Source organism: Microtus pennsylvanicus, chromosome 18 (genome assembly GCF_037038515.1).
Source record: "Microtus pennsylvanicus isolate mMicPen1 chromosome 18, mMicPen1.hap1, whole genome shotgun sequence".
NCBI lineage: Eukaryota > Metazoa > Chordata > Mammalia > Rodentia > Cricetidae > Microtus > Microtus pennsylvanicus.
Genome location: NC_134596.1, coordinates 7,288,443 through 7,431,802, shown reverse-complemented (window position 1 = coordinate 7,431,802; position 143,360 = coordinate 7,288,443). Strand labels below are relative to the sequence as shown.

The 143,360-nt window shown below is 45.8% G+C and overlaps 2 protein-coding genes across 4 annotated transcripts; both read left to right on the top strand.

The window, feature by feature from the left end:
- The first annotated feature begins 26,854 nt into the window (after nt 1-26,854).
- On the top strand, nt 26,855-39,389 carry Htatip2 (HIV-1 Tat interactive protein 2). 2 transcript variants are annotated; one of them, XM_075952738.1, is made up of 6 exons: nt 26,855-27,084; nt 27,534-27,729; nt 29,796-29,903; nt 36,372-36,509; nt 38,120-38,181; nt 38,668-39,389. In XM_075952738.1, exons 2-6 carry the CDS (start codon nt 27,535-27,537, stop codon nt 38,891-38,893), a joined length of 729 nt encoding a protein of 242 aa, XP_075808853.1. In that variant the 5' UTR covers nt 26,855-27,084; nt 27,534; the 3' UTR covers nt 38,894-39,389. The 2 variants fall into 2 exon arrangements, with proteins under 2 accessions (XP_075808853.1, XP_075808852.1); XM_075952737.1 differs by lacking the exon at nt 26,855-27,084 and adding an exon at nt 27,094-27,252.
- Nucleotides 39,390-41,663: 2,274 nt separating this feature from the next.
- On the top strand, nt 41,664-109,406 carry Prmt3 (protein arginine methyltransferase 3). 2 transcript variants are annotated; one of them, XM_075952300.1, is made up of 16 exons: nt 41,664-41,802; nt 41,882-42,008; nt 44,071-44,153; nt 44,807-44,856; nt 45,804-45,906; nt 49,293-49,452; nt 50,457-50,598; nt 53,946-54,011; nt 61,091-61,212; nt 69,347-69,446; nt 76,809-76,887; nt 84,724-84,911; nt 86,683-86,769; nt 100,501-100,551; nt 100,743-100,830; nt 108,549-109,406. In XM_075952300.1, the coding sequence occupies exons 1-16, from the start codon at nt 41,778-41,780 to the stop codon at nt 108,656-108,658; spliced, it is 1,581 nt and encodes a 526-aa protein (XP_075808415.1). In that variant the 5' UTR covers nt 41,664-41,777; the 3' UTR covers nt 108,659-109,406. The 2 variants fall into 2 exon arrangements, with proteins under 2 accessions (XP_075808415.1, XP_075808416.1); XM_075952301.1 differs by lacking the exon at nt 41,664-41,802 and having other exon boundaries at nt 41,908-42,008; nt 44,071-44,105; nt 108,549-108,801.
- The last annotated feature ends 33,954 nt before the right edge of the window (nt 109,407-143,360 follow it).

Here is a 143,360-nt window from a genome sequence, read left to right as displayed (position 1 = left end):
AGCTGGCTAGAGATAAGCCTAAGCTACTGGCTGAGCATTTATAATTAATATTAGGTCACTGTGCATTTATTGTGAGGCAATAACTCTGCCTACACATTTATGCACACACACAAACATGGTTTGAAATAAGTCTTAAATGCTTTTGTCTCCCTCCTGTCATCTCTGTGATATAATTGCCACAGAGTTCCATCTTTGAATGAAGCCTTGCTAACACCTGGTGCCTGAGGCTTTGTTCCTTGAAGGAAGAACACCATTCTGACTTTGGGGTTTGGGAGGACAAGTGTCCTGTGACGTTTCTTCTCCCTAGCATCTAAATCTGTCCGCCTCTTCCTGCTTTTACCCCAGACTTAGGCTTCGCTGGAAAACTCATTCCTGTAAACTTAAAAGTCATATTAGAAGTATGAGGTGGCAGGGGACCAGCTGTCGTGGGGACATCTCAGCCTTTCTGGTTTGTTGGCAGAAGAGTAACTTCTAGTGAATATTAGGAGGCAATCATAGGATACAAAATGAGTGTGGACACTCTGTGTCCGCAGTAACATAAAATGAGGAGATTTTTACCTTCTTGGTTCCTTTGGAGAAGACAGGACCCAACTAGATTTCTTGAATTCCTCCACACAATAGGCCTTCTTGTCCACTAAATACTTCTGCTGTTGGAAGTAAAGAGCTCCAGAGACTAAGTCCTTCAGCAAATGTTCTAAATACCTACTTTGGCCTGACACCTTGTCCTGGGATTGGCCTGTTAACCTTTCACCCTTTACCCAGCCTTCCTGGGGGGTGATCCTCTTAGACTCCTCCCAGGAAGGCCTGCTGTGGAGGCTGCTTAAGTCTGTTTAACCTGGGGATTTGGGAAGACAGCTTTGCCCCTGCATTGTTCTCCAGGATCATTTGTTCTCTATAGTTCCTCTCAATTAGCTGGCTGGGGCTTTGAAAACACTTTTTAAACAGGGCTGGGGATAAAACCCAGTGCCTTGTACCAGTTAGGCAAGCGCCTTACCCTCTGCAGTACCCCCAGTCCAACACTGGGACTCTATGTTTAGTAGAACACTCCTGTCTTCTAGTGGGGAGTAGAAAGGCATTTTGTAGTCTGGTATCACATCTAAGTATTGCTAAAGAAATAGATGTCCTATATATGAAAACACATGAAGAATAGCAAATATCACCGTACTTTAGAATTTATAAATTTTAGAATGGCCTTAAGTATCTGTGGTATAGGTGACAAAGGCTGGCACCTACTTTCACAGACAAGGAAATAATAAAAGCTAAAAACAAAACAAAATAAAAAAAACAACAACTGGGCAAAAACAACTTCATGAAGGTAAATAGTGACTGAGGGGTCGATTGGACTTGCTAACACAATCCTTTGTGTTCTGTTGATGCCAACGTATAAAATTCAGAAAGCAACATCAGTGTTAGCAATAAAAGACAGTAAAACATGTCCTTTTTTAAATTCAAATTAGAAACTTAAATGTAAAGAATTTGATTTTTTTAACTTAAAAAAAAAAATAGGCAGGGCTGGAGAGATGATGACCCAGTAGTTAAGAGCACAAGCTGCTCTTTCCAGAGGACCCGGGGTTCAATTGCCAGAACCCACATGGCTGCTCACAACCGTCTACATTTCCAGTTCCAGAAAATCCAACACTCTCACACAGACATGCATGTAGACAAAACACCACTGCACATAAAATAAAAACAAACAAATCATTAAAAAAAATTAGTCAGAAACAGCCAACCAAGACAGGAAAATAAATATATAAAAAGGCCAAGTAGCCATGTTTAGGACTCTGGATCTACATCAGGCAGCTTAGAAGCTGCAAGTCCCTCCAGCTTCCTGGGATCTGACCTCCGTCCTGGCCTCTGCAGGTATGCGCGGCACATGTGCACACTCACGTACACACAAATTTAAAACATTCAGATCTTACTACTCTAAATGAAAACATATCCATGCTTGATGGTACACACCTTAGCCCCAGAACCCAGGAGTCTGGGGAAGAAGGATTGCAGTGAGTTCAAAGCAGCCCCGGCTATACAGTGAGTTTCAGGATGGAAGGATTGATGTGGGATGGTGCTACCTCAAGAAAATAAAGCAAAACCCACAAAAATTAATAAATATCATTGTTATTTGCAATTTTAAATAAAAATGGAAATTCTGGGGCCAGGTGAGGTGGCTGAGCAAGGAAAAGTATTTGCTGCCAAGTCTGAGGAGCCAGTTTCCAGAAGTTGCTCTCTGACCTCATGTCCGCCCCCAAAAAGATTTGAAATAAATAAATTTAATTTTGAAAATTAAAAATAAATTTTATATGTGATCTTCCTAAGCAAACAGCAAGCCTAGAAGCTGTGATGGAAGAGCTATCTTTTGAACACAGCCAGATGCAAATGTTAATAGCATTAGAAAAAGAAATACAGGGCTGGAGAGACAGCTCAGTGGCTAAGGGCACTGTCCGCTCTTCCAAAGGACCTGGGTTTGAATCCCAGCGCACATGTGGTAGCTTACAACCATCTGTCACTCAGTTTCAGAGGCTTTGACGCCTTCTTCTGGCCTCTGTAGATACCAGGCCTGCACATGGCACATGGACATGAATATGGGCAGAACATCCAGACACATAAAATAAAAACAAAGCTTAAAAGCAAGAAACATAATAAACCTGGAAGTCCCGGTTTATAGTGGTGAACAGTGAACTGGATGAGGGTGTGTGCTGGAGAGAACACTATTTGGCCTCTGAAGAGACTGAGTTACTGCATCATCTCTGAACCCGGATGGACCACCACGTATCTATTAAGTAGAAAAACAGCAACTTTGGTGTGAATTTTGTTTTCTCAGAACTCTGAGAAATTAATGTCCCAAGAAAGTGGGCAAGCACCCCTGAGGACCAGACTTTAGTTTTCTGACCATCACAGGGCCTTTAAACATTTAAAAAAAAAATCTCTTCCACTAGATGTGGCGGTGCACACCTTTAATCCCAGCACTTGGAGGCATAAGCAGGCAGATCTCTGTGAGTTCAAAGCCAGCCTTGTCTACATAATGAGTTCTAGGCCAGCCATGACCACATAGTGAAATGTCTTGGGAGAAAAAAAAAATCCCTTTCTAATACATTATATATTATAATTATTTTTATAAAATATTTATTCTTTTAAATTTTATGTGCACTGGTGTTTGCCTGCAGGTATGTCTGTGTGAAGGTGTTGGATCCCCTAGAACTGGAGTTACAGACAGTTGTGAGCTGCCATGTGCGTAGTGACCCAGGCCCTCTGGAAGAGCAGTCAGTGCTCTTAACCACTGAGCCATCTCTCTAGCCCCATATAGTTGTAACCATTAATAAATATTATATGCATATTAATAATGGTGACATTCCCATTCGCGAATTCATGCTTTGTTTAATTGTCTGGCTATCCTGTCTCATGAAGCCCTCTTCCTCATCTCCCTCACCCGTCCCAAAGCTGCCCTATTCCTTTAAATCTTTGTTTTCTTTGAGAAGTCATAGATGTTTACAATTTTATTATAATTATCGCTCACGCTTCCATATATGAAAAGAAGCATATCACCTGTGTCTTTCTTTTTTTTTTATTGAAAGAAAAAGAAAGAAATTCCCGCCTCCTCCCAGCCTCCCATCACCTGTGTCTTTCTGCATCTGACTGACTTCACGTAACATGACAACTTCTAATTCTATCCATTTTCCTGCAAATAACTTGGGCTTTTTCTTCATTTCTAATATCCCATGCTACATTCTCCTCATCTATATTTCTGTTGACAGATAGTGAAGTAGCCTCGATAGCGTAGCTGCTTCAACTAGCCACGAAGTAACCCGGGAATAGACGTGTTCCTAGCGGCTTCTGGCTTCTTTTGCTTTGAGTAGAAGCTCAGGAGCTGATCAGGAGGTGCTGCTAGATTTTGATTTTGAGGAATTCCCTGATGTCTGCATTAACTTACATTTTACCAGCAGTATTGCCCACCGACCACCACTGCCACCAGCAGGTACCGCCCACCCGACCACCACTGCCACAGACCTGAAAATGTTTCTCTTCTACTTTTTCATAGGCCTTCTGAGTCACGTGGGGTGGAATCTCAGTGCAGTTTTTGGCGGAGGTATTGATTTTGTCTCTGTTTTGAGACCAGGTCTCTTTATATGACCCCAGCTGGCTTGGAACCCTCTGCCTGCCTGAGCTTCCTGAATGCTGGTATTAAAGGTGTGGGGCACCACACCCAACTTCAGTGTAGTTGTGAGATTAATTCCTCTGATGGCTAAAAAGGTTGAAAATTTTTCATAAAAAATGACTCTCTCTCTCTCTCTCTCTCTCTCTCTCTCTCTCTCTCTCTCTCTCTCTCTCTCTCCTTATTTTTTTAAGATAGGATTTCTCTGTATAACAGTTCAGGCTGTCCCAAAACTCGCTTTGTAGCCCAGGCTGGTCTCGAACTCACAGAGATCTGCCTGCCTCTGCCTCCCGATTGCTGGAATTAAAGGCATACATTACCACGCCCAGTTTTTTTTTCCTTTTAGCTCAGGCTGGCCTCGAACACGTAATCCTCCTGCCTTCAACTCCTTCAGCAAATCCTACTGGCATGCACCGACATAACAAGCAGAGTGTATTTCTGTTTGGAGCGTTTGACCATTTTACTGGTTGAGTCACTTATTCCTTCTTCTCGGATTTTTTTGAAGTCTTTCTTTGGGGAACGAGATGTCCATCTGCCAGATGGAGGGCTGGAAGAATTTTCCACGCACACTGTGGGATGTACGTCACTTCCTGGTGATTCCTTTGCTGTGCAGACGCGTTGGATTTGACGGCAATCCTATCTGCCAGTTCCGTCCTCATTTTCATCCCCTGACCTATTGAAGTTCTACTTGGGAATCTATTACCTGTACCTTAAGAGTGTTCTCTCTTCTTTTCTTCTAGTTTTGTGGTGTTTTGTTATTTTTTGAGACAGGGTTTCTCTGTGTAGCCCAGGCTGTCCTGGAACTCACTTTGTAGACCAGGCTGGCCTCAAATTCACAGAGATCCTCCTGCCTCTGCCTCCCGAATGCTGGGTGTTCCACTGCTATCTGGCCAGTTTTCAAGTCTTATATTAAGGTCTTTGACTCACTTTAAGTTGTTGTTGCTTTTATTTGTGTGTATTTTGCCTAGATGAATGTCTGTACCAAGTGTGTATCTTGCTGACAGAGAACCAGATACCCTGAAACTGGAATTACAGACAGCTGGTAGCCACCATGTGGGTGCTGAAATTGAATCTGGCAACTTTGCAAGAGCAGCCAGTGCTCTTAAATTCTGAGCCCTCTCTCCAGTCCCTAAAATTGCTTTGTAAACAGAGTACATGATGCAGAGCTAGTCACAATTGTTTCTGTGTAGATATCTAATTTCCCAGAACATTTATTAAAGAAACGGTTTTTTCACCAATGTTTATTTTCTTCCTTATTGAGAATCTATTCATTGTAGTTGTTTGATTTTTTCCCCCTTCGTCATCTGTTCTATTCCACTGGTCTATGTATCAGTATTTATGCTGATATAGCTTTGTAGGACAGTTTGTAGTCAGATATGGTGATACAGCATCACTCTTTCTACTCAGATAGATAGCTTCAGCTATTCAGGGTATTGTCTTGGAAGTACTATTGTGTTGAAACTTCATGAACAAAAGCAACTTAGAGAGTGGGTTGTGGTCCTGAATCACCCTTTTAACCACGCCAGCTTCATCCACAGCCTCTTGAACTGCCCAGGCCTTTGGGATCCCCCTGTGTCATCCCCTCCGACAGCAGGACTCAGAGGAGTCTGCCAGTTGCTTCTGACTGGAGTGGAAGGAGTCAGAGAGTGGCCTGCAGGGATGGACATAAGTTCAGTTAGTGTTTCCTATCTCGAATTTATCTTCCAACACACGGCTTGATAATCTGAATGATGACAAGGTGGAAAGACAGAGGGAGAGGGAGGGAAGGAAGGAGGGAGAGAGGGAGGGAGGGGAAGAAAGAAAAGGAAGGGAGGGAGGAAAGGGAAGAGAGAAAGAAAGAAAGAGGGAGGGAGGGGGAGGAGAAAAGAATGGGAAAAAGAAAGAGGAAAGAAAGAAGAAAGGAAGGAAGGGCTAGAGGGAGGAGGAGAGAAGGAAGAAGGAGAGAAGTGGATGATGAGAATGAAACAAGAAAAAAGAGGAGGGAGAGAGGATGGGAGGGGGGAGGCTGGTCATTGCCAGGGTTGATTGATTTGTGAGACCTCATTTCAAAAGGTGAGCCGTGTGGCCTGGTACCAAATGGAATATGAAGCAAGATGTTGAAAATTAAAAAGAATTCAAACCAAAATAAATACCCCACCTCAAAGATCTTTCAATAGAATGACTAGAAAAGAAGGTGGCAGAGCTATGCCCAGCGGGGATGGCTTGATTGTCGGACATGAGACAGAGAGGTGGAACTGTTGCTCTGCTCAGGGATAATCAAGTTTTCCTTGCACATGATGACCTAAGAATAAATACGATTCAGAATATAGAAAGTAGTTAAAAGTCAGTGGCAGGGGGGGAGGGGAGGTGGGAAGAGGCAGACAGACAGAGACACGGAGAAAAGGAAATTCAAATACTGCAGTTTATGTGAAGTCTGAAGCCCATGGAAACTGGGCTTTGGGTTGTTAACGTTAAATCCTGTGCACTGTCCCTGTTCCTCTTCAGAGCCTCTGGCTCCGTTTCCCACTGTGGTGGTGCGTTCCTGGTTGCCGCTTTGGGGACTTTTCACCAGTGCAGAGCACTGACAGAATAGGCTCCTGGAAGGGCATTGCAGCGGCCGAGGCCAAAATTCCGTTCCTTTAAAATATCCGAAAGATAGGCAGCTGCGCACGACTGGTTTTTTAAATAAGAGTCTTGGGACGCCACGTCCCTGAAGATTTGTGCTTTAAGCTGCAGAAGGACAGGCGTCAAATGTAGCTATCCTTTGCCTCCCGGGAGTCCAGAGAGAATTTTTATGTCTCACAGCTGAACCAAACTTCACAATGCAGCAGAAAAGAATCAGCGAAGGGCTGAGAGCCGCTGCCGGGTCTTCAGAGCCGAATGCTAATGATCACCTTTAATGAAGCCTGACAGTACAATCTGCTTCTCATTGTCGCACAAGTGCGGGCTCCCAGACACACCCTGGCTTTCGGGGGCCAGGACAGACTGGGATAAATGGCCCTGCTGGTGAGCAGGCCTGGGCACAGCTGATCTTTCAGCCAGGATTAAATTAATTAAAGCGATTCTTCTGGCAAGGAATTAGTCTTTTTATCTGTCATTATTGTATTGTTTATTAATCTCCAATGGAGGCTAATTGGTATCTGGGCTTTTGGACACCAGGGATCTTAGAGTGATAGGGATGAAATTGCCTTCATTTGCAATGGGAACGGGAGGAAGGGATGTCTTAGTTGTAGGTGTGAAATGAGCTTGTTAACTTAAGGCCTCCATCAAAAGGCTACAACAGCCCAAGGCAAGAGCAGTAAGGCAAGACAAACCTATGAGGAGGTAGCCCGCGAGGTGGTGAGCTAGCTGCTCGGAAGCCCATTGCATTGAGAACACTGGTCCCGGGAACCACAAGGCCCATCAAATGGGGTGCACCATGGTTAGCAAGGTACCTATCGTCCAGCCCAGAAGGAGCTAGAGACTGTAGATCAAACTGTCATTGCAACACATACTAATGATTAATATTTAAGAGGATGCCTATGTGTTTGTCTTTGGGTTCACCTTCTTATTTAGCTTCTCTAGGAACATGAATTATAAGCTCAATGTCCTTTATTTATGGCTAGAAACCAAATATGAGTGAGTACATCCCATGTTCCTCTTTTTGGGTCTGGCTTACCTCACTCAGGATAGTGTTTTCTATTTCCATCCATTTGTATGCAAAATTCAAGAAGTCCTTGTTTTTTACTGCTGAGTAATACTCTAATATGTATATATTCCATACTTTCTTCATCCATTCTTCCATTGAAGGGCATCTAGGTTGTTTCCAGGTTCTGGCTATTACAAACAATGCTGCCATGAACATAGTTGAGCATATACTTTTGTTGTATGATAGGGCCTCTCTTGGGTATATTCCCAAGAGTGGTATTGCTGGGTCCAGGGGTAGGTTGATCCCGAATTTCCTGAGAAACCGAAACACTGCTTTCCAGAGTGGTTGCACAAGTTTGCATTCCCACCAGCAATGAAATGAGACAGAGACAGAGACCCACAATGGAGCACTGGACAGAAATCTCAAGGTCCAAATCAGGAGCAGAAGGAGAGGGAGCAGGAGCAAGGAACTCAGGACCACGAGGGGTACACCCACACACTGAGACAATGGGGATGTTCTATCGGGAACTCACCAAGGCCAGCTGGGCCTGGGACTGAAAAAGCATGGGATAAAACCGGACTAGCTGAACATAGCGGACAATGAGGACTACTGAGAACTCAAGAACAATGGCAGTGGGTTTTTGATCCTACTGCACATACTGGCTTTGGGGGAGCCTAGGCAGTTTGGATGCTCACCTTACTAGACCTGGATAGAGGTGGGCGGTCCTTGGGCTTCCCACAGGTCAGGGAACCCTGATTGCTCTTGGAGCTGATGAGGGAAGGGGACTTGATCGGGGGAGGGGGAGGGAAATGGGAGGCGGTGGCGGGGAGGAGGCAGAAATCCTTAAATAAATAAATTAATTAAAAAAATAAATAAAAATGACAGAAGAAAACAAAAAACAACAACAACAAAAAAAAGACACATACTAAGGAGACTGCAGCCAGTGGTGTATCAGCCAGTTGCTCCCCTTGATGCCGCGACAAAAAACCTGCAAAGGACAGCTTCAAGAGGAAGGTTTGTTTGGGCTCACACTTGGAGGGTACAGTCAATTAAGGCAGGGAAAGCATGGTGGCAGGAAGATGAGGTGACTGGTCACATGACATCCACAGTCAGGAAGTGGACGGATGAACAGTGGTGCTCAGCTTGCTGTCTCTGTTTTGTTCATTCTAGAACTCCAGCTCCTGTGGGATCTTTCTATCCCAGCTACCATAATCTAGAAACTTCCTCGCAGATGTGTCTGGAGGGACATATAATTAATACTAGCTCTAGGTCTTGTGTGATGAACAGTGTTAGCCAACACAAGCAGGAGGGAAGCTCACCCCAAAGCAAGGCAATTTCTTAGGCTGGAGAAAGGCCTAGTGCAGATTGGAACACCAAGATAGCACAGAATCCAAAGAGAATTTGGTCTCATTTTCTACTCTGCTTCCAGTTTTACTCTGGGATGAACAGGGTCATCCATGGAGAAAGTCCCAGGGGTTGGGCAGCTATGGGGTGCTCGTCATCCGTATCTTGACCCAGCCTAATCAGAAAGAGAGACCGCCGTCCTGATTGGTTTCCTAAAAGCATTTACTCATTGTCTTTGGCTTCCACAGACATTCTGTATTTGGAGGGAATTCCTGCTTTGAAAGCCATTTTATTTTAGTGGTTTTCTTCGTCTTGGTCTGTGTTCTGTGGTCTCAAGGAAGCAAATAAGGACAATCAACTGCAAGCTGTCGCTTTGCAAGTTTGGGTCCTCTCTGCTGGCATCAAGTCTTAAGACTCTCACCTAGGCTACCCAGCCTGCTAGAATTGTGCCAGTGACCATGGGCTAAGGCCCAAAGCCAGAACTCTGGGTTCATCAGTCTTGAATGAAGCTTCTGTATCTGTGACCTGTTGCTTAGCAACAGTCCTACCACAGCATCTCTTCTTACTCTGATGACTGGGTACCACCTTGTGTGTCTTACCTCGGAGTTGCATCCCCGCAGACAGCGGCATGCATCATGTAGAAGTAGGGCATAGAGAGCACTAAGTATCTGGGAGAAAGAGCATGGGTCAGTCTTCCTTGCTGCCACAATTAGAACCAGGACCTAAAACCATCTTCTGTCCTATATACCACCTCCTTTATTGGCTCCATCTATAGCATGGAGTAAGGGTCTCGGCTTTCTCAACCCAGTCAAAGTATGGCCATCCCAAATCCCTGATCAGAACGCAAAGGGGAACCTTAGCAATTTCCCTTTGAAGTTGTTGCTAGCGTGCTGACTGAGGGAGATCCCAGTATAATCCATACCTATGGAGGGGGAGATGGTGATTTTCACCGACTAAGCTTGCCTGGTGTAGAGTAGGTTGTAACATGAGGTACCTCTTCTTAGGGTTTCTGTCCTGCCCAGTTCCCACAGCTGGCAAGTCCCAAAGAAAATCACACAGAGGTCTCCATAAGATTATAAACTGATTGGCCCATTAGCTCAGGCTTCGTATTAGCTCTTGTAGCTTATATTAACTCATTATTCTTATCAGCGTTAGCCACATGGCTCAGTACCTTTTTCAGTGGAGCAAGTCACATCCTGCTTCTTCGGTGACCTTGGCAGGACTGGGGAAAAAGCTTCCTTCTTCCCAGAATACTCCCATTCTCGTTGCCCCACCACTACTTCCTGTCTGGTTGTCCCACCTACACTTCCTGCCTGGCTACTGACCAATCGGTGTTTATTTAAAACATAACTGGCAGAATACAGAATTGTCCCACACCAGTGGGTTGGATCTCAAGGGTCTTGTCCTTGAGTCGCTATTCAAGCCACCTCTGGTACTGATGGGAAGGGAGAGCTGGTATGTCCACACCAGCTCTCATTTCCAGTGAATCAGAGAAGGGGGAGATCTCCATCTGATGACCCCAGGTCATGTGGCTGGAAAGGGCAGAACTTCCGTGTTCTCCCTTGTTTCTCTACCTTTCTGAGTGTCCTAAAGCCAGAGCTAGGACACGTGGGTGTGGGTGTGGGGAGGCTACCCAGAAACCCACTGCTTGTTTATCCATCACTCAAAGGGTGCCTCTGTGGGGTCCTCTATAAACCTCCAGGGATTTTAAACATAATCCGTGGAACCAGTATTTTTCCAGTGAAATACTGACGCAAATCCTACCAGCCCCCAAATGCCTGTGCTGTCTACGTGGTTTTGTATGATAAAGTCAAGCATAAAACCTAGGTCAGATTTCTCCACTACTACCCATTGCATGTATGTGCATGGCAGCACTCATGCCCATGCATGTGTGTGCAGGCCAGGCAGCAATGCTGCGTGCATGCATGTCTCCCTTTATTGCTTTCTATTTCACTTGCAGAGAGAGACTTCTTGTTTTTCTGTTTGTTTGTTCTATTTTGTTTTGTTTCTTGAGACGGGGTTTCTCTGTAGCTTTGGACCCTGTCCCGGAACTAGCTCTTGTAGACCAGGCTGGCCTCGAACTCACAGAGATCCGCCTGCCTCTGCCTTCCGAGTGCTGGAATTAAAGGCGTGCGCCACCACCGCCCGGCTGAGACAGACTCTTACTGAACCTGGGAGTTCAGTGTTTGGGCTACAGCAGCTTCCAGGGAGCCTCCCCAGGATCTACCTGGGGTTGCAGGCAGGCCCTGCCACACTCAGCTTTTTTACATGGTTGATGGGGACCCAAAGTCGGGTCCTTACGTGCAAGTGGCAGGTACTTTACCCAGGGAGTCATTGCCACAGTCCTTAACCATCTGCTTTTTAAGTGCATGTAACAGGCCTTCAACAACCCTGGATATACTCTCCAAGAGAGGCAACCGTGACTTCCAGGCTAGAAGCTCAACTCTGGGTTCTAATGGTTTCAACACCTAGTCCGTTCTTAGGAAAGTTTTTCTCCTGTAAAAAAAAATTTTTTTTTCTATTCCACTTGGGCGGGATGAAAAGCAGGCCTTCTCGCCTTTCCACTACAAATGGTGCCCAACTTGGGGCTCGAACCCACGACCCTGAGATTAAGAGTTAAATGCTCTACCGACTGTGTGAGAACACACAGACACACAGACACACACACGCACAATACTGACTCTTTAATGTAAACTAAGGCCCACAGCGGGTTAACATAGTGACTCCTCTCACCTTCAGAGACTATTGTTTGAAGCTGGTAGCAGTTCAGAAATTCTCATTACACACTTAGCAGCAAGAGCATTTGCAGGGACCCAACCATGACATACTTAAAACCCCAACCTCTGAGACTCAGCGGCCATAAGCATTGGCTGCTCTTGCAGAGGACCTGTGTTTGATTCTCAGCACCCGTGCTGGCCACTTCACAACGTCCAGAACCCCATTTCTGGAGATCCAACACCCCCTTTCCTCCACACACGTCTCCTCTGCCCTTTTCTGTGGGTGTGTTAATCATCAGCTTCCTTCCTTCATAGTCCCTGCTTGGCTGCCAGCTCTGGTCATTCCCGGCGTGAAAGCCGTGTGAGAAAGTCAGTGTGTGCTGTATGCTATAACATAGGAAACCACACCGTTCAAACACCAGGGAACCGCCCTCCAGCTTGTTGGTGTGGTATGCTGACTTTGGGGGGCGGGGGGGGGGCTGACACTAAGGTCAGGAGACTCTGGAGAATCAAGGTCCTTGGAAGCTGGATTTATTTCTAGGAAATGTGGCTTGTCGGTGTCAAGAAGAATTTGATGGTGGAGACCTTTTAGGTCATGTAGCCACAGGCAGTTTTCCAGCTCTTCATAATGCAGCACCAGTTGCTTTCCTAGCAGCTTCATTTATGTCTTGACTCAGTTTACAAGGTGCTTAAAACAGATTTAGGGCATTAGATGGATGCTGAAGTTTGATAGACTCCAGGGCTGAAGTTCTGACCCCTCTCGGTTAGTGTTTTCTGCTACAGCAGCTGTGACGCGCATCTTCAACCCAAGCACTCAGGAGGCAGCTGCAGGCAGATCTCTGAGTTTAAGTCCAGCCTGATCAGTGGAGCAAGTTCCGGGACAACCAGGGTTACACAGAGACACATCGTCTCCAAGGGAAAAGACTGTTACCTGCTACTGACTGAAAAGCAATCTCTACCGACCTTCCCATAGAATAACTGTTTACACAAACTCTAAGGTTTTCTTTCAGAGTTTGGGATCAAACCCGGGGCCCTGGGCATCATGCTAGCTGAGCATTCTGCCACTGCGCCACCCTCAAACTCTTGGTCTACATCACTTTTCGTACTCCTTAATACCGCAGACTTGAGATGAGACCTGCCACTTTAGAAACACCGTTTGCTGTAGAGTATCTGCTCACTGGGTCTTGTGATTCCCTCTGAGAATTCTAAGAATCATTAGCTTCAAGTTGCAGTGAAGGAACAGCACCTCAGCTAGGAAAGGGACTTACCCAAGGCCAGCAGAGAATCGGGAGCCCGGAGTTTGGTTCTAGGTATAATGGCTTTCAATAACAGCACCATTTGTGGGAACTATACAGGATGTCAGATTCACATTTGCTTCCAGGAAAGGACCCAGAAATCTGTGTTAGCCAGTTTGCGGGATTAACTAGCAAGCCAGGAACAGCAATTACATCCGCAGGAACATCCCCGGAGTCCGAAGAGCTTTGGTTCAGTCTCTGCAGACACTAGAGGCGATTACTGGTTAAAGCCTCATTTAACTCCTAAGTTCTGGGACTTGGGAACAGGTCATTCAAAGATAAATAATCATTCAAGGGCTTTGATCGCATTGTCAAAAGTGACTTGCCCATCTGGAAACATCTGTGTGACAGCAGGGCTTACGAGCACCACAGAAGGACTTCTGCTCCCTGGACATCCATCTTGCTTCAGGAAAGGGAGTGTGTGCTCTTATTGGTCCCTTAGACTGGGTGGGAACTCTTGGAAATGTACCCTGACGTTTAACACTTGGGAATTTAGTCTGCGCAGGAAGACATTAGGTGGCAGCTGACCAGTCGTAGAGATAATAATTTTTCTTTTCTTTGGATTAGACTAGTTTTGATTTTAATCAGTTAGAAAAAGAAGAACCTGGGCTGGGCACGCACCTGGCTACATATGCAAGCCCATGATCTGAGCTCTGCTATCTGGAGCCTTCGTGAAAAGCCAGATATGAACCAGGTAGTGGTGGCATATGCCGTTAATCCCAGCACTGGGAAGACAGAGGTGGGTGGATCTCTGTGAGTTCCAGGCCAACCTGGTCTACAGAGCTAGTTCCAAGATAGCCAGGGCTGCATAAAGAAACCGTCTTGGGAAAAAACAAACAAACAAACAAATATGCCAGATGGTAGTGTACATCTCTGATCAAAACATTTTTATAGCAAGAAAGGCGGTGGAGACAGGAAGTCACCCAGCAGCCCATGGGTCAGCCAGCCTGGAGTACGAAGCTGCAAAAATAAGGGAGAGTCATCCTCAAGCAAGTTAGAAAGAAAGAACGGACTTCTTACTGAAAGTGCTGCCTGTCCTCACACACGTAACATGCCACACACTCATTTGTGTTCTCTCTCTCTTTCTCTCCCCCCCGCCTCCGATATAGGGGCAGGGAGAGAGAAATAGACCCTGATCAAAATTTTCCACAAATAGTGCATTTTTCCCTTTCATTTACTTCCACCCCACATTTCACTTCTAAAAAGCACAATCTGTTCAGTCCTGTGATTTTGATAACCATCATTTTTAGCATGTTACAAAAGCAGTTGTTTTGTTGTGAGGAAAGCCAATTGAAGCAGATACTTTCCAACCACTCTGGGAAGTGGCACGTTCTCTCCTGGGTACGGTGGCCGAGTGGGCGTCTTTTGTTGTGTTAGCAGAGCAAAAGACGCCAAATTGCATCATCACCAAAAAGGGATTTGGGAGCTTTTCCTCAATTATACATAATTAATGCAGCATCGTAAGTCTGTGCTCATTTTAAAGTTTAGCTATTTTTTTTATCAAAAAGAATCTGAGACAGAAGTCTACAATCCAATTTGAAGTAAGTGCCTTAGCATTTATAGGCGTGAGCCAACAGTGATGGCGTGTGTGTGTGTGTGTGTGTGTGTGTGTGTGTGTGTCCAGCAGCTAGAAGGTAGAAGGGGGAAGGAGGAGAGCCAGCAGCTCAAAGAGAGCCTGGGCTTCCTGGTGCCCTGTCTCAGCAAGAAATAAATCTATAAATAGATCCTTTCCCGTCCACAAAGTCAACTTGCGCTCCCACCAGCTACGTTGCCCGCTTCTTTCCATGCCCATACTGCTTGAGAACTGGATTACGTTTTTCTACTTTCAATTCTCAAATCAATAACTGTTCTTTTCTAGTGTATCTGTCTAGACCACAGGATGGGTAGGACTCTTGGAAGCTTTGAGACAGTTCTGCTCTGAAACAGGGGAGTCTCCCTGTCCCAGCAGGGAGCTTGCTGGCCTCCAGCCTCCGGCTCTGTCTCTATGCAAGTTCAACAGCCTCTTCTGAGTGCTCCTCACACCATCCTGGGATTTGCTGGGATTGACATTCAGTGGGCCTGCCGGATGCACAGTGAATTCTGTTCATCAGCTATGGGCTGGCAATCTTGAGGGGGGAAGGAACACTGTCGTTTGCTGTTACCGTTCCTGTTGTTATTGGGTGGGGCCCTAGGACGAGGCAAGAAAACTGGGGCTGTGAATTCTTCTCTTGCTGGACTCTATGCAGAAACCTTTCTTTCACATCGTAAAGCATAGTAGGACAGCTTCGTCCTCTGCAAGAACCCTAATTTCTCTCTTTATTTTTGTTGCACTTATTTATTTACTTGTGTGTACACACACACACACACACAGGCACCACAATACCCACGTGGAAGTCAAAAGGTCAGCTTTTCCTGAGTCTGCTCTCTCCTTCCACCGTGTGGGTCTCAGGAATGGAACTCTGGTCACCAGCTGTGGCAGCAAGCGCCTTTACCCAGTGAGCTCTCTTGTTGGCCCAGGAACTCTCATTTCTGTATTCAAGTCGGCTACACTGTAGTGCACAGAGGTGGCGGTGTTTTACAGCACACGAAAAGAACGCAGCTGATGAGGATGAAGCCAGGTGTCCGCGCTTCCCACCGACCATGTGTTGCCTTAGCTCAGAGATGCTAAGGATTATGAAAATCTATTTGGGTGATAATAGTCGTGTGTGGTTATGTTGCAGTTATTCTGACCCACAAGCTTGTCACGCGCGATCTCACTTAATTCTCCTAATAATTCCATATCCCAAGAATTTACAAAGAATGAATTCTGGGTCCAAACTGACAGAAAGCCAGGCAGGGTGAGTGGGACTTGAGCACAGTTCTTTGTCCCTGCAAAGCTGTTCCCATCAGTCTGAGAGCAACAAAGTGGAAAACCAAGCACTGCAACCCAAATGCCCTAATAGTCAGATCTAAAGGGCCCATCGGGAGCACGGTGTCATGCCACCACTTGGGAAGTTGAAGCAGGATTGTCACAAGTCTACACAGCAAGTTCCAGGCTCATCAGGCCATAAAGTAAGCCTGAAAAAATAAAATAAATAAAATAAAAACTAAGGGGTGTAGTCTTAGAAAGATAAAAGGTTGTGGTTTAGAGAGAGATGGTTCTATTGTCAAGAACACTGACTGGGGGCTGGAGAGATGGCTCAGTGGTTAAGAGCACTGACTGCTCCTCCAAAGGACTCCATGTGATTCCTTGCACCCACATGTTGGCTCACGGTCATCTGTAACTCCATTTCCACAGCAGATGAAGCTCTTTTCTCACTCTGTGGGCACTGCACACACATGGCACACAGCCTGTGCAAGCAAAACACTCACATATAAACTAAGTACATCTAAAATGTTTTCAAATTATTTTATTTTATGTGTGCTTCCTGTGCATCTACACACATGTCCTCTGCTCAGTGATGATATAATTAAATTAATACATGCTCATCAATATTTATATTATTATTTTATATTAATATATTATATTAATATTTATATTTAGTATTTATAAATAATGTATTCTATATAATATGTACACAGGCATGAAAGTGGGGGGAAGCCAGTCTATCTAGATTAAAATTAGAGCCTTCAGAGATGGGGTGTCCAAATTCAGGCTCCTCCTTTGGTTACTGATTGAAACAAAGCCACAAAATGGGCGTTTTGAGACACCATGATTATTGATTATAAATTAGCTGCTAGGTGATAATGAGGAGTTTTATTATATAGCGTACATTTACGAAAAGAAACAAAATAAGCATTACCTTTCATACCCTGCAGGGGTGACAAATAAACCACACAGGGACAGAGTAACATGACATCTGGGGCAGGTTTAAAAAATAAGTTAGAGCCGGGCAGTGGTGGTGCACACCCTTAACCCCAGCACTCAGGAGGCAGAGGCAGGCAGATCTCTGTGTGTTGGAGGCCATACTGGTCTACAGAGCTAGTGCTGGGACAGGCTCAAAGCTACACAAAGAAATCCTGTCTTGAAAAACCAAAAAAAAACAAAAAACAAAAAACAAAAAAAACAAACACACACACACACACAAACAGACAAAAAAAAACAAGTTAGAGAAATAGAGACGCTTAGCAGCCAGAGGCATGAATTCTTCTTAACTTTATTAACAGGGATGGAAGTGGGGGGGAGGGGGGATGGGGCTAGTTTGAAATATTACGGAGGATTCTTGCTACTTCTGTACACATTTAATGTCTTCATAATAAAAGTACTCAAACCCTAGTGGCATTAATTTTGTTAAGGACGTGTAAACAGGATGATCTGAACAGTACGCTAAAGCTTTGCATGCTAACATTGTGTGTCACGCCAGCCTGGCTGCAGAAATATTAGCACTGCACTGCCCTCTAGCGTTGGGAAGGGTTTACTGCGGTACGCCTTCATTAAATTCCCCGTCTTCCTCCCACCCACTCTATCGCCTTCTGCTTGCATGGTCCAGTTAGCTGACTAGTTTTAAATTCAAAAGGAGGTTTTAAAAGGCTATTGATAGATAGCCGTGCTTCTGTCCTCGCTGGAATCCTGATTGCTTCCTCCTTGGCATGCCGAGAATTCTCCCCCTTCATTGCTCGTTCTTCAATGGTAAATTGCATAAAAGTGGTTTTTAAAAAAGACACCCAAGCAAGCAGGTTTCTAAGAGCTCAGATGTTTGAAAGGGGAAATGGCGGTGTTTATCAAGCTGAGACGCCGACTGCACTTTGGTGAAACACTTTTATAATTGTTCAATCGCGAGTTCCTAGTTAGAATCGCTGGTCAATGTTAGTCGGGTAGATCAAAGCAGAGCTGCCAGCATTTGGACTCAGGTGTTTGTCCCTAAACAGCAATTTCAAAGCCGCTGTCATTCTTTTTATTTGCTTATTTGTTTGTTTTTGCTGTTCTGGGCATGGAGCACAGGGCTGAGCTTGTGTTTTACCACGGAGTCTTCAGAGTGAAAAGGGCAAGAAGTTACAAAAGGATTCTACTTTCAAAGTCAAACAAACTGATTTTTTTGTAACCAATGACAGAAACTTAAGCTCGCTTGCTTTTCTTTCTTTCTTTCTTTCTTTCTTTCTTTCTTTCTTTCTCTCTCTCTCTCTCTCTCTCTCTCTCTCTCTCTCTCTTCCTTCCTTCTCTTCCCTCCCTCTTTTCTTTCTTTCTTTCTTCCTTTCTTCTGCCTCATCTCCCTTCTTTTCTGTTTTTTTTTTCCCCCAAGACAAGGTTTCTCTGTGTAGCCCCAGCTATCCTGGAAATCACTCTGTAGACCAGGCTGGCCTTGAACTCAGATCCACCTGTCTTTGCCTCCCGGGTGCTGGTTACACCCAGCTGAACTTTCTTTGCTAGACTTCTATTTGACCAACTTGTTCTAGAGTCAATTTCAATCAGCCCAATTGCTTTGTTTATGCTTTTGTTTGTTTTGCGGAGAACAGCTCTCAAACTTGCTAAGTGGTCAAGGACCACCTTGAATGTCTGGTCCTCCTGCCTCTGAACCTGTAGTTTTGGCATCCCAGGCTGCAAGGATGTGCGCATTCCCTATGTTCCTATGAGGAGCAATTGAATGTATTTGCTCAATATTTACTGAGCATCTGCTAAGCGCCAAGCACTGGTGCAGATGGTGGTAACACAGCTGCGGCCCAAGCCCATCTGGTTTTCCTCTTTGTATCTTCATCTGTTTGTGGAGTTCTAGTGGGAGCCTCATCCAGGGCTCACAGTGAGCCTTCCCCCCCCCCCCCTCAACTTTCTCTTCTACAAGGAAGACAGTGACTTCTTAGCTTAGACCATCCAGGGCTTCTTAGCCTGAAGGGCCAGTCCACATCTCTTGCTCTTTCTGTCTACCTCACAACCTTCAGATTCTACCCCTCATTGAAAAGGATGAACCCAAACTCTGTGTGGGTTTGTAGACATCTCCATCTCCATTGAGGACAAACTCTGAGTCCCAGGTACTGGAGGCATCCCTTGTGCTGGTGACTTGGCAGTTTATTGTTGTTTTGATTTGATGGGAAACATGATTACAAAGTGTGGAACTCCGGAGCCAGCTTCTCCCCAGGTTATAGCTTGCTCCAATTAAAGTTAACGTGAGTCTGAAATGTCCTCCTCAGGCTCCTGCTTTGGACCCTCATTCCCCAGTAGGTGGCACTGTCTTGAGAAGCTGTGACACTTTCAGAAGGTGGGACCCCTCTGGCTGAACGAGGTCGCTGGGGACTAACCTTTGAAAGTTGTAGCCCAGACTGTGGCTCTGGCCTTACCCTCTGCTTTCTGGTCCACTGTGATGTGGGTAGCCCTAGCTACACACCCCAGTCACCATGATCTGAGCTGCACGGGTGTCCCTTCCTGTCATGATGGACTGAACCCCTCAGCCAGCTGAAGCAGGTTCCTCCTGTCAGGAACTGTGGAGACCACAATGCAAAGTCACTGAAGTCATAGCCCAGTTTGAAGAGGCAAGCATTGAGGTGAGTTCTGCAGAGATCTTTGTGTACGTTCCTCAGTTAATTCTTCCCACAGCTCGGCAGTGGATTCATTCCTGGGGAACAGGCTTTGCAAGTTTAAAGACAGTCACTATGCTATTACAGCCAGCAGGTGGCAAGCTTTCATCTTCTCCTGTAAAATGAATGGGTTGGGTTGGTGTGACTCGGGCTGCCTGCCCCGTAGAGTGTCTTCGCAGCTGGAATCCTGAGAATAATTGAGACATAATTTTGAGCACTCTGCGTGGGTTTTCCATTTAATCTGCATGGCACGAGTGTGGGAAGGACTATTTAAAATGAAGAACCTGGGACATAAGGAGAAGGACAGGAACCAGAACCCAGCTATCTTCCTCCAAAGGCTCTGTGTTGTGTGTTACCTGTAGTCAGGGCCTTGGCTTGGTGTTCGCAGGTTCTTGGCCTCTTATCTGAAGAATCGAGAAGAAGGAAGCAGCAAGAGAATTTTATTTGGAGTAAAGAGCAGAGAGGGGTAACACTGTCAAAATTGACAGAGGGCCCCGTGTGTGAGCATGCTCAGAGTCCCCAGCTATTGTTCTGGCTTCACTGGGAGGGGGGTGTCTTAGTTAGGGGTTCTATTGCTGTGAAGAGACCCCATGACCACAGCAACTTTTATAAAAGAAAATATCTAATTACAGTTTCAGAGGTTTAGTCTATTATCATTATGGCAGGACATGATGGCATGCAGGCAGACATGGTGCTGGAGAAAGAGCTGAGAGTTGATACATCGTGATCCACAGGCAACAGGAAGAGGTCTGAACTAGCCATAGCTTGAGCATAGGAGACCTCAAAGCCCACCCCTACAGTGACACACTTCCTCCCAAAAGGACACAACCCCTTCAAAAAAGGTCACACTTCCTAATAGTGCCACTGCCTATGAGCTTATGGGGGGCCAATTACATTCAAACTACCAACAGGGAGTAAGGGCTCAAGAAAAGGAGGTGGTTGGTTGCCAAGATTCCTGGCGTGGGTGACTCTCTGTTTTGATTGCTAGATAGGTTATGTCATCATTTCTCTACTGTGCTTGTTCCTCCCCAGAATGCTTCTGGTTTTATTCATATGCACCCCGATTATTCCTAGGCATAAAATGGTAAATAGAGACTCCCCCTGGAAGGTGACCAGAATACATGCCGTGCCTTATTGTGATTCACCCAAAACCAGTTTAGGCCTGATTGACCCTTCATAGGACACACTGGGAACACATCTGATTAGAAACTTTAAATTTTGTTACTAGAGATGAATAAAAATATATATGTTTAAAAAAAGCCCATGTGTAGGTAGGGCTTAAGGGAGTCCTGTGGTTGCTAGGTATCTTTTTTTGGAGAGGGGTGTGTGCATAGAGCCCATAGGTGAAGGAATAACCTACCATTGGTTATTACAGGAAGGGGTGAGGATGTATAACCCAAACCAAACAGGGTCCCACCTAAACCTCGAGCGCTAACCTGGCTCAACCATTGCACACTTCCCTAAAGAGTCTAGTAGGTGAAGGGTGTAGGGATTTAAAATAAAAAGCACCAAAGTAGCACGGAGTTTTACATCTCTGTGGAATAGGTTCAACAGTAAAGTGACTCTGTCTGTCTTTCTATTTAACCTAACAGCAGGCTCCTGGAAAGCAGATGCACGCGTGCTTTACAGACCTTCCCTTTGCTTCCCAAACCCTCCAGCCCTGCTTATTTACTGAGGAACTACCCCCTCACACCGAAAGTATCAGACAGTAAACTCGCATGCATAATTATCCTATTTGTTAACAATTCGGAAAACCAACTGTAAGGTTCCTTATAAAGATTACAAGTTTTTTGTTTTGTTTTTTTTTTCCGGCACCAGGGTGACAGTTCCGCCTTCTCTGGCGCCCTCTGGTGGTTGGATCTGCAATAACTCCAGAGCAGTTGAGGCTGGACTGTGAACCGTCTCCTGCATACAGGTACAGGGAAGCTTACACACGTGGCCGATCCTGGAGAACTGACTTTTCTCCTTGAACGCCAGTCTACGCAGTCTCGTGTCAGAACTGTGATGGACTTTGCAACAATTTCCCCGGTCTTTCCCCTCAAATCTGTATGAATTTCCTTCAGCTCCATCCTGCCTGTACAACCTGTAAAATGAGTTTTGTCTCCCTGCCTCCCTCTTTCCTTTCCTCCCTCTGTCCTCTGTCTTACCCCTCTTCAAAGGGTGCTTCAAGTGTTAAGTCAGTAATATATGAAGTGCTAAACAGCGCGGAGAGTGTATTGTTGCAGGATATATTTAAAGGGTTTATTTATTTATTATGTATATAGTGTTCTGCATGCTTGCAGACCGGAAGAGGGCACCAGATCTCATTGCAGATGGTTGTGAGCCACCATATGGTTGCTGGGAATTAAACTCGGGACCTCTGGAAAAGCAGTCAGTGCTCTTAACCACTGAGCCATCTCTCCAGCTCCTGTATATATATTTGAAGCACTCCGGCTTCAAAAATTGTCCCATTTGTTAACAATTCAGAAAACCAACTGTAAGGTTTCTTATAAAGATTACAAGTGTTTTTCCTTCACCTGGGTGACATTTCCTCCCTCTCTGGCGCCCCCCTGGTGATGGGATCTGCAATTACTCCAGAGCAGTTGAGGCCACTTGAAGCCCAGCTCCCTATCAGTGGCCGTGTGTGCTCCCTAAGCAGAAGACTATTAAGGCTATTATGAGGAAACACACCCCAAGGACATCCCCTCCCACAGTGAAGTTCTTCTTTAACTGAGTAGCAAACTGCCTTCTGCAGCTTTAAAAGCAGCCAGTCCTAGGGATGGCTCAGCAGTTAAGAATGCAGGGGGTGGCGCACACCTTTAATCACAGCACCTGGGAGGCACAGATCTCTGTGAGTTCTAGATTAGCCTGGTCTGCAGAGTGAATTCCAGTCTAGCCAGGGCTACACAGAGAAACCCTGTCTCACTCCCTATCCCCCACCAAAAGAAAGCATGCCTGAGGCTCTGTAAGCAGACTGCTTCAGACAGTCCACAACTGCCTGTAACTCCAGCTCATGGAATCCGATGCCTTGTTTGGGCTTCTTTCAGGCATACCAGTGCACAGACAGAGAGACCCATGACCACATCTGGAAACGAAAAACAAGCAAGCAAACAAGACAACAACAACAAAAAAAAATCTTTACTGATCCTGAGCTAGGCAGTCAAGCTCAGACAGCTTTATTTTCTAAAGTTTCATCTGCCATTGTTTTTCTAAAGAGATGCCCTGGAGTAGCCAGAACAGAAATCCCTACCGTGTGCTTCAGCATCCAAGGGAGGTAAGAGCATTGCTAATGGTTATTCTCTGTTTCCGAGCAGGTGAATAGATGCTTTCCAGAGGAAGCTCTGAGGCCACTGTCATCATTCAACCCTACAAATGGGAAACCCAGCGTCAGAAAGGCTAAGGGGCTCGCCTAAGCCAGCAGAGGTCAATGAGAAGAAGGTCTGGGTTCCGGCCCTCTGACTGAGTGTCCAACTCTGGTATACCCAAAGCTGTTATGCACATTTTCTTAGTTTGCTCGAGACAGTTTAAACTGGGCTTTCAAACACTTGAAGTAGAAAGAGTTAAAGTGCAATTGAAATACCGCTTTCTAAAGTGAAGACCCTTAGGTCCTCAGGGTAAGGACCAGCTCCACAACCTAGCCTCTCCATCCATCCTGTTTTCAGAGCTCTCTGAGTTTCTGCATCTCTGCTCAAGAGATATTCCAACAATATGCAGTCTTTGCTTAACCCAACACTAGTATTCTATACTAGTAGCCTATTATTCCTTGGAGAAAAATCACACGTAACGATAAACAACCTCCATTTTGCAGGAAGGAGAATGACGAACCGAGTAAACAAAGAGGCTTCACCCCAGTCAGACACCAGGGCAAACCTGAACTTGGCGGGCAGGTCTTCCAGCATTCCCTTCTTAAGTCTTTCCATTTTCTTGTCTCTGAGTCTCTACAGCCCTGATGCTCTGACCGCCTGTCATGTGGGCATAGGCTCAGCTCCTTGATGAAAAAGATACCATCTACCCTATGAACACCTGGGGACGGAGGGGGAGCAGGGAAGGGAGAGGGAAAGAGGGAGAGAGAGAGAGAGAGAGAGAGAGAGAGAGAGAGAGAGAGAGAGAGGAGAGGGAGGGAAGGAGGAAGGAAGAGGGAGAGACAGACAGAGAGAGACAGAGAGAGAGAGAAGGGAGGGAAGGAGGAAGGAAGAGGGAGAGACAGACAGAGAGAGACAGAGAGAGAGAAGGGAGGGAAGGAGGAAGGGAAAGGGAGAAAGAGACAGAGAGAGAGAGACAGAGAGAGAGAAGAGAGAGAGAGAGAGAGAGAGAGAGAGAGAGAGAGAGAGAGAGAGAGGAGAGGGAGGGAAGGAGGAGGGGAAAGGGAGAGGGAGAAAGAAAGAGAGAGAGGAATCAGGCTCTTAAGTAGCCCAGGATAACCTTGAACTTCTGCTCCTCCTGATCCCACCTCGTAAGTGCTGGGACTTCAGGTGTGTGACAGTGCGCTTAGTTTGTGTGTGCGCACCCACACAAGTATTGAATAGAGATTCTGCTGCCTGAGCCCCAGCCCCAGCTCCTTGGGGGGTGGGTGATGCTTTATGCACCAAGCATTTACAAGCTTGCCTCCTGCGCAGAATGACTGGGCCTGGTACCCCATTCTTCATCACTCGTCACAGCGTGTGTCTTTCATAAGAGAATCCCTTGGCAAGACTATCTAGAAGATCTTAAATTTGGGGAAATTCTGTCTGAGCTGTCGGTGGCTCTGGTATGGCAGAGGTTGCTTCCCTACACCTGCACGGTGCAGAAGAGGGGGCGTCAGGGCAGGTAGGCATCTTTGCTCTGTGAAGACCTCCAGGACTCTATGCCCATCTCTGTTCTCCTCCAGGTTAGCACTGGCTCACCAGCACCTCACTGAAGGCGAGAAGGAAGGGGAGGAGGAGGCCTGCTCTGTAACCCAATCAGATGAGCACACATTCCCTTTGCTCCAGTCTCCTGGGTGAGGTCTGAGTCCCAAGGTCATCTTGAAAGTGGTCCTGCGAAACACTCCAAATGCTCAGCTGTGTGTGATACAATATAGAACTCAGGGCTAAAGGATGGAGAGGAGTCCTCTGACCTCCGAAGACTTGTGAGTCTGGGACTGTGCACCGGCCCTGGGAGAGTGCTGCAAAGTGTCCAGGCCCTTGTTTATAACAGTAGGGACTGGAAACAACCTGACCTGTTTACAAGCAGGATGTGGGTGAGTCCAGCCTCCTGGAATAGCAGAATGCAACTGTGATATTCATTTCGTCTTTCAATTCACCCCCAAAGGACGCCAAAGACTGTCAGATAAGATTTTACTGAAGTCCCACTGGCTGAGACCAATACTTTTGCTGGTGTGTGTTGGGGGGTGTTTACAGAACATGAGTGAAGAGTGCCTGGCAAGAGGGTGGGTGACTCCCAAATGGCTGCATCGCCACAGAGATGCACCCCACCATGGGGGGGTGACCTCCTGAAATTATATCACGGGGACTTTCTTGAGACTAACCTTTTCCTCTGAATGTAGTCTAGATTCTACTACGATCCCTTGCAGCTGGGGTCAGCAAAGGGAGGAGGGCTTTATGGCTTTTAAAACATCTGTTAGGGAATGTTAATAGCCCCACCAATGTTATCTTTACAACAGACTTCCCTACCACTGCATTGCTGTGTTCTAGTTGCCATGGCTATGGGCAAAATCCAAGGTGGCACCATGTTATGCCCTGAGGGGGAGAAGGTACCATAGAACAGCTACTTAAAAAGAAACATTCCGGGGCTGACTGACCCACATGTCACAAGGCACGGCTCTAGGGCCCCAGAAATAAATATGGGTCTAAGGTACACTTTTAAGTGTATGTACTCAAAAACCATTTTTCTTACATTTATTTATTTATTGGGGTGGGTGAGTGTTTAGTGAAGAAGTCCTGGGTTCTCTCCTTCGACCACGTGGGGTCTGATGCTTGAACCCCAGTTGTCAAGTTTCAGGCAAGTGCTTTTGCCTGAAGATCCCTCTGGACAGCCCCTAAGTGCTTTTCTTTTTGCTGCTGGGTTGCTGGATGTAGTCTGACTGTCCTGGAGCTCAATATGTAGACCAGGCTGGCCTCAAATATTCAGAGATCTTTCTGCCTCTGCCTCCTGAGTGCTGGGACTAAAGGCCTCCTGGATGTATGTCGTTGTTGTTTTTAATTTTGTTTTGTTTATGTGTTTTTTGCATGAAGGAAGGGACCCATGAAGTGCATAAGAACCATGGAATTTTTTACACAGCCCTATAAAGAGCGTTGGATATAAAACATGTAAACTAAATTTAAAAAAGTCAACCCCCCCAAACCCCAAGACACAAAACTAGGGGCCCTGAGATTCTCCAACAAGCAAAACTGATCAGATTGGAAAGCTCTGGGATTCCAGTGGAGAGGAGGGGGTCACCAAAGCAGAAGAATGAAGGCACGTCCTGGGGTTCTAGATCTTGTGTTGGGCTTTGTACCTCGCCATGGTATAAGAAGGTCTCGAATCATGACCTGAACCTTAGCTTATGGACTTTACATCACAGTTTTGATAAAGAAAGGAGAGAATGGTCTTGGTATAGTTAATAATTATCTCCGCAAGGGACTGGAATACACGTATCCCCAAGACCATGTGACCTGAAAAGATCTGAGGGTGTCGTTTTGTATGACAGTCTCCAGGAAGGCAATGGCAGAGCCTCTGGCAGCCTGGCACTCAGTGAGGATGCGCTCCCTGTTGCTGCGGCTTTAAGCTGTCAACAGCGGAGTCCTTCTGACTGGAGTGGACAGAGAACGGAATTTACTACAGAATAACCGGAAGTCCTCAGAACAAGCTCCGCCCACAGTTAAGGCAGGGGCTCACAGATGCTCTCGGTCGTCCTACACAGTCCTTACCCTTGCCTAGCTGGTTCCACCCCTGGCTTTTGTTGCATCTTTATATTGTTCCCCGAAGTGGAAAAACCTGTGTGGAAGCAGTTGACTGGCTAAGCCTAGGCCAGGTCTCACATCTAGTAAGAAGATTGGGACTGGGCACATTTCATTTGACCTCTAGATTGAGGGAGATGTGACCCTTAGTTTTACATGCTTGTGCCACCACATCCTATCGACCCAGTGCTGGGCATGGAACCCAGGGCTCCATGCGTGCTAGGCAAGCACTCTACTAACTGAGCTACACGCTTCAATTCCCAGTGCGAGGAGGGGAGCGTTTTTCAACATGGGCTGAGAGGATGCCTTCCAATACAAGATTGAAATTACACTTTGGGGAACCACGGGATGCCTTTTAGCTGAAACCTGTAGGCTGTGGCCTCAGGTGGTTAGGGAGAGCATGCAGGGAGGGTTATGGAGGAAAAGATCTGGCATGGGGTGAATGAAGAGCCCCGCCGCGTCCTGCTGCAGCTCAGCCCCAGGGAGCAGCTCGGGGCTGGGTGCAGCCCCAACGCCTGGGTGCAGATCCAGTGCAGGGGCGGGTCCGGCGCTCAGCTCCGGCGCTCACTGGGGCGGGGCCGCGAGCGCTGTCACCCGGAAGACGTCGCGGCGGGTAGGCTCTGGCTGGCCCTCTTGGGGGATACCCGCCGGGAGGGGGAGACTGCGGGGCCGCCTGTGGAGCGATGCCTGGCCCCTGGGCGCTGGGCGCGGTGGCAGCTGCGCTGGTGGCCTCGATGCTCCTGCTGCAGCGTGGGGACGAGGGGTCCGGGGCTGGCCCCAGGTAACCCCGGGTAGGGGATGGAGCCCGGCCCTGCAGCCCTGTCCAGTCGGGCAGGGTTACCGTGGTGTAAGAGGCCCGGTGGGGTAGAAAGACACCTGGGTGCATCCAGCTGGGCACATTTGAGGTGGCCTTCGTCCCGAGCCCAGCCGTGACTCAGCACTTCCCCTGGGCTGGGACTGTGTAGATAGAATCTCTTCTGCCCAACAGATCAACAACCCTTGTTCCCCAGTGTAGATTGTCCCTTAGCACTCTGACAGTCCCTGTGGGTGTTGTTTCCCCAGCATGGCGGACAAGGAGGCCCTACCTAAGCTTCGGGAAGACTTCAAGATGCAGAATAAATCCGTCTTTATTTTGGGCGCCAGTGGGGAAACTGGCAAAGTACTTTTAAAAGAAATCCTGGGACAGAACCTGTTTTCCAAAGTCACGCTCATTGGCCGGAGGAAGCTCACATTCGAGGAGGAAGCTTATAAAAATGTGGTGGGTATTTGAGCTGGGGCTAAAAAAAAAATTGTAGCCGCAGTCATTTTGCTGAGGGGAAGGTGTCAGTACCCAAAGGCTGATCCTTGCCAGGTGGTGGTGAAGACGGAAAAAATTATCAAAATTGGGTTCGATTGATCTAGAAGAACCCTTCTAGCAAACCCTGGCTTGTACGCCTGCCTTTTAACCTAGATCATCTTGCAGCTCTCAGGTGTCTGGAACCTAGGCCGGAATGGGGAACAGTGGTCAGAGAAAGCCTGTGTGTAGTTAGTTCCTAGAGCACAGTGCTTGCTCATGTTGCCTACCTGTGCGCTCCACAGAGTGGGGGCGTGTGACAAGGACAGGTGGAGCTTTACCCGCCTGTCCCCACTTCACTTCCCAGGCCTGTGTCTGTAAATGCAATACTGCCTTCCTTGTAAGTGACACCGTCCGGGTTAAAGCACATGGTAGTGCCAGACTTCCATCTGGTCATCGTGCTGGGTGGGCTCCATAGTCTAGTTTCCTGAGCCCTGGGGAGATTCTGACAGTGGAGCCTAAGATTGCAGTTTTCTCTGAGAGTAGAGTCTTGGTGGCAAGTCTCTTTACCAGACTTTATTTTAGTTTTTGTTTTGCTTGTTTTGTTGTTTGTTGTTGTTTTTTCTCTCATGTAGTCTATACTGTGCCGGGAAAATCCCTCTGAAGGAACTGAAGGTAGCGACAACCCCCAGTATTTCATTTGAGCTCCTGGATTGCTGCGAGCTTGATGGCAGGATACAGTATGATTAGGTTTGAGATAGTGTTTCTCTAGCTAGTGTAGGCTGGCCTTGAACTCAGTTCCTCCGCCCCTGTTTCTGCCAGTGCTGGGGTTACAGGCACTCTTAGTTTACCTAGTGTATACCAGTTTCAGCGTAGATTGGAAAGACCACGGAGGAAAACAAGATGGGGTTAGGGATGCAGCTCAGGTGGTAGACAGCTTGCTTTAGCACACACAAGACCCCTGGTTCAGTCTCTAGCCCTGTGTAGCTTGGTTATGATGGAGCAAACTTGTCCTTTTAGCATCTCGAAGGTGGAGGCAAGAGGATCAGAAGTTCAAGGGCAGCCTCAGCTACATAGGAAGTTTGAGGCCAGCCTGGCCTGGAGAGAGATGGAGGGAGAGGCACAGAGAAAGACAGAGATACTGAGGAGGAGCTATACACACTGCGGAGGCTGAATCACAGGGATCGGAACAAGTCCCAGGAAGGTGCCTTTGTCTTGAATTCTTTCTGGCTGATTCTAATGAAGGTAGTTCTTGAATTGAACTGGAGGAACGGTTATCACCCCAGACATTACAGCTGGACAAACGGAGGCACCCATCTGGTCAACAGTCTGCCTCAGGTTTGGAGAGATGGCTCTGAAGTTAAGAACACTGGACACTCTTCCAGAGGACCTGGGTTAGATTTTCACCACATACATAGTGGTCCGCAACCATCTATGGGGTTGTGCACCCAAGGGGCCCCCTTCAGGACCTCTTGACTCTATACCCACGTGGTGCAGAGACATGGATGCAGCAGGCAAGTACCGATACACATAAAATACATTTTAAGAGATTTAATTAAAAAAAAATAAAAAAACTTGACCACAGTTGGATGTCTGTGAGTACTAGGCCCAAGATTTGAACCTAGATCCTTGAGATTCTACTTGCTACTCTGTCCACATCCTACCTGAACGGTTTCCTTCCTGGTGAAGTAGAGATTGGCTTTTTGTTTTCCCAAAGGTAAGATACACATAACCTTGCTGTTTGAAATCTGACTTACCCGACTGCAGTTGCATGTTCTGTGAACACACATGTGCACCACTGATTAGATTTTTTTTTTCATTGCTGGGCATACAATCCAGGGCCCCACGTGTACCCTGCAAACACTTGGCCACTGAGTTCTACACCCAGCTCCAGGTCGGTTTTTTTTGGTGGGAAAGAGGAATTTGGCAAACTTTATGTTAAGAGTTTAGATACTTCGATAATTGTTTGTTATTTATTCTTTACATCTTGAAGAGTGTCTGGTCTCTTTACGTGTGTGAAATTATATGCCGCTGTGCCCTTTTTTGTCTAGAATCAAGAAGTGGTGGACTTTGAGAAGCTGGAAGACTACGCCGCTGCCTTTCAAGGTCATGATGTTGGCTTCTGTTGCCTGGGCACCACCAGGGGAAAGGCAGGAGCGGTGAGTAAGCATTATCCGTGTCTCTTCTCACTGGCCAGTATTGTCAAGAGCCTCTTCCTTTCTTTCAAAGCTTTATTTCTCTTAAGTGTTTTTGTGAGGGAGGGTAAGGGGAGTTATGACCACAAGAGGATACAGATGCCTGCAGAGTCCAGAAGAGGGCATCCGAGTTACAGGTGCTTGTGAGCTACCTGACTTGGGACTGGGAACTGACTTCGGGTCCTCTGCAGACACACTTTGGAATCCTAACTGCTGAGCCATCTTTGCAGCCTCAAGGGCTCCTTTCTCGCGTACTCTTTTTTTTTTTTTTTGGGTCGTACTGCAGTGCTTAAATGTAGAATGTGCGTAAGATTCCATCTGCTGCCCCATCTGTATTACGCACGGGACATTGCAGATAAGGGCATCTTCAGAATAACCTTGAGTTAGGGCCTGAATGCCGGCCCCGTCCCAGAAATTTACGTGATCGTGCCTATGGAGATGGTACAGTCATCACAACGTCCCCTGACTAAGGGAAGCAGCCCACAGTCTCTGGGCAGAAGTTGGCTCATGCCGTGGGCAGTAAACTTTATGTGTCTTTCCATAATCAATGTTTTCAGCCTTTTCTCTCACTCATTTGTTCCACCTGCTCTCAAGTCAGCCTTTAAACTTAGGAACTAGATCGTCAGAACCCAGAGGCACGATTCCGTCAGCACCCCCGTGATGACTTAGCCCTCGGCGGTGATTCAGCCAGAGGTGACTCAGCCCCCACTGACGCAAAACTGCTTCAGTGCACATTTTATGTTCTCTTTAATGGTGTGCTAAATTGAGTCAGCCCCTCTCCAGGAGCTATGTGTACTGCAGAGGTAAAAGTCGTGCTTTATAATACAGATCCTGGGCAAGCATTTCTACGTCTTATTCAGTTTACATCTTAGTATGGTTTATTCCTCTGGCAGGATTCGCTGGCTGGAGTCCACATCTCTGCTAAATAAGTTGGATATTGATTCTGCCATAAGGGTCGTTTTAGCCACCTTTTCAGGAGTAGGACAGAGTGCCTGGCAGGAGCTGCTTGAGGCAGGACAGGTTCATTTTGGCTCACCGGGTGAGGGCTCAGTCCATCGCGGGGGGGCGGGGATGAGCGGAGGCAGGGTGGCAGGAACCAGAGGCAGCTGGTCTTCTTTTGTCCTCAGTCAGGAAACAAAAGTGATGCCAGGGCCCACTTCACTTCCTTCGTTCTGTTCAGCTTAAGACCCCAGCCCATGGATGGTGCCACCCACATTTAGGGTCGTCTGCCCACCTCAGCTAACCAGATCTAGACACGCTCTACAGACATGCACGGAGATCTGCTTCCAGGTCAGGTCGAGTTGACCCTATTAACTTTTACAGTGGTTTACACTAGGTATAGTTCTCCCTGCAACTGGAGGGAGAGGCCGTTGTGAGCCCCCTGGTGTATGTGCTGGGAATTGCATTTAGGTGCTCTGACCATGCAGTACCTGCTCTGAGCCACCTCACCACTTAAAGGCAGTTTTTATAAACCAGTGAATTGATGGGACTCTGAACAGCGGTTGCTAGGAGCAGAGTCGTGGCTTGGTTGTGTCTCTCTAGGCTTTTTGGTGCTGCAGAAGGTAATTCTAGAAATGGTTTCAGTTGAGATGGACATTCCTGTCCTGTGTAGTTTTGCGCTTCCACCCTGGGAGCCAGGGCTGGGGAATGGATTACAGAGAAGCTCTGCTTTCCCAAGAATTGCGTTTCTTCCTCTAGAAGGGGTCCTGTACCTGCTCAGCTGGTGCAGTCCTAAGAAGCACGTCCTCCAAAAGCACTGCAGCTTTCCGCAGCAGGCTCAAGCCTGGCTTGGACGATGACTCAGCAAAGGGAACTGCTGCATTCAGCATAGATAAGGCAAAAATAGTGTTGGGGGAAATGCTGTAGTTCTAACCCAAGGAGTAGGCTCACCTCTTAAGTCACTCAGTACCTTTTGTTTGTCTTTCCCATCGGCCTGAAAAGATAAAGGTAATTAATAACTCAAAAGGGCAAAGAACAGCCAGGTGAATAAGCTAGTCATCAGTGGGCCAAGAGAATGGGCAGGAAGTAAGTTGATACTGCCTCTAGAAAGGGTGTGTGTGTGCGTGTGTGTGTGTGTGTGTGTGTGTGTGTGTGTGTGTGTGTGTTGTAGGACCCAGGGCACCTTGGTACACACCTGCCAAGACAGGATCTATAGAGACCAACAGGAAACTGAGTCTCAGTTTACCCTAAGGCAATGCCTGGTTTCAAGAAAAACCACAAACTGAGACCACCCACGCACCACCTTGGAACAGATCATCCGAAGCAAATTCCAAACGTTCCAAATATTGTAGATAGAATCACTTGATGTTGCCCAGAACACACCCAATCCCCTTTTCACCAGGGCACCCCTAGACAAATGTCAGCCTGAACCTTAGAAGTCCCTCATCCCAACTTCTGCTGTTATAAACCCCCACCCCAACTGTGCTAGGGCTCTCCAGTCGTGCCAATGCTTGGACACAGGGAGAGTCCAAGTTTGAACTTGAGTAAGAATAAAGGCTCTTTGCGTTGACATATGGGACTCAGTCTCTTAGTTGGTTTTTGGGGGACTCTGCGAATCTGAGCATAATGTGTGCGTGTATGTGTGTGTGTGCATACACGCGTGCTTACATGTTAGGGTACATATATGGAGGTCAAAGGACAACTTTGGGGTGTCTCTCCCAGCTTGTTGAGAACAAGATCTCTCTCCTACCATGCTTCAGGTTAGCTGGCCTTCGAGCTTCCGGGATTGCCCGTAGCGATGCACTGCATACCCCCTCAGGCTTTTGTCTGTAGGTTCTAGGTGTGGAGCTCAGCTCTTAAGTCTTTCAAAACCTGCTGTGGTATGCACCTGTAATCCCAGCACTTGCTGTGAAAGGCTACGCTGTAAGTGTGGCATCAGCCAGGAGTTTGTGAGACTCCCTGTCTCCAAAGCAAAGGACAGAGACCTTTAAAAAGAGACCACTTGGATTCAGCGTGATACACTGTTTGGTGGTTGCAGTACCTTAACGTGAGAGGTGACAACGTACAGGTGGCTAGGGATCATGGTTCAGAGGGGCTTGGGACTTTCTGAGCTCATCCCCGCCGGGATTCTGGGTTAGTAGGCCTCTTTGGAGGAGGACTAGCCATGTGGCTAACCCGATGGACACTGCAATGCTGGTGGCAGGCTTGTGTCTTTTCGTAGCTGTTGGTTACAGGAATACACTGTGATTTTACCTCAGCAGTCTGAGTTTTCAATGGAAAAACTTGGAGAAGCTCAGGCTCTTGTCTCAGTGCTCAGGTCTTCTGAGTAGCTGGCTAGTCGCCCTGTGACTCTTTTTGGAATAAAGACGGCCCAGTGGCATTGGGTGAACCCCAATGTGCGTGGCCTCCCAGCTGTGCGGATTAGAAGTCTGAGGTCAAGGTATTAGTGGGTCGCTTCCTTTATGGAAGGTTTCTCTCCCTGCCTTCTCTGGTGGCCTTTGCCCATGACATTTTCCCTAGTGCTTGCGTCTGTGTCTCTGTGGTCTTGTTTTATGAGGACATGAGTCATTGACATTGCGTGAGGGGCCAGTTTGCTCAAGGACAGTCACATCATGAATTCCATCTGTAATGATTCCTTCTCCAAGAAAGATGACATGCTGAGGACCAGGGGCTAGGACCTAATGTAATGATCTGTCCTGTCCCTTTAAGAGACAAGCCGTGCCCACTCCCTCCCCTGAAGCTCATCTTCAGTTTCCAGCATGAGTCCCTTCTCTTTTCACCTGAGCTTGCTGTGGAGCCCTTGAGTGCATCTCTGCCAAGGTGTGTGTGTTCTTTTGAGTAGATCTGGGAAGGAAACTTACCGTGGGAACTTACTTATTCCCTGATTCTAGAAAGCTTCTCCATTTTAGCATAGGGCACACTGGCGATGGGATCTGAAGACTACCTTGAAGGATTTAGTACTCTTAGAGGCCTGGCTTTTCTCTGGCTGTATGGTTAGACAGTGAGGTACAGTTGTTCAGAAAAAACTGTCTCTGGGGTAAGGAGTAGCTTCGAAAGTTTGTTTTTCTACTGTTTTTAATTTGAGCAGCAGAGAGCAGGAACAGGAGTAAGATTAAAGCTAGGGCCTTCTAAAGAGAAACAGACTCGTTCTTATGCCAACTGCCCCACCCCCCTAAACCTAGCACACATTGGTGTCTCTAGCCAGTCCCAGGGCCCTTGTTTCTGCATGTTTTTTGAGTCCTTGGAAGCCGTTGACCCTTTTCCTTTAGAGTCTAATTCAGCAGCAAAAAGGCCACGCCATCAGAGTGAAGGAGGTGAGGTTTAAAATTGAGCGCGCTTGGAAAAGTGCGTATTTATAATGCGCTTGAGGGCTCAGCGGATTTGTGAAGTCGGTTGGGATTAACAGCCATTGATTGCTAATAAAACAATATTTAGCTTTGTTAAGAGAACAGCCCTGGAGAAAGGTGTGGGCACCTTGTCACCAGGGCCCATTGAAAGGGGATGAAGGGCTAAGGACGGGGGTCCACACGTTGGCGTGGGTGCTGGTCCTTCAAGAAGCTGTTGTCAATTGCTCGCCGGGCTGGTGAAAGGAAGGACGCCAGAGCCGGTGGCTGGGGTGGTATTGATGTGTCTCCGCTGGCTAATCAGATTGAGAGTCCCGTGACATTTTTGCCACTTTAATTTCCATTGCACAAAGGGGGGCGACAGCACTCTATTAAGGAGAGGTTGATCCAGAACTAAAGCCAAATAAATTAGGGTCTCAGTTTAATCAAATTACCCCTCTCCTGGCCCTGGATTAAGTGAGAGATAGCGTCGGTCTGGAGGCCTGTGATTGGCTGAGCCTCTCTTGTTTTTAAAGAAACTGCTGGGGTGAAAAAAAAAAAAAGCATCGGAACACAGACAGCTATAGTGGTCTAAGCATTGTGCTAACACAAGGCAAAATTTATGTTACTAGTCAACTATGCATCGGGAAGGATAAACCAGTTATTAAAATTGCTTTTATTTAGAGTAAGGGAAAGAAATAAATATGCAAGGTCCACCGAGGATTTTTCTCTGGAGTTTGGGTTTTCCCTGCCTCCTCTCAGCCTATCTAAAATCTCCATTTAGAGAAATCAAGGGAATCAACTTTCTCTCTCTCTCTCTCTCTCGTTCCCTCTCAAAAGTGTTGCAATTTGGTTTACTTTACATTTATTTATTTATTTTTTTCATTTATTTATTGTATTTTGGAGACATGGTCTTGCTACGTAGCCCTGGTTAGTAGAACCTATTACAACTACCAAGCCGGCCTCAAACTTGCCACGACTCTCACCACTGCTTCCCAAGTGCTATGATTGCACGCCCGCCCGCCCGCCCGCCTCCCTCAGCTGTTTCCACACTAATGTTAAGAAGCAGAAACACGAATTTGAGTCGGCATATAGGTTGGGCTGGCAAGTGAGTTGTTTGGTCTGAGTGTCAAGGTATAAAACACCAGAGAAGATAGTGATAATTCCTGGGTAAAGAGCTGAGTCCCAGGGCTGGTGAGATGGCTTAGTGGTTTACTGCTTTTGCAGAGGATCCGGGTTCAGTTCACTTGGGGGTGAAACCATGTGTCCTTCCATTAGGCCCCCTTATTATGTAGTCCTGTTTGTTTGTTTGTTTTATCTGAACTGAGTTTACCTATTTATTTGGATATTTTTGGTGCTCTGACCCTGTGATGTAGATTAAGAATGAAGATTCAGCACTGTCCTCGCTGGGCTAAACCTTGGGTGGTTTGAGGAGGGAGTCAACTCATAGCAGTCTTCTCCAAACATTTAAAAATTGTGAAATTGTGTGCGTGACTGTGTGTGTGTGTGTCCCCCCCGTGTGTGTGTTTGTGTGTGTCCATGTGTGTGTGGTAGTGAGTAAGCCAAACACATTTATGGAGGCCAGAGGACAATTCTATGGAGTCGGTGCTTTCCTTCCACCATACATGGGTTTGGGAATTAAACACATATTCAGAGTGGCAAGTGCCTTTCCCCACTGAGCCATCTTGGTGAGCCCCTAACCAACATTTTTTGATTACACGCTTACCAGTTTTTCAAAGAATTATATGGCATGCATTGCCATATAATATTCAAATTATTTTGCAAGGGCTCCATGTAAACGGGACGTCACGCTTTCCGTTCTCACAGTGCCTGGGAGTTCCTATGTGGTACCCTGAGAGCCCAGCCTGGTAGAGCTGACACAGAGAAAGACAAAAAGATTGGTAGATTTGTTTGCCGTCTGGGCTTCATTGCCATCCCTGTGGTGTGGTGGTGGGGTTCTTGTCTCTGCTGCTGAAGCTGCTCTTTCCATCTGGATGCTCACCCTTGGAGCCTTTCCCCAGGGTCTGAGTCTGGCTTTCGAGCATGGCTTAGATGTGTTCTGTTTAGATCCCATTTCCCCCAGGCCTCCCAGCCTGCCACCCAACCCTGGGAATCATCTTTAACACGAGCATGCGACATTAGGAAATAACTCGTGTCCTTTCCCCTCCAGGAAGGATTCGTCCGTGTTGACCGAGATTACGTGCTGAAGTCTGCAGAGCTAGCAAGAGCAGGCGGGTGCAAACATTTCAATCTGCTGTCTTCCAAGGGGGCGGATAAGTCCAGCAGTTTCTTATACCTACGAGTAAAGGTTTGTGTGTGCTCTCCCTTCCATATACATAGAATAATCGACAATACTAAGTAGCCAGTATAATCTTTAAAAAAAAAAACAAACCTCATTGTATTGTGTATTTTCCAAAGCTTCAGGGACTGTTTTGGGGAGATACGTACTTAGAAAGCAGGTATGGTTCAAAAGCTATCTTCCCCATGAATTACTCAGTAAAGTCGGTGGAGAAAGGAGAGGCAGCCCTGGTCTTGGATGGCATGGCCTCTCAGCCTCAGAGATGGACACTCCCTCCGTTTCTCTCTGGCCAAGATGCCAGAATTTTATGCCTCTTGCCAGTACAATACGTGGTTGCCGCTGGTTTTAACCGGAAGTTTCCATTTCCTCACAGTGAAGTAGAGGCGCTGCCGCAGGAGGATGGACCTGGTTCTGTGTCATGTGTCTCTGGACACGGGTTCTCCTCGGCATGAAATCCTTTTTCAGACACACACTCGCCTTTTGCCTAATACGCCAGGAGAAAGGGCTTTCGTCTGGCTGGGCCCCATCTGTCTGTAGTCGTCACCTGGACTTGGAGAAATGCCTGTCGTTTATAGAGTCAGTTCCTCACTGAAGTCTTAGACATCACCAGGGGATCCCCGTTGCCTTAACTCCTTTTGTCAAGCACAATGCCCTGAAGTCTTGGCTCCATCTTTTTTTAATTGGTTCCTAGGCCTACCCCCTTCATCACCTGGGTCTTTTTACTGAGTGGACCTTGAAAAACATGTCACATGATAGCTTCCCTGGCCTCTGATTACTCACCTGGTGCGAAAATTCATGACTTCATAATTTAAAGCATCTCTGTTTGTCATTTCTTTGTTTTCTTGAGATCTGGGTGGGGGGTTGCTAACGCTTAGAAGTGATTGGCACAGAGGGTCATCTAGGATCCACTGGGTGGAGGCTCGCCTCCTGATCACCGTATTTTTCTCATCTATTACAACTGCTTGTATACTGAAAAGGTGACTGTGGGGCCAGTGAGGAGGGACTGAAGGGGTTTGGACTGATGCTTCATTTACCCTCTCTGGGTCTGTTTAGACATTAATGAAGGGAGTGCCCCCGGAGCATGGCCAACCTACCAGGGGTTACACCCTTAATGAAAACTCACCTCCTCTGCCCTAGAAGCCATCAGCTGTCCATTGCTCCTCAGTTAGGGGTGCAAGTTTGTCAACCCCACCCACCTCCATGCTGGCTAGCTTGATAGCGTGCAGGCAGCCACAGCTGCTGCGTTCGTGAGCATGGCAGGCCTGTGGGGGCCAGAAGACACAGTTTTGTTCAGGTCCACTCTAACCTCCGGCTCTTAGGATCTTTCAGTTCCTCCTCCTCTGCAGTGGTCACTGAGCCGCAGGGTCTGGGGGTGACGCTGCATTTTGACCATTAGCGGACGACTCTCAGTGTGCCAAGGTTAAATGGCCTCTTCCTTCTGTCCAGACTCTAGACTCAGGCTGCCCGCTGGGATTAACGTGAGTCTTGGGAACTGCAGAAGCAGTTTATCTTCAGGCCTGAGTGACCCCCTCTCAGGCTTTATCTGAGTGCTTTGGTCTTGGGCAAACACTGATTTTTTTTAATTTTTATTTTATTTTATTTTTTTTAAATGTTAACAGGGAGAAGTGGAAGCCAAGGTCGAAGAATTAAAGTTTGATCGCTTCTCAGTGTTCCGGCCGGGGTGAGTAGAGAGGCCGACAGCTAAGCCATCTGTGAACGAGGCTGGCTCGGCATGAGCTGCTTCTCCAAAGGACCCACTTTCAGCTCGGGGGAGGGGGGGATGGAAGGGGGAAGAGTAGCTTGGGGCTGCCTCAGAATCATGGGAACTTTCTGGAAGAAGATGCTGCCTGCATTTTTTTTCCTTAACATTTTAAGTTCTATTCACTTCATGCCCTTTTGCCTTTGTACCCCACTCCCCCTTTATTTAACAAATCAAACTTTAAAGCCACCACATGAGCCAACTGATTTTCTTGAGGCCTGGAGGCTGGTGTCTGCCGAGGTGCCCCTCCTCCTCGTGGCCGTGCCAACTTCTCAATGTGGCTTCACATAGCCTCTCTCATGCATGTCCTTCTCGCCAGAACGGCAGGCCTATCCTGCCCTCAACACCTCTGAGCTCTAATTGCCTCCATAAAGGCCATCTCTTCCCCTGCCTTTCTCTGTCTCCTAGAGTCCTGCTGTGTGACAGGCAAGAGTCTCGTCCAGGCGAATGGCTGGTTAGGAAATTCTTCGGCTCTCTGCCAGAGTCCTGGGCCAGTGGGCACTCTGTGCCTGTTGTGACCGTGGTTAGAGCGATGTTGAACAACCTGGTGAGTCCCAGCAGTGGACAAATGGAACTTCTGGAAAACAAGGCCATCTTCCACCTGGGGAAAGACAGCGATGGGCCCAAGCTGTGACCGTACGGGAGGACGGCTTTTTCTCAAACCTCAGTGCCTGTCACCGAATCAGTCATGTTGGGGTCTCTAAAACGTCTCTCTGTAGTCCTTTGTGGTGTCCCTGCAGCTCCGTTAGGAAACCCCAGTGCTCTGCTCCAGCTGTCTGTCCATGTGAGTCACCCAGGGAACTATGGAAGGGCCTGTAACATAGCCCTTGTGGAGTTTGTGGGTTGAGGACAGGGATCTGTGGTTTTGACTTCTATGTCCTCTGGTTGGGAGACCAGTTTTAAAGCTCTCCGAGAGAGACGCCTGAGCACTGAGTAGCGGGGCCCTAGCCCTCCAGGCAGGCGAGTGCCGGTGAAGCTTACTGACAGTCTGTCTAGTCTCTGAGCCGCACAGTGCCGCTTAGCTGCACGGAGCAGAGTGAACCCTGTGCCTTTACTGCGTGTCAGCGCAGGAGACGTAAAACAAGCTTCTGTGATTCATTGAGGAATAAAAATAAATGGCCAAACTCTGAGTGCTGGTTCAGTTGCTGAAAACTGTGGAGGTCCAAGTGGGAAGGTGCAGCGATGGTCCCCGGGGATGGCACCCCAGCCCCTAACATGGCAGGGTCTGCAGAATCTTAGGTAGGATGTTCCTGGCACTCTAACTCTGCCCTGCAGTATTATAAAGTCATACTGTTGCCCTCGTACCTTTTTTTTTCCATTTAAATTTCTATTCTCACCCTCACATTGCAAATGGAAAATCGAGGCGCACATGGTTAAACACCATGCTCAAGGTCTAAAGCTGAAAAGCTAAGCTAGGATATGGCGGGGTTGAGATTAACTACACTCAGCCTAATCCCATGTCTTGTATTTATTTTTTGTTTGTGTGTCTGCCACGTGTGTGTTTCCTCAGAGGCCAGAAGATGGCAACAGATCCCCTGGACCTGGAGTTACAGGGGACTGACCCTTCCCTCTCTGTGCCGGTACTAGGAACTAAACTCAGGTCCTCTGGAAGAGCAGCAAGTGCTCTTAACCACTCAGCCATCTATCCCGCCCCCTGAAGCTGGTTTCTTTAACCATTCTGTAAAAGTACCCCATGTCCATCTATTTCAAGAGGGTTCCAGGTAATTTAGCACATCATGGATGCATAAAACTTAAATCCTTGGGTTTCTCCATTGGTCCAGGATGCTGACAATCAACTGCAAACAGTGGTTAATCTAAAATTCTCCAGCACTAAGCTGAAAGACTCAGGGTGGTGGTGAGCTTTTCTATTGTTTGTTTACTTTTGTGACAGGGTCTTGGGTAGCCCAGGCTGGCCTCAAAGTCAATGAATAGTCCAGGACGACCTTGAACTTCTGATACTTAAGCCTCCACCTCCCACGTGTTGGGGTTACAGGTGTGCCCTGTCATGCCTAGTTTCTATAGTTGAAACTATAGAAGCTGGATTGAATCCAAGGCTTCATGCATGCTAGGTAAACAGTCTACCAACTGCCCTGTGTAAACATGTGTTTTTAGAGATGGCACCAGGGAGGACTGCAGAGAAGCGGTGTCTTCTGGCCATGATAGGACCTCTGTGCCAAACCCAGCAGCTATGGTTGTCTGTTCAAGACCAAGCCAGTCAGCATTCTGATGTGGAGGGGCGGGGACTCATGAGCCCCCCACTCCCAACTGAGGAGCTATGGGAGAGGGAGATGCGAGTTCTCTTTAAGGATGTGGCCTCTGGTAGGTTGACCACACTCCAGCAGATGTCCCCACACCTAGAGTATATGGACCCTAGAAATCGGAACCCATGTTAATGATTTTTTTTTAAATGATACAAAGGTGAGGGGTAGGAAGAGGGGTGGGGGTGGATAGACCCGAGAGGAGTTAAGGGGTGGGGGAGGAATATGATCAAAATGCATTGTATGAAATTCTCAATAAAAACATTAAAAAAAATAAACGGTGGCCATGTGAGGAAAGTCCGGGTGGTGGAGTGGAAAAGGCAGAACAGCCCACTGGAGCGCTTCAGAGATCAGCAGGACACAGGTTTGAGGGTGTGCACGGCGTGCCGTTGAGCCGAGCTGATGGCAAGCATCAGGCAAGCCTAGCTGGCTATGTCGTTCTCAAACATGCCCCGTGCATAATCCAGCCTTAGACTGCAGCTTGTAGGAATGACCTACCCAGAATTACTGCTGCCCGCCTGTCTGAAGGAATTCCATGGTTAGATACTAGGAATATTAGAAAGGAAGCAGCCTGACAAGTGGGAATCGCCCCATTGCCAGGTAGACAGCATCGTTTGCTGGCACATACCAAACAGTCCACTTGTTTCCATGGTGTGGGATCAAGTTGATGCCTAAATTTTTAACACACATGAACCCATGTAACCCTCACTTTAGCCCTCAGGCTACTACAGTCATGATCGTGTTTGTTTTACCAGACAGGAAACTGAGGCCCAGAGAAGGCAGGGGTCTTCCGATCTTAGAATTCTAGCTACTGAAATAGGGTTCAAAGAGTGTGTGTCCCCATGTTCTCACTTTCCCACTTTAACACCCCTAGTAGGCGGCGCGGGGCAGGGAGGATTTGGCTCCATTTGATATCAACAGTGCACACCCAGCTTTCAGGCAGAAAGGTTTTTTTTTTTTCCCTGAGCCTTTCTTCTGTATGGGGCTCTGGAGTTCCGAGCCTAGCCTGCACTGACCACCTCCGCCGCCAGATGGCGCTGCGGCAGGCCGCGCTCAACCTTGCCTTTGCGCACGCGTCCACTCTGCAGCGGACGGGAGTGGCGCCCGTCCTCTCGTCCCACCCCCGTAGCCCCACGTGACCCGGAAGCGCTTTCGGGCCGGCGCACGGCCGGCGTCTGTGTTGCTTGGTGGCTACCGCGCGTCTGCGCTCGCTCGTGGCTCCGGTGCCGCGCTGTGCGGCCGCGCGCCTGGTCGGCGGCCATGTGTTCGCTGGCGGCGGGGAACGGTGGGTCCCTCGCGCGGGCGGCGGGGCGAGGGAGGGCGGGCGCGGGTCCCGGCGCTGGCGCTGACTGTGTGCCCCGCAGGCCAAGGCGCCGAGCTGGGGCCGGAGCCCCCGGAGCTGTCGGACAGCGGAGACGACGCCGGCTGGGAGGACGAGGATGCTGAGCCCGCGCACGGCCGGCAGCACACGCCCTGCCTGTTCTGTGACAGGTTCGTGCCCGCGTGGCAAGCGCGCCACGGAACTAGCGAGCACGTGGCGGGCCGGAGGCCGTGGCCCACGTCTGGATGCTGATTGACAGGGGCCGCTCACGTGGCCCGGGGGGGGCGGAGCCGGGAGCCGCTCTGGGTTTGTCTCTGCAACCCAGTCAACGCCCCCAACACACATACACACAGATCATACTCCGGGACCCAGTCAACGCCCCCAACACACACACACACTCCGGGACCCAGTCAATGCCCCCAACACACATACACACAGATCATACTCCGGGACCCAGTCAACGCCCCCAACACACACACACACACTCCGGGACCCAGTCAATGCCCCAACACAGATACACACAGATCATACTCCGGGACCCAGTCAACGCCCCCAACACACACACACACACACACTCCGGGACCCAGTCAACGCCCCCAACACACACACACACACTCCGGGACCCAGTCAATGCCCCAACACAGATACACACAGATCATACTCCGGGACCCAGTCAATGCCCCAACACAGATACACACAGATCATACTCCGGGACCCAGTCAACGCCCCCAACACACACACACACACACTCCGGGACCCAGTCAATGCCCCAACACAGATACACACAGATCATACTCCGGGACCCAGTCAACGCCCCCAACACACACACACACACTCCGGGACCCAGTCAATGCCCCAACACAGATACACACAGATCATACCCCGGGACCCAGTCAACGCCCCCAACACACACACACACTCCGGGACCCAGTCAACGCCCCCAACACACACACACACTCCGGGACCCAGTCAACGCCCCCAACACACACACACACACACACACACAGAGAGAGAGAGAGAGAGAGAGAGAGAGAGAGAGAGAGAGAGAGAGAGAGAGAGAGATCATACTCTGGGCTTGGCATACAATCCCTCTGGAGGCTGAGGCGGGAGAATGGCCATGAATCCCAAGCTAACCTGAACTACCTAGCTTGACCTCCCCTACTCACCAAAAAAGCAGAACTCTACACTTCAGTCTTAAATCAGGGATGGAGTCCTCTGTTTCCATGAAGGAAGACACAGTATGGGTAGTTTTAATCCTGTTACTTGGGTAACGATTTTGGGAGTGCACACTCTGGAGGGCGTTTCTGTTTCTGCCATCCTGTAACATTACCAGTAGTCTTCTCCTGGAGCCATGTAAACAGCCCTAGCCCACCTCCATGATTGAGGGAGGAATCGATGCCTTTTGTACTTAGGGGAAATGAGGCTGCAGAGCCACCAGCTTGTTCAAGGTCACGAAGCTGCGGGTTTACAGTCCCAGAACACATCTACTTTTTGCTTCAAACCCTGCATCTTAGTTTCAAGACAGTAACTTTGGGTGTGTGGGCTCAAAAGGGGTGTTTGACATTGACCAGTGCTGCTGAGCCCCAACATTTGGGGCATGTTGCAGACTGGTGACATATGAGTTCCCAGGTGGCACCTCACTGGAGAGGAGGAATGAACATTTATTGGTGCAGTGCCCTGTGATAGCTGTGAGGATGCTCCAGATGACCTATCCTGGCAAGCATTTACCTGTGCGCTAGGCAAACAGAGGAGGGATGCAGAGTCTCTGCTGTGTGTCAGTGTTGGAGGGGACAAGCAGAAGTGTTACTCTTCCCATTGTAATGTAGGTGCTGTGGACAGCCAGTGTGCCAGCTGTATGCTTTGTCTAAACGCATGCGCCCTGCTGGTTCACCTCCGGGAGGAGATAGAGAATCAAGTAGGGAACTTTTTTTTTTTTTTTTTTTTTTTTTTGGTTTTTCGAGACAGGGTTTCTCTGTGGCTTTGGAGCCTGTCCTGGAACTAGCTCTGTAGACCAGGCTGGTCTCGAACTCACAGAGATCCGCCTGTCTCTGCCTCCCGAGTGCTGGGATTAAAGGCGTGCGCCACCATCGCCCGGCAAGTAGGGAACTTTTATGACACAACATTTATCAGGGAAAGCTGTGTTACTCAGAAGCCCTTGGGTAATTTTGGGGCGGGGTCAGTACTTTGACTTCCTCCACAGACTGTCCCATGAGGCTTTGCTTGTCTCTTTAGGTTGTTCACGTCTGCTGAGGAAACATTTTCACACTGTAAGTTGGAGCATCAATTTAATATTGATAGTATGGTCCATAAACATGGTGAGTATCTCTTAGAATAAAGACAGTTTTGTTTGTGAAGTTTAGCCTCAAATTTTATAATTTTCTAGACCCTTCCTTTTCTTTGTGCATGCTTCCCCAAAGTGGATGTCAGGTGACTTCCCCAGTTGTACTCCACTTCTTGGGTTGAGGCAGGGTCTCTCACTTGAACTCTGAGCTTGCTGATGTGGATGGTCTGGCTCGCCAGCCTGCTCAAATGATCCCTGGTCTCTGCCTCCCAAGCAATGACATTGTAAGAGACCACCCCTCTGCTTGGTGTTTTATGTGGTGTTTGAACTCACGTCCTCATGCTTGTCGTGTGAGTGAGCTTATCCACTTATCCACACAAGTATGACAGCTTGAGTTTGCTCTGCAAAGGTGGAAAAAGACAGCCAGGACACACGCCTGTCACCCCTCCCCGACACACATACCATACCTCCCACATTATACATTATAATAATAAAAATGCAAGAAAAGCACCTTGAAACTTGTTAAATATGGCTGTTTCTCAGTTAAGTATTTACAAGTATGAAAATTACAGTTTCTAATTCTTAACACAAAATTCCAAACAAAAGTGATAGTTTAGAGGTCAGGAATGCTTATGTATCAGTTAAAACACATATATTAAAATCTGTGACTTCTCTTCTCCCATTTAGGACTTGAATTTTATGGATACATTAAACTAATAAATTTTATTAGACTTAAGGTAAGTTGAAAACTAATGTTCATTTATTTGTTTGTTTTCTGAGACAGGGTTTCTCTGTGTAACACCCCTAACTGTCCTTGAACCACACTGGCCTTGAACTCACACCAGCCCACCTCTGCCTCCCAAGTGCTGGGTTTAAAGGCTTGTGCCACCACTTCCTGACCTGGAAACTTAATGATTTTTATGTAGGAATTTATGAAGTTCGCATAGGTTGCCATGCTGATTACTTAATAGAATATTAGCAGTTGTTTCAGATCTGGCATTTTCATATTGTAGGAATTGTGGATGTGAGGACAGAGTGCAGGGTGAAGCTCCAGGTGGGGATGTCACCTGTTTACTCCCTCCCTCTTTAACAGTGTTGAATCAATACTGTGCAAAAAGCAATTGTCAGATAAAAGGAAAACTGTTTCTGTAAAATCCAATAATTTCTAGTCTGGTTCCAAGTACTTTGGGTGTGGGTTTTTTTTTTCACAGATTATTCTCTTTTTTTTTAAATTTCTGTTTTTATTTTCTGTGTATGAATGTTTTACCTGCGTTCCTGGTGCCTGCGGAAGCCAGAAGAGGAGGATGTTGGATTCTGTGGAACTTGGGTTATAGGTGGCTGTGAGCCATCATGTGGGTGCTGGGAATCGAACCCACCTCTTCTGGAAGAACAGCCACTGCTTTTAACCTTTGAGCCATCTCTCCTACATTGTTCAGTTTTTTTTTTTTTTCAAACATTTTGTTGTTTGTCCTATTTAAATGAATGTTTGAGCTGGGGTCACTTTGCCTGCATCAGACAATAAGAGAATACACTTCAGCTGTTTAAAATGGCAGCTAAGCACAGATGTACCAGGCTTGTGCAAATTGAGTTCTTTTTTTTTTTTCTTGCTTAAGTTCCCCACTCTTTTTAAGGGAGCTTTGTTATTCCATGTAACGAATACAGTGTGCTTTAACTTCATATCCAGAATCCTACGGTTGAGTATATGAATTCCATATACAGCCCTGTGCCTTGGGAGAAGGATGAGTACCTGAAGCCAGTGCTGGAAGATGACCTTTTGCTTCAGTTTGGTAAGATAAACCTTCTTTATCTGCTTTAGCTGGCCTCAGACCGCTTGTTACACCATACGAAAGCGAAGTGCTTTGTGAAAATGGATGTTAGTCATACCCATCTCTGCCCCAAGTGATTTTTTTTTTTTTGCTTTCCATTGTTTTACCTGGTTGATTAAAGGGTAAATATTTCCCAAAATAACCAGTTTGTGAGTTTTAAGTTGGCTGCTGTTCTGAAGGCATGAAGTATTGTGCAGGGTAGTTCTTTCTCCCCATGGCCTGTGCCTCCTGGTTCTGTTCAGTGTATCCAAACTGTGTGTGCTCCCCACTCTTCAGTTGTAGTGATGGGATTGTCTACTGCAGTAACATAGCACTCACAGTCACGTGATCCTTTCGGGAGACTGTATCCATATGCTTTTTATTATAGCATCTTGTTATGTTTGTCGTTAATTGTTGTTAATTTATTTTTGTGTTTTGTTTATCGATTAAACTTTATGATGGCTCTGTAGTATGATACGGAAAACATGGTTCAGAGAAGGTTCACTTTCAGGCCTCCTGTAGAGCCACCCTCTGGACATGGCTTCATCTCTGAGGACCTCGCAGGCTGTCAGTGTTCACAGAAAGAATGAATCTCAGGCCAGGGGATGTAGCTGAGCCAATGGAGCCAATGCGTGCTTGCCTCTCATATCCTAGGTTTGACCTCAAAGTACTCCCAGCCCCAACAAGACTGCATTCTTACTCCTGAACATTGTGTTGCTCTCTCATTCCAAGTAGACACACAGAATTACTTATTGCAGCATTGTAGCTTATTTCAAAATACGGAGAGAAAGTAAATGCCCCCTTAAAAGAGAGTGGCTGAATAAACTGTGGGCAACCACACTTGGAGCAATATATTCTTAAAGAGAACAGGCGTGTTCTCTATGAACTCTGTAGAGTTCTGCTTCCCACAGTACTCAGTGCTTCATGCAGTAGGGCCACCTCCTCCAGGGCTGCTATTGTTGATTGCTTCTCTTTCCCTTCAGTTTATAACATTAACATCACTGAATGGTGCTGCATATTAATATTAAATTATGACTAATTTTTATTGTAGCCAAATTAAAGCCAAGCTTGCCAAACAGTTTGAATTTGGAAATAAAATACCAAGTAAGGATTTGTATTGGTTTTGTAGTTGATCTGACCAGGTACTCAAAAGATGCAGTTGGGCCAGGCGGTGGTGGCGCACGCCTTTAATCCCAGCACTCGGGAGGCAGAGGCAGGTGGATCTCTATGAGTTCAAGGCCAGCCTGGTCTCCAAGAGCTAGTTCCAGGACAGGCTCCAAAACTACAGAGAAACCCTGTCTCGAAAAACCAAAAAATAAAAAAAGATGCAGTTGGAAGGAGAAACAGCTTATTCTTGTTGACCTTTTTTTTAAAAAAAAATTTATTTATTATGTATACAATAATCTGTCTGCATGTATGTGTGCAGGCCAGAAGAGGGCACCAGACCTCATTACAGATGGTTATGAGCCACCATGTGGTTGCTGGGAATTGAACTCAGGACCTTTGGAAGGGCAGGCAATGCTCTTAACCACTGAGCCATCTCTCCAGCCCCTTGTTGACCTTTTGAGAGGCTCATTCCACACTGGCAGGGAAAGTCTAGAGTGGATGAGGCTTAGAATGGGGTTGGAGAGATGGCACAGAGGTGAAGAACATACACTGCCTCTTTGGTTCCTAGTACCCACATGGCAGGTCACAACTCCATTTCCAAGGGATACTCCACCCTCTTCTGGCCTCTGTTAGCGCCTGCCTGTATATGATGCACACGCAGACTAGCAGATACACATACCATAAATACAAATAAATAAAACTCCCAGTGACCCACTTCCTGTAGTGGGCTCTACCTCCTAAAGGATCTATAACATCCTGAACAGTGCACCAGCTGGGGACTGAGTGTTCAAATGCACGAGATGGCTCTGTTCTGTCTCTGAATGGAGGTCAGTGGTGCGGCTCTGTGTGTCCTGGTTAGCTTTGCTGTTGGGTCCCAACCCTGAAGAAGTGTCACAGCATAAGTATCACAGCAGAATCCTGAATGGGGGCAGAGTACTGCATGGAGGAGAACAGCGCCAGCAGTGTTTGTGCATTCGGTAGACCTGATAGTTGATCTGCTGCTGCTTCTGGGGCTGCTGAAGAATCACCGGCTCCATCTCTGTTTGCACAGTTGTTTGTATGCTAGAAGTTAATGACATAATTAAGATTAAGTCAAAATTTGGTTTGTTTGTTTTGTTTTTGTTTTTCAATACAGGGTTCTTCTGTGTAGCCCTGTCTGTCCTGGAGCTCATTCTGTAGATCAGGCTGGCCTTAAACTCATAGAAATCTACCTGCTTCTCCCTCTAAGTGCTGGGATTAAAGACAGCACCACGACTTCCCAATAAGAGATGTTTTTTTTTAACCTAAGATTTTTGCTGCATCATAATATAAGTAATAAAATATTAGTGTCTTGCCCAGGATGGGAAGGTTTTGGATATATGGAAGTTCTTAAAGAATGACCTGTCTTCCTCATTTGATGAAGGTGTGATTGAATATAACCTTTGGGGTGCAGGATTGGGATCCTGTGAACATAGGTATTATGAAATGATTGCCGCAGTCAAGCAAATCAGCATCCAGCATTTTACCTACCATTTTACGTGTGATGAGAACACTTAAGGTCTGCTGTGTTGGCACATTTTACTGTACACCAGGGCATTAGCTGTAGTCAAATGCGTGAGATGTCCTGACTGTGTTCACCTGAAGTGAAAGCTTACCGCCCTGGCCTATGGCAGCACAATTCTCTCTCTGCCTCTGTAAATGCACTGCTGAGTGAGATTTTGTGTTTGCCCTTTGGTATTGGTGTGTTTTCCTTCACACATTACCCAGCAGGATGGCCTGTGTGTCTGCACATGCTCTCTCCCGTTCTGGGGCTAAGGACACAGACTGAGAGGTGGCTCTGTAAGGGTCAAGAACCTGGGCTGGTAAGGCAGGTTTTGAGTTTTCTCTTCTCCAATAAATAACTGTATGACTTCTGAGTTGGTCACTTAGCTTTTTTGAAATTTATTTTCCCTGTATCTGAAGTAGGGATAACTGTTTGCATATCAAGTTGTTTTGAGAGCGAGATGTAGTGTAATATGCACACACTTGAGAGCTTACTGGGAAACCCCAAAGGTTCCCCCTGTGTTTGGTTCCGTGTGTCTGTGCATGCACATGCTCAGTTTAGCTGGCTAATGAAAAGCAGGCTCTCATACTCCATGCGATCAAATCAGAGAGCTTGGATGTCAAGTATTGTGAAAAGTGCTTTGAATAGTTTTTCTCACTTGCCCATGGTTGGCACTTAAGCTGTTTGTCCCCACTGTGCTGTTGTGAGGTAATCTGATAATGATGTCTGTACCTTTTAGATGTAGAAGATCTTTATGAGCCGGTGTCGACTCCTTTCTCATACCCCAATGGACTCAGTGAAAATACGTCCATTGTTGAAAAATTGAAGCACATGGAGGCGCGGGCGCTGTCTGCTGAGGCTGCCTTGGCTCGAGCACGCGAGGATCTGCAGAAGATGAAGTAACTGCCTGTCCAACCAAACGCTGCCTTAGATGTTGTGTAGTTCTGGGTAGAACACTTGGAATACTAGACACTCAGTGGATATGCTTACTTTAGGAGATTCATAGTGTGTGAATATAGATTACTGTAGAACTGCATTTTTATCTACTTGTAAATACTCCATAGTTACTTTGCATGTGGCTCTTCTAATTTCCTCTTGAATATTTGTTTTTAATATTTCCCGCTTTTCAGGTTTCTTATTTTTAGTTGGTTTCACCTCTTTAATTGTCCTATCCTAATTTTTCAGAAACAAAAGAATTATTATTATTATTTTAGGTATTGGGGGAAAGTGTTGAATTGTTGTTTTTAAAAAGCAAAATGTGACAGTAGTATAGAACTTAGCCAAAGAACCAGAGAGACAGGGTAGTTTCCCCCCACCGAGTTCTCATTCTCCAGGAGTGCTGCATCTCCTAGGGGCGCTTGGTAGTCTAGAGGTGGCACAGGCCTTTACATGTGGATCCATAGCATGCCACCTTCTGGATCTGTAAGCTGGTTGCTAGTACCCGAGTTCCTATGTGACGGCTGGCCAGAATGTCTGGTGCCAGGGAGAGCAGAGTCCATCAAGTTCCTCGTCCTTGTTTCTGTCCTCCTCCCTCTCGTCTACCTTGTAGATCACTAGTGTGTCACCAGGTGAGTGTGGGAACTGGAGTCAGTAGGATCAGCTGACTTGGGTCTGCTTTCTGCTCATTTAACCCATTTTAAGAGCATTCAAAGTTGAAACAGGCTTTATTGATTTAGATGCTAAAAAGGGTTTTTAGAACAGTAGGAAAAATACATTTGAATAAAGCAGTGTACCCAGACATTGCTTCAGATCCAGCAGAGGGCGCTGTCGGGGCTTTAGCTAGAGCAGGATTTAAGATTCTGGGCACACTGTCCCAGTCCCCCTCCCCTTCCTCACCCTCCAGCCTTTCCTTTCTCATGGTCCAGTAAACCTGTCTCAAGGGTGTATTTCAAATTGATTACAGACAATTTGCTCAGGACTTTGTGATGAACGTAGATGTCAGAACCTGCTCCTCCACGACTGCCATTGCAGACCTGCAGGAGGATGAGGATGGTGTCTACTTCAGCTCCTACGGGCATTATGGGATACACGAAGAAATGCTGAAGGTTGGACAGAGTTCATGTGCTTCAAATCCGCCAAGGGAGAACCCTGCAAGATAGGCCTTAATACTTAAGAGCGAGTGAGCGAGTGTGTGTGTGTACCTCTGGTGCTTAAATAACTGTTCCTCAGATGAAAAGATTACAAAGGGGTCAAGTCCCTGTGAATCCTATTTAAGACAGCGTTCATCTTTTCTTTGTGACGACACGTTTTTACTTGAAATTGAAAAAAAAACAACTGTTTTGTGGTCTGGTCTTTCTAGGAACATCTACCATGTTAAGTAGGAATTAAATGACGTGTTTGTTTTTTAACCTGGAAAAGAAACAGTTTGAGTTTTTAAAATAGCAATATTGACTTGGTTTGGGCAAACAGTTATCTTAAGGTTAATTTCAATAGTTCTCACAGTATCATGAATCACTGAAAATGTAGAGATGTTTCCCAGTGTGGTCAGCCCTGATATTTGAATCTGTTCAGGTTTAATAGTCACAGTAGTGATGCCCATATAAGAGAGAAGTAGTTTCTAACGTCACCTACTTACAGCACATTTACCAACTATTGCAGATTACAGGAATAAGAGTAAAACCTGATAGATCAGAGAAGTAGAGGAGGAGCGACCAGTCAACCTGCCTTTTTTAACCGCAGACTCAGCAAGCGCATCTCTCTCCACACGTCCCTGATCAAACAAGGCTGCGAATCTCTAAATCTTTCTCTATTCCTTCCTGTGTGTCTTCTGTGTGGCTAGTTCTTGTCACCTAGTCTGTGGCTCTGCCCCCATCCAAAGTTAATTTTATTAACACAGTCTCAGAGTTTCACAGTGTGATCAGATATCCCACAACACCATGCATCTTCATATTCGTGGTAGAATAGTTTCTGTGATGATAAAGTATCATCTAAGCCCGGTTGGTTGTTTTAGATCCCTGTCAACTTAGTGCTGCATGCCCCCTGTATCTGCTGTGGAACCTGGGTGGCCTTTGCAGACAGGTCCTGGTCACTGGAGTTGCCGTGGATGGAAGCCTTTCCACTGCAGTGAGGAGAGATGGCTGCTTTGCTTACAGCCGAGCAGAGCTAGCTCTGCCTAGGACTCCTGTGCCTGTGCCAGCAACTAGAGACTGACACGTGACCACTGCAAATGGAGACTCCAGCTGAGAGGTTCTTTATCTTTAGAGGATCACTTAGGCACTGTTTCTGACTTAGTTTCCCTTCCTGTGCTACAGGATTGCTCTTGGAGATGTTCGTGGGTTTGATATTGGCTAAGTTAAGAAGTAGGCGTGCCTTGGAGCAGGCTGTATTTCCTGTTTCTCACCAGAACAGCTTTCAGCACAAATAAACTGTTGGGTGGATCTTGTGACAGAAAACCTACCTAATTCTGACAAGAATTTCACATTGGGAAGCACTTAGTGTAAAGCATTTATAGACTGATGGGCGGGTTTTCTTGTTTGGGTGCAGACATTTTATCGTAATTGTAATCTTCTAGGGTTTGGATTAATGTAATTGTTTAAAGTTTAAAGACTCAGTAGACAGGGTATAGTTTAAATAAACTTTAGATAGCCCTTGCTCCTTGTTGGCTATAAGACAGATCCTGGGCTGCACCCCAGTCTGCCTGCGTTTGCTACGGCAGTTGCTGTCTGGGTGTGTGGGTGTGCTGTCACCGTGCTGTTCATAGCATGAAGTATGGGTACCTGCAGCTGGCCTGGGCTTTGTGTCCCCTTCCTCTGCCAGTGCACCTTGAGGTGTGATGGGCGGATATAAAATTGTAGCACGAGGCTTGAGGCTCATCTGCAGTGGATTGTCTGGAGGGATGTTGCTGAGTGCCTCTCACCTGCACATAGGGCTCCTGCGGATCCGAGCTCTGGTGTATTCCTTTCTTCTGATTGGTGTGAAAGATACACTCCAGGTTTTACTCTGTTACTCACGTTAGTCTTCGTTAGAGTAAATCTTCCGAACTTTCATTTTGAAGATTTTCTTTGTTGTTGTTTTGTTTGTGTGAGGCAGGGTCTCATGTAGCCTAGACTGGCCTAGACTCTTTGTTTAGACAAGATGACTTGACCTTTCAACACCCACTGCCACATGCTGCAGGGTCAGATGCTTCACTGCCATCCTGGCTTGGAAACAGTGTTTAAGGCGAGTTCTTTAGTAGCTTTCCTATCCATGATTGTGGGTTTTTCTAGCAAAGGTCAGTTATTCAGCCGAGGCTCTGTGTGATGAGCTTACGAACAACACAGACGATGGCTGAGGCCACCGGGAGCAGAGCTCAGCCAGGAAGCAGTGCCTGCAGTTAGGACTGTAGTTGGGGCATGGAAAGACGGGGTGATGGGTCCGAGCCTTCTGAGCTGCTGCATCTGTGACTGACGCACTCTGAAGTCTGTTGTTTCAGCAGAAAATGTACAAAATGGTGTCCTTTGAAAGGGGCATGTGATTTTTATTTGTTAGTTTTTTTTGTTTTTTTTTTATTCTTGAGAATTTCTTTTTGGTTTTTTGAGACAGGGTTTCTCTGTAGCTTTGGAACCTGTCCTGGAACTCCCTCTGTAGACCAGGCTGGCCTTGAACTCACAGAGATCCTGCTTCGTCTGCCTCCTGAGTGCTGGGATTAAAGGTGTGTGCCCCCACCAGCAGACAGTCTTTATTTTTATGTGAAACCCAAAGCTAGAATCTCACTTGGTGACACCTGTTTTTACCGCACTCAGTTTTCCTCGCTGGCTGCTGAGCTCTCCCCCGTCACCTGCAGGCTGTGTGTCTGACTTAGGGGTGCAGCAATGTGAAAATGCTGTAGGCCTGCACGGTCACAGCTTATGAGAAACTCCTGAGCGTGGAGTCTGGTAGTGTGCACTGCAGGGCTCACACGATTTCCTTCTAGGCCTACAGGCTTTGAAGCATCATTTCCTACTGCAGACATTTCTAGAAACAAATAGTGCTAGAAATCAGATGCTGATGTGGCTTTCTTATAAGAACTTCAGCAGTGTGGATTTGCGATCCCTGTGCACCTCCCCTTTTCATGTTCTGTTTTTCTGATCCTTGTCCCTAGCTTCAATGCAGGGAGCCAGGCTCAGCTGAAAAGGTCCTTCTCCTAGTGTTTATCATCTCCTGAGCCTGACAGTGACTGTGTGGAAAGAGAAAGACATGCACATTTCAAACTAATGGCTAGATCTGACTTTCACTGTTACTTTTATATAAAAAGTGTATGTGTTGAAATTTTGTTCTTATTGTTTTCTTTTAGAAAAAAAAATTAAATAGCTCAGTTTCCCAGGCAGAACCTAACTGTTGAAGCTAGCAGTATAATTCAGTAGCCGTAAGTTCATAGAAGAATTAATTTGCTCAGATTGTCCCTGTAAACACAGTGCTTTGCTTTCTATTCTAGGACAAAGTCCGCACAGAAAGCTACAGAGATTTCATATACCAAAATCCACATATCTTCAAAGATAAGGTGAGTTACGGTCGTTAAACTGGCCCTCCTGGATGTTTGACTCAGGCTTTGCGTCCCAGGAGCCTTTGATGCTGTGCTGCAGTCTGCTGTCCAAGGTGCTGATGGGGCTGCTATTCGGGGCTCTTCTGTAAAGCTGGACGTCATTCATTACAGAAATAGAGCCTAGTAAACTTCGCCTATCTGGTTAGTCTAGACTATATTTGATTTATGGTGATTTATTTGTGATTGGAATATATCAGTTATACCCCATGGCGAAGTACACTCTTAATTATTATTCCACTGTGCAGTTAAAAATTCATAATGTTGACTAGAGTGAAATTTATGCAAGCTAGATTTTTTCTGTAGGGTTTAGTCCTTTGTGAATCTGTTGCTTTATGGGGCATCTTGTAATCAGTTTTAATATTGTCTAACTTGCTTAAAAACTTTATTGCATTTTGCTTAATCTTTTTCTCTCTTTTTTATATTATGTATTGTGTATGGTGGGGTGGGTATATGCGTACCGCAGAATGCATGTGGTGGTCAGAGGGTAGTTCTGTCTTTCAGCCATGTAGGTTCCAGGTTGTCAGGCTTGGCAGCAAGTGCCTTTATCTACTGAACTATCTATCTCCCTAGTCGTGTGTGTGTGTGTGTGCGCGCGCGCGCGCGCACACACACACACACACATTGAGCAGAAACAACTTGACAAGTCCATTCTCTTCTTCCACTTTGTGATTCTCAGGCATCAGATTCAAGCTTAGTCGCAGGCACCTTTACCTGCTGAGCCATCTTGACAACCATGTTGTTTATTTAAAAGATGATCACATGCTCTGGGTATGTCTTTGTGTATCTGTCTCTCTTTTTATGCATGTGTGCACACGAGTTTGTGTACATCTGAGTGTTTCTTTATGTGTGTGTCTGTATGTACATGTGTGTATGTATGTCTGTATGTGTACATGTGTCTCTGTGTGTGTGTAGTAATCCTCACAAGTTCTTACATTTTCTTCTCTCCACTCTGTCCCAAAGCATCCTGTTTCTGTTTGTCTTTATTAGACGTTACCGCTAATGCAGTCAGGAGTTACCATCCTGCCATCTGGTCCCTTTCCTGGCGTTTCCCTCCATTGTTCTTCCTTCGAGCCTCTACATTGAGAGCATGCAGGTGTTTCTAGTTCTCCATCTTCAAGCTCCTGTACGTTAGTTCCTGGGCTTTCTGTCATGGAGGAACAGAAAATGGAGACCTTCCTCGTTAGGGCCACTTCTGTTTTCACACTGGGGCATATCTGGAATGGCTTTCTGTTTTAAGTTTAATTTTTTATGTGTGCATGTATATACCTACTTGTCTGTATGTATACTGTGTGTGTGCAGGTACCTGTCGATGTGATGGCCCCATGAAAATGTCACTTTAGAGTTCTAATTTGGTTAATTGCAGTTTGTTATTTATTTTTACTTTATTCTTAACCTAGTAAACTGTGTAGAAATGAAAAGGTCCTTGTCTAGCCAGACAGGATCTGCCTCACCTACAGACTGAACTTTCGAATCCTTCCTCATTGACAATTGCTATTGTCAGAGCACCCTCGTGTCTTTGAGGCATCTTTTTATTTATTTATTTTGGTTTTGGTTTTTCGAGACAGGGTTTCTCTGTAGCATTGGATCCTGTCCTGGAACTAGCTCTTGTAGACCAGGCTGGCCTCGAACTCACAGAGATCTACCTGCTTCTGCCACCCAAGAGCTGGGGTTAAAGGCGTGTGCCACCACCGCCCAGCTCATCTTCTCATTTCTTTGTAATATGAATGCGTAGGAACTGAAATGGTATTTGGAAATTTTTCTCTCAGTGCACTCTGGAGTAAAAGTGTTCAAATACTAGTTACCAGAGGACTTAGTCTTTTGAAATGTTACATGTGGCTAGGGAGAGTGCTTACTAAGTTCATGAACCTGTACTCAGCGACTTTAGCTTCTAGTTTCTTTGTGGCAATGCTGTGTATCTGTGTGCTGTGTATCTGTGTGTGTCGGGGTGGGGGTAACTGGGGAGATGGATCAGTGATAAAGCACTTGCCACAAAAACAGGAGGACTGGAGTGCACATTCCCAGCATCCATGTCATTACCGAGGGCTGTGGCAGCCCATCTGTGGTCAGGTGCACTGGGGGTACTGGGGGTTCCCTGCAGCAAGCTGCCTAGCTAGCAGGCCGAGTCATCCGCGAATCTGGGCTCCAGTGGTGGTGAGTGGTAGAGTAAGGTACCCCAAGTCAATCTCTGGCCTCTATGTACTAGCAAACATACATGTAAATGAACATCTGGACATACATGTGCATGCACATATGCACACACACACAGAAGACAGTCAAACAAACAAACAAAACATGGTACTTTTGACTTAGCAGTGAACTGTGTCAAGGCATTCCACTGCTCTCATTGAGAGCCTGTCCAGGTAAGGAGATGGCAGGTTTGTGTGAGCACCTCCTTGCTGCTTTGCCTGAGGTGTTAGCCATTAACTGTATCAGTGTGATGAATTTTGCTCAGCATTTGTGGTTTCTCAAAGGTCACTTCAATGTAAAATATTTTTGTTAAAGCACATTATAAGCATACTTTATTGTGGTTCAGAGTATTAAATAGTCTACAGCTTTTATCTCCTCTTGCACTGTGGCTGTAGGAGATGTATTTAAGTGCGTTTGCTAATGCATAAGTCATTGTGTAACGCTGAACCTAGGTGCCATTTGTCTGCTTTGCCTGTTACTTATCAACTTTACTTCAAACAGGGAGGTTTATTGATGTCTTCAAAACACGGAACTGGAAAAGACTCCAGACTTTGTGTTCTAATGTAGTGCTTGTGAGCCTTGCTCTTCAACTGAGAAGCAGTTTGTCAGTGCAGGAGAGGTGGTAGTTAGGGTGGGACTTGTTAGTTACAGTGTGGATATTCACACACATTTTTATGTGGCATGGTCATGTAGCTATTTATGTCTTTGCTTTAAAAGTCTATGACATTGTATATTTTTTCCTGCCTTTTATTACTTTTATATATTAAGTAGACTTCATGTTATAACACCAGCTTCTATATCATACTGTACAGTGCATAGTAGAGGTTTGCTTTTCGAAGTACTGTTATGGGATGGGGATGACTTAGTGGTTACATGTGCAAGCATGAGGACCAGTGAGTTTGCATCTCTATAACTCACACGAAGCTAGATGCAGGAGCCAGTCTGTAAACAGAGGCTGCTCGTTCATTTCCCGGCTGCCCAGCCCCAAATAATAACACAGAAACTATGTTAATTACAATACTGTTTGGCCTGTTAACTCAGGCTTCTTATTAACTAACTCTTACATCTTAAATTAACCAATTTCTATTATTTGGTGTAGCCACGAGGCTGTGGCCTACTGGTAAGGTTATGTCCTGTGTCTATCTCCTTTGGCAGCTACATGGCATCTCCCTGAGTCCACCTACTCTCCTTTTATTTCTTTCAGCCTGGCTTTATTCTGCTAAGCCATTGGCTGAAACAGCTTTATCCATCAACCAATAAAAGCAAAACATATACAGAAGCATATCCCACATCACTGGTCCATAACCCAAGAGCCCCTCAGGCAAAAGGGGGGCAGCGCCAGGAGACTCCCAGAAGCTCTGGGCAGCTTGTCTGGGGCACACTGAGTAGATCACAAAGAGATGTTGTTCCAGACTAGCAGAAGGCAAGGATCACACCTGAGGTTGTCCTCTGCCCTCCACACCTGTGCCGTTTATCTTCACAAACACATAGTGCACCATTGCTGTTTTTCCAATGGGGCTGTAATTAAAAATGGTCTTCCTTCCTCTTCCCTCACTGTCCTCTTTCCTTCCTTAATATTGTTTCAATTCTCAAAATTCCTGTGGAGGCCATATGGTAGTTCAATTAATTTAACTTTGGGTGACATTTAATCATCCTCTCACGAGCTCATAATTAATTTGTTTGGAGTCCGTTGAGGAAATCCCCAGTCAGGTGCCTTCTTTATGCTGCGGGCTTCTATATACAGTTAAAGTCTACTCATTCACTTTATTATTTACTTATTTTACAGAAAAGGAAATCCATTTTCATTATCATTTTATAAAATAGCACCAATTATTTTGTCATTCTTACCACTTTGTCAGAGTTTGTCAGGTTTTGCCTGTCTGATGAGTCAGCTATCAGCTAGATGTAATTAGCTACTGAAGGTCAGTGGAGAGTATGATCAGGCTCTGGAAGCAGAGACCTGGGTCAGAAGCCAGGCACACGGTTCACCAGCTGTGGGCTCTGAACCTATTTCTTCCTCTCTTTGGAATTTACTTTGCTCATTTGATAAATGAGGATTGTGTGTGTGTGTGAGAGAGAGAGAGAGAGAAAGAGAGAGAGAGAGAGAGAGAGAGAGAGAGAGAGAGAGAGAGAGAGAGAGAGAGAGAGACTATGTCTGTGTGGCATGTACCTCTTGGCACAGGCTCCAAGGCCAGAAGAGGGCATCGAGCGTCTTCCTGTGTTGTGTCCCCACCCCATTCCCCTGAGTCAGAGTCTTTCCTGAACCTGGGCTCAGGGAAAATTGGCTAGATGGGAGCTAGCAAGCCCCAGAAACCCTCCTGTCTCTGCCCCATTCAGAGGTGTGGTTGCAGGCATGCCTGCAACACTGGGCTTGTTGCATGGGTGCTCAAGTCCTCATGATTGCCTAGCAAGCACTCTTGACCACTGAACTCTCTCTCCAGCCTGAAAACACGGTCTTAATTGAACTATGCTGTGTATATCCTAAATCTTTCTGCACATTTATCCTTCTTTTATTTTATTGATAATTATTGAGCTCTACATTTCTCTCTGCTTTCCTCCCTGCCTCTGCCCTCCCCCTTCAACCCTCCCCCAAAGTCCCCCTGCTCCCAATTTATTTAGGAGATCTTATCCTTTTCTACTTTCTACTTCCCATGTAGATTAGATCTATGTAAGTCTCTCTTAGTGTCCGCATTGTTGTCTAAGTTCTCTGGGATTGTGGTCTGTAGGCTGGCTTTCTTTGCTTTATGTTTAAAATTCACCTATGAGTGAGTACATGTGATAATTGTCTTTCTGTGACTGGGTTACCTCACTCGAAATAATGTTTTCTAGCTCCATCCACTTTCCTGCAAAATTCAAGTTGTTGTTATTTTTTTATGCTGTGTAGTACTCCATTATGTAAATGTACCACATTTTCCTTATCCATTCTTCGATCGAGGGGCATTTAGGTTGTTTTCAGTTTCTGGCTATGACAAACAAAGCTGCTATGAACATAGTTAAGCACATGTCCTTGTGGCACAATTGAGCATCCTTTGGATATATACCCAAAGTGGTATTACTGGGTCTTGAGGAAGGTTGTTTTCCTAATTTTCTGAGAAATCGCCACACTGACATCCAAAGGGGTTGTACCAGCTTGCATTCCCACCAGCAACCTCTCCAGCATAAGTTGTCATCAGTGTTTTTGATCTTGGCCATTCTTACAGGTGTAAAATGGAATCTCAGAGTTGTTTTGATTTGCATTTCTCTGGTGACTAAGGATGTTGAACATTTCCTTAAGTGTCTTTCAGCCATTTTAAATTCCTCTGTTGAGAGTTCTCGGTTTAGGTCTGTACTCCATTTTTTTTTATTGGATTATGTGATTTTTTGGTGTCCAATTTTTTGAGTTTTTTTTTTACATTTTGGAGATCAGCTCATCCGGTCTGGGTTTGATCCCTGCTCTGGCAAAAAGAAGATGAGTTCTTGACTGTGTTCCTCCTGGGTCTTCCCCAGGGTGGTATTGGTAGCAGCTGTCCTTCCATCAACAGACTGAGGATCAGTGGCCTCACCTTTGCCAGTGCAGCATGTGATCAAGCGTCTCAGGCCCATTCCAACCTTTTATTCCTCATTTTACAATTGTATTTTAATGAATGTTTAAGGCAATACTATGGGTTCTGTCCCCAATACAGAAATGAACTTGTTTGGGAGCTTTTGCCACACTGTCATGCTATATATAGTCACAATGTATACTTGTACTGTGTATTTTTTTTAATATTTATTATGTATACAATATTCTGTCTGTGTGTATGCCTGCAGGCCAGAAGAGGGCACCAGACCCCATTAAAGATGGTTGTGAGCCACCATGTGGTTGCTGGGAATTGAACTCAGGACCTTTGGAAGAGCAGGCAATGCTCTTAACTGCTGAGCCATCTCTCCAGCCGCCTGTACTGTGTATTATTGCTTTTTCTCTGTTTTACTTTATTTTATTTGGAACTTGACAAGTTATTTTGTTTGCAATGATATTAAAAGAAAAGTCATAGAGATCAGTACCTGGCACTTAAAGTAGATGGGCCCTGGAATGGTACATATTCAGAACAAATTTATAGCATTAGTGGGGATGTCACAATGAAAGATTTATTTTTTTTAAAGATTTATTTATTTATTATGTATAAAATATTCTGCCCTCGTGAATGCCTGCAAGCCAGAAGAGGGCACCAGATTTCATTATAGATGGTTGTGAACTGCCATATGGTTGCTGGGAATTGAATTTAGGACCTCTGGAAGAACAGCCAGTGCTCTTAACCTCTGAACCATTTTCCCCAGACCTCAATGAAAGATTTAAAGCCCAGCAGTTTACCTCCAGATACTTTTCAGGTTAGCATAGAAGGCATTAGATACCATTGTAATATTCTCTAGCAAAATGTGTTTATTAGATTCCCCTCCCAACTCAAGTCCCTACCCCTTCCCTCTGGTCACCTCCCCACGTGTTCTGTATGCCCCTTTGCCTTTGTAACTTTTTTAAATTGTATGGGATCTACTTTAGTTCTTTGCTCAAACTTGAAAGGCTTGTTTCTACCCAAATTGAGCCTCAGTTAGACTCTGGCAATAGCAGGGTAAAACACCTTTATATTGGCCATGGAATTGCTGAGTTTGTGCAAAGTATCTCTTAATTTAGCATTATTGGCCTAACTATAGAAGACCATAACCAACTGTACCATTATTAAATAACTGATAATAATTTGTTTCTGTGCAAAAATACCATATTTACTCAATAAAGTTAAACTTTTTATCCAAAGGTGTTCCTATCCCAAAGTACTCTCACATTTTGTACAGTTGGAAACATCAGCCTTTCCAATAGTCGCTGCTTTATTTCCCAGGTCGTTCTGGACGTTGGCTGTGGAACTGGGATTCTCTCCATGTTTGCTGCCAAAGCTGGGGCAAAGAAAGTGATTGCAGTTGACCAGTCTGAAATCCTCTATCAGGCTATGGATATCATAAGGTAGGTGTACATTTAACGCTCAATTTACAATTCATTCTGAATTTGAAAATGTATACATTGATTAATTTTTAGTAAATATCTAGTAAAAGATAGTCAAAATATTTGTCATTTTTGCAAAAGTCCACCAGCACAATAAAATCTTAAGTTGTCTTGAGCTAGGCGTGCTAGCTCCGAGTCATCCTGACAGTTGTTAGAGAACTGTTCTCGTCCTCTTTTGACCCAGAGTACTGATTATAATAGAAAATCAGGAACTCTCATAGGATGATATTAACACAAGACGTTCCAGAACAAATCCGTCAGTGATACTTTCTTTAGGACACAGCAGTTATATTAAAGACGGAGCTTGTGTTTTTATTCTCTGACATCAACCATATTCCTCCTTTATACTAATTCTGGAATGAGTAGAAGTGAGCTGAAGTTGTGGCTGTGTGTATGCCTTTCTGTGGTTTTGTGAGGGTTTTTATTTCTCATTTGTATGATGCACAGTTAAGTATGTCATTGTCATCCTAGGGGTTCTGTAGCGGGTATCTCAATCACGTGTGCAAACAAATATGAGAGTCACCATCCCAGCAAAAAACTATTTTAGAAAAGCTAACAAAAATTCATTGTTGGTAATAAGATTATAGGAAGGCACTTTTTTCTGGAGTTCTGGTGTGCAAAACCCTGCTCCTTTAACATCAGCTTAGTCCTGCAGAACTGGACCACTTGTGCTTTCAATTGAATTTTATATTTTATTGAAATGATGGAAAAGGACAGTTTGTTTCCATTCCCAGAGCTTTAGAAACATGTTTGACATGATCATGTTCACATTCATTGTATCCGAACTTCAGTACTCAAGGTATAGTGTTCAAACTTAGAGACATGTTTAAAACATTTATTTATTTATTTAAATTGGGCGTATGAGTGTTGTGCCTGTATGTATATATATGTGTGTACTGTATGCATGTCTGGTGCCTGCAGAAGCCAGACAGGGCATTGAAGCCCTAGAACTGTAGTTACAGACAGTTGTGAGCCACTATTTGCTGAGAACTAAACCCATGTCCTCTAGAAGAGCAGCCAGTGCTCTTACCTACTGAGCCCTAATTTTTATGTACATGTTCAGGTTTCAGTTCCATGATGAGCTCACTGTTTCAGAGGTCATGGCTCAGAGTCAGCTGGATTTGTGTTACCCTGGAGTTGAGGCAGAATACTTTGTGCTTTGTCAGAGGGTGTGGAAGAAAACTCACTTGATGGTGTGGGTCAGGGGAGATCCAGGGGACAAGATCTGTTCTTCAGGGTGTAACCTATTTCTTCCAGCTAGTCCCTGCTTTATTCCATGTCCCTGTGACATCATGCAGTGGACTTAGCCATTTTTGAAGGCTGTGCCTTCATTACCCAAGCACTTCCCCAAAGCCCCAGCAGCTGGCAACACAGCCTTGACACCGCAACGGAAAGGAAGGTGTCGGTGATAGATAGGGGCAGTTCTTTTTAGTCCCTTCTGCTTTGAGGTCATCTCAGCACTCATGGAGGGTGCCGGCGACAGTGAAGTCTCAAGGAGCAGGCAGTAAGTTTTAGAGTGTGGTGCCCCTGCGCATGCTTCTCTTGCATCTGTGTAGTGGGAGCTGAGGCCGAGGAGGTAACTTCCCACCAGTTCTTAGTGCTGCTGCAGGCCACTGCCTCTGCCTGCCTGCTGAACGAATACCTTGTCACACTGGGATTTCTGTGTGTTTTTTCTGGATGGGAATGTTCAGAGGCAATAGTCGTATCCTAATACCGATGTGTAGTCTTTATCTCACTGCGCTAGGTAGGCTGGCTTGACTTGCGTTGTGAGCATTGTTCTGCTAGTCCTTCGTGCCACGGAGAGGGAAACAGGCATGTTTTGCTAAAACTTACATTTTAATTTTCTTGAAACTGTCAGCTACTAAAGCCACTGTTTGAGCCATACGTGACACATGGGTCCGAGTACCCGCTGCAGGGTTCTGAGTATGTTCTGTGTATTGCAGCCCTGTCCTGTTACTTTCCTGTTCATTTGTTTTTGTGGGAGAATTCTAACATAATTTCCTGCACCATGTCAGTAAATGGATCATCAATCATGTATTTGATTTTTAGTTCAAATTTGTTACTAATAACTTACTAAATACAGTGCTCAAATTGTAGGTTCTCCCACTTATTAATAAACTGCTAACATTTCTTTTAGTGAAATAATTTTAGTTATTTAATTTAAATCAGTGTATCAAAGTTTAAAAATAGTTCAATCAGCTATTCTGAGGTTGCCTGTAGGAGAAAATGTACTTAGGATTGCAGAGGTGTTAATACTGACAAATAAAACTGAAGCATGGAAGAGAACTGAATTGCTTTTCTGCTATTATGTTTTTAACTGTGCAGAGAGTAATCATTTCAGAAACATAAACTTACATGAGGATGGCAAAGCTATTCCACCAACAGACGGTCGCATGCTGTGTTCACTTTCACGTCTCTGCTGGATATATTTTGCCACTTCTCTGGTTCTCCGACTCAGCCATGGACAGCTAACTTATCATTCAGACTTTGATGTGGCTGGAGAGTTTTCATGGGAAAGCTGATCTATCTCATGTTCACATTGTGGTACTTTCAGCCCCAGTGTGAAGTGGAAGGCGCAGTCTTTCATGTGGCCACTGTCTAATGTATTAAGCATGATAAGAAAAGCCTGGTGAGGTGTATAGCTCAGCACCGAGCATCTGTCTAGCATATGTGAGGCCTGGGCGTGACCCCAACACCACACACAGAATAAAAACAATAACCAAAGCCGGTTTTGACCTGCTGTCTATCCTGTTTACATAAGCATTTTCTAGAATCTCCCATCTTTTCATCCCTAACCACATACAAAACAAGATTATGGTGGACATTTAGCAACACTTTGACTAGAACTGACATAGGCTTCCTGAAATGCCAGCTCCTCTAGTCTGATGGGCACCTGTCTGGTGAGTGAGTAGTGAATGAACTTTCAACATGTAGGACATCAGCAGTCAAGTTGCCTCCTAGAGCATGGAGCCTCCTCGCCTGCTTGAATTGGATGATTGTTTGCATTGCTGTTTTTACTGTGGGAGAGATTGAGTTACTGTATCATGATTTGTGTAATTCCACAGCCGTGTGCCAATGGATGCATGGGGAGTGGAGAACCCAAGCAGTAGCCTTGTCCGGGGCCTACTTCTGAGATGTGTATCCTCCTCCCCTTTTGTTTATCGGCCAGGTGTGTTTGTTCTTAATGGATTATGTACCTGTGCTTAAGGAGCTGGGGTAGGTCTGGCGTGTGAGGGGTGGAGAAGGTGTCCTGGTCAGGGCAATAGTTATAGCCATGTTTCAGCTCCTTTGGCACACCCACCTCGTGGACCTCTAATCCCCCTTTGGGGTGTGTGCTGTGAAGAATGAAGAATGGCTTTATTCAGTTTGCTCTGCACTTGAGTGCTGGGTCCTGCATGGGTTTGCCGATCTGATTTTTTTTCTCCCCCACCAAATTGCCAGAATCTTTTGTTTTCTGATACCCTCTTTTTTTTTTTTTTTCAAATTGGATTTTTATTGCTATTAAGTTATTTGATTCCTTGTACATTCTGGGTATTAACCCCCATCAGATGTATGATTGGCTGGTGTTTTCTTTTTTTTTTTTTAATTTATTTATTTATTAAAGATTTCTGTCTCTTCCCCGCCACCGCCTCCCATTTCCCTCCCCCTCCCCCAATTAAGTCTCCCCCCAGCCCGAAAAGCAATCAGGGTTCCCTGTCCTGTGGGAAGTCCAAGGAACCCCCACCTCCATCCAGGTCTAGTAAGTTGAGCATCCAAACTGCCTAGGCTCTCACAAAGCCAGTGCGTGCAGTAGGATCAGAAACCCATTGCCATTGTTCTTGAGTTCTCAGTATAAAACGTGCTTTTATTATTACATTTTTAATTGTCATTTCAATATGTTTGGGCAACAAAAGATGAAGAAATCTGTGGTCTTGGCTCAGTGAATTGAAGGCTCACGGTGCTGCACCTATTAGAGTATTCTTGTCTCCTGTCACTTACTTTCAACTTTTGTGACACACCTGTGTACTTTTCTCTGAATTTTAGGACCATCTGTCACCACTTTTAAATGTCACTCACTTGATGCTCTGTGCTTTCTACTTGTGTATTTTCTCGTTTCTTAAAATGCTAACCGTGTCTGTATATCTGAATCACTGGGCAAAAGTGGATTGCAAGCTTAATCATACACTCTTACTCTAAAGATACATGAGTGGTTCTTCATTGACTTTAAGAAAATCTGACTCCATCAGCCTCACCTTTCAACTCTTGGTGTGACCTCTGCCTCTTCCATACAGTTCACTGCCAGCTCTCTTCTCCCGGGGCCTCTCCCAGTACCAGCTCCAGAGATCCCACGGCACACATGCTGCTCACGGTCCTCTCTCCATATTTTAACAAAGCAGGCGAGATTGCTGCTCTGAAGACAGGAAGTAAACAGAGAGGGTTTTGCTCTAGCTTCAGTTTCCATACTGAATCAGATTCATAATTCAGTGTTTATTGCATTAATTGAGAACTGCTTAAAGGGTTCTTTTTTAAAAAAAACAACAACAGGAAAGTATTACCACAGATTGAAGCTTTACTACTTTTACAGTAGATTTTGTTAAAGAGATTCATTTAGAATGCTTTTAGACTCAAAGTAAGTCATAGACCGCACTTGGGTTTCTAAGTTCAGTCTGTAGGCCTTTCCTGAGTGGGGATGTCAGCTGGTGCTGAAAACTGTGTGGAGCAATCTAAACCCATGTTCCTGGGGATGGGGGGACTTAGTCTCTTCTGTGTAGCCTGAATCATGTTCTCTCCTCTCCATGTCTGTATCTGAGCTGTGATTGCTGACGCTAGCAGCATTGCAAGATCGTAAATGGCCTGAAGAGACAACTGGTCACAGAGCAAGCCTGGTCTGCATACAGCCAGCCAGAGATGTGTCTGCCTGGGTGGATGGCGTACTGCTCCTTTGAGAAGCATGCAGTGTTTCAGGAAATAGCAAACAGCTCTAATATTTTCTAAGTATTCCTCTGAAAAATTCAAAACTAAGCAATTTTTTTTTTGTTTTTGCATTAAATACAGCATAGGTATAGACACAGAGAAGCATGAGTGAGCAGGAAAACAGAGGAAACTAAACCCACAGTAAGCATCATCTCCTCTTCCGAATCCGCCTTATCCTCTGCCCTTCCCAGTCAGGCAGGCTTCCCTGACCGCTCTCCTGCATCCTCCCACACGTGTGCCCTCACATGTGGCTGGGATATAAACCCACAGAGTGAGTCACCAGGATAGGTGCACCTGCCGACTGACGGGCTTCCAAGTGGTTATGCCAGGCTGCTTTGGCATCAGTCATACGTAACCTTTCTCATTTGAAGTATCTGCAGGGTTTGTTAATAAGTGTTGTATGGGCCCACGGAATTCCCCTTGACACCCCTCCCTCCCCCGTTTTTGTTTGTTTTTCGAGATAGGGTTTCTCTGTGTAGCCTTGGCTATCCTGGAATTTGCTCTATAGACCAGGCTGGCCATGAACTCATAGATCTGCCTGCCTGCCTGCCTGCCTGCCTGCCTCTGCCTCCCAAGTGCTGGGATTAAAGGTGTGCGCCACACCACACAGCAATACCCTTGCTCCTGTTTTTTTTTTTTTTAAAGCCATCTAAACTGTCCCTCTTGGTGAGTTATTTATTGCTTTGCCCATTCTTTCTTTTCTTCCATAATTTTTTTTTTAAAGGTAGACTTGATACTACAGTCTGAATTTAAGTGTAGGTGAGCAGGGGCCTCCAGAGAACCTAACTTGTAAGTGGGAAGCCCTCTTATCCCCACACCTACCCACAGGCCCACTTACTGAAAGAAGCCAGGTAGGAAGCATGTGTTCCATATGATTGATTCCCTTAGCAGCAGTCTGCAGACTAAAAATATCACAAGCGGCAAAAGAAACAGAACTACAGGAGTTCAAGGCCAGACTCAGCTATATAGTGAGTTCAAGATGGTCTCAGAGAGGGAGGCGCATGGCGGGAGAGGGTAAATAATTTTCTGAGACTGAGCAACCATAGCCTTTCATGTATTGCTGATCATGGTCACCCATGATAAGTGCTTCGGCAAACTGTACTTTACAATGAATGCTTTACTGTTCAGTAATGCTCTGATGTTAGGGCAAGTCTCTTTGATGCAGGAAAAACTCCCATGTAATTAAAGTGTACGGTCTCTAACTGAGAACGTGGTTTAATTAGGTAGCAACTTAATTTTCAGCTTGCTTCCTCAGGTGGTCATTTTAATTCTGTTATTTTTAAATTGCAGAAAAGAGGGGTTGAAAAATATATCTCTGTCATCAAGTATGTAGTAATGTATCTTTAGGCAAGGTTACAAGAAGTTTTCTTTTTTCCTCTGGTGGCCTTGATCTTGTTTGGTTAATTTTGTTTGTTTGGTGTTTTGTAGCCCAAGTCAATCTTGAACTTGGGCAATCCTCCTGTCTCAGGCTCTTAAGTGTTGTGATAACAAAAGCGTACCACCATGCCTGCTCTAAAAGTAGTCCTCAGTTCCTCTGCACAGGAATGACTTTAATGTTCTGTGTCGTGTTTGAGGTGTGTCTATGGTGTTCACAAATGCGTAGGCTGGGTAGGTTAGCACGTTCCCTGAGAGTGGGCAGCTGTCAATAGCTGGAAGGTGTTGTAGGCCCTGACTTCCAGCCCCTCACTGCTGTTTCTCACTAGTTCCCGGAAGCCTTGTCTTGTTGTCCTTGCTGCTGTTTCCACACTTACTCGTTGCTTGCTCTTTGTTCTTACAGATACCGTGACTGCATAGGGGAGAGTATTCTTCATAAATGCAGCTTTCTTTTCAGGCTGAAGTATTGCTGCTAGTTCATGTTATTGCCTTGTTAATCAGAGAGGTTTTGGGCACCCTTCAGTTGACTCTTCTACTGCACAGGCAAAGGGATTTAAGCATCACTTTTGTTCAACAAATAGTGTGAACATTATGGAAAATAATCATTTAACCAGCTTTTAGAGTCTGTTTAGCAAACTAGTACATGGGTCGGCAAGAACTTTCTGAATAGAATTTGAGTGGCCTGAGCTAGTCTCTGATGTCAGCAGACTGGACTATGTGAAATTAAAAAACGTTTGCATAGCAAAGGAAACTGTCAGCTGAACAGAGACAGCCCCAGCATGGGAGGCAAGCCTTGCTAGCTATACTTCAGGCAGGGCTAATGCCCAGAATTTACAAAGAACTGCAGAAACTAACACTGAAGCATAAACCTTCCAGCCAACAAATGGGCTGCTGAAACAAACACTTCTCAGAAGAAGAAGCACAACTGGCTAGTGATTACTTTAAAAACTGTCCCTATCCCCAGGCATCAGAGGAATGCAAATTAAAACTACTTTTCGATACTACCTCACCCCAGTCAGACTGTCATCTATAAATCTGACAGCAAATATTGGAGAGGATGTGGGGGAAGAGAATCCCTTGTTCATTGCTGTACAGATTAGTGCAGCCATTAAGAAAATCAGTTTGGAGGGACCTCAGAAACCTAAAGTAGAACGACCGTGTGACCCAGCCATTCTTCCCCACGCATTTACCACAGAGGTGTTTGCACATCCGTGCTTATTGCTGCTCTGTCATCTGGCTGCAAGGAAATGGAACAGCAGATGAATGGAGAATGAAATGTAGTACATGTATGAAATGAAATATTATTATTCAGCTACAAATAAAAATTAAATCATAAAATTTACAGGAAAATGAATAGAAAACATAATATTAAGCTTGGTTTTTCAAATTCAGAAAACACCTCATGTTCTTTTTCATCTGCAGATCTTAGCCTATAATGTATAGTGTATATATGTAGACAGGTTTAAGTGTGTATGATATAGTATACCATTACAAAGGAAACCAAGAGAAGCTACTATTAGGTGATAAGGAAAGAGAATTCGGGCAAGAGGACACGAGTCATGGAAAAGTATATTATGCTTCCTGACTTTAGAATGGTCATGCTAACTGCAGAAGTTCACTGAGATCTGTAGTTTGAGACTGGACAAGTGTTGAAGTGGCTACAATAATCTAGCTGTGCAATGCCTTATTTGATTAAAATGTGGTGATTTTTTATATGGTTTGTAAACAAAATATTTAATAGTCTGATTTAATTCATTATAACTTTCAGACTAAATAAACTTGAAGATACCATTATACTCATTAAAGGAAAGATTGAAGAAGTGAGTCTCCCTGTAGAAAAGGTGGATGTTATTATATCAGAGTGGATGGTAAGTAAAGTTTAAAAGTTGTTTTTTTTTTCTCTGCAATGAACATGGTAGCAGTTTTTACTCCTTATATTTGATAAATGACAATGGTGGCAGGTGTTTTAGATAGTTCTGACTTTGTGGCTTCTGCCGACTAGCAGACGAATTCTTCTGTTTTTAGGTTTGTAGGGCCAACTAGGGTTGTGCCTTCCAAGTTTCTCCATCTTACTCTGTCCTCTCTGGCCCACTGCGCTGTGCCATCAGTGTCCTTTTGTACACTGAGGGACTCATTGACTTGGTTCCATAGTCTTCTAGATTGTGTTGAAACCTTGCGTCAAGGTAGACTGACTATTTAAGTATGTAATGAGATCATGGTATTTAGCTTGATGAAGCCTATTCAGTCACAGATTTCCTATGTGGAAATTTGAAGGTTTTCAAAAAGTTCTGTAGATAAACTATATTGTCATGTAGTAAGTTTATTAAAACAGTTTAAGCTGCAGTTTTCTATCTTTTTTAATGGACATAGTTACAATCCATAAAATAGCAGTTACTTTTGGGAGCTTTCCAAGTGTTAGGGTTTAATCGTCACTGTCTAGTTCAGATTGTCACTTGGGCGTGGACAGCATAGCTTTAAGTTTTATTTTATTATTTTATTTTCTTCTTTATTGCAAGTGGGTTTTCAGGACATATTTCGGCCTGGTGTATCATTCCAAGAGGCAGGTCCAGCAGCCCTCTGGTCTCTCTGTGCTGTTGGGTGTTGTGTTTCATTTTAGCTGGCCTGCCAGCCGCCACCATGAGAATGGGTGCTCTTTCTTCATCTCCTCTGCTTTAATGGCTAGAAACTCAGATTTGTATTATTATTGTGAAATTTTTAAATGATGTAAAATTATGAGAGTTAAACAAATACCCCTTTGTTTGCCACAGTGTTTAAGCCAGTGGCTCAAGATAAGGAAAGATAAGAGGACTCTCACTTCTGGGAAAGGCTTTACCTGGCCTGTCTGCTAAGTGCCTCTGCTCTGCCGTCTGCTCCTTAAGACACATGCAGTCTGTTCCTGTGCAACCTCTTTTTTGTTTTATTGTAACCCATTTTTATAAATTTTATTGAGATTATAATATACTTATATAATTTCCCCCTTCCCTTATCTCTCCAGCCCCTCATGTGTGTGTGTGGGGGGGGTGTATATGGCTGCGGTTGTGTGTTCCTAGATACATACGCATGCTTGGTCCATTTAATGTTGTCTGTGTGTGTGATTTCAGGGCTGACCACATGGTGACCTCTTTGTACTTTAGTTGAAGCTTCTGTCAGAGCCATCACGGGTTATGTTGTTATAGACCGTCGTTATTAAACCTCTTTTCTCCAGAGAGCTACAGTTCACTTGGTACTGGCAGGTTCCACCACAAGTCTCAGTGTGAATGGATGATGATAGGCTCTCTTCACAAGGGAACTTGTCCTGACAGCTGTATGTGAGTTTCTGTAAGTGCGAAGGCAGATGGTGTGTGGCAGGCTGAGGCTGTTGCTGGGAGTCAGACTGCGTGAGCTCCAGCCTTGCTTCATTTCCTCTGGGCATGTGTGGAGCCTCTCTGCCTCAGCTTCCTGCTCCATAAAATGAAGAGACAGTAGCCCTCACTTCATGGCTTTTGTGAGGATCAGATGATGGCTCTGGTGCAGTCTAACCCTCAGGAACAGCTGCTCGGTGTCGGACAGTAGCGCAAGCGCAGGAGTGGGCTGCTCGACTGGGCCCTGGAGCGTAGACTGGCTGAGTAGCTGCCCAGATGGCTCCCCTGGACAGCAGAGACTGTGCCAGGATCATCCTGTGCTCCCTCCTTTCAGACATGACATTTAGAGTCAGCCTGGGTTTGTCTGTGCTTACCGACCCTTCTGTTCTGGAGAACAGCTGTAACCTTGACTCCCTGGATGAGGAGGACAGTGACGTGCACACGGTGACTCCCTGGATGGGGAGGACAGTGGAGCACAGTGACTCCCTGGATGAGGAGGACAGTGATGCACAGTGACTCCCTGGATGAGGAGGACAGTGACGTGCACACAGTGACTCCCTGGATGAGGAGGACAGTGATGCACAGTGACTTCCTGGATGAGGAGGACAGTGACGTGCACACAGTGACTCCTGGATGAGGAGGACAGTGACGTGCACACAGTGACTCCTGGATGAGAAGGACAGTGACGTGCACACAGTGACTCCCTGGATGAGGAGGACAGTGATGCACAGTGACTCCTGGATGAGGAGGACAGTGGAGCACACGGTGACTCCTGGATGAGGAGGACAGAGACGCACAGTGACTCCCTGGATGAGGAGGACAGTGACTCACAGTGACTCCCCGGATGAGGACAGTAGCACACACAGTGACTCCCTGGATGAGGAGGACAGTGGAGCGCACACAGTGTTTCCTGTCTTCATGGCTCTTGTGGATCTTGTGGATGTTACACTGCAGTTTTAGTGTTTGGTTCTTAACCACTCTTGACTGTTTTCTAGCAAAGCTGTGTTCAGAATGTTGGCATCAGACTGTGGCCTCGCTGTCCTTCACTTTTCGTCCATCTCGTCAACACGACTGCACTCTGGCCCTGCAGCGTTCCAGCCTTCCCCCCTCGAGTTCAGCCAGTCAGCCTTTATAGATACAGCTTCTTGGGAACGTTCACTCACGCAGTGGAACAAAGCCCCCTGTCAACTTGAAACACAGGAAGTACACTAGGAATTTACCTTTATTGACTTTGGCAGGATTTTAGATTACTGGCTTTGCCTCAGTTCTTCGAGCCACATCAAGCATTAATTAAATTAGGGCTTTGCATTTCCCTGAAGCAGATTTGTGCTCCAGAGTCCTTTGGAGTGGTGTGGAGTGAGGAGGTTTGGTCACCAAGCTGTTTGGGTGGGCTACTGAATTCACTGTGTTTGGCCATCCTTGTTATATGGGCCAGTTCCTTGCAGTCCTCACCTGAGCTGCGCCCCGTGCTTCTTCTGCACGTTTAGCAAATGCCGTTAGGACAGAATCTTACCAATTCGTCTAACAAAGGATGGTCTTTTCTTACTACATATTTGTTGTATTTGGAAGATTGAAGTCTTGTTCTTGTAACTCTCTAATCATACTGCTAGTTATTATTCCCTATAGCCTTGAAATTATGTGTGCGTGCAGTGTGTGTGTATTATGTATCACGGTTAGTGTTTATGGTATTATAGTAAAGTACTTGAGGCTGGGTACTTTATAGATATAGATGATAGAAATTTCCAAAAACTGAAGAGTCCAAAGTCAGAACCTGTGTCTGGTCAGGGTCTGGTGTCAGCTGCCAAGATAGTACTGTGTACTCTAGTGGAGTGGATACTGTCCTGCCATAGACAGGACAGAAGGGGACAAGCCCACCACCTCAAGTGTGAGTGGCTTCCTCCTCATGGCTCAATTACTTTGTAAAAGTCCCCAGTTGTATTATTTTGAGACAAGATCTTCCAGACTGACCTCACATGGCAGCGTATAGCTCTGGCTGGCTCTGAATTGGCTGTGCTCCTGCTTCAGTCTCCTGTGTGCTGGAAGGCAAGGCGTGCTCCATCATGTCTAGTTTCCCTTCCACCTCCCACAGAATAAAGGGCTTTATTATAATGTTTTCACATATGTGTCTCACTGTAAGTTGCTCATAATCCCCCACTGGCTCGCCTTCCCCTTCCCTGCTGGTCTCTTGCTCTTACACGGCCCCCTCTGCTTTCATGTCATTCTTTTTTTATTTATTTATTTATTTATTTATTTATTTATTTATTTATTTATTTATTTATTTATTTATTATGTATACAATATTCTGTCTGTATGCCTGAAGGCCAGAAGAGGGCGCCAGACCTCTTTACAGATGGTTGTGAGCCACCATGTGGTTGCTGGGAATTGAACTCAGGACCTTTGGAAGAGCAGGCAATGCTCTTAACCACTGAGCCATCTCTCCAGCCCCCTCATGTCATTCTTATATATAAATGTGTGTGAGAATCTAGTTTACGTCACATCAGAGAAAACGCAGTTCTTGCTTGTCCTTGTATGTGACACTGTTAGTTTCCCTTTTTTTAGGCTCTTCTATAGTCCCTCATCCGTTTTCTTGTCCTTTGTATGATTTTTTTGGGGGGGATTTTTCGAGACAGGGTTTCTCTAGCTTTTTGGTTCCTGTCCTGGAACTAGCTCTTGTAGACCAGGCTGGCCTCGAACTCACAGAGATCCGCCTGCCTCTGCCTCCTGAGTGCTGGCGTGTATGAATTTTTTAAATACAAAGTCTGCATATGAGAGGACAATATGTTTGCCTTTCTTATTTTACTTTATACCAGTACATTGTTGGTTCAGTTTTAATATATGAATTTAGGGAGACACACTGGGGCATAGCACACTCCCCTGTGTCTCTTTAATATGATTGTCTTTCCTAAAGGTGCCAGCTAATGCTTTGGTTGTTCTCGTAAGAGTGGACTACCCTCTTATAATTAATGATTCCCCTGATTTGATGTGGGGACTCTTGCTCTAGAAACACATTGCATCCTTCAGCCATGAGAGCTAACTGAGCCTGGAATAAGGGTGTGTGTGTTCTGAGATCTTGAGATGCTGCTGCTGTTCTTTTTTCAATTTTCCTAAAACTGCCACAGTGCAAGGGGAAGGGTCTTGTACTGATCAGGTCAGAGTGCCATCTAGTGGAAGAAAGGTTTTTAAACTAGCGTTTTCCAGACTGAGAGGAGCAAGTCCATGGCACTAGAGAGTAAGCACCTTGTGGTCAGGGTCAGCGGGCCGAGCATGGTGTTGCAAGACAGTGGCCAGCACATACTGGATGCCTAGCAGGAGCAGCCTCTGTGATGCTCATGTTCACTCTTCCCCACACAGAAGGCAGTAATTAGGTGAAGTACTAGGAAGCAGGAGCTCCTTTGACGAATGTTTATTGTACACATATACAATTTTACTATCTTTTGACTGCACGCTAATATAAAAATACTAAAAACTGTATCCTTCACCTTTCCCCTGTCACTCAGGACCCATCCACCTCTTCCACCAGAATCTGTGATTGCCCTTTTAAAGTGTGTGCATTTCCAGCCCACAGCATGCTCGTTCCTTAGCACCCTGTCTGTGGCAGAATAAAAAGTGCAGATTCTAGTCCCACACTTAGGTTCATGGACACTTAAGTTACTGAACTTTTTTTAGTATTTATATTAGAACGTCATATATATTTCTGCCATTTCACATTATATTTTGCTTTTGTTCTTGTGGCAATTGAACCCGGCATTTTGTCCATACTAGGCAAGTCCTTTGCCTCTGAACCATACCCCCAAGTCCTTCCCTTTAACCTGTGTTTCTGTATTTAAGTGGATTTTTCACAATAGTCCCTAATATAAAATACCCAGGTTACACTTTGTCAGCTTTATGTTTAAAATCCATCTGGTGTTTGCCCAGCAGTGGCATAACTGGATCACCTTGTGGGTATGGTTTAGTTTTTTGAGGCCTTCTGTACTGATTTCCATAGCGACTACACTAGCTCATACTCACACTCTTTGAGTAAATGTGCCCCGTGTCTCTTTCTGTGTCTTTCGATGAAGTCTGACTTTTGATGTCAAAGTCCTTGGTCTTTTCCCCAAGAAGGTGAAAATATTTTTTTATAAACTTTATTCTTTTCCCTCTTACACTTAATCTTGAATCCACTCTTGGGCTTTCTGCCATGTAGTTTGATGATGCTGACTGCACTGTTGAATTCTGTGTAGACACATTAGATCCTATAGGTTTGTTATGGGTCTTGTAGTCTTGTATTGGGTACAAGCAATATTTTCCCCTCTAAGTTATTTCAGATGACTGTTTGTCAACAGTCTTTCCCAGAGTAACTTTATTTTTCACTACCTCTTAATTTGACTTTTGCCTCAGGGTGTTTTAGTCATTTGATTAGGAAAGAGTCTGGTACTAAAAGTATCTGCCTTTATTTAATCACCAGTGAGCCTGTTGCAGGAAGATGTGAGCATGTTAGGAGTAGGCTCCTGTTTCCACAAGTGTGAGTCTGCATCTCTGTGTTCCATGTGTTCTTTTGAAGGACAAATGCAGCGTTAAATTTTATAAAGTAAATGTCAGTCTTGAAAGAAGAATGCCCCATGAGCATCATAGGAGGCAATATCAGGTATAATCCTTCCAGATGGTGCCCTACAGGTGAGGCAGCAGCCTGTGAAATTGTACTCTGAATTGCACCACAGATGATTGGGGCATTAGGAGCAAAGCTTTCTGTTATGGGTAATAAATGACTTGGTTCAGTACCAGGGACAGTTCCCAGAAGTTCAAGCTATTTGGTTACATTCACAGCCTTTAGCAGAGTGAAGTTGAGAGGAAGGACAGTAGCTGCTAACAGCTCACACACCACCATCAGCTACTCACTTCTTATTCCTCTCTCATACATCACATCCTGACTTCTGTTTCCCCTCCCTCCTTTCACCCCAGTCCCCTCCAATTGCCTTCAGAAAGGGGCAGGCCTCCCAGGAATATCAACCAAGAACACTATTACCTTTTCCCTGGGAAGGGTTCACCACCATTCCCTGAAATCTAGTTGTACTAGGGTCCTGTTCCTTGAGCTAGCTTTCATGCAACACTTATTTAAAGAAGCTGCATCTCAAGTAGTGGACAAACCCCAGTGGGAAAGTGTGACACTTGCTCAGAGTGTGGGCAGTGGCCCTATTCTGTCGAGAGCATCTGGTGTGCCGATGTGTCCCGTGAACCTCTATGATGAATGACTGTTCCTCCTGCTCCTAATTCTTGAGAATGCATAAATACAGTGTATTTAGATTATATCTACTCCCTGACATCCCTCTTCCAGTCTCTGGTCTCCCCCCCCCTCCCTTTTTAATGGCCCACTGAGTCCAGTTAGTGCTGTATGTATGCACACCAAAGAAAGATCTCTAGACAGTGCTTTGGGAGATGGCACTTTAGGTCAGGTGGCACATCGTGGTGCCTGTCATGTGCATGGCAGGATGTGTGGTAACATCTTGTAGCTCTGCCCAGTGGACACCAATAGTGTTTCCACCCTCACTCCCAGTGTGAGCCTGAGAGTGTCCAGTGTGACAGGAGACAAAATCTATTAGGACCACTACTCCTAATTAGCCTTGTAACATTCCAGGAGCTGTAGGTCTCCCCAAAGTTCACCTTACTCTGGGGGGAAACAGTAGACTGAAAAGTGGAATTGCAAGTGCGGGTTCTGAACTTGCTACTGTAAGAACTCGATGGGTCCACTTCCCATCCAGGCCTGGCCTTCCAGTGCCACTGGATAGAACTGACTGTCCATACAGTGACGGGCAGAGCTGTTTGACAGAGAAGAGAGGTGACAGCTATCGGCTGCTCTGCTGGGTTTCCTGTGCAGTGCCTGTTCCTGACGTTCGTCGTTTCCTTTCTGCACAGGGCTATTTTCTTCTTTTCGAGTCGATGTTGGATTCTGTCCTTTATGCAAAGAACAAATACTTGGCGAAAGGAGGATCGGGTAAGTACGAGATTTCAGTGTTAGTCTGATTTCAGCGTGGAGCAACCAAGTGAACCTCTGAGCTTCCGGCACACTGTGCATGGCTGAGAGTTTCAGCAGAGATGAAAGATGTTCCCATTGGAAGGAGCCTTGCTTACTTAAGATATGGGGGCCCCAAGGCTGTGGTTTCTTAGGATATCTTTTACTAGAAGGTTTTTTTGTTTATTTGTTTGTTTAATAGAAACATAAGGGCTAGGTGTGGGAAGCTTTTAATATTCAAATTAAAGTGTCTTTTCATTTTTTAATCCCTGTGTCATGTAGTTCCTGTTTCCCACTCTTAATCTTAGCAGTGACAGTACAGTTGAAAGTCCTCAGACCAAACCAACAGAGCTAAGACAGATCTTCCAGACAGCGGAGCACTCTGGTAGCATCTGTGTTCCCTCTTTCTAGATCACTTGTCATATATTCTTGGCATTCACTTTAAAGTAGTTCTTGATCTCTGCTGTTAACCTGGCTAGGATTTTAGATGTTTTATCCTGAAACAGTGCACATCTGTGATTTTTGTGGTCTTTTTAGTGACTGAAGGAAATGGTATCACTTAATGATTCTCTGTGGTCGTCACCATCACTATTGCTTATGTTATACATAATCTTCACCACGGGCCTTTGAGATTTGGGGAACAGTTTCAAAAGGTGTCCTGGAAGATGACACCATTGGGCGGCCAAGCCTGCATCTCTTTTTCTTTTTTGATTTTTAAACTCATATCTGCCTGACCTAATCATTATTCATGTTCTTTTCACTAAACCTTGTTTCCCTATTAAAATGCATTTAAAACATCTGACTCTTGCTGTGGGGTTCTAGGGAACCCCCCCCCACCTCCTCCCTCTCCATACCTCCCCAGTGGTGTCCATTGATCTCACTGAAGAACTGACAGCAGCTAATGCATTTAAATCGAGTGCTCAGTGAGATTCATTAGGTCCCCACAGCCATGGGACCATGGCAGCTGGAGGGACAAAAGGGAGGTTAATGATTCTAGCTCAGTCCATATTTTTATATAACTGATTAACATTAGGATCATCTGGGGGTGTAGTCAGAAGAGTCGGCATTTAGCTGCCTGAGCAGTGCTGTGGAATGCTATTTGTTAATATAATTAGGAGAAAAACTAAACTCACTATGAGCGACATGAAATGAACGTATATTGCCATCAGATGCTCATGTGTGCTGTGAAGTTTTGCTTTATGTTTTTCTTGTAGGGATCCTTACCAAGCAATCATAATGTCAAAATTTTTAAAAGAATGATTGTGTTATGAAATGAGGTGTCAGTATTGTGGGCCCACTTGACCATAATGCATCCATGATGTGAATATAAGTTCATCTGTCTCCTCCTCTCCCCCGTGAAGATTTAAATCAATGTAAAGAAGTGCTAAGTTCTTGGGTAAAGAGAATTAATGCCAGAAGATGTCAATTCACCCTACCTCATTGCAAAATATGAGGAAATCTAAAACTACTACCACTTTTTAAAATTGTAGGTGAGAATTATGTATATCTCTTCCTTTTTGATGTTAAAAGTTATACAGTAGGATTTCTAAGTTTCTACTGTTGTCCTCACCAACAGGTTTGTCTTTAATTTAAGCTGATTATGAAATTTATATGGAAAAGTGAACAGGAATGGCAAGAAATCCCCAAAGTTGCAAGCCCCTGTGGTAGCAGGGACAGGAGGAAGGTCCTGCTGTATGCAAAAGTGCATCCTGAAGTCTAGATAATAAAACAGATGTTACTGGTTCTTGTGTGGGAGACAAATTAAGAAAATTGAAAATCTCATTATAGTCACAGATGTAACTAGCACCTCATAAAATATAGGAAGTTATAATTTTATTTAAAAATAAAGCAAAGCCAAGTATGGTGGCTTACACCTATAATCCCATCACTTTGGGAGGTGGAAGCAGATTAGAGGCTTACCTGGTCTTATTGGTATATTCTTGTAGTTCAGTACGTAAGAGGCATGAAGAATACTTAGGCCCCGAAGCTTAAGACCAGCCTGGGCCACATAGTAAAACCTTCAGACAACCCTTCCTCAAACAGCTTAATCTAGATAATAAATTGACTGTTGTAATTTACCAGTGAGTCACATAGAGTGCAAACAAATTAGACTTGAGGGAAGAGTTTTCTGGGAACTTAGATTTAGAATGATTTGTGATGACTATATGTGTAAATCCCCACGTGACAGAGTCACAAGGACTAAAATGGGGAATTCATCCAGTTCTTACCATAGGCCTAATTCCTGACATATTGGTGGATCCTCCCAGCAAGCAGCCAGCAAAGCCGAAGGAACACTGGGCGAAGAGTTGAATGACAGCTCACGGACAAGGATGGGGCAGCTGACAGGTGCTGCCTCTGTCCTGTTGTGCGCATGCTTCATTGGAGGACACTTTCCTTGAAGTCACACAGAGTCTTCCTATGTCCTTCTGGAAGTTTTGGTGTTTTTGAGTTTATGATTCACTTCAAGATCACACCACCTTTATCACACACCCAGAGGAAGAGAGGAAGAAAGCAGTGGGGCAGGACAAGGCCAGATCTCTATACAGGGCGCCTTCCTCAGTTTCTCTCACTCCTTTCACTTCCACATTGCTTTAGAAAGACTTGGAATTAAGATGGCATTGGTGAACAGGACAGTTAGGAAATAGCTGGGAGCCCCCTGGTCTGTGAGCCCTTACAATGCTGGCCTTGCAGGCATTGTTTCTCACTCGCCTGCCTGTGCTATGGAACTAAAAATGCTTGGTTTTATTAAGCTGATGTCCTATGATTTTGCTGAGCCTGGTAGTTATTTCTAAAAGGATTTCCTTTGTAAACAATTCAGTTGTCTGCAGAGTTTTAATATTATCTTTCTGTACCTGTGCTTCCTTTTCTTACCTATAACCCTTGATAAAAACAAGAGAATGTTCTTTCAAATACAAATGACTAAATAAGTAACTGGAACTTGAAGAATAAGATGTTTACTGCTTTCAGAGATCCTCCGTGAAATGTCTGCTAATTATAGCAGGGCAAAGTGAGTAAGTTCTGGTGTGGAAGCTTCACTACCCTGAGAAATCAAAGCTGACATGCTCAGGAGAGGAAGAGATTGAAATTGTATCTGCTAATAGCATGGAGAAGTAATTCACTTCTGTAATTTGCTCAAAATCAGCAAGAGTTTCTAAAATCACTTTTAGCAGGAGGAAGTTGAGAATCTATTGATCTTCCTCCATCAGGAAGGAACTGTTTTTGCCATTTGTATTTCCCTGTCCTGGACTGTGGAAGCAGTCCCAATGCCAAGAGCCCCGATGCATTGGGCTCTTTCGGGCTTTTATTCACTTCCAAGCTCACCACTGTGATTTACTTTCCAGGGCTCCACATGCTCACGAGGGGCTTTGGTTAAAATACAGATGCTTGGGCTTCATGGAAGAGGCCTTTGAACGCAGTCCAGAGGCAGAGTTTACTTTCAGTGCCCCTTCTCTTTATAATACACGTGTAAGAGGACTTGTCAGGAGAAACAGAATTCACTCCAGGCAGTGGGAAAGAGGGCTTATTAAAGGGCAGGAATGCTGCAGAGCGTGGTAGCTGAGAGTGATGCGGCCAGAAACTGCTGCATGGCTGGACCTGTGGCTGACACATTACTGTAGGTGTCCTGGAGATGACACTGTCTCTGTACCCATTTACCAGAGCCTTTCTCCCTTACCAGCCTGGCCTCCTTTAGACTGAAGAAAGCCAGCTTCTGCCACGTGCCTCCTGACGAGCCGCAGAGCTGGAACACCACTTGCAGCAGCCTCAGCCCTGTGTCTGACCTGGGCACACCAAGCTGCCTCACAAGCATCTGTCCCTCGATGCCTCCTGTTCTCTCAGCCGCTGGGCTGTTGCCTTTTCACCTCTATTTCCGTCCTGTCATTAGTCACTCCACAAAGTGAACAAGCCCATCCATTTCTGCTTTGCCCAGTTTTATTAATAGTTAAAATGTACTTGCTCTTTCTCCTTTCCCGGCTAACAAATACTCCCCTGCTTTAGGAGGGTGGAAATCTTCCATTTGAAGAACAAGGCAGTGGGCTGGCATGAAGGGGGAAATCTGGGGTGTCTCTAGACAGACCTCAAGACTTGTGTGTCAGTTGGTGGGTTTGTCTTCTTAGCAAATGAAGACTGCTTCTTTTGGCATTACCTCCCTACCTCCATCTCCTTTTTTGTAAAATGATGATTATAACCCAGCTATAGACAGTCATCTCTAAGTCTAGACGAAGCACCTGGTTCAAATTGGTTTTCTGTTATATATTAAGTCTCTTGCATTCTTGCTGGAAACAAGAGCAGCATTGGCTGGTGCCTTAAACAGTGGTGAAATGGGTTGGAACATGACACCTTCGGCCAGCACATCGACTCTCACACGTGGACCTCACATCACACAGAAGCCATGGAGCCTGGTTGCTGGGGCTCAAAGTTTCCTATGCTATTTTTTCCTTAACTGTCTACTTGAACCACATTTGTTACTTTGGGTTTTTTTTTTCTTTTTAGAAATATGCTGATAATGTTTATTTTTTTTCAGAGCAGAGTTTCCAGAGCATATTCTATCTTTGTATTAGGTTATGTAAACTTTAATGGAGCAGGTCACTATTTATAAGGTAGTGATATGGAAGAACAGGTGTAGTTCCCAGTGAATATCTCATTTCTAAGTTACTTTTGCTCTGTATATCGGCGAGTGTTTCCAGTGCTTTGGCTCCTGTGTGCCAGTGTTTCATGGGAATTGTATTCTCGTTCCTCAGTCTCGGCCTTTAGGGCCCAGAAGTTTGTGAGGCCTTCCCTAGAGATGAAGGAGTTCCCATCTTGGTCTGCTCACCTCGTGAGCCATTCCAGTGACAGATGAATTCTGGGCAGTGAATCGAGAAGGACACAGATGTCAAAGCCATGGATTTATAAATGGTTTGGTAACTGGCTGCTTTTGCCCAATCAGCATTTGGCCGATTTCACCTACAAGCAGGCATAATTATTCACTTACGGCTTCTATGACACAAAACAAAACCCACCCAAACTGAGTGACAGATGTGTGTGACCGAAGGTAAAGGTAGTGGAGTCCTGGTAGGGGCCCAGGACTTAGGCAGCGGTGCCAGAGTGGATCCGAACCCACTGACCTCTAGCACTCTAGGATTATTCATGTATTTCTGAGAACTGAAAAAGTCATTTCTGAGTTCAAAAATAAGCACCAGGATTTTTATATCTTTGAAATATAATTAGCCTGAAAACTGCGCCTCAGCGCTTAGAAAAGAACCATTCTGCTCTTGGTTTTTTTTTCCTCTAAGCCTGGCTTGCAGTCAGTTACAGTTTTCCTCATGAAAGGGCCATCTTTGTTCTCCATGGTGTTCCTAGCACAGCACACGACTTGAGGAGGTGGCAGATCAGCGACTTTTGGTGAAAGTCCAGGTTGTATTGTCACTGTGACAGGCCACATTCCTGCCCTCTCTTAGTTCTGGCACCGTAGCACAGTGCCGCTGTGGATGATGGGTAAGCTTGCTACTGCAGTGGTCTTATAGAGAGTGTACAAACCCATGCAGCACACTGGATTGATGTGTGAGCTGTGGTTTGCCAAACTCAGTGAGGATTTTTCATGCCCTGAACTGCTCGTGAGCTGCAGTAAGTCACATGACTGCCCGTGTAATGTACAATGCTGCGTTACATTTAGTTCCCATGAACTGTGGGAACTCCTAACAGAAGCAGTCAGACGCCCTGGTAAATCTCACCTTCACTGTCACCCACTTTTCTCTGGCAGGGCCTCTGGGTCTGACCCACCGCCTGCCTTATGAACAAGGCTTTATTGAACACAGCCATTCTGCTCTCAAGGTAACCACAGAAAGTGGTCATTTCAACAAAAAACAAATGGCTTCCAAAGCCTGCAGTGATGACTTTACAAAAGATGTCTGCCAACCTGACTGTGCCTTCCTGTGTTCCTCAGGCCCTACTGCAGAAAGCTGCAGCTGTGGCCCAAATTCCATACAGGGTGTGAGGAGCTGCTGAGATGCCCAGTGCTGCTGCCCTGCCTCAGGATCAGCCTTTGTCGTTGTGTCCCCTGTTGAGATGTGGCTCAGAGGCTAACCGTAGTGCCTGTGGCGGTCTGTTGTTAGTCAGCGTCCCGGTAACAAGCTCACATTCCTCAGAATGGAACCAGCCAGAGAGCTTGGCATGCTGGTGGAAGAGGCCCTGGTTAACCAGCATACTCCTGTGCATGGCTCTTGGTGATGCCTGCAGAAGCTGAACTGTGAGGCAGCATTAGAGCCCGCGTCCCTGGGATGCAGATCTTATCCTGGCCATTATTCTAAAGATAACTTAGAGGTTTGAAGAATACAGATTCTAAGGGTGAGGTAGAGGGCGATCTCAAAGTCTGAAGATTGACTGCTTACCCGACTGTTTCTGTGGTTATTTAACAGTTGTCATCTGATATGGGAACATGGAGCTGAATTTTTTTTTGATTTATGAATTCCCTCTTCATAGGAAAAGTTAATTTCCATGTTAGTCACAGAAAGAAGTTGTGTGTTGTGTCGCAACAGCCGTTCCCATCACTAGCATGTCTGTTTCCCAACGCCCCTCTAGTGCCCTTCCCTGTGCCCTCTCAGCCCCTCTCGCTGCTTCTCCTATGCCATAAATTCTGGTGCTGATGACATATCTGCTGCTGTGTCATCCGTTTCAGCTGTGCATGATCTTACAGTGTGCATGCTCAGAGTCTTCAGTTTTGTATCTTAGAATTCCACACCTGAATATTTCATCTGCTCGTTGGCATTTTCATCGGTGCCAGAAGCAACGCACTCATTCCTCCTGATCTGCCCAGATCAGTGCCCTTTTACAGGGGACAGTCTGCTCAGCTGCTAAAGCCAAGCATTGCTCGCCATTCCTCCTCTTCCTGGCCCATGTTTGCTGAGTTCTACCTCCCAACTGTCCTTCAGATCTATTTCCTCTTCCTGCCCTAGCCACCGGCCTGGTTTTCACCTCCTGAATCATTAAACGTTTCTGAAATTGTCTATTTTCCTCCCAGTCATTCTTTACTTCTCACTTAGAATGGTTGTTCTGAATTTTCACTGAGTTATCATTCTTAAAATGAATCCCAGTTCACTGCAGTGGTTTGTCGAGACCCCTTTGAGCCTTGTCTCTCCACCTGTCTAGTTAGAAGACAGTGCCACCCCTTAATGGTGACTGATGCTCTCTCCTCTGCTAGAGCACTCCACTCACCCCACTTCTGAGCTGGTTTCCATTCTTACATGGTAGCCTGCTTCCCCTACTGATTTCGCTGGGTGATCCACAATGTCTTGTGCTTTCTCTTTTGAGGCCAGCCTGGGCTACATGAGATCCTGTTTCAAAATAAATAGATAAATACAAGTTTCTTGAAGGTAGAAATTTGTATCCACGGTCTTTTATTTAGACTGGCATACATTTAGCAATCATTTTATGTTAAATAAAACTATAGTATGAGCTGGTTCTCTCTCTGCCCATAAAACTCCATTGTGATCCCCCCACCCTGTGACATTACATACTTTTCCAGATCGTTTGTCTCTTTATGTGTAATTTAGAGGAATATATGAAATCATTTTTAAGTTGTCATATTTTAGGTTTTAACATGAATCTGTTTATTTCAAAGTTGTTTTAGTAATTTTATTAGGAGGCCATTTTGGGGATGCTAATTTTACCATTATGATTATAGACACTCTGGGAACTTGGTTGTCTCCCCGTCTCTGTCTTCATTGATCTCTCCTTGCTAGTATTCTGTACAGACAGGTTTGATGTTTATAATTAGCCATTTAAAACTATCCTCTAAGTGAAGAGAAGATGCTACATATATGGGTATTTTCTTTCTTCCAGTCTACCCTGACATTTGCACCATCAGCCTAGTGGCCGTGAGTGACGTGAGCAAGCATGCTGATAGAATTGCCTTCTGGGATGACGTCTATGGCTTCAACATGTCCTGCATGAAGAAGGCAGTTATTCCAGAAGCTGTTGTGGAAGTTGTAGATCATAAGACTCTTATTTCAGATCCTTGTGATATAAAGGTAGGTGTGAGCATTCCCTCTGTGTCTGTGAGGCTTGATGCTAGGATTGATACACATGCTACAATCTACACATGTGCAAAATGAGGACGTGTATACATTGGCCTGCATGCGTACTGCCGTACACTTCAAATCATCACTTACTTCCCTTACTGCCGAGTGAGTGCTGTTTAGTTTAGAGCGTTTTAGAAGGTGGATGTCTGCACAGAGGTGATACATTCAGTCCACAGTTGCCCGAATCCAAGGGGATGGGCCACAATACAGGATGCCTGCTTACTGGCTTTCCATATGGGCCTCCTGATTTTAATTTAGTCTAAAAACGGGATCAGGCTCGCTTCTGGGCCGTGGTTGCGTAGAGTCACTTCTCATTATTCCATTTATCAACCTTCGGATCCAAGTGCTGGAGCTGCTTGACTCACTTGTAGTAGAGGCCCACCTCTGCAGTGCTGGCATCTGCCTCACCACCACCTGGTATCACATCATTACCATCACACAGTTTAACTTGTTTGATTTCTTCCAGACTTGTTAGATTAATTACCGTGAACTTACCTGAAAAATTCTCATTAAGTCCTTTTGTGTTTTATTTTTGTCCATGTTAATTATAGCATTACTGTGACGATTTTCCGTGGGTTCACCATAGCTTGACAGTGAAGAGGCACATTGAGTTTCTTAGCACATTGGCTATCTAAGTAGATAATGGAGTGTGTGAAGTCTTCCAGTCAATGGCTTTAGTAATATCTAGCCATTCTCTGCACAAAGGAGACTCCTCAGCAAGCAAGCTTGATTAACTGTGGGGCCGCTGGGTGTCCTGGTGCACTGATGGCCACCATGGGCCTGCTGCATGCTGCTGCCATGGTACCCTGGTAGGAAGAGATGTGGGGAGCTATTTGCACAGAGCAGAGGGGAACAGTTAGTGCTGCTTTGGCCCTGTTGCAGAGCAAGAAGAGAGTAGTGGGAGGGAGTGCTGAGTTCTCTCCTGGTGCTGTCTTCATCCCCAAACAACTGTGAATGGCTGAAGTAGCTGGTTCAGGACTGAAACCCCAGGGTGTTTAGTAGATGCTCTGTGACATCAAGCGTGCCTCTTCAGCACCGTTTGTTTCCTCCCATTCTTCCCACTCTTAACAGCCCCCACACTATGTAACTCTCTTTAAAATCTTTCTTCATCTATTTTAAAGACTGTGATGACCAGGCTGTGACTTAAATTCTATCACTTGTCAGCCGTTCCCTGAGCTTTAGTCAGGGCAGAAGACAAAGAAAGGAATGGGCTGTTTCTCTCCAAGATGAATCTTAACTTTTGAATTATTGTGGCTTTTTCTACTATCTAACATGCATATTAAATTTATTGAGAGATGAATTTTTCTGACAGTCTTTCCCTTCAGCAGCATGTGTTTTCAACTTGGTCTTTCCTCGAAGATTAGTGTCATAACCTGAAACTTAGCAGAGACAGCGGTGTGCAGTGCTGGGATGCAAGATGATCTCAGTGGAGGGAAGAACACCAGGTTTTACATTTGAAGTCTGGAGTGTGTCGGCAAAGCTAACAGACAGATCGGCGTGTGACTGCATAGATAATACTGCTTCCAGAAGTCCAAGTAGAAGATACGAACTTGACTTAAAGAAACATTAGCTAACTGTTAATGTTCCTTTAGTGTGGGAAGAATCCTCAGGCTGGCTTGTGATTAGGAATTAGGCAACACTGGTTTACAGCTGCGGTGTATTAGCTAGACTTTGTTATTCCTGTTTACTGATCTTTTTCTTTCTTCTTTCTGCTGGGAAGCATATAGATTGCCACACTACATGTATCTCAGACTTGGAGTTTTCTTCAGATTTTACCCTGAGAACCACAAAGACAGCCATGTGCACGGTAAGCCACCCCTTCCTACTTCCACAGATCTGACTAGCAGTGCAGCTGATTGGCAGAGTAATGAATCAATTACCAGGCTTGTGATAAATGAAAACGGCTATTGCCATTGACAGTCTGTCTTTGCCTTTGCTGTCGCTGGACAGATCTGCTTAACAGATGAGTAGACTTCAGAAAAGTCCCCGCAGCTGGGTGTGGTGATGAGCGCCTGTAATCTCAGCCCTCGGGAGATGAAGGACAGCCACAGCTGTAAAGACCCTGTCTCCTACAGCTAGTTTAGTTAGTAGACAGTAGTGGGCAATCTTGGTTTTTATTTTCCTTTCCTCCTTTGGTTATTATCTATCATACTTAGTGGAGAACATTCCACTTTGTCTTCAAAAACAAAAGTTCTTATGCTGTGCCTCCCTGTCGGTCTTAATTTAGATATGTTTACAGACTCAGCTCTGGCACAGAAGAAAAGATGAGGCCTTTGAAATGGTAGGCAGATCCAAATACACATTTGTAGGTCTGTCTGCTTGTGGAGACAGAGTTCCACTAGTAGCCTAATTCTATCTGCGTCGACAGCATGCTTGTGTGGAGGAATCCAGCCATGTTAAGCCCAAACTGTCAGGGAATTATGGTAGGTTTTAGCTGAGAAGCAGATATTCCTATGTAGTACTGAATGTTAGCACTTCTGAGAGTTTTCTTCCACATACTTGAAATCAAATGCATCTTCCTGCGATGGCAGGCAGAGTGCCCATGTGCATTGGGCAACATTCGTTACTCTGTTCTCACAGTCGTTCAGGTTGGCTTGATGCTGCATTCTACTGAAGAGGAGTAGAAACTTCTGCCGTGCTTTATCCCCCTGACTCCACAAAAGCCTTGTTAGTGGGATTGTACGAGTCAGCCAGAGAACACATAGGACAGTACAGGTGTGCAATCAGCCAGAGTCAGATACAGGTGCATCTGAAACAAGCCTGAAATGTATTCCATTCTAGATATGGTGAGCCAGAAGTCTAGCAGCCGTTGTTCGAGAGGAGGATGGAAATTTTTGAATCCATGTGCAGTCCAAACAGACAGAGCTAGATTTAGCTGAGGAAGTAGGCCATGCGTCGCTCCTTTGTAGCAAATACAAAATCCTGGACTAGAGAGATGACTCAGCTGGTAAAGGGTTTAATCCTTAAGACTTACGTAAAAGTGAAAGGTGGGAATTGATTTCACAAGTTATCCCCTGCCCTGCACACACATAATGATAAGGAAATCCTTTAGAGAAAAAAGAAAAGTAGACCTTTGAGTTGTTAAACCCTGTCTCTTGGAGAGAACTGAGATGTTTGGATGAGCATCTGCATTTCCAGCAAAGCCCTTCCTTCCCGTGCTCACTTGACCAGGAGATCAGCACCACTAGGACCCTTGCACCTGATGCTCCTGATCACCTCGTCATCTGAAGCCTGGCTCACCCCCTTGCTCTGGAGCTGCTCCTAAAGAGACAGCTTCTGTGTTCATGAAGAACAATCCAGCACAGGCGTATTTCAGAGGACAGGTGTCAGATTAGTGAAGGGCAGTGCCACCAATAGGCAGAGCTGGTGATGGTGGAGGGGGACAGCTGGGAGGCAGCGTGGGGACTGAGCGCGGGAGTTTGTTGTTGGTTTTAGGTAGAGAGAACAAAGTCTGTGGATTTGTACTTGGAAGAATAAACTTCAGAACAACTCAGTGCCTTTGTCATTCTGAAACTAGAATACCTCGTGACAATACACAGTTCCTAAGGAGCTGAGCGTGTTTAAATACATGCACAGTGTTTCTCCTGAGAGATTCCAAATTTGGGCCTAATTAAAAAACTAGAGAAAATTGAATTTTTCAAAATAACAAGAACACCCTTTGGATTTAATTTTCACAGCATGTGTGCTGCAGGCTGAGCCTCTCAGGGTGGTTCGAACCTTCTATGAGTAAACACCTTTCCTGCACAACTGCACAACCCCCTCGCTTGCCTACACATGGACACACAGCATGGACATTTCAAAGCAGTTTTAATTTGCTAGAATCTATTGACAAATAGCTTCACCCTATGAATTCTAGTTTTGTTATAATTGTTTGTTTTTTATTCTCTATGTATGGTGTGTGTGCATCTGTGCACGTGAATGCCAGAAAAGAACACTGGGTGTGTCCTCAGTCACCTGCCTCCGTGTTGCCTTAGACAAAGTCTCTCACTAAAGCAGAAACTCAACTTCTAAGCTAGGTTGAAGCCAGGAGATCCACTTGCCTCTGCTCCAAGGTCTACTACTGCAAAGGCACACAGCCATGCTTGGGCTTCAGCTCAGGTCTCAAGGTCTACTACTGCAAAGGCACACAGCCGTGCTTGGGCTTCAGCTCAGGTCTCAAGGTCTACTACTGCAAAGGCACACAGCCGTGCTTGGGCTTCAGCTCAGGTCTCGTGCTTGCACAGCAAGGGCTCTTTCCTTCTGAGCGTCTCCCAGGCCCATCTGCATTTCTAGCTTGTCTTTCATTTTGTTCATGTAGTTGTGGGCTTGGTTGCTGTGCTGAGCACCTCTCCAGCGCAGCTTCTCACCAGTATAGGAAACCATCTCCTCTGGGCATAGTTACATGTGCCTCTAATCCCAGCACTGAGGAGAATGAGGCAGGAGAATTACAGCAACACTGAGACCAGCCTAGTCTGTGGTGTGAGATCTGTCTCAAAAACAAATAAACAACAACAAAAAATTACTTTTTTTTTTTTGGCTTTCAAGACAGGGTTTCTCTGTGTACATCTGGCTGTCCTGAAACTCATAGACCAGGCTGGCCTCGAACTCACAGAGATCCTCCTGCCTCTGCCTCCCGAGTGCTGGGATTAAAGGCATGGGCCACTACCACCTGGTCAAAACAAAAAACAAAATGTAAAGTACTGGTTTTTAGAAGTGTTTTTCCCCTTTACCCATATTTGCAATCATTTCTAAGGTCTGTATTTGCTGCCTCTCTGAGCCAATCCTAAATATGTTTCTCTTGATTATCTTCTTCTAATTATGAGTTTTCCAGTTTTTCATACTGCATATAATTATTAGCTGATTAGAAGAGTGGCTCAGCAATTGAGATCACCTATGCTCTCCCAGAGGACCCAGGTTCTCTTCCCAGCACTCACATGGCAGCTCACGACTACTGTGACTCCAGCTCCAGGACATCCAGCACCCTCTTCTGGCTTCTTTGAGCACACATCTGTACATATCCCCACACAGACATATACACATAAATAAAAGCAATTTTCTAAGTGGAAAAAATTATGGCAGTCATTATATACTAGAATAACTCGGACTAAAGTGGTAGTATTCCTGTAGAACGTCACTCTGGAGGCGGTTGTTGGGGAGAGGACTGAGTGCCGCGGTGGTTGCTATCCAGTGTCTTGAGAATGGGGTCAGGCTGTCCTCTGTTGAGCTTCCTGGGGAGCCCAGCAAAATAAAGCCAGGCTCACAACTTGCTGTAGGAAGAGGACCTTGCCCTGACAGGCTGGCCAGCAACCAACCCTCGTAGGGAAGCAAAGTCAGGGTGTGCAGAGCCTCCCACTAGAGTGAGGTCAGATCGAGAGCCAAGTCCCCATCTGGTATTGGACTGTCGAAGATTGGCAGGCAGCTAAGTGGGCTTCACATTGTTTCCTGAACACTGAACGCCACTCCACTTACCTATTTCTTACTCTTGCTCTTGCTCACTGAGTCACTCTCTCCTGAGGCAAGGTCTCACTAGGAGCCCAAGCTGGCCTTGAGCGTACCTTCTCCAGTATGGGGACTACAGGAACATGTGACTGTGCCTTCTGTACTGGAGAGGTTTTCACTGTGTTAGTTAATAAGCCTGTTCCTCACGCATGGGCTCTCCTGAGGCACCTACAGCAAACGTCTGTCTTGGAACGTCTGCCCCCGTCTTAGGGGCGTGGAGAACTGAAAGGGGAAGGCTCCTGTGGGGGGTAGCGCATGGTTGAGTCCTGGGGTCTGAGCACTGCACACAACAGTGATAGTAAGAACTTGTTTACACAGAGCACAGGCTCTGCCTTTGGGGTTCCCTAGATTCCCCAAGAGACCCAGGCCCAGGCTGATGTCTCACTCCGTCCTCAGCATGTGTCCTCAGCTCCAGAAGCCACTGTTGGTCTGATTCTGTGACATAGAAACACCCCTCTCTGCTAATTGTTTAACATTCAAGGCTCCTTCCTAGTTTTTCCGTTAGTTTATTTCAGACATATCTAATACGCCACGTATTCATTTTCTAAAGAGGGTGCTCATTTTAAAACGTGCTTTACATTCATAAGTGGCCAAACTAAGGCATTCTTGTTTCTGATGAAGTTGGTGTCTTGCTCCAAGATCCGGAGTTGAACTTCAAGGTTATCATCACTGGTATCAGCCATGCTTCCCACCGTAAATGACTTGTTCTTTTGCTTCTCCTCATGGCAGCGCTGAGGGAAGGGTTTGCAGGGTTGTGACCCCAGAGGCTTGGGCCCAGCAGGTTGGGGAGGCTGCCGAGAGGAAACGCTGCCCTGGACTCTCCTGTTTGTCTAGGCAGTCTCTGGAGCCTAGTGAGAAACTGCCTAAGAAATCGGGGCCTCCCTAACTAGGGTTTTGAAAAGTTAAAGAAAATGAAAGAACATTGAAGCAGGAGCTAAAAATCCTGTTGCCTCTCAGTGTCGCTCAGCCTCTCTTCATGATGTGCCCGGTGAGTGACTGCAACAATTTGAAAGCTCAGGTTTTGACCTGCGCAGAGGCAGGCTGGGCCTTCAGGCTGCTGAGTCTCTGAGGCACATAACACTGCTGTGAGAATAGGCTTCACCATGTTTACAGTCAAACCTCAGTGAGTCCTTGTCATAGAACTTTATTTTGTTTTATTTCCTAATCAAGCTTTACATTTTTCTAATGGCTTCAGGAAGGAGTTGGTTTCTTTGCAACTGTTCTTCAAATCTTCTAAAGGTTTCTTTTTGACATATTTAATGGTGGTAACCAGCTAATTCCAAACTCATTCCGCGTAGTAAATCAGTACTTGGAACTCCTTGGTGTAGGTTGACCTAATTTTGACCTTGCAAAGCTAATCAACTAAACAAACTAATTATTAAAGCACATCTGTGCTGCTTAGAAATGGTCAGATTTGTCTTGAGTTTGCGTCATGGATTTCAGAGAGACAGCTGGCAGATGTTGTAATAGGCTGCCTTAAGGAAGGTTTATGTTATAGAGGAGAGTGGTTCTCACTGACTTCTCTGCAGCTGGTGTTAGGTCTCCTTGTCGGGATGCCCATGCCATCTAGACCTGAGGCTGATCCTTGTCTCTGCTCCTCTGTGTCCCAAGCATCACCAAGTACTAACTGACCGGTGTTAAGAGCTGCAGGCCTTGGAGTATGTAGTAAGCTGAAGAGGTAGTTCTGTGTCCACAGCCAATACCGGAAGAGTCAGATACTCAGTTTACGCCAAGTAAAGACTGAGAGTTTGGTAGTTGTGCTAGGGCACTCTCGTCGTCTAGAGAGGCGCTTGCTTCACAGCAGTGCAGCCCAGAGAAGAGAGGGCAGAAGTGACTTGCCAGGTCACGTTGTGCTGGCAGTGTGTCCTGAAAGTGTGTTTGAAAGTTGTAGCAGAGTGCGCCTTACAGCGATAGAGCTGCATGACCCAGGGAACCCAGGTCCCAGTGGAGCCTTACAGTGATAGAGCTGCATGACCCAGGGAACCCAGGTCCCAGTGGAGCCTTACAGCGATAGAGCTGCATGACCCAGGGAACCCTGGTCCCAGTGATGTCTTACAGTGATAGGAGCTGCATGACCCAGGGAACCCAGGTCCCAGTGATGTCTTACAGCGATAGAGCTGCATGACCCAGGGAACCCAGGTCCCAGTGATGTCTTACAGCGATAGAGCTGCATGACCCAGGGAACCCAGGTCCCAGTGGAGCCTTACAGCGATAGAGCTGCATGACCCAGGGAACCCAGGTCCCAGTGGAGCCTTACAGCGATAGAGCTGCATGACCCAGGGAACCCAGGTCCCAGTGATGTCTTACAGCGATAGAGCTGCATGACCCAGGGATTCCAGGTCCCAGTGATGTCTTACAGTGATGTTGGGTTGCTAGTTTCCTGGGGCATTTCAGAAATAAATTAAAAAATCTTTCTAGAAGATGATTGCTGTAAGCCTAAAATTATTTCTACTAGCAATTTTAAAAAGTTCATTGTAAGGTACATAATCAAAGGCAATCAGTGGTTTTGAGAGAAGACAACTGGACCAAGAACCAGGTGAAATGGGGACTAATATCAGCTCTGGAAGCCATGGGTATTCGTCCAAATCATACATTAAATCAACTAGACTTGGTGTGGTCAGGAGGAAAGGTCTGAAAACATTTCTGAAAATAAGGTACTAGTGTGGAAAGGAGCCAGACATCCTGAACCTCAATACAGTACAAGTTGGCAGCAGATCTTCATAGTGTTAAAAGGCCCTGTGAGCTGGGCATCACACCAAAACAAAATAACTCAGGAGGTACAAGGACAAGGACGAGACGTGGCCTCACTACCATTCCTATTGCTATGATGAAATAACCCTGACAAACACCCAAGGAAAGAGGAGTCTGTTGTGGCTCACAGTTCATAGTACCATTAACAGCAGTTATTCTCAGTAACTGAATGCAAGAAGAATGAGTAACAAATTGAGATACATCCAGGAAAGTGATGGAGAAAGCCAGGGACAGTGCACACTTGTAACCTTAGAGGATCAAGCCTGTTCTTGGCTACATAGTGAGTTCAAGGCTACTCTGAGCTACTGGGGACTCTGTCTCTTGGCTATGATGATTGAAACATGAAGAAATGATACAGTGCAGATAAAACTTGCAGACATTGTGCTTAGGGAAGGAGGCCAGGTACATCATGACATGTTGTATGAATCCTTCCGTGCGGATGTTCAGAACAGGAAAATGTAGGCTTGGACTGGTGTAGAATGCTCTAGGGTTGTGATGCTACATGACTCTGATTGCATTGAAGAATGTGAGTTTACACTTATTTAAATGGGTAGCTTTTGTGCTATGTGAATTCTGTCTCAAAAGGGAAGAAGAAACCCTAGACCCATTCTGAAAAAAATCATAGTCCAAGGAGAGAATTTTAAAAACAGTTAGTGGTAATAGGTTTTCCATCCCTCTATAATAGGTTTCTCCATTGATGCAGTAAGCCATATAAAGCCGAAATGAAAAAGTATAACAATAGGTTTATTTTAGCAAAGCAAAGGCCAAAGAAGCCACCCCCACAAACAAAAGCAAGGAGACTTTATAGGTTGTAGATGAGACATGATGAGCTGTCCACCACAAGCTGGGTTTGTGCCCAAGTGTGCTCAAAAGCTGAGCACTTTGGGTGGCAGCTTGGTGGGTGGCAGTTTCAGGGGAGGAAGCTGCAGTAGCTTTTGCCTTTCCTATGTTTGGGAGACTCTCTAAGTGGGTGGGATCTGAAGGGGGGTAATGGGGCTCTCCAGATCATGAACTGGAGGTTCCAACAGAACAAGTGGGGCCTCGTGGGGTCTATGCAAGCACTTAGGAAGCTGAGGCAGGAGGATTGTGACTTTCAGGTCAGACTGGGCTGCAAAGCCTAGCTTTAAAAAAGAGAGATAGGAAGGGAAAGAAAATAAAAGGCACTCCAACCCATATTCTATCTTTGTATAATACTAAAAGAGAATAAACCAGTCCTAAGCTCCGCTCCAAGGAAGTCTTTAAAAATTAAAGTGCCATGTCAGTGTCGCAGGCCTCTTTTTCTTCAAGATAGGGTTTCTCTGTGTAGCCCTGGCTGTCCTAGAACTCCTCGAACTCACAGAGATCCCCTGCCTCTGCCTCCTAATTGCTGGAATTAAAGGTGTGCACTACTACTGCTTTCTGTTTCTTAATCTGAATTTCACAACTATAGTTGGTTTGAAAGCTCACTGTACTGTGCACTCAAGTGCATTTTTCTGCATTTTTAAGCGTAGTATGGTGACATAAGCCTGTTATCCCAGAATTTGTGAGGTGGAGGTGGTGGGAGAATCCCGAGTTTAGTAAGTTTGAGGCCAGCCTGGGTTGTATGAGATCCTGTTTCCAAAGAGCCAAATGACGATGATGATGATGATGATGATGATATATTTTTAAAGGTTAAAAATACAAAATACATAAAACAATAGCCTATGTTTACAGGACAGAAGAAATATACAATTAGGTGTGGTAAGGTAACAGTGTACAGAAAATCAGATACTTGATTAGGCAAGGACAATTGTACATGCCTTTACACATAGCTACTCGGGAGGCTGAAGCAGAGTACCTGAGCCCACTTTAGGTAACATAGCATGATTCTTTTGTTTGTTTGTTTGTTTTAAACAAACTCTTAGACTCTGAAGAGATGATTCAGTCTACTCCTAAAATGATGTTAATAAGCAATATGAAATAATAAGGATGTGATTTAAACCTGAAAAGGCCTTCCAGCCAATATCTGGGGTTAGTATTGTAGCGAGATTTTGCAGAAAGAGGTCTTTAAAGCCATCTTGCGTGTTTTGTTGTTTCCCATGTTGTTCAGTCCTTTTTCCGAATACCACTCGGGCTGGCGTTGCCCTTTGGGAGTTGCACGGCACTTAGCATGCATTGTCCCCTAGAGGGACCACAACAGCAAACAGAGACACAAATTCACTCTTGGGATAAAATAGAAATTAATTGAAGAAGCAAGAGTCTATAATTTAAGGCGTAGTTAGCCCTGTGAGGAAACTGTCGCTTTCCCATTTGCTGATTCTGTGCCAGTCATAGCGGCACTGCTGTCTGCCCAGCAACCATGTCGCCCGTGTTTGTATTTTCCTGCGTATGTATTGTGATATAAGCTCAGAACCTTCCCCGCATTATCTGCTGCGTGCTTCAGACCCTTCATCTGTCGGCGCTTACGTTCGGTGCTGAGGTTTTGAAAGAAATACTCCACAGCAGATGAATTGTGCTTTTGCTGCAGAGCTCCTGCCACATGGATTACAAGCTCTGTTTCTCCATGCTTGAATACACTCCATCAAAAGCACATTATCCTCCACGGCTGTGGCCAGCTGCCTAATTGTATCTGCTGTACCCATGCGCTGGTGGAACATGATACCACAGAGGAACAGGAATGATGAATTACCCCCTGCAGGTGATAGTGATCGTGATGATTTTTAATTTCCTTCTTCCTCCTACAGTCTAGAGTCTAGACTGATTGCATTTCATTGGCTGCCATCTTCTTCCATACCCGCATGGGTTCCCCTTTGTAAAAAGACCCACCGCGCTGACACACGTGAAAAAGTCGTTTGTTTAATTCTTACCCATTATTCCTCAAATGCATGGGTGTAAAATGAACTGCTTACTTTTATGCATACAAAGTAAGCAAGAAAAATGTGGCTTAAAGAAGACTTTCAAAATGATTCTGTTTATACCTGCTTAGTGTTATTTTCTTCCTGTGACACCCACAAGACACATGAGCAATTCCCTCTGGAACAGTGTTCTCTACAATAGAGCCACACGCCGACGACTTCTCCATGTGTCTGAAATGTCAGAATCAGAACATTCTCAAGTGACCAGAAGTCGCTGTCCCCAGTCTCTGTTTCATCCTGTCCTCTGCCATCACTGTCATCTCACTCTTTACTGTGGTGGCAACGGCTGCCCATTCCCCTCTCTTGGCCTCTGACTGATAGAGCTGAGTGTGTGTTTGGGGGGGGGAGGGTGGTGTTTAATATCACCCTGACTTTGTGGATTAGCCAGTTACTTTTGATACTTGGGCTTCATACCTTTTTCTTCCAAGCAATCCCTGCTGCCACCGAGATACCAAGGAAACTAGCAGCAGTGTGCCCTGTGCCTGCCCTTTGAGCCCCTGCTCTCCCTAGGCCTGGCTCCAGTTGCTCACTGCTCTTACCCAGGTGTCGTCTCCAGTTCTCTGTGATGGTCTTCGAGTCTGGTGTTTGACTTCCGAGGGGAGAAGAGAGGTCATTGAGATTAGCACTTGGAGCCAGGTGTGCTGGTGCCTGCCTTTAATCCCAGCACTTAGGAGTCAGAGGCAGGCGTGTCTACATAGTGAATGCCAGAACAGCCAGGGCACCACAGAGAAACCCTGTGTCATAAAACAAAGAAAAAAGTTCAAAGTTAGCACTTGGAGGACCTAAGACAGCCTTTTACAGTGATGCCAACAGGATGATGGGACTGTAAAAGCTTGTTATGTTCTCTGGAAGGAACGGTTTTGTTCTCAAACCAGCTGACGTTTGATTGAAAACAGCACTTTGCCCAAATGGCTCTACAGAAGTCCTAGCTCCAGCCATAGTTCAGCTGGCTTCCCCAGCTGCGCTTCGGGCCAAATCTTCCTTCTGTCTCCGAAGAATCACTTGTCTAGTAGTCAGTCCTGCTGACAGAACCCAGACCGGTGTGGCTCATGTGCTCTCCAGTCAGGTGTGCTGGACGGCAAAGCACAGTGTGCGGCGAAAGGGCAGCAGCCACGTGGGCAAGCCAGCCTGGGCTACATGGTGAGAACCCTGTCTCAAATGACTCCAGAAACTCTGGCTTTCCAGAGCCAGTGTGTTCTGTGTTCACGGTCCTGGGAAAGCGCACTATAGAGCAGGTTGTCTATAGATCATACTCACCTTTTCCTATGCCCCTCGTGTCTGTGGCCTCAGTCTCCAGATGCCACTGGGACACTGGTCTGATGAGGAAGTGTGGAGTCAGTCAGGAGGGTTCCAGTGCTAGTCACCAAAACAAAAGAAACGTTTTGTTTGTTTGTTTGTTTCTTGTTACCCCAAACTCATCAATATTTCTCTCACTTTTTAGCTTTATCTTTGGTTTTTTTTAGCTAAATTTATAGATGGTTGTTTGGGGTTAGAAGACAGTTCTAAGATATCTTTGTACTTTGAAATCCCTCTTGAGACTGGCATTCCATCATCATTATTAGCTATCCTGCCAGGTCATTGATTGACAGGCTGCTTTTTATTTTAAAAAAAAAAAAAGAGAGAAGTAGTTTTCTTTGTGATTTTTTTTTTTAATGCATCTCAGAATTGAGAAACATCTTTCTTATCAGTACACTTTCTCTTTCTTCTTTCTGCTCCCCAGTGTCTTAATGATAGACAAAAGAAGAGCAGGTGGAAAGGTCTGGAAGGTCCCAGCACCAGAGATGCCCTTACCACAAAGACAGTGTGAGCCACTATCCTAGCACACAGATACATCCACCAATCTGAATGCTCCCTGACTCTCCTTCTAAGAACCCTTAGGTTTTTAAAGAAGATTCTATTGTGTGAGTGTGGTTGATTAATCTTTAGACATTAGTACTTGACTCCGTCCATGGTTCTCTCCCTTCCCAGAGGAAGATTGTACCCAGCCATTTCCCTTCCTTTCTAAATAAGCCAGCCTTAAAAACATACAACAACAAGACAAAAACAAAGATAGTAATAAAATCATTAGATTCTTATCAATTTACTTTATCTGTATTCATTTCTTTGGTAAATCCTCAGTGTACAATATACAATTGATTTAGTCAGTTATCCTAACTATATAGGGCTAGCTGCATTTAAGAGACAAGGAACTAAAAATATACCTAAAACTGTTTGAGAGCTATATAAGATGGTGCTGGGTGAGAGATTTAAGCTATGCCCCAGCCCTGCTCTTAAACAGACTGCAGCCTGAGGCCAGGCAGAATGTGATCAGTTTGGGGAGCAGTACACTCAAGTGGTATCTGCTCAGCGCTGCACCAGGAGTACCGTGGAGGACAGGGCAGACACCAGAAATATACTTACAAAAGCAGCTGGCTTCGTCTGTGAAGGTGCCGTAGGTATAGACGACCCAGGATTTGTTATAGAAGCTCACTGTAGCCTCATGCCTCTCTGGAATAGCCGGTGTCTAAGAACCTCTGCTCTGTGATTCTGTTGGGAGAAGTATCAACAGCATTTCCATTCCCTCTTTGGTGTCTAACGTGTAATGAACTTCAAGGTTAAGTATTGGATTTGCTTTGGACTCAATGTGAAATAGCCCTCCAAGATCAATAAAATTCTCCATTCTTTGCAAAAGTGGCAGAGCACACAAATTGACCTGATGGTGAATTTTCAATAATCAATGCCTTGTTTTTAGCGCTTTGTAAGCTTAATTTAATGCCAGTTTTGAAAACAGGTTTAGTCCACCTAATCCATTATGAAAGAAAGGGAATGGTAGCATTTAAGTTTTAAACAAGCCAAGGTGGAATTGGGCTGCAGAGATGCCTTGGTGGTTAATAGCTCGTGCTGGTCTTGCCCAGGACCCAGGTTCAGTTCCCAACACCTACATTCAGCAGCTTACAACCCCTGCAACTCAGGGTCAGGGGATCTTTGCCCTCTTCTGGTTACCACAGACATTAGGCACACATTGAAATGACTAGGTAAGGCCATCCTGATCTGACTCCATTTTGTGTTTACTTAAATGGTTTTCAACCTTCTACCTCCCACCCACCCACCCATGGTTCCTTCTGCCTTGACAACATATTTGAAATTTCTATGGCCTTGACTGTGGTCCAGATGTAGTAGCCAAAAATAATTGGAAGGTTATGTCTAGAATAATTAACTATCCTCTGCCCGGAATGAGTGTTCCAAGGTTCCTCTGACTCTCACTGGATCTTGATGTATCTCTTCGGGTTTCCTTTAAAATGTTGTATCCCTGAACTTGGGCACTGAGAGACTTTTCAGAGTCTCAAGCCCATCTTGGTCTGGTTGTCCATGAAAAAGACTTAAAACTTTGAATTTTCGATTAATCATCATGTTTGTCAATAATTTATCTCATGTGGATCATTACCATGTGGTGCTCACACCTACATACACATAAAATAAAAATAAATATTTTTTCAGATGTGAAATATATATTTATCTGAATGTGTTAAATCTTTTTCTGGAGACTGTCTTGTATTGTCCCAGTAATATTTAGAGTTAATTTTATTGGTTTTCCTTATATGTATGTTTTGTCAAAAACATGTGTTTGTGTTTATGATATTTTTATAAACAGTTTTGAGTGCTATGATTTATGCTCATTTTTAATAAATAACATTTAAAAATTGCATCTGCTAATCCCATTGCAAATTTTTTTTTATTGGTTTTTCAAGGCAGGATTTCTCTGTGTAGCTTTGGAGTCTGTCCTGGAACTAGCTCTTGTAGACCAGGCTGTCCTTGAACTCACAGAGATCTGCCTGTCTCTGCCCCCCAGTGCTAGGATTAAAAACATGAGCCACCACAGCTCAGCTCACAAAATTATTTTAATTTGCTTTAAAGTTGGGCAAACTAGATTAAAAAACAATAGTAGTTACAAAAGAGTGCTTCTCCTGTGACCCAGCCCCAACTGTAGCCATGATCTCACAGATGGCGTCTTTTGTGAAACAGTCTGGACACCACTTCCGGCCGTGCCTGGTGGTGCCTAGCTATAGATGCCTAAAGTCTGAGGAGAGCTGGAGGGCGCAGGGTGACTTCCTTGCTGTCTGCCAGTTTCTCAACTAGTCTGTTCTGCCAGTCTAGCTGGGCCTCTGCCTAGCCTCCTGCCTGGGGCAGCCTTGCTTGACTATTTCTCTGATAAGCCATTTATTGATGGTTTGATTAGCCTTGTTACCCTTATTATCACACAGTTCTATGGGGAAAAGCCAATTGTGGTCTTCATTTTCCTTATAGCATCTTTTCCTGGAAAAATAGCGACGAGTCAGTTGTGAGGTGTCTAAGCTTTGAGATAGTTTCTAAGGTGTCAAGTCTTAAAAGACAGAATAGTTAATGATTGTATCGTGTAATTAGTTTAATAATCTATCATATTCTTTTTTAAATCACAGGCAGTCGCTGGGTACTTTGATATATATTTTGAGAAGAATTGCCACAACAGAGTAAGTATCATGAGTTATTCATAAGGATTAATTATATGGAGTACTCTGTTTGATTTGTGCCCTAAGGTGTTTGATCAGAAGCGTTTTGCTGTTGTAAGCAGTTGCAGCTTGTATTTGATGTAGTAGATTAATGTACCATGATATTAAAAATCGTGTACTTCATCAGATACTTCCGAACTTTACCAATGCAGGTCGTGTTCTCTACGGGCCCTCAGAGCACCAAAACACACTGGAAACAGACAGTGTTTCTGCTGGAAAAGCCGTTTCCAGTGAAAGCAGGTGAGAAACATTGCCTTCATTCTGGGGGGATGGTAGTCATCACGTGTCCTTAGAGGAGCATAGCCGAATTCTAGTAAAGGAGAGGTGGTGGTTTCAGCTTCTCTACATAGATGTATGCAAATAGCTGGAAATCTTCATGGAAGTGGGGGATTGCAAGGGTCTTTTCCAGCCTCGGTTTCTCTCATTTTGTTTTTGAGTGGTATTTACACACACAACATTACTTACTTGACACAGTAAGTAATTGTTTTGGTTTTGAGACTAGGTCTCACTTTAAAGCCCAGGCTGGCTCCAAGCTCAGAACAATCCTCCTGTCTCAGTTCCCTGCATGCCCACTGCTCTTCTTCTCTGTAGCTGCCATGTTTACTTACCATCTTTTCTCTGCCATCTCAGCTTGTTTTCACATCTGCAAACCACTGTAAAGATTTCTGTGGTCATGTGCTGAGAGGCCGCCAAAAACACCCAGGGAAGGCGTGGGGAGGGGGCATCGTTTCTGTGGCCATGTGCTGAGACTGCCGAAAACACCCAGGGAAGATTGGGGGGGGGGGGGGCATCATGAGTTGGAAGTGTCCTCCAGCAGGAGCATGAGTTCTGTTGTGCTAGATGGGAATGGCTCTGGACAGTTGTCAGCCTTCTCAGGCTACACAGGGGTTCAGCGTCAGCGTGGGGCTGCATATCACCGTTATGCTAAGCTCTGCATCCTGTTTCCTGACCTCTGAGATAGCTTTGGTCTCACTGTTGGTGAGTAAATTGAATGTAGGTGCAGAGGAGACTGTTAGAGGAAAGCAACATCTTGCTGGTGCCTCTCACTTCAAGTTCCAGTGCTGTCTGTGGGAATGAGACCTTGATAGTGCCATTTTCTCTGAAGAAAGCTGAAGCATAGCACAGCTGACCCGAGACTAACACAGACGAGGCTTTGGATGCAACTCTACTTTCATTTTTGCAGCTCACATTGGCCTTGCATGAAAACTTGAAGGTCCTTCTTGTAGCCAGCTTGTCATCTTAATTCTAGGACTCTAAAGTCGCATGTTTTAGACGTGAGGATGAAGATAGCTTTTAAGCTTGCTTCTCCGAATTCTCTCTTAATTTCAAAGAAATACTTGATAACTGGCAAGAATTTGAAATTCTATCTATTCTTCTTACAACCCTGAAGATGACTAGTGTGTGCTTCACCTCCAGGCTTTTCCTAATGTTATGAAGCTGGTGTGTGCTAAGGTTGCTCTCTAGCCCAACAACTTAACACCTTTGAATGAATAGAGCCGAGAAGTTTGTTGTTTAAGAATGAGCATGCCTAAAGTAGAGGTATGGGGTGGTTAGTGTCATCCTCTGCTTCATAGTGAGTTCAAAGCCAGCCTGAGCTGTGTGAGATATTACCTTGAAAAAAGTCTCTCTCAGATAGATAAATAGATGAATAGTAGGTAAATAGATAATAGATTGATAGATAAATAGATGGATAGTAGGTAAATAGATAATAAATTGAGTGATAGAGATGATAGACTGATAGATATAGATGGTTGTTAGATGTCAAAATAAGGGAGATTTAACAAACAAGCTTGGAGTCCCTCACTGCACAGGGGCATTCTAAGTGCCTGTCCTCAGGAGTTTCTCGCTCTGTAGGGACATTCTAAGTGCCTGTCCTCAGGGTAGTAGCAGGAAGAAGAGGCCTAGGGCAGAAAATAGGACACAGTACATGTTCTCCACTTGATAATAACTAGAACCCGCAGATTGAAGTCATTGAGAGTTAAGTAAGATAAAGCAAATGGCATAAATTGCTGATCAACAGATTGAACAAAGCACCTTATAAGCCAGACCAAAAGAAAGTATTAGTAGAGAAAATGGAGAAAGCAGAGCCTCAGATCCACATCAGAGGGCTGGCAGGGTGGTTCAGTGGTCCAGGTGCTTACTGCCAAGCTTGACGATCTAAATTCAGTCCCTGAGACCCACATGTAGAAGGAGAGAATCAACTCATAGTTGTTGGCCGCATGCATGTGCACATATACACACACACACAGTGATAAGCGTGTGTTCATGTACATGCATTAAATAAATAAATGTAGTTTTAAAAACAAAAAAAATGCTTTAAGTTCTGTACATTTAGAACTACAGAACATTGAGAGAAATGAAATCCTCTGAATGGAGAGGTGCGCTGTTGGTTGGTATATTCTCTGCACCATACACAGAGACTAGCACACTCAGTGGATTGTAGATACCATTTGTTTTTTATCAAAACTTGTATTACATTTTATTTATTTGTATATATAGGTGCACACGTGGCACAGTACCCATGTGGGAGTCAGAGGATAGCTTAGGGGAGTTGGCTCCTGCTATCCACAGCGTGGGTCCCAGGGATTGAATTCAGGTCCTCACTTAGGCTTGGTGGCAATGAACCAACATCAGATCTAGATACATAAAATTTAAAGGCTTTAAACTGTGTAAAACGCATGGTCAATAGATCATCTTTTGAAAGGCTTATAAAAGGGAATGTTGGCAAGACAACTGTATATGCCATCAAAATTTTAAACTCCCTCATTGGACAGTTTCATCCAGATAAAATTCAGATTTTCCCAAAGCTGTTTTTTAAAAACCATTCTTGTCTTCCAGCTTCACCCTTTCAGGGCCCAAGACTAACTCATGCCCCAGCTGCATCTTCTTGTTGGGGCTTTTGCGGTGCTTTGGGACAAGCCCCGGACGTCATAGATGCCTTGGCAAGCACTCCACCACGGAGCTGCAGAGAAGACATTTCTTAGTTCACTGTCCTACTTTCCTAAGAACTTCCTTGGGTTTATTCTGGGTAGTCGTCTCCTCTGCAGCTGCTGTGGCTTCTCTGTGTAGACTTCCACTTCTGCCCTGTTCACTCTGGGGAGTCTGCGGTTGTCCTCAGTCTGTGCCTCTCTCCTCTCCTGTCCTCTCCAGGTCAGCTCGTCCACACATCTGCTGCTGCGTCCCCTTAGCATGTGTCAAGTTCTAACAGCACATTTGTGTCGCCATATGCTGTGCTGACTTCTAATGGCATGAGTCCTTAGCCTTTCGGTTTTATCTGGTAGTGTGTGGCTGAGGGACTGCAGTAAGACTACTTGCTTAGGTCCCATTCTTCGGTCACTTAGGGTGGCACCATGCCAAGGCACGTAACTCGCTGCTGTGTGACCATCTTGCCAGCTTCAGTGTGCTTGGGGACCTTACTGTGTGGCTGGACTTAAGCAGGTTGTTTTATCTTGCATGGCTGAAAAGAATTTTCAATGTGTGGTTTTATGCATGGCAGAGATTTTAGGTAGAGTTCAAGCCAAGAGTCTATTTTGAAAATTTTACAATTTATGAATTTTGATATTCATGATGTAACATGCAAGATGTTTGTTTGTTTGAAGCAGGGTCTCAAGTGGCCCAATCTGGCCTTAAATTCACTATATATGTGAGGATAGCTGAACTTCTGATCCTTTGGCCTCCTCTTGAGTGCTGACATTATGGGTGTTGCACTAACATACACTGATGCAGTTTCAGTATAGCCGTTATACTCTGCCTATGTTGTTTACATGTGCATGTGTCTGTGTCTGCTTCTGTCTGCAGCAATGGCCAGTGTGGTTTGGTAAACTAAATTCACTCCCTGCGAGGGTAGACTGAATACTTAGAAAGTAGGAAGACGACTGGACCTGATGGTTTACTCTAGGGAGACAGGGGCAGGTAGCTCTCTTGAGTTCAAAGCTAATCTGGTCTACATGGAGAGTTCCAGGCCAAGCAGAGCTTTACAGCAAGACCCTGTCTCCAATTTTAAAAGAAAAAAGAAATAATAATTAAAAAAGAAAAAAGAAAAAACAAGGGGAAAAAAGCTGCGAATAAGGAATTTCTCCCACTGAGAATGTATCTGAAATAAGAATTCAGACAATTCATTTGGCTAGGAGCAAAACTCACTAGGTTTCTGTTTGCTTTATTTACAAGCTAGTTCTAAAAAAATTTGCAAAGAAACAGCCCACTTCAGAATTTAGGGTGCTCCAGCTTGGTGGTGGGGAGCTGTCGCCAGGAAGGAGTTTAGTTGCAGAAGACATCCTTTTAAAATGTGTGGTGTTTCTTTGTATCCGAAAATAATACACTTTGTTTTACACAGCTTACACAACAATTTGTATTACAAATCTGGATCTGTTTCATGTTTAAATTTGAAAATATGGTTGTCATCAGGCTGTTTCTTTACACACATAGTGTGTTTGCTCAGGTTGTTGACACACACAATGAACTTGCTCAATGGTTACATACACAGTGAACTTGCTCAGGCTGTTTACACACAGTGCACTTGCTCGATGTTTACGCACAGTGAACTTTCTCAATGTTACACACAGTGAACTTGCTCAGGCTGTGTACACACACAGAGTGAGCTTGCTTGATGTTTACTTACACACACAGTGAGCTTACTCAGGCGGTTTACACACACTCGATGCTTACACACACAGTGAGCTTACTCAGGCTGTTTATACACACTTGATGCTTACACACACAGTGAGCTTGCTCAGGCTGTTTACACACACTCGATGCTTACACACACAGTGAGCTTGCTCGGGCTGTTTACACATACTCGATGCTTACACACACAGTGAGCTTGCTCGGGCTGGTTACACACACAGTGAGCTTGCTCAGGCTGTTTACACACACTCGATGCTTACACACACAGCTTGCTCGGGCTATTTACACACACTCGATGCTTACACACACAGTGAGCTTGCTCAGGCTGTTGACACAAGCTTGCTCCAGCTTTTTCTCTCCATCCAGAAAGAGCTTGCTGTACACTCTGAGCAGCATCAGTTATTTGTATCTGCCTGACACTGACTAATTACTCTTATCTAGCCCGCTGTGACAGCCACTGCACTTCAGTTAGGTGCGGACAGTTGAAGGGGGCTCAGCAGTATGAATTATGTGTTTACCACTGTGACCCTTCACACCATTTAATTAATTTCAGTAAGTGTGTATTGCACCCTAATCTTTGAAATGGCTGCTGTGGAAGAGAGATAGATCTTTTGTTTTATCTTCAAACATGAGAACAGCAGCAATGTCAGCTTCATATTTAAGGCAGTTCATGCTTAATGTTTCTCCTAGTGTTGTGAGTTCTCAGCCCCTGTTTGTTTCAAATAAAGGCAGTCATTTTAATAATTCTATTGGGTGCATAATTTTTTCTGTGCTTTCCTCATTGTCTTTGTGTCCCTGAGACAGCCACACTCTATGGTCCAGTATCTCCTGCCTCAGCCCCCTGAGTGCTAGGATTATGGCTGGGTCACTGCCCAGCTTTGTGTTTGTATATGTAGTTTGCATTTGTCTGATTCCTGATGACATCAGCATTTTTCATCTGCTATTGGGATTTGTGTGGCGCTTGTGAGAAATGGGATTTTTGAGACAGTCTCTCTCTGTGTCCTTGCCTGGCTTTACCAGACTGACTTTGAACTTGCTATCCTCCTGCTCCTGCCTCTGCCCCTAGGTTCTGGGCAATAGTCAGGTGCTACCACATCCTGCCCTTTTGCTGGATTTTTAGGTGGGTTATTTTTTTGTTAGTTAGCTGTAAGAATTGTTTGTGTTCTTTATAAGGTAGGTGCATTGATGATGTCTTCATCCCAGTTTCTACCATGTCTTTACAAAGAATAGCCATAGAATAGAGGTTTTATGAGTTTTACTGTCAGCCATTGATAGCATGTGCCTTTCGTGCTGATCCTAAAACTTCAGCTGATTCTGACAACGATGTGTGTTTCTTCTGAAATGTTCAGGCTTGCTCACAGCATTTAGGTTTCTAATCTATTTCATGTTCATTTTAAGAGTTACTGATTCATCTTTTCAGTTGTTCCGTCTTCATTCTCTACAGAACTGTCCTTCTCCATTTAATTACCTTGGCGCCTTTGTCAGAAGTTAATGGGCCATATGCATATGGGCCTCCTTCTGAGCGCACGCTTTGTTCTGTTGATCTATGTGTCTGTCCTTAAGTCAGGAGGACACCATCTTTATAAACGTTGATCCTCTAACTTGTTCAAACTATTTCGGCTCTTTCAGATTCCATTCACATATACATTTTATCAACTGGGGTGCTGATGAGGGTGCGCTGAGTCCACAGACCAGTGGGGAGAATGTGGTCCACATGGTGCTGAGTCCAACCCCATGCATATCCTCCATATTTCATGGTTGTATGTCGATACATGGCATAAGTTCCATTTTCTCTGTGTTATGTACCAAAACAAGTCTATTTAATTCATGAAGTGGAATCTTCTCAGTTTCTGAATCAGTAAATGATAAATTCAGACCAAGTTTATTGGAGTGAAATGAAAATTTAAAACTACAAAAGGGGGCTGGAGAGATGGCTCAGAGGTTAAGAGCACTGGCTGCTCTTCCAGAGGTCCTGAGTTCAATTCCCAGCAACCACATCGTGGCTCACAACCATCTGTACTGAGATCTGGCGCCCTCCTCTGGCGTGCGGGCATACATGGAGGCAGAATGTTGTATACATAATAAATAAATAAATCTTAAAAAAAAAATAAAAAATAAAACTACAAAAGGAAATGGCTCAGCTGGTGAAGTGTCTTCCCTTCAAGTGTGGGGACCAGAGTTCAGATCCCTAGCACCCACATAAAGAGCCAAGTGTAGTACCACGTGTGCCTGTGAGCCCAGATTAAAAATCTGGAACAGCTGATCCCTGAAGTCACTGGCTAGTCTAGCCCAGTTGTGAGTGCAGGTGTAGTGAGAGACTCCTGTCTCAAAGTAATAAAGTTGGGCCAGGAATGATGGCACACACTTTTAATCCTAATGTGTGGAAGGGGGGCAGAAGCAGGTGGATCTCTATGACTTCAAGGCCACCCGAGGCTATATAGTAAGACCCTGTCTTAGAAAACAAAAAATAAAGTAGACCCAGCTGAGGAGCTGTTGGCAACTGTTAAGCTTCTGCAAGAGAGCAGTCAGTTTTCTTTGGAGTCCCTGGTCAAGTCACTCATGTTCCATAGAAGGCACACCGACATCTAAGAATATATGAGATATGAGCAGCACAAACTGGACTTGATGGGGTTAAACAAAACAAACTGGGCACTGTGGAGCACAGCTTTAATCACAGCAGCTTTAATCAGGAGGCAGAGGCAGGCGGATCTCTGTGAGTACAAAGCCAGCCTGATCTATATAGTGAGTTCCAGGAGCTTGTCTTAAAAATAACAACAAACTGGGCGGTGGTGATGCATGCCTTTAATCTCAGCACTCAGGAGGCAGAGGTAGGCGGATCTCTGTGAGTTTGAGGCCAGCCTTGTCTACAAGACCAGGAGAGGCTCTAACTCTACAGAGAAACTCTATCTCAGAAAAACAAAAAACAAACAAAGATAACAACAGCAAAGAAAGAACACCAAGCTAGGTGGGAGGAAAGGAGAATGGATCTGGGAGGAATTGGAGTGGTCTTATTAAAGCAGGGAATGGTGAGGACACCACTGCCAGCCTTCTTTGTCACTGTAACTGCAGAGAGATGGGGGAAGTGAAATGAGGTTTCACACTAGAAAGGCTCAGGCATCCCAGAGAGTCTTCAAGAAAGCCTGCTTGCCTGTAACAGCTGCGGTTTCATGGAACTGGTGTGTGCTCACTGTTGGGCCTCTGTGGTTCCTCCTGTTTACATGGCAGGACACTGAAGGCCGGCAGCCATGTCTTGTGCCTCTGTGACGACAGAACAAGAGACCCACTGGATGGTACGTTCTTACTGTTCTTACTGTGTGCTCTGCCTTACTTTGTAGGTGAAGCCTTGAAAGGAAAGATCACAGTTCACAAGAATAAGAAGGATCCTCGCTCCCTCATTGTGACCCTGACCTTGAACAGCTCAACTCAGACTTACAGTCTCCAGTGACCATCTTGGTCTCCAGCTGCTGCAAAAGCTGAAGCACACATGATTCTCGGTCTTTAACATGGGATCGGGCGGTCAGTGGGAGGGGCGGGCTCCACAGGGCTGCAGCTCCTGGCTAGTAAGTGTAGAATAGAGTAGGGAGCTCAGCAGAGGACCGTGCCCTCCTCCTGCTTCTGCTGTGGGACCCTAGTCGCAGAAGCCTGCTTGGCAGACTAGCTGAAGGGAGCCCTCTCCTGCCAGACTGAGAGTCATTTAAATTATTGGCTTACCTTTGAAACAGTAGTAATTCTGGATTTCTTTTATATATTTGTAAGTTTCTTACTATATATTTTTTTTAATAATGAGCAGGACAAAGCCCTGTTTTGTTGGAGGTTTTCTTTCTGTACGAACAGTTTTTAGTTGCATCCTTTGCTGTAATATCAGGGTATCTTAAGACCAGAGAACCAGTGGACAGGACAGAGCAGTGGCTTCTGCAGGTTCTGTTTGCAGAGGCTGAGCCTGTCCTCTCCAGCCACCTGCCGCTCAGCTATCTCTCCTCAGCGTTCTCGAGCCATAGATAGCACTGCCGGGGAGTCTGACCTCAGTACTTACCCTAGGTGTAATGGACTCCTCTCAAGGCTGAGATGGATAGAGATGCCTCTCAAATGCTGCCTTTCAGACCAGGTCACACATGCATCTGCTAATGTTAGAAATCATGTTATTTCGGTTGGAAGAATGAAAATGCTCAATAAATTGTCTAACTATTGGAGAATTGAAAGCTTCCTCTTTGTACTGATTGCTGTTGTGAGGTCATAAACATTTAACAAGTCAAGGAAGGTGTCAATTTCAAGAAGCAGTAACTCCAGCAGGTGAACCAGGCGTGTTGTCTGCCCACACTAGACACCAGTAGGAGCTCAGACTAGTCCTGAAGTGGGTGGGTTCCCATGCAGTTGTTGATCTCATGTGCTCTTAGTCTCTTTCCTTAGCCCCACTCCCCTTCACAAGATGCCGGTTATGTTAATACAGTTCAGGTCTTGAGGTCAGGGCCTCAGTAAGAGGAGGTGACAGTATTGTCGTTGTTCATTGAAGGAGCTCCTCCCAGGAACACAGAATGAATGAGCAGCCTCAGCAGGCTGGCCTTTACAAAATACAAGAAGGGAGGGCTACAGCAGAAAAGACCTGGACTGTCAGCGGAGGGAGATAACCCATCAGATTTTGTATTGTTTTGCAATATTGAGATTTAACTCAGGGCCTCACCCATATAGAGAAACACTGAGCTATGACCAGGCCTTCCTTCTTTTTTTTTTTTTCTTATTTCCTTTCTGTTGGAGGAGGCTGCTTGTTGGTTTCTCTCCACCCAGCTAGCTTAGACCTGAAATAATCACACAGAAACGGTTTTAATTAAATCTCTGCTTGGCCCATTAGCTCTAACATCTTATTGGCTGACTCATATTAATTTAACCCATTTCTATTAATCTGTATCGCCACATGACAGTGGCTTACTGGCTAAAGTTCCCAGCATCTGTCTCCAGCGGCTCCATGGCTTCTCTCTGACTCCACCCTGCTTTTTCCCTAGCTTTCCCTGCCTACCTAAGTTCTGCCTTGCTATAGGTCCAAAGTAGTTTCTTTATTCATTAATGGTAATCACAGCACACAAAGGGGACTCCCACATCACCTTTCAGTGAATAAATATTTTCTACTATTTAAAAAAGTATTTCTCAAAAATTACCCCTTTTGCCAGGCATGGTGGTGCACACCTTTAATCTCAGCACTCAGTAGGCAGAGGTAGGTTGATCTTTATGAGTTTGTGGCCATCATAGGTTACATAGTGAGGCTGGTTTCAAGCTGGGGTTTTTGTGTCAAAGGATAGGGAAAAGGAGAGATTTTATTAGGGGCAGAATGGAGGAGTTTGCTGTTTTCCTTAGGTAAGCTTGTTATGAAATTGGGTTTGTTGTCTGAGGATGGGCAGCCACTTTTCTACAGTTTCCCAATAGCTGGTTTCTGAGAGCTTTGAGCTCAGTTTAGGTCCTTGGCATTTGGGATATGTGTGGAAGTGTTCCTTAGGGGAAAATTGTCTGGATGTTTTGTTTTGTTTGAGTCTCATGTAGTCCGAGCCAACTTTCAGCTTGCTTTATAACCAAGGGCAATATTGGGCTTCTGATTCTATTACATTCACCTCCTAAGTAGTCTGTTTTCTGTTGACAGAGGTTCCTGTTCCACCCAGTCCTGCAGCTGTTCAGTCCCAAAGAAACACACAGAGGCACACATTAATTATAAACTGGTTGGCCTAGTAGCTCAGACTTCTTATTAATGAATTCTTACATCCTATATTAACTGATAATTCTTGTCTGTGTCAGCCACATGATTTGGTACCTTTTATCAGTGAGGCAGTCACATCTTGCTTCCTCTGGGTGACAACTGCAGACTTTCCTCTTCCCAGAATTCTCCTGTTCTGCACACCCTGCCTATACTTCCTGCCTGGCTACTGGCCAATCAGTGTTTTATTAAAATACAAGTTTTTATCACCTTCTTGGAATTTACCTATGTTTCCCACTTGTACCTGTCCCTTAGGGTGGAAGAAGCAGGGTCTCATGTGAAGTTACATAAGATTAATCTCAGGGCTCCGTAGCCCCTCCTCCTGCAGGAAGGAATATTACGCTACTGCTAAGAGCTTTTAACCAGAGAAATAGCCAGACTTGTCAGCCATCCACCACCATCATGGAGACCAGACCTGGGTCATTTGTAAAGACTGAAATTAGCTCATAGAGCTACAGATGTCGTCTGTACCTGCTCTCTTCTCGTAAGGAAACAGTTTGTAATGAGAGTCAAGGGTGAGGAGTGCCCGGTGGGCACTGAGTGCAGCAGTTTTGGTTCAGTGCCCTTAGGACGCCACCTTCTTTATTTGAGTCTCCTGCAGTTATCCTTGCACCCCCATGTCAGCTAAGTAATTGAGACGTGGCTCACACCGCTGACGGTACTTCCCTGCCCCCATCTGCAGTGGGCTCCCCAGCTGCTCTCATGCTCCATAGAGAGTTGTGGGCTTTCCACCTCCGTGAGAATATCAGGTTAAGCCATCGATAGTGTTCAGGGACCATGTTTCCTCAGTTGAGACTGAGGTAAAATGTGGGTGAAGTAAATTGAGGTAAGGTTTATAATCTGTGTAGAAAAGCCACTTAGGAAAGGAATAAATGTATTTTTAGTGGCTGCCATGAGAGAACAGTTGCCTCCTAGGACTCATGACTGGTCACGGCAGAGAAGACGGGCACAGCAGGACAGAGGTTACAAGGATGTTGCTTTTTAAAATCGAAAACATGGAGCGAATGAAGCAATTGCAGGTCCATCTGTGCTGATGGAGGGTTGACTAGAAGGTAATTTTTCAATTTGTCTACTTTAAGCACGTCCAAACAGTTACAGTTACTGCTCCGTTTCAAGAAATCTAGAAAACTGCAGCTTTGTGGCTCTTTATCCCCTAAGTTCAGAAAGCTCCAAGAGGAGTGGCAAACTCCTGGATAAGCAAGAGCCAAACATCGTAGCACACTAGTCATCCTAGTGCTCAGAAACTGAGGCAGGAGGATGGCAAGTTTAAGGCCAGCCTGGTACAGCTCGATATATCCCCCAAGGCTGGTGTTGGTCTTTGATCCCAGCCTGTAGTGCTATTTTGCAAAGTTTTAGAAACTTGAGGAGGGACAGAATCTGGAAGTAGGTTCCTGAGGCCAGGGTCCTTGCAGAGATCTATCCAGGGCTCCTTCCTTAGGACCAAGGCCTTGCATAGACTCCCTACAAGCCTGGAGGGCCAAGTGACTATATGCCGATCCTTTGTGAACCAAAAAAGCAATTCTCAGGCCGAGCTTGGCGGTGTAATACACACCTTTAATTGCAGCACTCGGGTGGGAGGCAGAGGCAGGCAGATCTCTGAATTCCAAAAAGCTTGGTCTCCATAGTTCCAGGCCAGCCAGAGCTACCGAGAGAGACCCTCTCTCTAAAGAGAAAAACAAGAGCTAAACATCATTCCGCCCTGATTTGGATGAGAACGGTGAGGGAAGTTACTATGCATAGCAAAACCATCTCAACAACCCTGACAGAAATGTGTCAACAGAAGTATTAAAAGCTGGAGTGTCACAGCTCTACCGTAAACTACAAAGTGACTCAGTGAATGAGTGACTCCAGGGTCTGAAGGAGTTTTCAGGGGTCTGGCAGACCTCCAGATCTAGAGGGGCTGGCTGAGCTTATGTCAGCGGTGTTGCCTCAGACACCGACGCAGGATATTTAGTGCGTCCTTGCCCACCTGGCAGCGGGGCATTGTTGCCTTGACGAGTTCGTCTGGTTTTTAACCTCGTCTTGATTTTGAGTGTCTCCTTGCTTCAAAGTGAAGCTTTCCAAGCAGAATGATAAATAAGCAGTTTCAAAATATCTTTACAATTCGTTTGACCATCCTAATACATTTTTCATATATTGTCTGAGCATCTTGGCTGATAGCAAGTAATTCATATTCTTCCAGGTCCGGATTGTGGCTGAATCATACATAAAAATGATCTGCCACTGAATTCGTTTGATTAGTGGAAGTTAACAGGGAAGGAAGAAGGCAACTAAGTTACAGTGTATTCTCTGCACAAAGTATGCATTCAGTAAAAATGAGGTCTCCATTAACTGTGAATCTTGCTATGGGAATGTTAAACCAAAAGGTAACTTGGGATGAGCTCAATTTATTTATTTATTCATTTTAGGTTTCTGTTTATTTATTGTATGGGTATGGGTATATGCGTACCTGGTATCTGAGGGGCCAGAAGGAGGGCATCAGATCCCCTGGAAATGGAGTTATAGGTGGTTGTGAGCCATCATGTTTATCTGGGAATGGAACCTGGGACCCCTGGAAGAGCTGTCGGTGCTTTTAACTGCTGACCCATCTCTCCAACCCCTATAACCCAGATTTAAGAGACAACAATTGCTTATTCACCTCTTTGCATCATGTCTGATTCTTCATAGCCTCATTGTCTGTGGAGTGATATAAATTTGGTCCACTTTTTAAATTTTCAAAATAAACGGAGTAGCACATGCACTTCTCCTGAAGCAAAAGAGAGACATTAATCGCTCCAGCTCGGGCTTGAACAGCAGACGAGAAAGCAAGTCCACCAAGTTTAATTGGACTTACCTACAGGAGCATGGGCAATTAGAAGTGACTCTAACACCTAACGAAATCTATTCCTCAGCAACCAATAACCACCTGTATATCATGGGGAAGGGGAGGCCCCATGATCATCTGAAGCTGAGAGAGTTTGTGAGGGCAAAATTGCAAAATGGTAGCATCTGAAATCGTGTTGCATCATACTGGTAGTAGAAGTGAACCCATACACACCAGTCACCGCCAGTTGAAATGTGGAGGCCCAAGAACGAACCGGGAACATTATTGATTATTTGTCTCCAGGGGAACTACCTGTACCATGGCATTGTGAATCCATCTGTCTTTTTAATACATCATCATTTTCACTTGAGAGAAAAACTCTCACGCCATGACAAGTAAAACAGAAGGAAGGCTTCCTTGCTAACAAATAGTAAAACTCAAGACGCTAAAATTAGAATTTTGGAAAATAAGGCTCCTCTCATGTGAGCTCCAGGCTTCCCAGTATCTGCCTCATGCAGATAACCAGAGCTGTAGTGAGTGCCACGGCTCCATGGCTCTGGTGTCCAGAAGACACAGCCGGGTGGCACAGGGGTTTCTCCTTGGCCAGTGGAGGGCTACAGTGCCACTCACTCCCAGGCCCAGCCCTCCTTCCCACGGTGTAGTCCCTGTCTCATGTTGTCCTCCCAGTCTCTTTTACCTTTCTGCAGTAGAATGCAGGCCCTGGGAAGACACGGGTGTGGGGGGGTGTTCATCTGCAGTAGAATGCAGGCCCTGGGAAGACACGGGCCGGGGGGGGGGTGTTCATTTTGAGATTTAGTGGTAATACTGGCATAATTTTAACACTGGATAATAAAATATACCAGCACTGAAAGGTCTACCTAGCTCAGTGAACTACACACACACACACACATACACTCACACACACACGGATGATGTAACCAATACCTTTTCAAAGGGCACAGTAAACCCTTGAAGTTTCATGTTACGAGTCAAGCGTTTGTTGGTGCAGTTTTAAGGTTCCACACTGCAGCTGACCTGTAAGAAACTACTGTGTGGCAGGTTTTGGTGAGGCCATTTTTCATAGACTCAAGCAGAAGGGCTCGCCCTTACGTGTGTTCTGTGGGATTTGTAGCAAAGACCGACTCTGCTGCTCTCCTCACAAGATGTTAGGTTTGAGAAATAAAGCTATTTTCTTAACTATTATTTCTGCCCCTATGTAAAATTTCTATCAGAAAACAAAAACAAACAAAAAGACCCCTCCCACCACAAGGGCCTGGGCTAGCAAGCACATCAAGCCGGCGAGTCCTGCACTCTGCATATGTTCTTTCAAATGTAGGCGATGTAGATTTTAGAACTGGCAACGGCAGAACCTGTCATAGTAAACATATACAAACAGATGCAAAACTTCCCTTAAAAGATCTGATTTCTAGTTAAAACATTTAAGAAACTGGATGTGGTGGCCAGTGCCTGTAATCCCAGGAGGCTGGAGAGGACAGACGGAGAAGGTGAGGCCAGCCTGTGCTCTGTAGCGGGATCCTGTCTTCAAATAACAATACTGATTTGTTCACTTTTGCGTTAGAAGGTAAATAAAAGGGCGAAATCATGAGTGACTCAGCGAAATCTCAGCACACTCTAGAGACAGTTCCAATCGTTAGAAACGCTTTAATACCGCTCCAAGCAGGTGATGGGAATTGTTTGAAGTGGTTATCTTCTCGTCTTCAGTTTTCAGGAGAACAAACGGCTCAGTGTGGCCTGGGGAGCGTGGTAAGCATAGGCACCCAGGTCTTCATTAGCATGCATCTCCATGTAGCCCTGCTGGGATCCCTAATAGGATTCTTCCCACGAACTTTTGCTTGTGGGCGCCTCTGCAGTTCTACAGGCTGTGGCTTAATGATCCCACATTTCCTTAAAGAGACAAGGTATGGCTGAGGCAATTCAAAATTCTGTGTGTGTCTCCTGCCACTGTGTTAGACTTTCATGGCATCTGGAATATGCTGAGCCAGGGGGTCACAGTGGCCACCAAGCCTGGGAGATGTGGGAAGGGCTGGTCAGGTCCCACCACCTGGAAGTCCATTTGTCTTAGTACAGTGGAAAGGGTGAGAACGTTCTAGAAGAAAGTAGGAGACCCCAAACTGCTTCTTACCGAGTGAGATCTTCAGACGATCTAGTGCTTAGGAACTAAGAAATGTAAGTATGTGGCATTTAATTTTGTGTGTATTTGCTTTGCTTTTCTTTTTTTTTGACTGAGGCCGAGGCTTGCTATGTAGCCACGCCTCAACTCAAATGAATCCTCTGATTATAGGTGGTTATAGGTGTACAGCACCATGCCTTGCTTTGTTTTGCTTTGCGTTTCATTTTGGCTGCTCAGTTGTGTATTTTGAGACAGGGTCTCACTCTGTTGCCCAGGCTAGACTTAGAATGATCCTCCTGCCTCAGCCTTCCATGTGCTAGGATTATAAGTCACCATCCTTAATTCATATGTAAAGTGTTTTATCCAACAGTTAACACCTAGCAAGTGCAAGGCCCCTGGCTTGACTCCCAGCCCCATAAACTAATGATCCGCTATGGAGTACGCATAGTAATAAATACTAGGAAGGACAGGGTAGAATAAAAAAAATCATCATAGCTCCTGTTTAAAGTGATGTGTCAGAGAAAGAGGCCTATTTAGGAGGTGTGAGAAATGAACACAGAAAGGTTAAACAAGTTATTTAACAGGTAATGTTGGTTCTGGAGAGGAATGGGTTGGACAGGGTTGAGACACAAGCATCTTTGAGAAAAGGCTTCTTCAGTCTCTAACCCAGGTTGACCTGGAACTCGCTGTGTAGCTCAGACCAGTATCAGACTCACGGCACTGTTCTGCCTCGGCCTCCAGAGTACAGAGTTACAGTTGTGAGCCCTCACACCCCGAGAATGGTAATCTGTATAATGATCAGTTTTCGCTTTGTGCTCCTGCTGGTCAGAACCAGCCTGTGTACTTCATAGGTCCCAAAAGCAAAGCATTTCCAACCGAGCCATAGGTGGCTCGACCTGACCTTCCTACGAGTAGGCTGGGCTAGATGGACGGGCAGAGCCGGACGTGACACATGACTCTGGCATCGTAGAGTCCCAGCCTAGGCTGTTGGCCTTGTTGAGACAAGAATGATGGCAGGAAGGCGCAGCTTCCAGCTGCTCTGCTGTGTGACCTTTCTTTGGAGATTTGTATGCCAGACAAGAACTCCTGACAGAGCATTGTAAAGTGGGCCTTGTAGCTGAGATCTCACCCTCTAGATGGCCTAGGAAATGGCCCTGTTCTGGCTGAGTTACTCATGGAGAATTATAGTCACAAAACAGCTCTGGGGCTTGGGAACCTGTCTCTGCAACCCCGTGTTTCTGAGCGCTGGTTGGCCACTGCCTGGACAGTACATCCTAGGAGGTCACTTCTGTTTGTCTTTCCAGATGGATCTAGAACTCATTTCATTGACCATGCTGACCTTGAACTTGTGGCAATCCCACCTCATCCTCCTGAGTGCTGGGAATACTAGTGTGTGCCACCATGCCCAACTAATATTTTATTTGTGTAGATTTTTTGTTGTTATTCTGGGATTACGGGTATGCCATTACACCCAGCTTCTAAATTGTTTCTTTAAAACCCACTGTTTCTACCCATCCTAAGATGTGCTGAGTGAAGAGATCCGTTCCTCTCATCCCTTGTTCCCATTATCATGTGATAGCGTTCGGCATCTTGCAGCTTCAGTATTGCTTAGGATTCAGCCAGGGAAGCACTGCACTTGGAGAAAGACCAGAGATGCAATTAAAAACACCTGCTTCAGGGCGCGAGCAGCTGAATCTCATCCTGGCTCCAAGGTTTCCCCACTTGTGTCTCCTTCCTCACACAAGCTTCCTTGTTTACTCTGAGCTAGAAATAGGTGGGATTGCCCATGCAGAATGAGCCCTGTGTGCGTGAGACGCAGTGCAGGGTACTAGGAAAGTGCCATGAACACGGTGACCACTGTTATTTCCCCCATCATCAGCCTCCTGTGTGGCCAAAATAGTCTCCCCGACTCTGTTTCCTATCAGACTGCACCAGGGAGGGGACAGGATGCAAAGAGCTCCTGACGTCCTCCCCGAGCTAACGCATTTCCAGCCACACTAGAAAGGCTGGGAAATTGGTCGTTTTCTTTCCGGAACCTGCCAGCAGGGAAACTGGTTTCTGACGTGTGTGCATTTAAATCAAGGTTCCTTAAATAGAACACATTTAGCTGTCCCGTAGCTAGAGAGGACTTCCTTGTGACATCAGGAATGACAGAGCTTTTGAGGCCAGCCTCTTCCGACCGCATCAGCATCATCAGGAGCAGGATTTGTCACCCTTCACAGAAGACTGGCCTGCGTTCCGACCTGCCCCAGCCACCTCGTAGCCCTGGCACTCTGCAGTCCAGTGAAGGGCATGAACCCCTCGATGCTTTGCTTCTTGCGACATAGCCAGCTTTAGCAGGGGAGGTGGGGCTGTGGCAGGTAGACTCACAGAGGAGCTGCAGACAAGAATCCAGCTGCATCCTACCTTTGTGAAAGTTGGACTTTATCGTAGGTTTAGATGGTACAAACAAAGAAGGGAATCATTCATAAGAAGATGTACAAAAGGAAATAAATAAGATTTGATGTTGGACTGGACTACAAGGGACTCTCAAAAATATAATAATAAAAGGAGTTGTTTCAATTTTATTGTATATTGAAGACATTTAACAAACATCAAGACATGTTTGCCCATCAGGATGAACAAAGATGGGTTTAACTCATAAAACCTAATGTTGGGGGGGGGGCTAGAGATGGCTCAGAGGTTAAGAGAACTGATTGCTGTTCCAGAAGTCCTGAGTTCAATTCCCAACAACCACATGATGGCTCACAGCCATCTACAATGAGATCTGGTGCCCAGAACACTATATACATAATAAATAAATTTAAAAAAACCCTAATGTTGGCAGAAGCATAAGGAATCAACCCAACGTGGTCCTGTGTGGGTCTTACTGCTCTGCCATTTTTTTGGAGCAGGGTTAGGCAGGATGTATGACTGTTTGAAATGCATGTGCTCTTTGACGTGGATGGCTGACTTGAGAAATATCTCTGAAAAGGTGATCGGTCAAGTTATCCAAAGTGTGTGTCCACAAACCTTCAAATAGCTGGTAATAATGAAATATTGAATGGAAAACCAGTAATAGGGTCAAAACTAATTCCAATAATAAATTTTTAAAAGCAGAAATCTCAATTCATTATCCCTGTGGTAGAATGAGCTGCTGCTCTCAGGATCTGAGATGGAGTTTTACTATGTTGTTCAGACTAGCCTCAAGCTCCTCGCCCACAGTGTCCTCCATCTCACCCTCTGAAATAGCTGGGACTCTAGGGGTACCCACCTTGTGGCTTAGTCTCAGTCCCTCTTCCCAGTCTACTCAGGTGTGATCCTCATAGGCAGAGTCTGCTTCTGCATTCCCTGACCTTGGATTTGGCATGCGATGTCCCTTGGCTGGTTGTTAAGGAATTCAGGTCACAGTTACCAGCAGGTAAGTAACATCCCTTTGTAAAGGTGGACAGGACTTGTCAGACCCTTACCTGAGGCTCCTCACCCCCACCCCCGCCACACACACACACACACACACAGCTGCAGGTAACCTGCCCCAGCTGCATGAGCTCATGGCCATGCTAGGAAGTTCACTACAGACGGGGATCCCATTGGTGCAGCCTTCATGCACTACCATCAGAGCCAGCATGGACCGGTGGCACAGCTGCCTGAGTCATCCTTGCTCCTGTAAGGAAGCCCGGGGACCCCACTGGTTCCCGGAGCTGGGCTTGGTTATTTTGCCATCTTCAGTGCTCTCTTTCCTGTGGTGAACGTGCGTCTGTTCACATTGTCTCAGGAAATGTCACATGATACAAATGGTGTTAGGCCAACATGACACAGATCATAAGAAACATTTCCTGTAAGAAGGGAATGCCGCTGTGCTTCCTAACCCAGGAAGGGTGAGCTAGCTAGGCAAGACTCAAGCTTGCCACACTGTTGGCGAGCTGAGCACATGTCCAGATGGGGCTCTCCCCAGCTCATCCAAACTGCAGCCAACTTACAGGCACGGTATGGATAGTACATGCACAGCCTGACTTTGCTCAGATGTTTGTACAATTAAGTAGCTGAGTGTGGGGGCAATTGGTTATCCAGCAGTAGTCAATGATACAGTCCACCAGTTGAAAATATCGGGTTCCATAGTAAGCCACCGTTGAAATGGTCAGAAGGGCTCCAGAACACAAGCTTTCTGGGGAGAATTACAAATGACCACACGGGACTCGGACACGTGGAGAGATAAACTGCTGGGGTCCTTACACAGAATGAGAACCAGGGAAATCTGGATTCTTGAACCGTAGTCTTTGGTTTGGTTTGGTTTCAGTTTTCAAAGAATATGGGTCTGTTTCATTCCTAAGAACCAAGAAAGCAGAGTAGCCCATCTGGAGTAAAGAGGCTTTCTACCAGGAAGTAGAGGGGCCCAAAGGACAGACAGTCAGAGGCTGGAGCGCAGGTCCACTATGTAAGGAGGTAGACAGTGATGGGGAGGGATGAACGCTCGCCTAGGGCACTGTGGAAACGGCACTAGCTCTAGGTCCTCTCTATAAATACATGATATTACTACCTTAACTGGCCTCATTTTGAAGGGAAGAACATTCCCAAGATTCCATGGGGACAATTTTCTGTGGCATGACTTCAGAGGGCACCTTCTGTGCACATCCCTTCCCATTGCATGGCTCTGAGCAGAGGTAGTGACATGTGACAGGAAGCACCGATTTGGGGTGGTAGCATCTGAAGTCTCTCTCCTAAAGGAGGGACTGTGGATGAAGGTCAAGCAGAGAGCATCAGAGCACAAGGGATGGAACTGCAGAGTCAGCCAGAAACACGGCACGTGCTCCATCAGCCCTGGTAGCTGAGTCATTGTGCTCCAGCTGCAGGACACTTCTAACCTGGCCTTGGCGTGCCACGAACGCCAAGAGGCACCTGCTTCACCGTTGTGAGAGTCCCTTCAGTACCTGGAGTCATCAGTGACTGCTGGGATTTGATACTTTGAAAATTAAATGCTAATCAGGTACTAAAAGCCGCCACCTGGGTTTGGGGGGCATTGAAGGGAGTCTGTAATCCTGAATCACACACCCCACTCAGCCTTTTGGAGAGCAGTAAAGGGGTCAGCAGGAGAGACTCCCAAAGAAAATGCTACAGGACAGTGACAGGCTGGCTGGTGCCTAGAGATATACATGTGACAAGTTCAGAAGGTCACCAGGGTTTCAAACCAGGAAAAATGCGGATGAATGTGATGAAGACCACTTCATCAGGAATTCGTCAGCAGTGTGTGACAAGTCAGAAGGGCAAAATGCAGCTCACAGAAACCCCCAGGGTTTGTGTGAAATGCTTTACACAAGGTTCAATGTTAAGGTCGAGTGTTCAACCTTCCTATCCGCATTCAGGAAATAAAAAGTGAGACACAGAAACTCTTGCTGTAGTTCCGGCATGGCCCTGCAGTTAGCTCTGTGCAAGCCAGCCTCAGAGCAGTGGCAGCCATATGAATGGTGTTCAGCCTCCTAGATTGCAGGGGCAGAGCCTGTCAGGATGCTGAACCCGGATGCTGCTCTCATTTCTGGCACAGGAATTTTGCTCCTTGTGGGCTGGGCAAAGTGGAGCCTGCCAGACATCACTTGCTAGTATATTTTATGTTAAAAAGAAAAGAAACCTTTCAGATGCTAGAGAGCTTGCTCAGCAGTGACGAGCACTTGTTACTCTTGCAGAGGAACTGGTTTGATTCCCAGCACCTACATGGTGGTTCACAACCAACCACAACTCCAATTTCAGGGGGTCTGATGCCCTCTTCTAACCTCTGAGGGCACCAAGCATGCATGAGGTACACACACACACATACAGGAAGGAAAACACAGAGAGTTAAAATGAATCCATTTTACTTTATTTTTTATTTACTTGGTTTAAAATTTTAGTTTATTTTGTTGTGTGTATGTTTGTGTGTGCACGCACAAATACACTCATACTGTAGGGACATGCACTGTGGCATGTGTGTGCACGCACAAATACACTCATACTGTAGGGACATGCACTGTGGCATGTGTGTGGAGGTCAGAGCACAGTTTCTTGGAGTCCATTCTGTTCTCACATCAATACGTGGTGCTCAGGATTGAACTCGGGTCTCTAGGCTGGCATGACAAGTACCTTTATCCACTCAGCAATCCTGCCGATCCTGCTTACTCAGAGTTTCGAGACATGCCCACAATGTAGTTCTGGCCAGTCTAGGACTTTCTACATAACCCAGAATGGACTTTATCTTGCTATGATCCTCCTACCTCTGCCTTTTCTGTCTTTTTTTTTTTAAGGCTATCCAAGCAATATATGAGTAGCTTGCCCTTCTCACAGTGCTATAGGACAATGGTCTGTACCCTGTCACTTATATTTTAAATAAATGCTGATTGGCCAGTAGCCAGGCAGGAAGTATAGGTGGGGTGACCAGGAAGGAAGTAGAGGTGGGGCAACAAGAATTCTGGGAAGAGGGAAGCACAATCCACAGTCATGACCCAGCCACAGAAGAAGCAAGATGTGACTGCCTCGCCAAATAAGGTACAGACAGAGCCATGTGGCTAACATAGACATGAATAATGGGCTAATGTAAGTTATAAGAGTAAATAAGAAGTCTGAGCTACTAGGCCAATCAGTTTCTAACTAATGTAGACATCTGTGTGATTTCTTTGGGACTTAACGACTGCAGGAACCAGGCAGGACAGAAACCTCAGTTAACATCACAGATTAAAGCAGTACCCGTGGGGCTGGAGAGATGGCTCAGAAGTTAAGAGCACTGGCTGCTCTTCCAGAGGTCCTGAGTTCAATCCCTAGCAATCACATGGTGGCTCACAACCATCTGTAATGAGGTCTGGCGCCCTCTTCTGGTGTGCAGGGGTAGATGGAGAGCACTCGTACATAAAATATAAATAAAATTTAAAAAAAACGTACCTCTTTCCGTCCATTTGCATGCAAAATTCAAGAAGTCATTGTCTTTTACTGCTGAGTAGTACTCTAATATGTATATATTCCATACTTTCTTTATCCATTCTTCCATTGAAGGGCATCTAGGTTGTTTCCAGGTTCTGGCTATTACAAACAATGCTGCCATGAACATAGTTGAGCATATACTTTTGTTGTGTGATAGGGCCTCTCTTGGATATATTCCCAAGAGTGGTATTGCTGGGTCCAGGGGTAGGTTGATCCCGAATTTCCTGAGAAACAGCCACACTGCTTTCCAGAGTGGTTGCACAAGTTTGCATTCCCACCAGCAATGGATGAGTGTACCCCTTTCTCCACAACCTCTCCAGCAAAGGCTATCATTGGAGTTTTTTATTTTAGCCATTCTGACAGGTGTAAGATGGTATCTTAAAGTTCTCTTGATTTGCATTTCCCTTATCGCTAAGGAAGTTGAACATGACCTTAAGTGTCTTTTGGCCATTTGAACTTCTTCTGTTGCGAATTCTCTGTTCAGCTCAGTGCCCCATTTTATAATTGAGTTGATTAGTTTTTTACAGTCTAGTTTCTTGAGTTCTTTATATATTTTGGAGATCAGACCTTTGTCAGTTGCGTGGTTGGTGAAGATCTTCTCCCAATCAGTAGGTTGCCTTTTTGTCTTAGTGACAGTGTCCTTTGCTTTACAGAAGCTTCTCAGTTTCAGGAGGTCCCATTTATTCAATGTTGCCCTTAATGTCTGTGCTGAAATATAAAACACTATCCTGAGTGAGGTAAGCCAGACCCAAAAAGAGGAACATGGGATGTTCTCACTCAAAATTGGCTCCTAGCCATTAATAAAGGACATTGAGCCTATAATTCGTGATCCTAGAGAAGCTAAATAAGAGGGTGAACAAAGAAAAACATATCGTCATCCTCCTGGATATTAACCTTCATCAGGCAATGAAAGGAGACAGAGACAGAGACCCACATTGGAGCACCGGACTGAAATCCCAAGGTCCAAATCAGGAGCAGAAGGAGAGAGAGCACGAGCAAGGAACTCAGGACCATGAGGGGTGCACCCACATACTGAGACAATGGGGATGTTCTATCGGGAACTCACCAAGGCCAGATGGACTGGGTCTGAATAAGCATGGGATAAAACTGGACTCACTGAACATAGCGGACAATGAGGACTGCTGAGAAGTCAAGAACAATGGCAACGGGTTTTGATCCTACTGCACATACGGGCTTTGTGGGAGCCTAGGCAGTTTGGATGCTCACCTTACTAGACCTGGAAGGAGATGGGAGGTCCTTGGACTTCCCACAGGGCAGGGAACCCTCACTGCTCTTTTGGCTGATGAAGGAGGGGGACTTAATAGGGGGAGGAGAAGGGAAATGGGAGGCGGTGGCGGGGAGAAGGCAGAAATCTTTAATAAATAAATAAATTTATTTTTTTTTCCAGGCTGGCCTCGAACTCGTGATCCTCCTGCCTCTGCCTCCTTCAGCAAATCCTACCGGCGTGCGCCACCACAACCAGCTAAATTAATTAATTTAAAAAAAAAAAAACAGTACCTATAACGCAAAGCCTCTTTGACACCAGTTCCTGGCCCTACATTGTTAATTCAGTGTTGGTTGTTCCAGACTGTCTTCTAGAGAGGTTTCCATGACAATTGATACTGTTCTGTGGGATGGCATCAGACTCACCCCACAGTTTGCTGTGTTCCTCTCCTGAGTATGCTCTTCCAAAATTTTCTGTCAATTCATGGTTCCACCATGTTCTTCTTAATTCTTTTGCATGCTATTGTGTAATGCACGAATAAGGTTTACTTATAGGCAGAGGCTCTTTTCTGAATTTCCCAGTTCACTTTTCAGTGATGATCAATACAGGCTTATAGGTACCTTCTTTGGGTGCCTCTTGTCTTCATGTCCCGTTCAAGTGCTCTGAGCACGCTGAGTGAGAACCAGTCTCTCACAGGCAGCTGGCTTTTCAGCCCAGGACCCTCACACCTCCTTCCTGTCCCAGGCCATCTCTGACCACAAAGAACCTGCTGGAAGTATGGGGCAGTTGACACCCTAGGGACCACAGCTGACAGATGGGAAACATGACTGTTTGCCTCCTCTGTGTTTCTTGAGATTCTCAGGCCAGCACACCAGCTACATTAGCCTCCATGCAGGCTAGCCTTTGTTTACGATGCTCTGGCGCATTCCTGGTTCCCACTGTCTGAAAAGCTATTCCAGGTCCTGCCAAAGAGGTCACATCCTCCCCAAGGCACCATCGTCCATGAAATTGGGCTATGCTGTCTTCCTAGAGCACCTAGAAGAACCACACAGCAATACTAGCTCATAGAGGGAATTGTCTGTGCCCCTGCCCGCTTTTGTCTCTTTGAAGCAGGTTGGTCACGCGCCCAAGGACTCACACAGCCCCTTATGAAACCACTCTACCAACCCCTGAGAGCTCAGACTTAAGTCTGTGGAAACAAGGCTAGGGACGAAGAGTTGAGCAGACAGACATCTTAGTGACAACCAAATGTCACTTTTCATTATTATGATGACCAACTTATCTCAGGTGCCACGTGCATCTGGATCCATTCTAGGCTCCATTAGCTGAGTCTCCCTGGCATGCATGGATGATAGAAGGGCCCATGGATGTTACAGAAACCCGTGTCTGCTTCAGAAAGAATCATTTCCACTGGCCTGAGCCAGCAGATCTCATTCATTCTTCAGAACTTTGCCCTACAGCCATTGAGCCCCGCCCCCAGGCAGCTTAGGAGCCCCTTTGATATCTTCAAGGTGCCCATGTAGGACACTAACTCCTCCTTCCCTTGTATGCCATAACCGTTCCCAGTGCCGACACTCCCATGAGACCAGTTGAATGTTGAGAACAAGCTGCCTAGCTTGTCTAGGCAGTCAGAAGATGTCTCTCAAGGGAACAGATGAAGGAATGAGACACAGAGATCTTCTCTGAAGTGGAACCAACTCTGCTGGATGGACTCGCATCCAACTGGCTCAGGCTCAGAATGGCACCTTCAGACACAGGCTGCTCTTGCTCAGGAGGATCTGAGCCAGGAATGGGAGTGAAGGGGGGGGGGGATACTAGGGGACTCTACTAATCCACCTTTCTGTTGCTACAATAAAACACTTGACTAAAAGCAATTTGGGGAGAAAAGGATTATTTGGCTCACAGGCATGTTTTGTTGAGGGAAGTCAGGGCAGGAACTCAAGCAGAGATCAAAAAAGACCATAGAAGAATGATACATTGTGGCTTGCTCCCCATTGCTTGCTCAGTCTGCTTTCTTGTACCAACCAAACCCACCACCTGCCCAGGGGCAGTACCACCCGCAATGGGCTGCGCCCTCCCAACTCAGTCACTAATTATGAAAATGCCCCACAGGCTTGCCTACAGACCAGTCTGATAGAGACATTTTTCCAATGGTCCTTCTTCCATTGTGACTCTATTTTTTGCCTGGTTAACAAAAACGAGCCAACCAGCACAGGGAGAAACCCAGCATGTGTCCCAAGTGACAAGAGTAACCAAGTCTGGACATTTTGCATGGGGTAGGAATATAGTCTGTAATGAAGCCTGCACTCAAAATAGCTAGAAGATAAGATTTTGCGTCTACCACAAATGGTAAGTTTATACGTCTGTAATTAGGGGAGTTGCAGTGATATGCTAATTACATGTCGTAGAACATCACAGCACACCCCATAAGCACATGTCATCATGAAAATGTAAGTCCCTGTTGGACGTTGCCCTTCTCACTGAACAGACACTTCATGAGAACATTCTGGTTCACTGCTGTGGCTCTCTCTGGAGCAGGGGTTCTCAATCTTCCTAAGGCTGTGGCCCTCTAATACAGTTCCTCATGTCGTGGTGACCCGCAACCATAAAATTATTTTCATTGTTACTTCATAACTAATTTTGCTAACTGTCATGAATTGTATTGTAAGCATCTGTGTTTTCTGATAGTTTCAGGCGACCCCTGTGAAACTCATAGGTTGAGAACTATCAGGTGGGCAGTACCTCTTCATCAATGTCCAGGGAGAATGTCAACAAGACACATGTGTATCCCATGCATTTCCTCCCTGGAGATGTTAGCTGGCTGGCTTGATTTTGCCCAAGACATGGAGCTAATCTCCACCCCTCCTGCCAGCAGAGCAGGACAAGGGGCTGTATTGTTGCGGACAGAAGCTTACGCCTCCATGGTAGCACACCAGAGGCAGATGAGTAGCCTCCCAGAGTGACAGGCAGGTGACATGTGACCACTGAGTGGAAGCTGCCGGGCAGAATGTAGAGGGACTTTTCTTTATATCAATTGCATTTGTAAAAGGCAGTCCATGATCCCCATGAAGGATGAAAAGCAAAATCCACGACAAATACCACAGCCGTGAGCTGCTGCTGCTTTCAGGAGTGTCTATGCACACACACGTGTGCCTGTATCTGCCACACCAACTCCAGTGTTGTCTGTGTGACATGACATATGTCATTATACCAGACGGGAGCTACGTGTCCTTATGGGACTAGGCTTCCTGGAGGTCAGTGGCAGACAGCCTGGTATTGGCCGCCCTTGAGGCATAGACAGGTTTTTCAATTAGCTGGCTATGTGGGATATGGGCTTTGCACAATCTCTTTCATAATAATGATATTCTATATATCTACAAGACATGGATTATCTCTTCAGGAACAGCTCTGGGATAAGGAAGCACAGTATGGGAATGTATAAGACTACAGCAGAACCCTTGTCATACACGGGGTGTATGGTGAGCAAGGGAATAGATGAGTTAATGTTGATGGGCAAAGACTGTTGTTATATTATATTTTGAACTTTATGGATAGGCTTGCTAGATCCCAACCCCCATGATGTCTGCTGCATAAGAAGGTACTAAAAAGTATATTTCAACAGGTGCAGAAAACTGTTTAGGTATATTTGGTCACTAGATGAAATAAAGGGTTAGGAAGAGGAAGGGCCATGATAGTGATACCTACAGATTTTTCTTTCAAGTGTGAGGCTGGAGAGAGTTCAAATTTTACTGTCATCAGTCACCATCTTACATTGTTCCCACCGCTTGCCATTGTCAAAATATGAATTTGCACTTCAGGCTTGGCACCTTAGATCAATTCCTAGAGGTGAGAGTGCTCAGCCAAACTCACACAAACTTCGCGTGCAATAACACATTACCAAACTTGAGCAAACTTTAGCCTCCACCATGGGGAAGCATTCCATTTAACCGGCAGTTTTTGAGCAACTGCTGTTGGCTGACCTTATGCTGGATGCTGAGGAGGATGCAAAGAGAATGAAATATGCCATGTCCTGTGGCAAGGAAGGAAATGACTGCCAGGATCTGTGATGAGCTTTGGGATGCTGAGTGACAGTGACCAAGGCTTGGTCTAGGGTGGGCATCTGGGAAGATCACTGTAAGAAGGTGGCGATCCACCTGAATTCATGGTCCAAAGCAGGTGGGCAGGAAGAGGACCAGAGGGGAGAAGTATGTCTAGGGAGAGGGAGTGTGAGGGAATGCAAGGGATGAATAAGATCAAAACACACATCTGGAGCAATGCACTTAGACCCAGACCTACGCCATGCCACTCTGGTGCCTGAGAATGACCTCTTTGGGCCTCGGGTTACTCACCTTGACAATGAGGATTATGCCAAGCTCATGGCAGGTAAATTCAGTGCAGCTAACACCAGCTCTTCCATCTTCTGGGGAGTCACTGGTCAGCAACATAGCACCATCATCCCTTCCCTGCCTCCCTCCCCTCTTTACAGCCAATATTTCTGAAGACTCCAAGGAGACCATGCTGAGCGAGAACTCTGGCTCAGGCTTCAGAGAGTTGACTGCTGCTAGCTGGAAAGATTTTCAACGAAAATTCTACAGATAAAGACATTGAAATAGCTACAAGCCAATTGGTGCACTATGGAGAAACAGGGTGACCTGCGAGGGCCTGTCAGGGGCACAAGCAGAGGAGGCCCAGGAAACAGCATTCACTGGACCCTAACTGTAGGCTGAGAAACATCCCAAGCCTTTAACCTTCAGTTCTCATTGCTGTGAGGACGTACTTGAACTTAAGGAAGGGTTTGTTTGGCTCAGGGTTTGAGACTCCATCACAGTGGCAGGAATGCAAGGCCGCTGGTCGCTTGTTGACAGCCAGGAAGCAGAGAGAGGTGAAGGCTGCTGCTCAGCTTGCTTCCTCCCCTTAATCCATTCCAGGACCTCACCCCCTGGAACGAGAGGTGGAAGGTCTTCCTACCTCAACCCAGCCTAGAAATTCCCTCACAGACATACCCTTGTCCTCGGCAATCCTAGAGCCTGTCGGCGTGGCAATCAGTGTTAGCCGTCATTCCCACCTTATCTTCCCCCATCCAACACTCTGGGTGTTGAACATTCTAGATAACGAGGAGATTCCAAGAGCTCAGCTGCCAACTAGTCAGGCCTCTGAAGCGCAAAGCCCTGATCGTTTACTCTGTGTAAGGCCTGGAGCTTGCTATCTGAGTCCTTGAGACTCTCAGGAAGGTGCTCCCCCATGCAGAGATGTGGTCTCAAGCAGCAGAGAGCCGTAGAAATGTCCTTTTCAGTCAAGTGTGGAGATCATCAAGCTGCAGGAGCCCTTCATGTCTTCAGCATTTCACAGCAGCCCTGCGCTCGGCCAGTACAGAGAGCAGTGGTACCCATCCTTTAGAAGGTGAATGGAATCACTAGCTAACCTCAGCACCTGAGCATCTTCCCATTTGCCTTCAATTACCTCAGTCCCCAGTTACATCATTGCTAGTGAGATGATTAGCAAAACCATGGTAATGTCAGCAGCAGTGAATTAAATGGGAATAAAGGGAGCTCCATTTCTGTTCAATTTCCCACTTGGGGACGACACCTAACTGTGCTTTAGCTTCCTACTGGGATTCCCACAGGGAAGTGAATGGGCCCCGTCTAAACCTGGACAAGTATGCAGTGGGCACTGGAATCCAAGTAAGGGGTCACTTCCTCATTCCAGAGCGAGTTGCCAGCCAAGGCTGGTGCCTTGAAGATGGATGTCCTTCCTCAGACGTTCTGATGAATCGTGTAAACAGAAGCAGACACCTTCCAGGACTGACTTCTGCCACAGATGATGACACCCGCCTCGTCTAGCCAAACCAAGTGGAAAATTGGATCTGAAGAACGGGGCTTCCATCACAACCCAGACGCTTTGTGGTGTCTGGGTACCAACTACCACAGATCAGCACAGCACCCTAAGGGATGTCACCAAACCATGTGACAAGGAGTGGATAGGACAGCTAGGGTCCAGGTCATGTCATGGACAGGTTCTTGTTATGCCAGGATTTCTTTGACTAACATTCATTTTTCTCTAAGGACACCCCCCGAGGAGAATGAGAGAGCCCTAAACCTAGCACTGCCTTCCATTACCTGGACTTTCAGGTGTGTTACTTACAAAGCTTACTGAGTGCTGATTTTCTCACCTTTCAAATCAAGGTGATGATGGCAGTGTTCCTAAGGTAGCGGTGGGGGTAGGGAGGGGATCCTTAGGAAGGCTGCCGGCGCCTTATCAGACGGACCACTCGGGGGACTGGGAGCTGTGCTCATCACTGGAGGTGAGTTAAAGGTGATTCTATTTCAGGGTAAATATAAATTAGAAGCTCTGATTCTAATTGGGTGCTTAGACTCCAATTGTGTGTGTGTGTGTGTGTGTGTGTGTGTGTGTGTGTGTGTGTGTGTGTACAGGTACCCACAAAGAGCCCTATATATAATAAAGGGATGAGGTTGAATCTGAGCGCCAATGGAAAGAGAGGCTAGTGCTTCATGGGGCACTTCTGTGCTGTGCCCAGGAGGCCTCTGCATCCCACCAGGAAGCTGGACCTCATTGTTTTCTTTCTCTAGTGGTTAAACGTGTTGTTCGACAACCACACTACCATCCACTTTCACCCCCACCTCCCTTCTACCCTTGTCTACCTTCCCATCTCCTCAGTAATCTCTCTCATGTCTATTCTTTCTCCTTTGTGACCCACCAACATTAATAAGGCTATCGGTCAAGGTCAGAGTCGGGGATGGAGGGCCCAGCAGAGGGGGCACAACGAAAGAGACTGATACCCTCGCTCAGAATCTACCAACAGCCAGTATTTCAGAGGTAAAGGTAGGGCTTATGAGCCCTCCCCCTTCCTTGAGTTGGCTGTTGATTGGGCCAGCCTTCTGTGGACCCAGTCACTACCAACACTGGGAGTTAATGATTTCTGTAACTGCCTCTCCTCCATCTAATCTGCTTTTACTTACTCCCCACCCTCTCCTTCCAGTGTTCCCTGAGCCTAGAGCAAGTAATAGCACCCCTGCTTTTGGTGACAGGGGCTCTCGCTGTACCCGAAGCTGGAGTTTTCATGAGGCTAGTTAGCCAGTAAGTGGTCCAGCTGTCTTCGATACTTCAGCGCTGGGGTTCCAGACGTTTGCTACCCTGCCTGGCTTCTATGTGTCAGAACCCAAACGCATGTCCTCTTTTGTACGAGAAGAGTTCTTACCCACTGGGCTAGCTCCTCAGTCCCCGGGACTCTGTTTTTGTTTTGCTTTGTTTTAAAAAGTGACTTGAGGCCTTCTTTGGTCTTGAGATAATGCTGGTTTTAGGTGATGAAAAGTCATTTGTTTGTTTTTTTTTTTTGTCATTTGTTTTAAGAAATTACTTATCTGCTACTTATTAGTGATTTAATAGTTCGTATATATAAATTACATATTATATATTATATGATAGTGATATAACTTTAGTTTAATTCCTTTCTTCATTAGGTTTCAATTTTTTTTTTTTTTGCTGTTTTATGAGATAGTCTGAGCTAAATATGACCCTAGAACACTCTGAGGAAACATGGAAACAGATTTTTTTTCCCTTATCATTCATTAGGCAATGTGTTCTCTGATACAAAAACAAATGCACAAGTAATAAAAGAAAAACGGACACATTGGATTTCACCAGAATTTAAATATGATCCTCTAAAGGACACCATCAAGAAAGGAAGAGGGGAGCCGGAGAGATGGCTCAGGAGGCAAGTACACTTATTGTTGTGCAGAGAGAGGACCTGGGCTTGATTCCTGCTTTAATTCCATGGTGGTTCACAACTCTCAGAGCTCCAGCTTAGGGGATCTGATGTCCTCTTCTGACCTCTGCATGGTGTGTGTGCATACATGCAGATAAGACACCCAACACATCTAATAAATATAGCTTTATTTATTAGCTATAAATAATGACTGCTGGGCGTGGAGTCACATGACTGTAATCCCAGCACTGAGGGGGCTGAGGCCAGAGGGTTTGGGAAAGTTCAAGTCCAACTCGGCCCGTATAATGAGGCTCCATGTGTCAGGAAAGAACAAACTGAAATAAATAAAAGGCATGATGATAAATTCCTAGATTCCTGGTTCTTGGGGGGGGGGGGATAGAGATAGAAGGGTCAGGAGTTCAAGGTCATCCGACTACACAGAGTTCCAAGCCAATCTAGGATAAATGAGAACTTGCCTCAGAAAAAAAACAAATGACCACATTCAGAATGGTAGAAAACACTTACAAATCCAGACAGATTTTAAGGGACTGGAATTTAGAATAAATAACACTTTAGGACGAAAAGATAACCCAAGTCTAAATATGGACAAAAGAGTTGATAAATTACATCTCTGAAGAAGATGAATACGTGGTCAAAAAGATTGTAGGGGTATCATTCGCCAGGACAGAGGCAGAGCCAGGCTGCCGAGGTAGCTCGTCACTATCCCAGAATGACAGTACCGTAACAAGCGGGAAGACCATGGGGGAAACTTGAGACTCCCACATTGCTAGGGCATGTGTGAATCTGCCAGGATGACTTATTTCTTTGAATTCTGGACAAAAAAAAATCAATAAATAATAAAAGATAAAGGGGCCTAAATTGGTGTGATCCGGCCTCCGCATTTCCCCTCCCTACTAGCCGCCAGCACGCATCTGCTTCTTGCTCTGGAGCTATGTTAGACCTGCACATGGAAGCCCGGTAGGGCCTTTAAATGGAATTTGTTGCAATGTGTCCTTTTCAACAGTAACAAAGTCTCACCAGTCCTATGGTGAAAGCCATTTCCGGTAAACAACCTGAGAGCGAAACTTTGGCAGGGCCCTGTCTTACGCACTTTCCATGAATCTCATTGCAGACCTATGGGGTTTCAAGCGAGAAACTGAGTCTCAGAGGGTTAAAGAGACAGGACATAAGGGAGCCTGTGCAATTGCAGGCAGCCTTTCCTAAGGGGCTTGTCCACACAGCTACCGGATGCAAGCGGAGTATGCTTAGTCAGCACTGAGAAATAACCTCCTTGTTTCTTAGTCTGCTTCTTAAGAACAGGGTGTGATCGCTTCATTTTGTCAAAGCCCCGAAGTCAGCTTTCCCTGATGCTCAGGCACACAGTGTCATTTACTTGCCAGGCGCATGTTCCTGGCTTCCTGGGGCGAGAAACGGTCCTCTTATCTAAGCCAGGCGGGCTGGGCTTTTCCTCCGTTTGTAACTGTCTGAAATCCAGCCTTCTCCCAGCGGGCTGCTGGAGCTCTGCAGGGCTCTACACCTGAGCTATTTGCTGCAAGAAGCCCATTAGCCAAATGCCTATGGCCTGCCGCTTGTTTTCCAGCTCGCTTTGTTTGCCTTCGGGCATAATGCTTTGTTTGCAGCGCAGTAATTGTTCCACGGCCTGTGATTCCTCCATCATAAACTGGCATGAGAATGAGAATGTGCAGGCAGGGGAAGATGACAAATGTCACTGTAGGCTGCTTCTGATGTCAAGGCTACACGGCAACACTTCCTCTGCAGCCTTTGCCCAATGATTGCCCGCACTCTCTTTCCCAGCCCTGCTGCAACGCTTAAGCAGGCGGGGGAGGGGGCCCAGGTGCAAGCCTGAACCCAATGGAGGCTGATGAGCCCAAACATGTGCTTTTAATTTGGGGACCTCAGTTTAGCCAGCAGGACAGCGCCCAGCCCTCAGCAAGGGCTGTCCAGTTTCACGAGGGAATTGAGTCTCTGGGTGAATGCGCAACCTGCTACAGGAAACCCGTGAGCTGTTTGGACTGCTGGGCCCCATGCACGCAATCGGGCTTTGGTACAGTCACACAGTTGCCAGCATGGGTACAAAAGCCTCTCAGAGGATCACCAAGACTGAAGCCAGCCTGGATCTCCAGGCCTTTCCAGATGAGGCCTAGGAATACCTCAACCAGGAAAAAGACCGAGACTGCTTTTGCCTCCCAGAGGCCTTGGGGAAAGAAGGAGGAGGAGCCTTCCAGCCCCGTCATGGTCTTGAGAGAGCGCTGGCATTTGAAGAGCCCACTTCCAGGTAGGGTATAGCTCAATTGGTAGAGTGCTTGCCCAGCACAAAGGCCTTGGTTTGATCCCCAACGCCTGTGGGAGGGTAAAGGCAGAAAGGATGGAAGTTCAGGGTTGTAATGAGTTCTAAGTCAGTCTGTGCTCCCTGAGACCCTGTCTGAAAATAAGAAAAATGAAGAAGAGAGGAAAATACCAAACAAACTGAACTTTTCTCAGAAAGAACCTAAGCCTGGCCTCTCCCCTCCGCAGTCACGGCCCTCCTGCTTTTTAGCCACGCCCCCTGTACTCTGCTCAGTTCCTCCACCTTTCCTCACAGTGCATCCCTTCCCTTCCACCCCCACTACCCTGCACCTCAGTCCTCCCAGCTGAAGCACCTCTTGGCTGCCTCATCCTGGTATCCAACCTTGGGGAGAGAAGGCCATCATCTTGCCTACGCAAGCATGATTTTGTTCTGAGGGAGGAAAAAAAGAAACAAAACGGAAGCTGAAGGAAATCAAGTTCAGACAGCAGAGTGGTCTGATAATCATCGTCCCTGTCATGGCACAATCTTTGCCTCAGCACTGACCCTGCCCTTCTAGCACCTACTCCCCTGCCTGGTGGGTGTTCACAAGGGTGCCAAGTGTGGCCTCAGGCTTCCCTGCCCATGTATAAATTCACGGGCGGTGGATAGACGGTCTCGGGCTCATACCACCATTCTCCTGCAGGGCTGGACCTCCGTCTCAGAATTCCATCCGCTGCCCTGATGAATCTGCTTCTTCCCTTCCTCAATGGACCAGGTAGCCAGATCAGAAGACACTAGGGTAGAGCTGGGCAAGGGTAAACAGCTGTCCCCAGTCCCTTCAGGGAAGGTTAAAAAAAAGGGGGAGGGGAATGAATCATACTGGGGAGATCTCCTCATGCCAGGGCTCCATGGCGGTGGGGGAGAGGGAGCAGCCTCTGGACGTGGGGTCAGGTAGTGAGGCCCCCCAATCCAGCACGCCTGCCTGCTCATGGCTGGTAAATGCTGCCTCTTACTGATCAGAGAGAGGCAAAGCTGGGCCACAGCTAATGGCTTGGGCGAGGCAGGTGAGAAGTGATCGCTGCCCCTTTCTGCTTTCCAAAGACTGCCAAATGTAAAGCGGCATCTAAGAATCCTGCGCCCCCAGCCATGGCTATGTGGCTGCTTCGGTTCCCTGGCACGTCCTCATCTGCATTTGGAGAATGTGGGGCTGGCCTCCATGAATCTCTCAAGACCCAGCCTACTGGTCCATTTGCGAGTGGTCATGATCTACACCCAGGTTGTATGATGGACTTGGAGGCTCTTCCTGTGTGTTTCGTGATAGCTCTCTGGGTTTTCTCACCTGCCCCAGCCCGCATCTCTCTAGTTCTGGCCACAATCTGACAACCAAAGCAACCATCACGATACCATCACTCTGGTGTGCTGTGCATTTCACATCTGGATTACCCAGTACTTTTGAGTAAGCTTCTCTGAGCACAGGCCTTAAAAATCCAGATGTCAGGGCCCTAAAGTCAAAGTCCTTCCCAGTGTACATCAAGACATCCCTTCCTTCTTTTTGTAAAGATTGATTTATTCCATGTGTATATGTGTGTGTGCATGTATGTATAAGCAACACACGTGTGCAGGCTCTCGAGGAAGTCAGGAGAGAGTGTTAGATCTCTTGGATCTAGCTGCAAGCAGTTGTGAGCCACAGTCACCGGGGCTAGGTGATGTGAACCAAACCTTTGCGAGATCAGCAGGCTCTTCACTGCTGAGCTGTTTCTCTGGCTCCAAGACCATCTATCTATCACTAAAGTTATCATATTCTTTCCACCATCCTGAGAGGGAATTCATAAATAGGATCCATCTTTGCACACAACTTTGAATAGCATCACGATGTCCTTGTTATAAGAGACATGAAGAGAATGTCATTCATTTTTAAAGACATTTCGGGAAGGGAGTGTTTGTGGACTGCTTACCCATGTTCTCAGAATCACCTATGTTCTTAGAGAATTCCATATATGATGTCCCTGTACATGGGGTGACACTCATATCACACACAGGGTTCCATCTACGGCTGTGGCTCTAATAGCTCTGTGGGCACTAGGACACCAGGATGCCACACTGGTCTCTAGGTACCCAGAGCTTGCAGTTTCCCCAAAGATGAATTCCAAATCTACAAAGTCTTCATTAGAAAGAGGAGGAGGAGACAAAGCACCCCAGCAATTTTACCCCTGAGAATATGCCCAAGAGAAATTAAAACTGACGAAGTTCACACCAATCCTCTATTGGAACACTTCCCACAGCACCAGAACCCCAGCCAGACACTGTCCAGCCACCATCAGCTGCTTAACAAGAAAACAAAGTGCAACTCCAGCGATGCCCCGGAGGAGAATGAGACGTGACAGTGGGTTGGCCTTAAAATCAGGGTGTTAGATGAAAGAAGGGATCATGTCATTGTGTTTAAATAGCTCTTTCATCACACACAAATCTAGGGGCCAGCAGGGAAGAGCACTGGATGCTCCTGCACGGGATCTGGATTCCATTCCCAGCACCTAACATGGAAACTCAACCGTCTGTAACTCCAGTTCCAACGCCCTCTTCTGGCCCCCGTGTGCATAGCACACACATAGTGCACAGACACAGATGCTGGCAACACTTATACACATACAGCAGAGGTATTTTTTAAGAAGACAGATCTAGGGCGAGATTCACTTGGGGATAGGTCAGCGCTTGAGAAGCGTGAGCGAGACTGTGGCTCAGTTGTGGGGGAGTAACTTAGTCATTGCCTGGGGCTTGTGTCGGAGGAGCAGTGATGGCAGGCAAACCCAAAGGAACTTCCTAGGGTGACAGCGATGTTCGGGAACCACCCTGAGTGACGGTTGCCCAACGCTACCACATTCACCAAAGCTGCAGCATTGATTAAGCACTTAGTTGGATTGACAAGCCTTTGTTTTGGGGATTAGACACAGGTTAACTTGGTGGTCATTTCCGAGTGAGCAAGCCTGTGGCATTTGCACAGTCATTTGAATGTCACCGCGTCTCAGCTGTGTCACCCGTGAGACAGGGGTGAGTAACAATGCCAAGCAGGCTGGGCTTGAGGGTGAGTCACGCAACTGAACGTCTTAAGGCTGAATATCTGGCACATGGTTGGAATGCAATTCAAAAATTGTAACACCCTCTTCCCTGGGCTCCAAAGAGACAAGGAGATGTGATGGGATTGCCATCACTGGGTCCTCTTGAGATTAGTCCGAGGGGACCCCACAAGGGGCAGCCAGGAGCTGGCCTTCCACAGACAAAGGCAGATAACTTCCTGGGGGAGGGTAAGTGAAGAGCATGAACGGAAAAGAGGCAAAAGAGCCTCAGCCGGATGTGATGGCGCATGCCTGGAGCTCCGGAACTCAGGGTGCTGAGACAAGAGAACTGAAGTGCAAGGTCGTCTTCAGGGGTGGAGTGAGTGTGAGGCCAGAACAGACTACATGAGACCTAGCCAAGGGAAAAGACAAGGAGGGAGGGGAGGGAGGAGAGGATGAAGAGGAAGAGGTAGAGTCCTTAAGCAGTAGAGCTAGTTTCCAGAGGCAGGAAATTATGAACAAGCATTTTCCCCTTTAAGTGTTCATGAGAAGGATGCACAGGGCATGGCTGCTCCTTTAATTAGGGACTACCCTCTCCCCTTAAGACAGCGAACCACCACACACCCTGCCTGCTAAATCTCAAAAGCAGCCTTGAGTCTGAAGTAATGAAAATGACCCTGGAGAGTTCAAATCACCCACTTGTTCCATCCTGAGCTCTTTCCTGTAGTCTACCATCACATTGAGGGGACCCAGGCCACCCAGGGGCTGAGACCTGCTCGGCAATGCATTGAGTGCTTCACTAGATTAGGTGCAGACATTCTGAGCCAGAAGGGACTTTCTACCCTTGATTTTTCTTTTTCTATACTTCTCCGCCATTCTGATACCAAGCGTGCAGTCCCTGTCATCCAGAGGTCTGGAATGGCTTCTGGTGGAGAGGATAGAGGTGACTAATTTTGGAAGTCACTGCTGGGAAACTGAGGCCACAGGGAGTGACTGCAGCAATGAGTCTCAGCTTTGAAGGTGGGATCTCATACGCCCACTGTTCAGGCTACAGTTCCAGCATCTCTTTCCACAAGAGATGTAGGTGGATCAATAATTCAAAGCCATCCTGGGCTACAAAAGACCTTTTCTCAAAAAAACAAATATAAATAAGTATATCATATTAAAGTCAATAACAACGGTCTGCCTTGTTTAAATACTGGCCATATAGGCTTCTACCATATGGAGGGATTTCTTAAATCTTTTGATTACATGTATTGATGTACAGAGGTCAGTGGCAACTTGTAGCGGTCAGTTCCCTCTGCCGTGTGGATCTTGGGGATCCGACTTAGGTCTTCAGGCTTGGTAGCAAATGACTTTACCTGTTGAACCATCTGGCTGGTCCTTGATATATTTTAGTTACGAGGTGATTTATGGATCCACAGTCTCGCTATAACAAAATCACAACCCAACCAAGAATATTAAAGTCAAGATGGCTTATAACACCCAGAATGTGCTTTGGTTTTCTTATTGTGACCCAGTGGCATGGCCCCCTAGGACTAGGAAGGACAGCAGCAGAATCCATGTCCTAACAAAGGCCATTCTTCCAGATAATAGGCTCTCAACTCAAGCCTCCCGTCTTTCTTCCCTAGGTGTGTCGGAGCAAAGACCCTCCCCCCCCTCCCCAGCTAGAATGAGGTAGCTTTGCTCTCTGCTTTCCAAGGTGCCCTGCTGGCAAATGCCTGTCTCCTTCTTGGTGGCTTGAAGTGACCGTCAAGTGCCTTTGCTTGAACAGTAGCCTTTTCTGGAGGGAAAGAAGCAAAAGGAGAGCACAGGCCAGATGGATCTAAATTGAACACATTCTCGGTGCTTAATTTCCCTAATGCAGAGCCCAAACAGCCTTTGGGAATACTTCCCCAGCAGGCCCTGCAGTCATAACCACTCACAGCCGCTAACCATATTGAGTCTCGGGGGCTCCGCTCCCTAGCACCACCCAGGAACCCAGCCAGAGCCACCATTTACCCTGGTAAGTGTCGACCAATCTTCCTACAACAAGTCGACCCCAACACCGTGCGCGGCAGAGCCTGATGTGGAGCTTCTGATGAGGAAAATACGCCAACACAGCCCTCCAGGGGCACGTGCTCCCATTCCGATTAAGATGTCCATCCTTTGGCGTCTTTCTGCTAGGCATCCTATCCACTAACAATCACGGGGTCAAATAAAGACCAACATGAAGGTGGAATTCCCAGCCATCATTCCTTTTTCTCAGCCTATATTCAATCAAGTCTCCTCTGTGATTTTTTCCCCCATTTTGTTTGAGACAGGGTCTTAGCATGTACACTAGGCTGGTGTTGAACTGCTAATCCTTCTGCCTCAGCCTCCCAAGCTCTGCTTCATAGCCTTAGGCTTGTGCTACCATACCTGACCACGATAGGTCTTGTACAAATCTTGATACTGCCAGACAGACAAAACACACAAAAAATGAAGAAACCTAATTTAAAAGAAATTTTTTAAAAGAATAGAAATACCAGAACCAGGGTTGGGGATGTAGCTTAGTTGTTTAAGTGTTTGCCTCGGGCTTCAATCCCCCCTCTCCCTGTGTCAGTTACATAGCAGCAGGTGTGGTAGCTCACACCTATAATCCCAGGATTCAGGACCTAAGGGGAAAAGAATCAAAAGTTCAAGGTCATCCTTGCCTACTTATTGGACTTTTGAGACTCCAGCCGGAAAGAAAGAAGGGAATGAAGTAGGAAGAGGAGCAGAAGAAGAAGGGAAAGGAAGGAGAAAGAAGAAAGAGAGAAAAGAAAGACAAACCAGGATGGGAATTAAATCCATTCTACCACTCTGATCTGTTAAAAAACAGCAACAAACAAAAAGCCACCACAGAAACTGGCGCAGAGCTGGCAAGATTGCTTGGTGGATAAAGGCATATGCTTTGAAAGCCCCGTGACCTTCGTTTGATTCCAAAATCCACTTAAAGGTGGAAGAAGAGAACTAACCCATGGAATTATCCCCTGACCCACATGCTAAAGTGGTAGTGCACACACACACACACACACACACACACACACACACACACACGTTGCAAACTGTAAGGCTATGGTGAAGAGGAACGCCAGGAACCAAGTACATACCAACCTGGTAGACTCCATGAAGCTGGCAACCATCTTGTACTTGTGTTCTTTGCAGAGTCTTTTTTTTTAATTCTTTCATCAGGAGAGAGAATCTGGGTCCCCAAGGTGGCTCAGCAGGTAAAGGTACTACTGCCAAGGCTGATGACCTGAGTTCGATCCCATCAGCCCATGTTGGAAGAAGACACCAGCTCTTCCAAGTTGCCCTCTTATTACCACATGTGGGCTGCACCTATCCCCTCTCCCATAAGCATCTATATGCATGCACACACACAAGACAAAGAATAATGTTATATTTTAAAGGCATGCAATCTCCTTTGGATCCCCTTGCCGTCTTCTTTGGCCAGTAGAATGTGGCGGAAGCATGGTGGTTGCAACTCTGGTCTCAGCCCTCGACTTTGAATATTTCCTCCTCCTCCTCATCTTCTTGTCACCACCATAAGGTCTGAGATGACCCACTGGATAGGACAAAAACACGGGAAATGGTGGTGAAGAGCTAATAGCTGTCGGCCCCTCCACTCTCAAGAGTCAGAGCCACATAACTAAGCTCATGATTGGCGGTAGCTATAGCAATCGAGCCGAAAGCAGGAGGACCACCTGACTGAGCTCAGCCCATTGGCCAACAGGAAGAAGTGTGAGCTAAATAGCTGAGTCTTAGGGTTATCTGTTCTACAGAAATAACCACACAAATACAAAAGTTCAGAGATCAGCCTGTGCACAGAGGAGCAGGGAGCTGAAGGCTAAAAGACAGGACAATATTTTTTAAATATATTGAAAGAATATTTACATATTTAGCAAAGATTTGTACAATGCTTTGCTTTGGAAAGATTAGCAGTTTGCTATGAGTGAGTTGGAACAGGGATGGGGCTAAGGCTCAGAGGGAGAGAGGTTGTCTTGTGCCCAACTTCAATCTCTAAGTCCACACACACACCCACACACACGTTTGTATGAGACTAGAGCCTGTAACACTGGACACTCCTAATCAGCCAGCCATCCTGCGCGCATCTGCTCTGTCCAAGAGAGTCCACAGAGTCTCTTGCAGAAACCAGACAACAGCTGTCCCTGAACAAAGAACTATAGCGCACAAGTCCATCAACTACATTGGACCTTGTGCACTCACACCCAGAAGCCAAGACCGCATTGCCACCAACATGCTGGGAACGTGGCCCCGCAGCTCCAGCACCTACCCGCTGCCCTGCTGGGCCCTGCAGCCAGAGGGCCCAACCCTGCCAAGTGCCACCACCTCCAAGAGCCCGTCTGTCTGCTGTCGCTGGCACAGCCAGAACTGGAAGCACCTGCCAGGCCCACCAGTGAGGAGCTCACCTCCATGATGTTCTTGCCCACTGGCTGTGCCCTAAAACTCCACCTGGAAGGTGTTGACCTTGGTCATGCAAGTGTCATTCTCTGGACATATCATCATCCTGGTCCCCTAGGACCTCCAGGTCTCTGCCCAGTCTGGACAGCGTGAGTTCTGGCCTGCAAGCCTGCAGGAAGCTGCTGTCCTGGACATGCCTCAGGACCACCTCGTCATCGTCCTCCAGCAGGGACTCTCTGGTGCATCTCCATCAGACAGCAAAGGCTTGGGAAATACCTCTGACCATGTCTACATGAAGACTCTCAAGAAGGCTTCATGATGCCATGGATGGATGCTTCAGCTCTCATAGTCCCGGGGCTCCTTCTCCCCTTGTTTCAGGGCCAAGTGTCATGTCCCCGGATTCCATCTGCCCCTCCTAGTACAAAGAGATATGCTCTGTGGTTCATCTGGAGGCTCAAAGGCAGCATGCTGTGGCTTCTGTCCAGCTCACTGCAGCCTCTCCCTCCATCTCCTCCTCCAAGTCACCAAGCACAGGCCTCTCAGAGTCCTCAGAAACCTCCACAACCTTGGTGCAAGGCCCAGAGGCACCTCTTCTAGGACAGGAAGGACTGCATCCCCAACAAACAGCACCTTGGACACTTACCTGGCCACCCTATGGGATTCCCAATGGGCCTGGAGATACCCAGTTGTGGCGCCTGCACCACCTTGAACCACGGTCAGACAAGGGTCTGGGGAGTAAAGAACACACAGCAACATCCACCTTCAATTCACCCTCACCATTTATGAGGGCAGTCTCTCTGGGGTCCCTACTTCCCTATCTCAGTGGGGGTCTCCACCTGTAGTACCTGCACTATGCAATGGTTTGTGAGTCGGGCAAAGGGTTGGAGATTAAAACACACAGAGACACGGGTCACTCTTGAAACAAGAATACCAATTTTATTGTGTTCCAGGGCAGCTTACATAGGGTTCTCCTTAACTAATAGCCATGCCCCAGCTCCTGGGATTTTCAGCTGCAAACCCACCAGAAACCACTCCCCTGCCATCAGGAGCTCATGAGGGTCTCATGCTCAGAGCAGCTGCAAGAATAGAAAAACAAGCTGTTCACACCGGCAGGCAAAGGGTCATAGAAAGTTCAGGGTCTGAGGGTCTGCAGTCCCCAACACCCAGTAACCTACTTTTGAGACTCTGCTATTAGTGGCACACTATAGGTGGGAAAAGATAAAGACTTCAGGAAGAGTGGAGACACTAGGTCTCACCCTGGAAGTTAAAAAAGCTGCTCTCGAGAACCAGAAAGTTCTCTTCCAGTTCTGGGATTCATCTCCAAACCTTCTGTGTCACCCTCCTTTGCACCAGTGGTTCTCTGTAAGAACACAACCAGTGTCCCCTGTTTCTCCCCAACCAAGATGGCACTGGGTCTGCTTTGCAAAAAACAAAACAAATAAACCATAACCCTATGGTTCTAAATGTCTCAATTAATAACATTTCTATGGCCATCATAAAACAAATGCTGGCTAGCATTTCAAGCCCCGTTTTTGTTGTCTACTGATACTCACAGGCTCACAGGAGGGAACTCGTGTTCCTTTATAGGGGGAAGGTGAAGCGACACAGGAAGAAACCAAAGTGCTACCTTCCTTGGAGGTTAAGAAATAATGGAATGATCTTTTTTTGTTGTTGGAATATTTTTTAATTTATTTATTTATTAAAGATTTCTGTCTCTTCCCCGCCACCGCCTCCCATTTCCCTCCCCCTCCCCCAGTTAAGTCCCCCCCTCAGCCCGAAAAGCAATCAGGGTTCCCTGCCCTGTGGGAAGTCCAAGGAACCCCCACCTCCATCCAGGTCTAGTAA

Excerpts from the sequence above, each read along its gene's own strand:
- Prmt3 (XM_075952300.1), top strand. The coding sequence starts at position 41,778 with ATGTGTTCGCTGGCGGCGGGGAACG. Across the intron at positions 61,213-69,346 it reads CAGGCTATGGATATCATAAG|ACTAAATAAACTTGAAGATA; the intron begins GTAGGTGTACAT and ends TATAACTTTCAG. Across the intron at positions 84,912-86,682 it reads CAGATCCTTGTGATATAAAG|CATATAGATTGCCACACTAC; the intron begins GTAGGTGTGAGC and ends TCTGCTGGGAAG.
- Htatip2 (XM_075952737.1), top strand. The coding sequence starts at position 27,155 with ATGCCTGGCCCCTGGGCGCTGGGCGCGGTGGCAGCTGCGCTGGTGGCC. Across the intron at positions 29,904-36,371 it reads CCAGGGGAAAGGCAGGAGCG|GAAGGATTCGTCCGTGTTGA; the intron begins GTGAGTAAGCAT and ends TTTCCCCTCCAG. Across the intron at positions 36,510-38,119 it reads TCTTATACCTACGAGTAAAG|GGAGAAGTGGAAGCCAAGGT; the intron begins GTTTGTGTGTGC and ends AAATGTTAACAG.